Source organism: Castor canadensis, chromosome 2 (assembly GCF_047511655.1).
Source record: "Castor canadensis chromosome 2, mCasCan1.hap1v2, whole genome shotgun sequence".
In the NCBI taxonomy this organism is placed as follows: domain Eukaryota; kingdom Metazoa; phylum Chordata; class Mammalia; order Rodentia; family Castoridae; genus Castor; species Castor canadensis.
Window position 1 is genome coordinate 121,876,941 of NC_133387.1, and position 144,179 is coordinate 122,021,119.

The 144,179-nt window shown below is 39.1% G+C and overlaps 1 pseudogene; it reads right to left on the reverse strand.

Annotated features, from left to right (window-relative positions):
* Positions 1-59,325: 59,325 nt before the first annotated feature.
* On the reverse strand, positions 59,326-120,563 carry LOC141418156 (gamma-tubulin complex component 5-like; annotated as a pseudogene).
* Between the last annotated feature and the right edge of the window lie 23,616 nt (positions 120,564-144,179).

The window sequence follows — 144,179 nt, forward strand, 5'->3', positions numbered from 1 at the left end:
TGAGCTAGGGGCTCACCAGTTTCTGGGTCCCCCTGCACTCCCCAATATGCAGTCTTTCTCTTCTCTTTTCTCCAACTAAATTCTCTACAAATAAAATATTTCTGACCTCTGCAAAAAAAAAAATTAATTGTGAGCTGAAGGTGAGAACACTGCCACATAAATCAGATTAACTGAGTTTAGATAATCTGGGCACTTGTTTTCCTTTCCTTTTCTCAGACTGAAGTCAGGGAATTCCAGTTTGTAGTCCCAGCTGGGATTCTGTAGGAAACCAGAGACTACAGTGGAGGAATAGTACCCTCTTGTGGCCCACAAGAAAGTGGCAGTAGTTATATTTTATTTATTTAAAAAAGTATCTCTGCCTCATTGAATTGTACAGGACTGGAAGTTTGTAGAGTGGCTATGGCCTGTTGGAAGTGCTAGCCAGAGAATGTAGGCAGAGCTTAAGGGGCCCATCAAGGAATTAGACCTTGAGCACCCATGTACAGAAGTATGTATATAGGGATGAATGTAGTGAATAAATGGATGTGTTGCCAGAAAGCTGGTTCTGTGGCATCAATGCCAATTCAAAAATAAGGTGACCAGGGTTTCAACAAAAAGGAAATGCGGTTCATTATTCATCAGACAAAGAGGAAGACAGGGAGAGTCACCCTCTCAAAGTTCTGGCTCAAAGTTCTTACTTTCCCTTGAGCTGGGCAATGGTTGCTGTGTCTGTAATCCTAGCTACTTAGGAGGCAGAGATCAGGAGGATCACAATTTGAAGCCATCCCAGCCAAATAGTTCTCAAAACAACTCAACATAAAACAGGGCTGGTGTATATCTTTAAGTGCTAGCAAGTCTGTCTAGCAAGTCTGAGATTCCAGTGCCACCAAAAAAATTTTTTTTCCCTTTTGGAGTCCAGTTACATTTTCACCACTGTCAATTTATTCCTCCCATTTTTATGGAAGAGAGGCTTTCGTATCATCTAACTATTTCTGCCTTTAGGTAACTCATGGGCCCCATCCAGAATGGAGTCTGTGCTCCTCAGCAAAACCAGCATTTAAGCCCCTGTTACATATTTATGTTGAACATGTGATCACTGAAGATAAAGACAAAGGAGTCTACTGGTGCCTCATCCTTCTGTGTCACTCACTGTAGCCCTACTCCCTTTCTTCCCAGAACAAGTACTGCATTTAATCCTAGTACTACAAAACAAAAGAAACAAACAAAATCCAAAAGAAACAAATAAAAATTTCTGAAAAGTCTTCTTTCACCATTAAGAAATTATCTTCATAATCTGGGGCTAGCTAGATACAGTTTTTGTTTTTCTGTGTTGCACATCAAACCGAGGACATTGCACATGCTAAACAAACAAGTGGTCTAGGACTGAGCTAATTCCCAGCCCTAGAGTGCTTAAGACTTGATACCAAAACCAAAAATCCATATAGGGAAAAATAAATGCAATTGGATTTTGTCATAACTTAAAACCAAGACTGTATGTTAGGAGAGGGAGAACATATATGCAAGTCATATAATCAATAAAGAACTATTACATGAATATATAAAGTCCTCTGAGAACTCAAGAATGAAAAAGGCACTCTAATTAGAACACAAGCAAAAGTTATGAGGGGCTGTTTCCCTGAAGAAGATTCATAGATAAGGAGTATGCACCTGAAAACATGTTTAACACCATTAGCCATTGAGGAAATACAGCTTAAGACCTCAATCAAAGGTAAGATGTGTAGCTCAATGGTAGGTTCTTGCCTAGCATGTGCAAGGCCCTGGGCTCCAACCCCAGCCCTTCAAAATAAAAACAAAAACAGCTGAATGCTTGTAACTCAGGCCTGTAATCATAGCTACTGAGGAGGCAGTGATCAGGAGGATCACAGTTCAAAGCCAGACTGGGCAAATAGCTGGTGATATCCTATCTCAAAAAAATCCAATACAAAATAGGACTGATGAAGAGGCTCAGGTGTAGGCTTGAGTTCAAACCAGAGTACTGCAAAAAGAAGAAGAAGAAAAAGAACCATTCTTTATTCCTGTCTGCTCCCTGCAACCTTCCAAACACAGCTGCAATATGTCTTTTCCTTTCCATGTCCTTACTCAGCTCCTGTACTCTCAGGTAGACCCTGTAGGGATCCTCAACAGGATCCTGGCACCTACAATTCTATACTTTTGTAAATGCCACAATGTAACCCCCTACAGTAATTTTTTAAAAACTCAGTAATGTAAAAAAGATTTTTAATCATTGTGTTCATTTCACTGAGCTTCAGAGAGAGAAGTTATAAAGCCACACTGAATCAACCAGTTTTCCTACAAACTAACACCCATGTGACTTACTATGCATGTTAGTTCTGATGACCTCGTACCTCCTCACAAATATTATAGCACTGACATCACCAAACAGCATGCTATTCTCCAAACACCTCTGACAATAGCTGCACCAGCACAGGTAATCATTCAAACTCTCTGCATAGATTTCCCTATAAAATAAGAAAGTTGGTCTAAATGAAATATAAGGTCAGTTTGAGTTCTAACATTCTATTAACATTTTAGATCACATTTGCTCAACTGGGCAGTTCTCAAATTCCTGACCCACAGAAAATGAGTGAATTATTTTTTTTCTGGTTTACTATGCTAAATGTTGGAGAAATCTGTTACACAGATATAGGTAACTAATAGATGGAAGATGACAGGCCCATCTGCTAACTACTGGTGGCATCCAAGAGTGCCCCACAACCTTAGGGGCTTGCACTGGGAGACCAGGGTCACCTTGATACCTGCCCTGCAATAAAGCATCTATGGCCTCTGCAAAAATCCTACCAGTGCATTTGGTGGGCTGTTGACCAAAAATTCTTAAATTATACATACATGCTAAGGGAGCCAGGGCTCATGAACCCATCCTCAACTCAGTCATTGTTAGAGGCTGGGGTATGGGAATTGTTTATCTCATAGAAGAAAGATCTCTTATCACAACATGCTCCTTAACTCACCTGAATTTGTAGAATCTGAAATTTAAGTTGAAAAATAACCATGTGGTAATTGATAATCTGTGTCACTGTACAACTTTCTTTATATCTCTAAATTTGAAAAACAAGAATTTTCAATGGAATTTTATTCAGCCACAAAAAAGAATGAGATTTTATCCTTTGTAGGGAAATGGATGGAACTGGAGATTATCTTAAGTGAAATTAACCAGGTTCCTAAAACCAAACACTGCATGTTTTCTCTCAGATGTAGAATACAGGCCCAATAAAAATACAAAGAATATTATGAAAAACAACTCAATCTAAAGGGAAGTCACTAATGGGAGAGAGAACATTTAAAGAATGATGTTTAGAATGTGAATACGGTTGATGTATTTTCTATACAATAATGAATATAGAATGAGAATAAAGTACAAAGGTCAAAAGGAAGGGATGAAACAATTCGGTTTATAATACACATGTGCATGGAAATATCACAGTGATACTCCCTATAGAGCTATCTTAAACAAAAAATATCTTTTTTTTTCAAAAAAAGAGAACAGAACCAGTCCCACCAAAAGCAAAGAAATAAACTAACTAAAAAGACAAAACAAGAAAGTAAAACTGGTCTTGTCTCGGGGTTGGTTACAGTGTGAGCAGGGAGGATTATAAGTAAAGGGTTGTGAGGGTGAATAGGATGGAAATATTATGTACTCATGTATGAAAATGGAAAAATGAAACCTGTTAAACTATTCCAGGAATAGGGAGAGAGGAAATAAAAGAAAATGATGGAAGGGATAAATTTAACTATGATATATTGTAAAAAACTTTTGTAAATGTAACAACATATACCCAGTAAAACAGTACTCAATAAAAAATATTAAAAAAAAGAAAAACAAGTACCACACCACCAGACCCTTTGTGCATTGAGTATTTTCAATATACAGTTGTGTATTTTCCAGAGCTGGCTTTGAACTGCGATCCTCCTGTTCCACCTGCTGAGTAGAGAGAAATGCAGGTATTTGTCACAGGAAAACAGCCCAAATTTCAATATATTACTATTGGCTTTTTATCACATATTTATCTATTCCTAAACAATATAGTGATTAGCTCTAGATGGTTATGCTCTGTTTATTCTTTTAGGGGTTCATTGTAATTTTTTAACCTAAAGATTTATAGACTTGGACTGGAGGTGTTGATAAATGGGTAGAGCAACTGCTTCGCAAGTGAAAAGCCCTGAGTTTAAACCCCAGTATGACCAGTCCCAACAGTCCCACCAAAAACAAAAATCTATGAAAATCTGTAGACTTAAGGAAATTTAGAAAAAGAATTTAAGCATTGAATATATTTTGAACAAGATTAGTGAGCACCACTAATTTCCTTCAAAATAATTATTCAAGTAATCAAAATAATTATTCAAAATAAACAAATATGAAGCCCACACAATCATGCTTCACAACATAATTTTAGAGCTCATAAAATGGTGAAGAACAATCCTCGTTAGTACAGTACTGAGAAATCATGAAAAAAAAAGTTAAGAACAGAGGCTGGGCAGAGTGGTTCATGCTTATAGCAATACCAGCTACTTGCTAGGCAGAAATCAGGAGGATTACAGTTCTAATCCAATGAAGAAAAAAAGTTAGTGAGACCTGGGCTGGTGTTATGGCTCAAATGGTAGACTGCCTGCCTAGCAATTACAAGGCTGTGAGATCAAACTCCATTACCACAAAATAAAATCCCAAACATTAACAAGACCCCCTCTCAACCAGAAAGCTGAGCATGTTATTCTGTGCCTGTATTCTTTTCTGTGTCCCTAGTCCCACAACCCCAAAAATTATCCCATCTGTGTGACATGGCATAGGGAGGAGGACCAAGGTCTGAGGGCAAACCCTAGGTTAAAAACTCAAAAGACCATATCTGAAAAATAACTAAAAGAAAAAAGGGCTAGGGGTGCAGTTCAAGTGGTAGAGCACCTACCAAGCAAGTAAGAGACCCTGATTTCAAACACAACTATTATCAAAAATTTTTTTTTAAATGTAAGAACAGAATCTGAGAATGCATTCCTTGCCTAGCATAGTCAAGGAACTGGGTTCAATCCCCAGCACTGGAAAAAAAAAGAAAACTTAAATGAAAAACTATTATTACATTCTTCATACTTGCAGGCATACTTAATTTTGAACTTCAAACTCATTATTTTGCAAACCAACTCATAAAGAAACAAAACTGAGAATATTCAAAACAATGATCGTGTGCAGTAATGGAAATTCCAAAAGAATTCTAACAATGTTTGGAGAAATGAAAACATAACCACGTCAAAATATACATTATTCAAATACCACTATTTGATTGACTGGCTTCTAATGCATTCACTAATAATCCTGAGGAACTGTAACAGTACAATTATGTCAATTGAAAGAGATGACTTCAAGTTATTGTCTTTCCAACATCACCTGACCCAGTGACTCAGGCAGACACAATATGCACTTGTTGATTAAGTAAACATGTGATGACCTCAAATCCAGATCAAGCTTATTGGCTGTCAATTTGCTCAGTATATCAAAATTCTGTCAAAAAATAGAATTTAAAATACCATTTTGAACAATGCTGTATCACTTGGCCTCAGGAACAGTCACTTTTACCTGCCAATCTTTTTTTCTGTTTTGTAACAAAGCATAACCCATGTAAATATAATCTTCAATGGCAGGGCTCTCAGGCATTTTTATGCTGTGAAGCTCATCAGCTGTTCTGCTTTTTATGATATCATCTAAGTGTTTTTAAAGTGCAGGCTCTTTTTTGTGAAAAAAGAAAAGAAAATCTGAAAACCTTTGATACAAAGCACTGTATAATCACATTGCTTATTCGCATATAGATTCTACTTGTGTACTTGGATCAGACTGCATTCTTTTACCATTCAAAATTCTTCCCTTCCAGTACCATTCCTCTTGCCAAATTATATTACTAATCACTCTCACAACTATTTTGATTTATGGCTTTAAAATATTACTTCTTGGGTCAAAAATGTAACTCAGTTGTAGGACACTTGCCCAGTATGTGCAAAGGTCCTGGGTTTAAACCTCAGCACAGAGAGGAAAAAAGTACGTGACTGTGTATATATATTCTTTATTACAATTTTATTCTTTTCCAAGTTTTCTAAAATAAGTACATATTACTCATAGAGAAGAAAAGTATTTCATCTCTTGTAATATCTTTGTCTGAAATCTCCTTTCTAGCTACAGTAGTCTTTGTAAGACCCTGAAATTTTACATCTGACTTACTCTATTTCTTTTTGCAGTGGTAATGAAATTTGAACTCTGGGCCTCATGCCACTCATGCTTGAGCCACTCCACCAGCCTATACTCTCTGTACATTTAGCATCCATCTCTTCCTTTCAACTAAATAAGGTCTCTAAATTCCATCACTTCATCTCTATAAATAATTCAAAATACCCCAGCAGTGAGCTGCCTAAGACCCTCTGAGCTGTCTCTCCTTCTCCTAAGAGGTATTTCAGCAGAAAAATCAGGAACCACTTCCAAAAATGATTTCTGCTCAAAGACTGTAATTCTTGTCCAACCAAAGTTTTTTATATTCAGTTATCCAGTTGCAAGGTTAAATTAGCTTCCTCTTATCTATCAGAACACCATAGATCTTTGGCAATAAAACTTACTCTTTAAGACCAGATATCTTCCTTCTGGAAAAAAGCTTCAGTGGCTGAACATTTATTGACTATAGGCAATGATAGAAGTAGTGCATTACAGTGAGGCAGCTTTCATGTGAGTGAGCAACAAATTGTAAGATTCATTAATTAAAACTTGGGTTTAATGGTGCAAACCTATAATGTCAGCAATTGGGCAGCTGAGGTAGGAGGCCAGCCTGGGCTACATAGCAAGATCATGTCTCAAAAACCAGAAATAAGCTGGTGGCATGGCTGAAGTAGTAGAGCATTTGCCTAGCATGCCTGAAGCCCTAGACTCAATTCCCAATACTTCAAAGAATAAATAAAGGTGTGTTAAAAAACAAAAATCCCATATCACTTACTTGACTAGGAAGGTTCTTAAGGACACCGTGTTGTTAATATTTACCTTAGGCAACTTTTAAGAGTGTTAAAGCTGGAATGTGGCTTCAGAGTTAGAGAACCTCCCTAGCAGACACAAAGTCCAAATTCACACCTTAGTGTCACAAAAAATGTATTGAGCCAATGTGATGTGCAAAAGATGCCTCTATTTACAAGTACACTATGACAGTGAACTTGCAGAATCTTAAATCAACATTTGACAGCCAAGTTCCTGTGCATAATATGGTGACCTTCAAAACTTCTTCTAGACTGAAATAATGCTCACCCTTTTCTGTCCATTCAGAGCTTGGTAGTCCTTGTCTTCCTGCAGGAATTTCTCACATTGAAGGCAGTCAGCACACCTAGAAATGACATTCTGGTTTTAAATGTCCACGCTGACTTCTTAGGTCTTCAGAAGAATCCATCCCACAGAATGTAATCTGCAGGTTTTCTGAAATGATTCCCTAAAAAAGCAAGTATTAGAAACAATTATTCCAACTACTAACAATTATTTCAGATAATACACAATTTTCCTCAAAACATTCTCATTTTGCTGCTCATAATCTCTTCACATGCAACCTAAGAATTTTCTAAAAATCAATGTGGCTAACACCACAATTTCTACTTTCAACCAAAACCACCCAAATCATAGCACTGTATTTGTAGCCCTGGGCAACACAGTGACATACCTTGTCTCAAAACAACATCTAGAGGCGCCCACAGTGGCCCTGGTTGCAGAGCTGCTCTCCAAGACAGAGGTGCAGTAGAAGCCACGCCAGGACACACTGAGCCTCAGACCAACTCGGCAGGAAGAGACAGAGGCTTCAGGGCAGGAGGAGAACGTGTGACTCGCTGTCGCCATGTCAGCACCCAAGGGCACCAAGGTGCCTGGCTATGCCTTCCACCTGTACCTGCCCCTAAGCACACAGTTCATGAGCTTCAAGGTGGAGCTCTGTGACTTTCTCTGCACCAAGACCACCAGCTCTTCCTGCGTGTTGCTGCAAGGTAGTCCATGGTTGTGCTTCCCCTGGGGCTTGGGGCCTGACCCCAGAGACCCCAGCGACCCCGACCTTGTGACCTAACGCACCACCCGCCTGATCCCCACTGCCTGCAACCTGAGGCACCGCCCAGCCCCACTGCCCAGGCCAGGAGGACTTGACGCGGATAGGAGAAGGGACCTTCGGCCGCCAAACCCAGGAGGCCAAAGCCCTGCTTGTGCTTCAGGCCTCATGCTGCAGCAAATCTGGAGGGCCATCACCCGAAGCTGACCACCTTCCCAACCTTCTCAGTCCTGTGGCTTGTGGGGCGAGCAGAGTCTGGCGGCAGAGTCCACAAAGCGCGGGAAGTCCTGCGAGTGGGGTCAGAGTCCTTGCTGAGGCCCTGCCCTTCTTGACCTTCTAGCTTACACTGTTCCAGGGCGCCCCCTGCCGGCCCCCTGCCAGCAGCCATGCTACAGTTGCTTCCTAGTGAACAAAGTGTTTACTCATCCCATTCTGCCCTGCTCCCAGGTTGCTGAAGCAGCCTGGGACTCCAGGACTGGGGCCCTGCCCGCCCCCATCGCCCAGTACCGCGTATGCAGGTGGAGGAGAGCATGGACACACAGCTGGCCCTGGGCCTCAACCATGGCCACATCTCCAGGAGCACAGGGGCTCATCCCTTGCAGACTCCACCTCACTGGTCAGTCTGCAAGTCCTCCAAAGATGTCCTCCTTCTCAAAAGCAACGTGATTTCCTGCGTGTGCAATAAGCCACAGTATTTCTTGCTGTCCCCTTCTGAGTAGCTGTGATTACAGGAATGGATCACCAGAGCTGGCTCTAATACTTTTTAGGTGTCTCTTTGTGATAAACAATCCTATTTTCCCTGTTACTAAATATTTAGAAAATGTGTGTGCTACAAAAATATATTTTAATATTTTTATTTAATATTTTCAAATAAAATGGAAGTGTGGAATACTACAAATTCAACTAGCAAAAGAGAAGTTTTTGCACAGGTAAAGTTTGACCTGCATGGATTTAATTGCTATTTCTTTATATTGTTAACCATTTTATATATTCACTTCATTTATTTGAAATTATCAAGTAATGTGCTATTAGCAAGTTCACATATTGCAAGTACAGCTGACTCCCCTCTCAAGTCTGACTCTCTAACCCCAGACCTCATAGAAAAAGAATTCAGTACATTTCCATGTGTGTACTTTAAGCTAGTAAAATATGTTTATTTTCTTTTTGACACAGCCTTCTATGGTCATGTAGACTTTCCCCTCCTTTGTCATGACTGTTGGTATGATTTCCAAAAATGGCTGTACCACAGTGCAATTGGTCCTGTCCCTCTGATGACTGTTTCCAGCTTTTCATGATTTGCAGATGATCCTTAAGGATGTCTCTTGTAGATGCTCAAGTGTTTCCCCTGGGTTTGTGGCAAAAAGTAGAGTTGCTGAATATTAAAGTTGTATATATTTAAATTTCAGCAGATGCTTCTGAGTTGCTTATACCGATTTTAACTGTTAATGCTAGTGTCATTCAAGGACATAAAGGGAAGGTATCCATATGAGAGGCATAAGAATAATTATGTATGAGACTTTAGAACAAGACAGTTTAAGAACCATTACAGCTTTTGTCTTGTTACTTTGTTCTTATTTTGTGATTGGTACTCAGGGCCATGTGCTAACTAGGCAAGCATGCTACCTCTTCACTTGAGCCACACCACTGATCCTTTGGCTTTTAAATTGTTTTTTAGATGGGGTCTTGCACTTATTCTCTCTCTCTCTCTCTCCTTTCTTTTGGCCTGGACTGGCCTCAGATAGAGATGATCCCAAGTATTTGGGATTATAGGATTGATCCACCATGCCTGACTTGTTTTTAGATATAGAGTCTCACTAACTTTTGCTTTGGCTGACCTCAAAACACAAACCTTCCATATATTCATCCACAGTAGCTGGGATTATAAGCATGTGCCACTGCATAAGAGCTTTTAAAATTCTCAAGTTAATTTTTCAAGGAGAAATGATTACTTTGGAAACTTTAAAAATGGGAAACATTTAGGAGTGTATAGATGAAAGGGTTAGGGATGTAGCTCAGTGATAAGAGTGCTTGCCCAGCATGCATGAGGCCCTGAGTGTGATCCAGTACCACACAAAAATGAATATCCCAGTGGGGCTTATGGTCCATCTGCCATGAAAGAGCCCTGAGATTGCTGCTGTAGCAGAGTACTTGTGTGGGAGCAAAAATAAGGAGAAAGGCCTCCTGATTAACTCTGTGCTACTTGTTCACCTACAGTGCAGTGGGGGACTATAAATAAATTATAGATCTGTGGAATGTGTAGTACAGCAGTCAAGTGATGTTCCAAAAGAATGTAATGATGAGTGGGAAAAAGATATCCAATTATACCCATAGGGTTGTCTAAATTGTGGTTTTGTTTTATCTTTTTACAGGAATGGGGTTTGAACTTGCTAGGCAGGCACTCTGTGACTTGAGCCATCCCACCAAGATTGCATTTTAAAATGAATATGTTTATATAGAAAATGAAGCAGAAGTATACATAGTGTTAAAAATAGAATGTGGAATAAGGAACATGTTGGGGTTTTTCTGTTGTTTGCCTTTCTTTGTTTTCTAGTTATTTTCCAATGAAAATGTCTTGTGTGTTCAGAAAGTAGGTCATGCTGTTAACAAAGTGTTTTTTTTCTTTTTGATATGATAGTGCTGATTTAGGATCACCTGAAGAGAAATGCACAACTAACTACCCTGGGTGATTCTACTTCAAAGATTGGCAGGTGAAGTAAAATAACACCCATGTATTTAACAAATATGTATCTGAAAGGAACTATAGGAATGTAGTGTTTATTTTTTAAATTGTAAATAATACATCATGTATCATGTCCTCCCGTTAATTTGTTTCCTTGTATGTGTTGTCCTGTACAGCACTAAGGTAAGTCTTAGACTATTAAATAGAGTTGATTTGAATATGAAGTATAAATCTGACTTTGAGAGCCAAGTGTGAGAAATTGTCCTGAAATGAGTCCTAGCTACCAGCAACCTGAGAGATTTTTTAATCTTTTGGAGACTCATAAGGGATTGTGCAGATCTTATTGCAGTAACCTTCATCACTAGGCCTCTTACAGTATACCTTGGCCATCTCAATCCAGTGTTCCACCACCCAGGCTTGATCTAAGTCCTTCATGCTCTGGTATCCCAGGGAGGTGGTATTGACAGAGGAAACCACGGTTTCAAACTGAGTGATGGTGGTGTGGATGGTGGGTGCTAGGTATTTCTTGCACTTCATGTCCCACTGAGACCGATGGAGTTTAGGCAGTGGTAGGGCACTACCTTTTTGAGCAGCATTTCTGTTCGAATTACACTGTGGACAGAGACAGGGATTGACCAGTTACAATCATGTGACACATCTTTGTCACATGTATGTTTCTTACACAAACATGTACAATTAATCCAGTTTCCTATGGATGACCACAGTCACCGCAGGGTTCACTCACTGCTTCCTTTCCCTGAAGGTAATGGTTTCTCAGAAGATTGGTCTCCAGAAGCAGTTTTCAGTTAGTGCTGTTCCAGTCCCTAGAAGCACAGAAGAGAAACAAGGGCCTTGAACACATGAGCCCCACTGCAGCCTCATCACCAGCTCTTGCCTGTCCTTGATTCCTAGGACCAAGACATAGATGACCTCATTTGTCACCTATGCCAGGATCTCAGAATCAAGGGTGAGTCATGAAATGGTGGCCCACAGTCCTTTTATGAGTGGGACAAGGAGGATCCACACCAAGGTATTGTGTAGACAGGTTAGCGATGGGTGATGGAATTCCAGGAAAGGAGGCTAAGTGTATGACTAGCAACTGGGTAGCTCTTTGAGAGGGAAAGGAGAAGTTGTGGTCACCTTAGTGAGGCCCTGGGATTAGGATGAATGTGTGTGCATGTATTTTTGCCTCAGTGTGCATTTATGTGTGGGTATAATCACACATGTGCACATGAACTTCTGTGACAGCATTTGTACTTATCTGCACCTATTTGCATATGTGTAAGCATCTCTGTGTTCATATAAGCCATTGTGTGTCTGCAGGTATTTGTCTCTGTGTACACACTTTTGATTTTCTTTAGATAAAACCATGGAACTCAAGTCTATGTTAACTTGGGGTTCTCTGGTTTTCTTACAGTACATGCATGGCTATCTAGTTCAGCCTAGATATGAACTTTGATACTCCCAGCCTCATCCTCCCTAGTTTTGAAATTATAATTGTGCTACACCACATCCAATCTATATTCCATTATTATTGCTTCCTTCTTCTAAATTTCCCAACACTCATTTAGAGCAATACCTACAGGAATCAACTGCCTAAAATGTCACAGGAAATACAGGTACTAGACACCATAAAAAACTCATGACTTCCTGGGAATTGGATGCTAGGATGATCCCCCAGGGAGCAATCAGGAAGCCTGGGTCCTGAGATCCCTAATGCTCTGGTTAGGGTCACATACCTGGTTTAATTAATATAGGAGCTATCTCTGACCCCAGCTCTGTGACCTCAAATTGGAACAGTGACTGTACCCAGACCACTGGGGTGGGCTGTGTGAGTCAGACTATGTCTACCTATCCTATGACTTAGACTGGGGTGGTGGGGTGCAACATCCTACTAGACATTGGGGAAGGCTTGTCTGAGGATGAGTTTCAGGTGCGAGTACCACCAGAGATGCCCTCACTTTCTGGATGATGGACCATAGAATATTGAACCCTGATGACCAGATGCCCACATTCCAAACCAACTGTAGCCAGATAATTTCTCTGGAGACCCTGTAGATAAAAGAACACTCTCTTGCTATCTCCCACTGTGTGGAGGTTCAGGCTGCAAGAGAGTCCAGAGTGGAGGCATAGACCATATCAAGAGACACTGGGTCAACCCTCAACCAAGATGCTTCTGGAAATTTTACCAAAGGACCTCAAAGACGACACAGAGAAGGCCAGGGCACGCAAATATAGATCACATCAACCACTCTGATCCCCCATGGATAACACCAGAATGTATGTGTGTGTGTGTAGCTAAATTTTTTCAAGCTGTTTTCATGTAACTGTAGGCCAATGAGTACATTACCAGGTTGTTTCAGTTTTCATGTTTAAACTGACCCTTCTTGGTCCTAACCCAGGGTAAAAATGAGTCAGCTCCCATCCTGGAGGAGCACAGAATGGCAGTGAACCTCAAGGCAGGCATGCTGGAGAAGTTGGTAGGCCACCTGGTATCTTCCCTTATGTTTGTGGACCCTGCTTTTATCTCTATCTTCCTGTGCAACTATAGACATTATGCTACCACTCAGCAGGTTCTGGACCTGCTCTTCATAAGGTGAGCACCACCTCCAATTCCAGAGGATTCTGCCACCTCCTTGCTGTGGCTAGGGAATGCTCTGTGTAGTTGTGTGGAGGTTGGAGTGTTTAGAGGACCACATGTACAGGGTATTGGTAGGACTATGTGGATTGAGCCCTAGGAGTGCTTGCCCTGTACCTGCCTGTACCTAGTCTTGGAATCTGCTTTCCAAGACTATGATCTGTTCTGTGTGACTCCCAACTCAGCTTGAAGAATCTCAGATCCTTTGTCCTCACTTATCTGAGGTCTCTTACAAACCAATTTCCAATTTGAATTGGATCTCCTTCATTTTATGGAGATGCCCATTACCTAGCTATGTACAGATCAGATTTATCTGGGGTGGGATGGGGTCCCCATACCCACTGAAGTATGTAGGATGGAACTGGTAGTTCTGAAATACATGAGGCACAAAATGTGTCCCAGTAGATTGCCGGGCACTTACCATAATTTGGTAAAAGAGTGTGGAGAGCAGATTATGAGAAGCCTATGAAAACTGAACATAAGCAAGATAAGTTGCAGTTCAACTGCTTTCATCGGTAGCCTGAGATTGGCACAGCCCAGCAGCAGAATTGCTGCTTCTCCTAAACTATTTACATTCAGAGAGGTAGGAACACATGTTTCCCCTGTTACAATGTCATGCCCATCCCCAGAACCGCTGCTCCACCCTGTTTACCATTGGGTATAAAAGACTCCCTGATGGAGGAAAAGAGGCCTTTGCCTTTGGTTTGAGGCTTTTTGTTGTTGCTTTCTGATGGGGAAGTCTTTTTGATATGGGAGGTTTTTGGAAGAGAAAAGAATTGCTGAAGGGAAAAGATTTCTGAAGGGAAAAGAATTGCTGAAGGAGAATTGCTAAAGGGGAATTGCTAGCAAGTCTGATGACCAAGACTCTAAGAAAGTTATAGAGTCAGTGCAAGTCTGGGGGCAAAGACTTTGAGAGATTATGCTAAAGAATAGCTAAGAGAAAACATGGGACAGAGCAACTCTAAGGAAAGAGGTTTTAAGCAAGCTTTTAAAGAACTGTAAAGAAGTAAGGCCTTAAAGAATTAGAATAAAGAAAACAAGCAGTGAGAGTTGTGCCTCTCCACCCAAGCACCCAACACACCTGAACCCACTTTCTGTCTGTCTGTCTACCCTGTGTCTTTTCTGAATCTCCAATTGCCCCCAGTTAGCCCCAGTTAGGTTCATTAATAACTAGGAGTGAGAGAAAGCTCACTCTAATAAGGGAGCAAGAGAAACAGCTCACTCTGAGAGAACAGTTATATCCCTGCCATACTCTGCTCCATTTATAGCAGGAAGCCAATCATTAATAATAGACATCATAATCAGGTACAGCAGATGTGACATCCTTACAGTTCCCCTAGATATGGCTGGATCTTCCCTACTCCACTGAGGATTGTGGACCACAGGCACAGCTCAAAAACTGAGTTAGCTTCTGGTCATCTGGGAGGCATCTGTTGGCATAGAGGGGAAATTGGTGGGACATGGTCTGGGGGGGATGGTCAAATTCTGTGTCTGAAACATCTTCTGATTCCCACTAGAGTACTAATGTTGAGGGCTATGCCACTAGAGGAAGAACACAAGTGCTGTGCATTTGGCCTGAGCACTTGTAGACCACAGGGCAGCATAGAGGGTAAGAGCAGGCCCTTTGTAATTCATCATCTTCACCACAACCCATCATAGCCAAGCTTTCCCAACTTGTTGCCTATCAGGGACACACAGAATGTATGAGAGAACCTATCTTACTGATGCACACTCAACTGGTTCCCAGGTGTCTCAGTGAGTGCTCAGGAGGTACTCTTTGCTCCTCTGGAGAACAGTGTTTAGGAAGACTATCCACAATTTGAGGGTCACCAGTTTCAGGTGGTTGCCAGGCAAGAGGACATGCCCTAGTTGAATTGACATTGCAGGGGGAAAGGCTCCCAGAGAGACACAGGGCACTATGTGTAGAGTCCCTGAGCAAGGGAGATGTGCTCATAACATTTTGCTGGGGTCCCTCTCAGAGAGGCTCCCTGAAGCTCCTCCCTGTTTATGTTGCCTGACACTGTCTAGACAGACAAATGTCTCGGTCTGGGGTGTGCTGTCCTCTGGATAGACGGACATTCATAGGAACCCAGGACACACAGTTCCACTGTGGCAAGGCAGGGAAAGGCAAGGCCAGGTTTCTGATTCTGATACCCATCCGTCTGCCTCCAGGGCCATCTCCTCCATCATTGACACTTGGCTGGACCAGTATTCAAATGATTTCTGTCATCCTATTGAATTTCCCTGCCTCAAGTTGCTGATGGCTTACTTGCAGCTTAACATGCAGACTTGGAACTGGACAGGCATGCCCACATTCTTCTGGCCCAGTGGGATCACTTGGATCACCTAGTGATGCAGAGCAATATGGTGAGTAGCCTGGGGCTACAAACATAAAGCATGTGAGTAATGGTCGTTGCTGGACCTTGTCCAGAGGAGACCCTAAGAGTATGCCATGAGTTAGACAATCCTGGGACTCCAGAGAGTGTTGACCTGAGTCTCAAAAATTGTACTTTCCTAGAGACTGACACTGTGGCTTATCAGGAAGGTTGAGAACATCTCTGCTTTTGAAAGCCTCAGAGCAAGGCAGTCATATAGGGATCTTGTGTCCTGTAGCTCTATCAGCAGCTCCAGTGCTGCTTCTAAACCCAAGTCCAGATCCTGAGCCAACTTCCTCACAGGCTCAATATCTCCAGCCAGACATGGTGCCAAGCCCATCACAGGACTTTTCCTGGCCTTCTGTTGTGGCCACTAAAAGTGGACTGATCAAGGAGAAGCCTCACCTCTTGACATTACCTCCAGGCCTGGTAGCAAAAGATTCACACTGATGGATGCTGTGAGTGTCTGGGGAGGTCAGGGTTGTTGCAGGCATTCTTATGACCTCTTCTTCCCATATCTATCATTCCCTGGCCCAGATTTGATGTTACCTTTGAAATCCCAACTCTACTTTTCAATTTCCATGAGCAGGCCAATTTCTTAAGCCAAAATCTCAATTCTGCTTGGAAAAAAATGAAGATTTGAATGACTACAGTTACTGTGAAGATTCAGGGATTGGGACAGAGATGTAACAAGGCCAGTGTGTCACCTTGGTCTTTGCAAAAGGCCTCTAAGGTATAGCACTCAGTAGACACCTGGTGTGTCCATAATAGCATACATAGAATAAGTTCTAGTTATACCAAATGTGTATGTGGACCTGGATTTAGATTGTTGTAGTGCTGGTGGGAGTAGGGCTGGCAGAATGTACTATGCAGCCATGAGTCACTTACTGGCAACCCACTACTGAGTTTGGATAGGGAAAATTGTTCTCACCACCTCTTTTCTTTAGGCCACTCTTATGTTGTGTGCTCTTCATAGTCAGGAAACAAATCCAGAAATTTTTACAAGTCTTTATCCAAACCTTCAGTTTCTCAAGCTCAAGCATCAACCCACTGAGCTCCACTCATGTCTGGAGACTTTGATGTGTGGCAGCATCAGGTGATACAGTCCTCCTCCCCAGGAGCTGTTCAAGAAGGTGGTGCCCTACCACTGCCTGGACTCCATCTGGTCTCATGGACATGAAGTGCAAGAAATACCTAGCACCTACCATCTGCACCACCATTACTCAGTTTAAGACTGCGGTCTCCTCTGCCCTTACCACCTGCCTGGGAGACCAGAGCATGAAGGCATCAGACTGAGCCCAGGTAGTGCAGCACTGGATTGAGGTGGCCAGGGTATGCTACAAGAGAGACCTAGGGACACCCTCTTTGCAATCCTTCTCTCTCAGGATGTGGAGTAGTGGTCAGAGCCACTGCCAAGACCCAAGGTCTGTTATTCTCAAAGTTGTGGCCTAGACTATTATAGCAGGCTGGGAAAAGTTCACACCCCCCTGGCAATTTACCTGTATAGTTAACTGAAGTCCTGCTCTGGTGACACCTGGGTCCCTTATAGGTCCCTTGAGCTCCCCACCAACAGTATCATCAGGAGGACTCATTCCTGTAGTAAGTGAAGTCATAAGTATGCAGGAGTTCCATCCATGGATAACACAGTCCTCTTATTCAGGAGTGTGGAGTTCTGAAAAATTCCCCTCCCTCTATGCCATATTCTCTGCTCTGTAGCACAATGTGATCTACCTCATGAAGACAATTTGGGAAGGTCTCCAAGATGGTGCATCCACCTCCCAAGAAGGTTTACATGTACACGAGCTAGTATATCTAGCTCTTCATTTATTCCAGACACAAGCCCTGGGTACAGGGACCACTGGTGTGGCACAACTCAGTCCACATGGACACTGGTCAGTGTGTCTTTTTCCAAGATTAGGGTTCCATGTCTGCCAGACACTGAATACAGTCACAAGGTAGATTTTCATGTTCTTAAATTGGAACCATAGAAGTCCATGAAGTTGAAATTCAAATAGAACCTCTAAGTGGAAATGGGGTTTGGCCCTCATGTGGTGACATCCCAGAAGTTTTCCTAAAAACTCATGTATGCTTAGGGATCAGTGGAACCATTTCCAAAACTCATATCAGTAGTTTGGAGTCTTCATTTTGAAGAAAGATGAATCTCTTGTCCCTCTGAACCCTTCCCATTGACAATTCTCTACGCTTCCTGCAAGGAGAAATTCAAGAGTTTCCAGAAATTCAAAAGGCTTACAAAGACTCTCTGTCATTAGCATACACATGCCATAAAGACAACACTGCTCAGCAGGGTAGGTGAGAGTTTCCAAACTGAAAGGGCTTTTGAAAATGTCTAGTCCTCTCTTCATGGATGTGGTTAAGAGAGATGTATTGGCCACTGATCTGATCAAGGAAAGTTTGAGGAAAAAGAGTCCTGGATGTCACTGTGGTACACAGGCTGCCTAGATTTCAGGGGCTCACCATGAACACTTGATCTCACAGTGTGGTACTAGCAGACTGGCAAGGAAGGAATGAGGTTACATGGAGGCCCAGTCACCTGTTGGTCTGACATCACTTGTTCTCTTGCCAACAGTGTACATTAAACCATGGCAATGAATGTTTGAAGAAACTACCCTGAGTCACCTGTGTTTCCTGGTGTTCATTAAGTATTGGTGGTGCTGAAAGGTACTTTATTTAGATGAAAGCCCAGAAATTCACTTATACCAGAATACTTAACATTCATTCATTCATGGAGCTTAGCCACTGTGTGGGTGTGTTTGTGTGTGGGGGTGCTTGTGTGGTTGTAAAATATTTCCTGTATCTATGTCTCTTAGATACTCTGTTCCAAATAATGCAAGTCAGCAATGCTTCCTGAAAGTTGCTAATTTCAGTTTGGCTCAATGTTGCGATTCTGAACACCAGCTGTGACAAATTGTCTGGTGAGGAAATATTCAGCATTCATTGAATATGCTCATTGTATGTCCGGGTATCTTGATACATGTTCAATGTACATCACTGGCTTGTTAAAAATGATTTCAATTCCAGTGATGGTTTCAGGCATAGACTCTGGTGGATTAAGGTTTACTTCTTCACTGGCATAAAGGTGGTAATTTGTCTTCTTTCCAAGAACATTGGTGGAAATGATGTCACTTCACATGTTTTGCAAGGTTTGATGCTTTTTTAAATATTGAAAGTGTCCACAAAGTAGGGTGAACCCAGGATTTCAAGTATTGTCTTTAACTTTCCACATGCATCAAACATAAGCTGGCTTAGTATTTTGAGTGTGTGTGTGTGTATATGTGTAATACCCATAGTGTCATAGTGTATTAATTTCTTTGCTCTTTCTAATAAATTCTCATAATACACACCATTTCACACTCACTGAGTGTATCCACTGGTTAGGCATGCATAAGACTCCTTGAATCAAAATCTCTCTTTAACACTGTGGGAATTGATGTAATGCACCAGGGTGTCCCGCTGTTCAGTGACTTCTGTTCTTCTTCATCATGGCTATTTTGTAGATAGAAGTTAAATTCCTTTACTAGATAGCAATTAGGATATCCTCACTTTTTTGTGTTTGTGTGTTTGTTTGTGTATGTGTATGTGTGATTTTTCTTTTTCAATTTGCCATTCACTGATTTGTAGAAATTTGGATGAATCCCAGAAGTCACTTTGAGGAACAGTCTTGAGTCACTCTGACTGTATGTGTTCAATTCAGTGAAGGAAATGTGCACTGTTTTGTCCCTCAGAGAATCTTTGCATAAATGAATGTCCTTCCTGAGTACTTCATGGTTCTCCAAAGTTTCTGGTGTTCCTGAATGATGCCATTCACTGGAGAAATGGTAACAATTTCACTGAGTAGGGATTACTAAGCAATCATTGAGCATACCCTGAGTGTGCTGGTGTACTTCTCAAGTACAAAGTGATCAAGTACAAAGATCAAAGTGAATTAAATTCTTTGTTGACATGAAGTGGAATCATGTGGTCACATTTAGTCTCTTGCCAGACAGTGTGTGGGTTTGCGTGTTTTGATGAAGTTAGGAACACAAAATCCTGGAAATAACAACCCCCTGGTTCACTGTGTGTTATATTTTGCATCCACATAAGGGAATATCCTTCCATGTGCTGGGAGATGTAGTTCTGGGAGGAAAATTGCCTCATCTAATGTTAAGGGAGTTTTCCTGGCTAGTGGCACTGCAAAGGGCTTGAGGCGTTTTTGTGCTCACCACCAGAAATACTTCCTGGGCTCGAAAATGCGGGTGCCAGATTGGAAGTTGTATGCAACTGGACAGAAATGTCATCCCAGTTGAACCTTGAACAAGATGAAGATGGAAACTGGAGGACAAGAGCGATGCTGAGATCAAAAGAACTTGCCAGGAGTCTGGTACACAAGTGGCTGATGCCTGGAGGAGGTGGGGCCTTAGAGGGAGTGCTTACACTGTCCCACAAATCAGGATAGACTTGGTTGTGATGTCAGAGTGGGCTCACAGCCTGTGAAACTTGGAGAGTCCTGAGGTAGCCCCTGCTTGGACTATTGCTATGGCAGGCCAGACAGCCAAGCAGGAAGAAGCTGGAGGAAAGTGCCCCTGTGTTGTGTGGAAGATTCTCAGTTAAGTGGGGCCTAGAGAAATGTGGCAGGTACAGCAGTAGCACATGGGTGACCTGAGCACATCAGGATTTGGGGATTCCATTCTTCACTGGTAGCCTAATGTAGCATGCCCCAGAGTTTGGAGTGTCCACAGGCCTTTGTGCTCTTTGGCCTGGATCTCACTGAACAGAACAGGCCGCCATGGATCTCAGTGTGGTACACAGGCTGCCTAGATTTCAGGGGCTCACCATGAACACCTGATCTCACAGTGTGGTACTAGCAGACTGGCAAGGGAGGAATGAGGTTACATGGAGGCCCAGTCACCTGTTGGTCTGACATCACTTGTTTTCTGGGTACATAAACCATGGCAATAAATGTTTGAAGAAATTACCCTGAGTCACCCATGTTTCCTGGTGTTCATTAAGTATTGGTGCTGCTGAAAGGTACTTTACTTATATGAAAGCCCAGAAATTCACTTACACCAGAATACTTAATATTCATTTATGGAACTTAGCCACTGTGTGGGTGTGTTTGTGTGAGTGGGCACTGGTGCAGTTGTAAAATATTTCCTGTATCTGTGTCTCTTAGATACTCTGTTCCAAATAATGCAAGTCAGCGATGCATCCTGGAAGTCACTAATTTCGGGTTTGGTTTAACATTGCTCTTCCAAAGATCAGCTGTGACAAATTGTCTGGTGAGGAAATATTCAGCATTCATTGAATATGCCCAGTGTATGTCCAGGTACCTTGATACATGTGTCGATGTACCTCATTGCCTTTCTAGAAATGATTTCAGTTCAAGAGATGGCTTCAGGCATAGACTCTGGTGGATTAGGGTTTACTTCTTCACTGGCATAAAGGTGGTAATTTGTCTTCTTTCCAAGAACATTGGTGGAAATGATGTCACTTCATTTGTTTTGCTAAGTTTGATGCTTTTTTAAGTATTGAAAGTGTCCACACAGTAGGGTAAAGACGAGATTTCAGCTATTGTAGTTAACTTGCCACACACATCAAACATAGGCATGTTTTGTATTTGTGTGTGTGTGTTTGTTTGTGTGTGTGTGTGTAACAGCCATAGTGTCATAGTGTATTAATTTTCTTTACTTTTTCTATTATATTCTCATACTACACACTATTTCAGTCTCATTGAGTGTATCTACTGTTTAGGCATGCATAAAACTCCTTGAATCCAAATCTCTCTTTAACATTGTGGGAATGGATGGGATGCAGCAGGGTATAGTGGTGTTCAGTGACTTGTGGTCTTGTTCAACGTGGCTATTCAGTAGATAGAAGTTAAGAAATTCAATTACTAGATAACCATTAGGATTTTGGTCACTTTTTTTTTGTGTGTGTTTGTGTGTGTGTGTGTGTGTGTGCTATAATTCTTGTTCAATTTGCCATTCAGTGATTTGAGATATTTGGTTGAATCCATAAAGTCACTTGGAGGAATAGGCTTGAGTTGCTCCAACTGTATGTGTTCAGTTCCATGAAAGAAAGGTGTACTGTTTTGTCCCTAGAGAATCTTTGCAGAAATGAATGTCCTTCCCAAGTGCTTCATGGTATTGCAGAGTTTCTGATGTTCCTGAAAGTTGCTGTTCACTGGATCAATAGTAACAATTTCTCTGAGTAGGGAATACTAAGCATTCATTGAGAATACCCTGTGTGTGCTGGTGTTCTTCTCAATCAGGTGAATTAATTTCCTTTTTGATGTGAAATGAATTCATGAGGTCATTTTGAGGCTCTTGTCAGCCAATATGTGGGTTTGCATGGCCTCAACTATGCAACACTGATCACAAACTTTCTGTAAAGAGAGCCCATTCTCTACTTTCTTTTTGCCCCATTTCTCTTGATGTTGCTCTGTTAACTCAAATTGAAACTAAATAGTATGCATGCACCACCAAAGTCTTCCTTACCTTAAGCCTCTCTTTGGGTCCCTGATTGGGTGCTAGGCTTTGTCCAAAATGCCATTCTGGGCATCACTGGGCTAACCAGTGCCATTCAAGATTTACTGTTGATGACCAGCCCATTAACCCCACTCAGAAAAATCAGGCTGCCAATATTGCAGAGATTCTTGACCTGAAAGGGCTCAGGAAAGGAATGAACAGCCAAGACAAAAATTAAGAGAACCAAAGGCTGATGACCAACTGGCAATTTTTTTTATTTTTGCCTCAGGCTTATAAGCAGTACAAAGCAGGATTCCTATGCCTGGGAAAAAATGCCCTTGCTCCAGCCTCCATGGTTTCATAAACAATGCCCAGTCCTCCCTAGTTTCACCTAGTTTCATATAAAAAAGACCTGGACTTGGTGGTCAAGGACATGTTGCCTTGTTCCTAGCCTATCTGTCTTGCTCATACTAAACAAATATGTTCAGATTATTAATGTCTCTTTTCTCCAGACAAAGGAAGCCACTCAATGTTCCCTCAAAATCCCCAATGAGAGACATGTTGCACCTGCAGTTTCTGACCTTGTCTGGACCCTGCAAAGCCAAAACGACCTTGTCAGATTGTGACCCAGGGCTCCCACCATTCTACCACCTCTGGAGTTATGTTGTGAACCAATCAGACATTGTCCTCAGCCCATACTCCTGGAACCTTAAAGGAAAGCTCTGGCATCTCAGGATTCTATTTCTAAGAGGCAAGGAGTCACTATTCCTCCTCGTGCCCAACTGTGAGAGTTAGAATCTTGGCCTCAGGCTCTCTTGGTTTTAAGGCTGCAGTGCTGTCATTGTGAAATTTATCTGTGCCCTTAGTTTTCACAACATGTCTCTTCTGATCAAGGCCACAAGGGAATCAGCAAGGTAGAGGAACTCATGTCTTACTTCATGCTTTTCAAGATTGCATTTTCTGGATATGAGGGAAGGGCAGCATGTCTGATCTCCTAAGAGATGGCTCACTCAATGGATTACAACTGAATGTGTCATGCTAGTGTCCATTAGTAAGTCATCAGGATGGCCCCCTCTCTTCATTTGGACAATAGGCATCTAGGGGCTCAGTAGAATGGAGACTGATCTGTCCAAGTCCTCCTCATAATCCTCAAAAGTGACCTGACCAATGATGTCTTCCTCCCAGGGGCCACTTCTCCCCTGAGCAGGCCAATACTTTGCTTCAACAACTCGGCTACTGCCTGTGCTCTGGAGGTCTTCTGGTCATCCCTGGCCATTGGGAACTTTCATTTTTCCAGTGACTTTCCTGAAGACAGTAGGGACTTGGGTCCTGCCTTAGTTGCTCTCTAGGAAGATGTCATTCTGGTGTCACTGACCACCATCCATGGTGATTTTTTCTTTCTTTGCCATGGCCTGCACACAATGGCCAACCCAACTGTTCAGTTGGAGCTACAGCAAGGAGGTCCACCTTCCTTTTCACCTTTCTATTGGCCCCCTGTTTTGCTTGCTTATCTCAATTGACAGAGACTTTTGTGGTCACCTCCAGAAGCTGGCTGGCATTCGTACCAGCAAACCCCTCAAGCTTTTATAATTTTTTCCTTATGTTCCCCTGTGGCTGCCTGACAAATGCTGCCTTAATCATCTTCTGGTTTTCAGCCACCTCTGGATCAAAAGGGGTGCACAGGCAGAAGGTCTCACAGATTCATAAAACTGGCTGGGACTCTCATTTGGCCATTGGAGGACTTCTGTTTTCTTACTCATGTTCATGGCCTTTTCCCCTCCTTTCTTCAAGCCTCCTAATAATGCCTCCTGATACTGTGGAAGAAGCTGGTAATCTCATTCACCATTAGGGTCCCAATGGGGGTTCTCCTCAGGGAACTGGCCCAGAGCATAGGCTTAGCCATTTAAAGTGCCCCCAGGGGCATGATCTTCCAGACACTGTAGTGCTGCCAAGGTTATGCAACATCACTCCTCAGCATTAAATAGAGTCATAAGAAGCTGTAAGCAGTGTGTCCCAGAGGGCTAATAAGTTTAGATGATGGAGAAAATTAGATCACTCAGAGTCTGAGCCTTTCCCATGAAGGACAGGCTATGCTACTTCCAGTTTAGGAGGTCTGTTGTGGTAAAGGCTGGTAGAAAAATGTTCACCTTCCCTCTTATATCTATTGGGCCCTGGACTGCTTTCAGGGACATCTGTAGTACAGTGGGTCATGGGAGGGAGGCTACGTGCATATGGGGACTGTCCAAATATTCCTAGTTGAACCTAGGGGCCAATCTCACAGGGAGCTATGGAGTGGGGACTGGTGGGCTCAGAATGAACATGAAACTCATGGGGCCAGAGGAAGATGGAGTTGTTACATTTTTAAGGACCTGTAGGCACAGTCATGTTGCTACTGGGGCATCCCCATCTGATGTTGCTTTCATTTTCAAGGGTGGATGCAAAGGGTTTTGTAGGCAAAGGTAGGTATACTGGCAAATAAGGGGAAGATCTCCTGGGGTCCCCCACTAATATGGGTTTCTGTGGCTTTTGACATATTTCCCTGCACTTGGAAGTTGCTTCCATCATTGCTACCATGACTCTACATGCTTCCTCTAAGTGGGACTTTAGCCATGTGGCCCAAGTGAGCACTGCATCCTTTTAGCCATCAACATAAGGAAACTGATCTGGGTTCCAGGCTACACACAACCACCTCATAAACTCTGTTAACTATGACCTTATCTACTGGCCCCTCCAAGGGCCACCCTACACCAAAAGCAAACCAGTCTATTTCACAGAAGAGCCTAAGCTTGTAAGGAGTTAGCTTGACTCTGTAATGTCCATGAAATCCCTTTTTAAAATTCTTAAGCATGCACCTTGGGGGAGGGCAGTGTTCTTATTCTGACCTCCTTCCATTCTTCCCATTGCCAGAGCTCACCCTAGACCATGTGAGTTTGCCATGGACCCACAGATTGGGAATCTTCACTTGCTTTGTAGATGGGTCGTGTCTCAGGCTTACATGTTCACACATTCTCACACAGCCCAGTACTTCCACCCTGCTCCCTGAACCTGAGAGACAGTTCCACCACAAAGGGCAGTTACTAGAGTATCTCTGCAGGGAGTTGATCAGACTCCCTTTCTGCCTCCTAAGACAGGCTGAATTCGAACTGGGTTCCTACTGATCTGAGGAGTGGGGCTCCCAAGTTGGTTCCAAGTCTTTCCAGGATCCTTTGTTTGACTGAAACTTGCATCCTCAGTTTGCTGGGAGAGAGGTTCAATCCCTTGGGATAAACCTGTTTGGTGGTGCCTGGCAGGGGCAGCCCTCTGGTGGGCCGGGAACACTGAGCGAAGTGAAAACACCACTTTGAATCCCAGATTGAGCACCCAGAAATGTTTTAGGAAGGCTCAGGGAGAGAGATGGGCAACCACAGTTTTCAGGAAGCAAGTTTATTAAGCAGCCTGCAGCAACTCAGGAGATTCATATCCAAAGTCTGAGAACAAAAGGGGCTTTCCTCATATGCCATTTAGAGTAGGTTACAGAAATGGAGGGTGCAGTTTGTCCAATACATGGTCACATACTATTTCATTGGCCATTTTAAACACTGTGGCAAGCTGACCCTTCTCTGGTCTCACCCCAGGTGTTGATTGACATTCCTCAAATCCATTTTTTCACTGTTGTAATCATTATCTCTCATTATGTCCCTCACTGTCTCTCATTATCTCTTTTCCCCTCCCTGTCTTCCTGCCAGAAGTGCACTCTTGGAAGACTGTGGAATTCAGTCAAGGCCCTGGCCTTAACTTCAGGCTCTATGGAGCCCTGGTCTTATGAGTTTTGCACATGGTATGAGTTTGCATGGGGTCCTGTATCTGTTCACAGAGTGTTCCAATCTCCACTCCAGCTGCTGTACTGTAAAGATCACTTTGGGCACAATAGGTATCTCTTATTTTGCACTTGTGTCTCTCTGGCTCAACCTGCTCCATGTATTGCATTGCTCAAGTGTGATGAAGGTTTTTAAAGTGACTCTTAAAAACTTCCCTTTATTACCAGGTAAAAGTGAGCTAGGTTAGTAATCTAAGTAGAGGAATATTGAAAAAGAGAACTTTGCACTGCACATAAATATGGTTTTATAATTCCTTTTTTAAATTTTTTCTGAATAAAGTATGAGTATTAGTTAATTATGCACCAATATGGTTTCATTAATGTAAGGTGTTAATCATAAGGAAAACTATAGGGATGGAAGGTATGTACGCACTTTGCTCAATTGTTCTACAAATCGAGAACTGTTCTGAAAAGTGAAGTCTATGACTTTTTGAAAATACTTCTATCTTAACTAAGTAATAGAAGTAATGAAAATACTTCTATCTTAAGTTCACATCTTAAGACTTGTTCCAAAAATATAACCACCAGTACAGGCAAAGATTTACATACAAGGATATTTTGGTCTAATTTACAATAGTTCTAACCTAAATGTTCAGTTAGAGATTGAAGAGAAACTAGCTTTCAATAGAATATTGCAGACCTTTAAAATTCTATCACTCGGCATGGTGGGGCCTGAAATTCCAGCTACTTTGGGGTGTGAGGTAGGAGGTATACAAGTTTGAGACTAGCATGGGCTACATAGCAATAGAAAATGGGTTGTGGGGAGAAAAAGGCTATGGATGTTGCTCAGTGATAGAGTATATGTGAGGCCCAGGTTCAATCCTTAATGCAAAATTACAAAATATATGTGATGACATAAATATAAATTTATGGCATATAGAGACACAAGTTAAAAATAGGTGTACTGCAAAATTCTGTCTGTATTGCCAGAAATAGATTGGATAGATAGACAGGTAGACAGACACAGGTGATGGATTTTTAGTTTTTTAAGTTTATCTATGTTTTCTAAATTTTTACACGGAATATATTCCTTTTCTATAGAAAATTGTACATAACATAAAGCATAACATTTTAGTCATTTTAAAGTGTACAATTCAGAGGCATTTAGTTCATTTACAGTGTTGCACAAACACCACCTCTACCTAAGGTCTGGAACAGTTCAATCACCAAAACAGGAAATCCCCACCAGTCAGGCTGTCTGTCCCATTCTCCCATCACTTCAGCCCCTGCAAACCACTAATCTGCTTTTCTGTCTCTATGGATTTTCCTATGTTGCATATTTCATATTAACAAATTAGTGTGAAATATGACTTTTTTGTCTGGTTTCTTTCACTTACCATAATGTCTTCAATGTCCACTGTACAATATCCCATCATATATAGTACCACATTTTATCTCCAAACTTATCAGCTGATGAACACTTGGGCTGTCTCCATCTTTATATTTGAAAACTGTGATCATTCATGTACAAGTGCATGAATTTCATTTATTCACAGGTGCATACACTGTTTGGGCCATTTCTCCCTCCTACACCATCCCCCTTCCTTTCCTCTGCACAACCTTCACTTCTTGGCAGAACCTGTTCTGCCCTTATCTCTAATTTTGTTAAAAAGAACACAAGCAACAATAAAATAGACAAAGGGTTTTTGCTAGTTGAGAAAAGGATAGCTATACAGAGAGATTCCTAGCATTGCTCCCATGTACAAATGTGTTACATCCCAAGTGGCTTCATTTCTACCTAACATTTTTACTAGTTCCTGATCCCCTTCCCATTTTGACCTCAGTTACTTTAAAATTTCTGTATTAGCTCCTCTGCAGTGGGGACATCAAACACTTTCATATTTTGGATTTCCTACCTATCCCCATAACTCCCATATGTGCTCTCCCCTTGTCATGTGGTCCAAGTCCCACCACAATGGTGTATTTGCTCTAGATCTAAAGTCTGCACATGAGGGAGATCATACAGTTTTTTGTCTTCTGAGCCTGGCTAACTTCGCTAACAATGATGTTCTCCAGTATAATCCAATTACTTGTGAAAGATAAGATTTGATTCATCTTCATGGCTGAGTAAAACTCCATTGTGTATAAGTACCACATTTTCTTAATCCATTCATCTGTAGTGGGGTATCTTGGCCTTTTCCATAACTTAACTATTGTGAATAGCACTGCAATAAACATGGGTGTGCAAGTGCCTCTGAAGTAACCTGTGTTGCATTCCTTTAGGTTTATCCCCAGGAATGGGATTGCTGGATCATATGGCAGATCTAGGTTTAGGTACTTAAGAAGCCTCCATAATTTTTTTTCAGAGTGGTTTCACTAGCTTGCATTCTCACCAGCAGTGGGATGATGGTTTGTTTTTTCCCACAGCCACAGCACCTGTTGTCAGTGTTGATTTTTTTCATGGCGATTCTAACAGGGGTTACATGGAATATTAGTGTGCTATTGACTTACATTTCCTTCATGGCTAGAGATAGTGAACATTTTCTCAGGTGTGTTTTGTCCATTTAAATTTCTTCTGTTGTGAATGTTCTGATCAGTTCAATTGCCCATTTCTTTATTGGATCATTGATTTGGGAGTATCTAGTTTTTTAAGTTCCCTGTATTTTCTGGTTATCAATCCTTTGTGTGGTGTATAGATGGCAAATACTTTCTGTCATCCTGTGGGTGGTCTCTTCAGTTTAGAGACCATTTCTTTTGTCATGCAGAAGATTTTAATTTTATGTAGTCCCATTTGTCCATCCTTTCTCTTTGTTGATGAGATGCTGGGGTTCTATTGAGGAACTCCTTGACTATACCTATTTCTTCCAGAGTATTCCTTGCACTTTTTTCTTTTAAACGAACCAATGCCCCCCCCACAACAAGATAAATATGTAAAACACTTTTGATGGTAATGGGCATCCTAAAATAAAGGTATTGTGAAATAAAATTTTCTTTAAATCTGTTGATTTTTGTAGTCTATTAAATGAGCCTGTTCAAGGGAACTGATTGATATATTTTGTTAATGTTACCATAGATTTAAACATGTGAATATTTAAGAGGCCAGAAAAACTGCATCCCTAATATACCTATAAAAACCTGTAAAGAAATTTGGTTCTACCCTCTTACACTGCTGGTGGGAATGTAAACTAGTCCAATCACTCTGGAAAAGAATTTGGAGGCTAGTTAGAATTCTAAACATTGATCTACCATATGATCTAGCAATACTACTCTTGGAGATATACCCAGAAGAATGTGACACAGGTTACTCCAAATGCACCTGCACACCCATGTTTATTGCAGCAGTATTCACAATAACCAAGTTATGGAAACAGCCAAGATGCCCCACTACGGACGAATGGATTAAGAAAATGTGGTGTTTATACACAATGGAATTTTATGCAGCCATGAAGAATGAAATATTATCATTCTCAGGTAAATGGATGGAATTGGAGAACATCATTCTGAGTAAGGTTAGCCTGGCCCAAAAGACCAAAAATCATACGTATATTCTCCCTCATATGTGGATATTAGATCAAGGGCAAATACAACAAGGGGATTGGACTTCAATAACATGGAAAATTGAGAGCACACAAAGGAGGTATGAGGATAGGTAAGACACCTAAAAAACTTGATAGCATTTGTTACCCTCAACAGAGAGAAACTAAAGCAGATACTATAAAGGAACTGAGGTCAATAGAAGAAGGGGACCAGGAACTAGAGAAAAGGTTAGTTCAAGAATAATTAACTTAGAAGGTAACATACATGCACAGGAAATCAATGCGAGTTAACTCCCTGTACAGCTATCCTTATCTCAACTAGCAAAAACCCAGTGCTGTCAAGTAAATTTCTCTGCCAAGGTGAATATGATCTCTCAATGCCAGACAGTGCCACTCTGTACTGGAGCACTAAGTGCTTGAGAAGTGGTCAGTGTGACTGAGGAACTGTGTTCTTCCTCTGCTTTACTTTTAGTCAATTTAAATTTAAATACCTCTTTGTGTGTGTGTGTGTGTGTGTGTGTGTGTGTGTGTGTGTGCACAAAAGGGGGGGAAGACTGGGTTATGTGGACCCATAATGAGTGGAAAGCCTCCAGCCTATGTTTTAGTTACTCTGTTTTGGCCATTGCTGCTTTCCTGCTTATAGACTTCTTAGTTCATCTCTTATTTTGCCCAGGAGGAGTTTTCTCCTGTTCCAGAGGATTTGAGTCATTCTTCTGGCTGTATGGGAGTTCCCTCAGGACTTTTGCGGACCTCCCTCTAGCCCCAAGCTTTCTCACATAAGAAATCCTCATTGTGATTCTGGTTTGCCATTCACATGATCCTCACCCACTAATTTTGAACTTGGATACAGGCATTTTAGTATGTTTTTGTGTCATCTGTCTGTAGCACAGCTTGAACAGTTAGAACTCACTGAATGAGCTTTACTTCCCCTTGTTAGTGGAGGGAAGTTGGATAAGATATCTTGGGACTCAAATGAGACCTGAAGTCATATAAATCAAAGTGTTCCAGAATATTCTGGAGACTTATTTCAAAAAAATCAACTTTTTCTTAAATTACCCTGAATCTTGTTTCTGATGGAACATATGAGAAGAGAGATCAGCTGGCATGGAACTATTTCCAATATCTCTGCTTTGGCATGGTATACCATCAATGAGTCTTGTTCTTTTCATATTAGAGAGGTGTCAAAGGCCTTATTTTGAAGATCAAGTAGGGATGGTGGTTTCAAGAGAAGTTGTCAATCTCTCTTAGCTAAAAGTCCTCATGTAGTTCAGGCTGTTATTGAATTGTGAAATTATTAGGGAGTTGATTCTGTCTCTTTATTGCTCTAACTCTGTGAAACCTGCATGTGGCCTCCCACTGTGGTCCTGGAAGTTCATTACTGTCTTAGGATAGCATGTCCCAGACAGATTCTGGACTTTGTTAAACATGTGTCCTTAGTTTGTCCAGAGTATAACTAACTGGAAATGGTTCAGGCTGCATGGCATGGGCAACTGTTGACTGATACAGGCCTATTGGCACCTCAAATTTCTGACTGCAGTCTTCTTGCCAGTGTGAAGTATTGATAAAGCACAGAATATTTCCTTCCTACCCTGTATCCAGGGAAAGCATTTATTTACAGAGAAGGGATTCAATATCTACCCATATAATTAAGGAATTTACATTTAGTGTTTCACCCAAAGGCTGTTGATAAACAGAGTTTTCTGACTGCCAGATCAAGGTGCTCATGTGCTTTGCTTTTCCTGATATCTCATCCTCTTTGTCCATGCAGCACCTAATATTCACTCATGGTGGATGCCAGCCTGGACAGATTGGGGAAATGGATCCACTAGCCCATCTATGGGGAACATCAGAGCCTCTTTCCTTCTGTAATCTTCATAGAGTGTAATGGAAGTGGGATGCAGTACCAGCCTGAAATGATGAGCAGTGTGTGCAAAGTGTATCATCTTCAATGTACCTGTGGCCTTGAGAGTCAGAGAATTGGAAGAGGAGAGAGTCCCAATGCATTGACATTACAATTATATGTATGTAGCTTGATCATTTACATACTCAAGTAGCAAATTAAGCAAATGTGCACAGAGGTGAATGCGTACTTGCTACTCCTTCACAAACCAGCAGATTCACAAATCAATTCTACCACTGTTTTTACAAACTTAATGGTTTGGAACTTATGTTTGCAAATAGTCTTCCTTGGCAGCAGTAGTTCAGAGAAGTGTACAGTTTCATTTGAGTGGTAAGAAGTAAAATATTGTTCATCCTACTAAGTTCCTAAGCCACTTATTATATTGTAGTTGTTAGCAGTGCTCTAACAACATCATGTATGTGAAGAATGAATTGTGGACCTCTTTTGGCTTTTCCAAACTACTTGATTTGATTTAAGAAGCTTAATTAGGATACAGACGTCTAAGAGCATCATATGTTATATCATTCCCATACCTTGCTGTCCTTTACCATTTCTCAGATATTTGATTGATTTAATGAACTGAGGCATATCAAAGAAAATGTACTGAGTATACTAAAGTAACAGTAACTAGACTAATTTTATGTTGACAAGTGTTAAATTTAGAATATTTTCTTATTATTTGTCAATTTGTTTTAACTTACCATAACATTTTACATTTTTGGAATCATAACTCTTTGGTCATATTTTCTAAAAGCAGGAAACAAATTGGTATTCATGGAACTTGCATTACATGTTTTAGTCATTTGTGGTGTTCAGTTCTAGCTGACAGGGATAATCTTAGCATGATTCTCACAACAGGGCCCAGTAAAGTCAGTAGAATAATACCTGGTTTCTCCAATTTTTGGTTAGTTTGTCCCATGACTCTTCAGTCTGGGGTTCAGCGTCAAACTCCTCTACTTAGTGTAGTTGTTACACCCCTATGACAAGTAGAAATCAGGATTCAGTTTCCAAATTTTCCTTTGTTAGAGTCTCTGCTAGCTTCCCACAGGAGAGCTGATGATGCCTCTATCCTGTGTTTCTGAAATGCTGTAGATTTTCCACAGCATTTTGTTAAAGGGACAGTCAGTTTGTTATGTGTCCATTTGTCTCCTTCCTCATTTCAGAGAGTCCAGATATCAACTTATCAATTAGAAGAGTAGTAGTACATTTTCAGGATGAGTAACTCTGGAGGCACTTAGGGGAGATTAAAAAACATAAGTGTTATATATTAGAAGACCACAGTCAACAGTTGTTCAGCACAGTGAAAGCATTTTAAATTACAGGGGGAGTCCATTATTCTAGCCTTCATATCTAATTCCATCAGGTAATGTTAAACACTATTAGATGGAGAGTTTCAAACAATTAGCTGCATCAATTACTGTGATGTGTGATTATTTTTGCCATGTCCATTGAACAAAAAACAACATTTCCTAGATTGCCAAGTTAACTTGCTCAAGGTCATGTGATCAGTTAAGTACTCAAACCTGTATCATTCAACATGATACACTTCATAGAGTTTTGGGTCATTCAGCCCTTCCTGAAGGAGAGTACATCCAGTTACACCCTCAATCTGGAAAAGTCACGGCACAAGTTCCTTTTATTTTTGGAACTACACAATGGTCATCATGCATGTATCCATGATGGTAGACACGAGCAGTTTCTAGAATGAATAGGTATAGGTGAAATGTGAGATGCCTCTCTTTGCTGGGTTTCTGCTTACAAATTCTAGTAAAATGATAAAGAATGTTCTGTATTTCTTTGGTGGGATTGCGGTTGAACTTTCACAGTTGCAAAGCTGGCACTCTTCCACTTGTGCAACACCTCCACTCATTCTGCTCTGGTTATTTTGGAGATGGGGTTTCATCTGTTTGTCTGGGATGGCCTTAAACCTCCTAATCTTAGCCTCCCAAGTATCTAGGATTACAAGTTGTGAGCCACTAGCACCTGACTTTGATATGTGCCTTTTATTAACTCCAAATGTTTCTGCTTCTCAAATCTTAAAATTCCTCTAACTTAAATCCTTTGAAAATAAGCAAAAAGTGTGAGAGGGAAGGAAGAAAGTGGTATAAATACAAAATATTTGTTACAACATTAAAAATAAACTCAGGACTATTATCCAAAGTTTTGACCAAGTCCACCTCTAGTTTTTCCAACTACATTAAAAATAACTGAACATAAGAAAGAAATGTGATTTTGTGGTAACTGAGATTTACATGCATTTGTAAGGAATAATGGAAAGAGCCCATATATCCTTAACTGAGGTTGCCAATAGTCACATGTCAGAAAACTGTAGAATTATCACTATCAGGATTCTGACATTGCTATAACTCACTGATCTTGCTCACACTTTCCAGTTTCACGTGTGTGTGTGTTTGTGTGTGTGTGTGTGTGTGTGTGTGTGTGAATATTTAATTTTAAGGGATTGTATGCAACAGAAGAATTGAGGAGGAGCAGTTCTATTTACCACTGGGTTTTTTTATAACCCACCCACATCATGCCTATACTTCTCTACTCTCAGTCCATGGCTCCTGGAAAACACTAATCTGTTCTATATTTTGCAATTGTTAAATACAAGGATTAATATAAAATATCACTTTTAATTTTTAAAAGTTAACTTCTTTCATTTAGCATAATTCCCTAGAGATTTTTCCATGTGCAAATATCAGCAACTCACTCATTTTCTTTGCTGAAAAGCATTCCATGTTAATGTATGACTCACAGTTTGTTTAACCATTTATACATTGCACAGAATTTGGTTTGCACTTATCTTTGGGTAGTGCATTCTCTATTTCACTTTCTTTACCTTCTGGTCTTTCTTAGGTCTACCAGTTCTAAAAAGTGATTTTAGGTTAACTGCCTTATGAAATGATTTTTCTCTTAAAAGTGTTTTATTTATAGTATTTTTGAATGTATATATCTTTGTATAATACTGTAAGTGGTGCTCTGCATATTGCAACACACACATGAAATTCTGGTCTTCTGGCATTGACATTATACTATTCTGAGTCAATAATAAAAATCTTGCTTGTGTTTAGAACACCTTAAATTCCCTATATTTTAATATATAGCGGCGCCTCATCTTATCATGAAGATATGTTCCAATAAACTCAACTGTAAGTTGAGAATATCCTAAATGGAACATGAGGCTGATGCACCTAATCTAGTGCACATCCCAGCTTCACAACACCATGAACTGTGGAGCAGTGGCCTCATTGCTGAATGGGACCTGTGGTTGCTGTCACTTTCCAGGACGGTGAGAGAGGATCACACCATGTGTTGCTGGAAAAAAATTGTAATTCAAAGTTTGAAATTCTACTGAATGTATATTATTTTTGTATCATCATACAGTCAAAAAGCATATCAAGCCATTGTACATTGGCAACAATCTGTAGTTGTTTACATTGGTAGATGGTGTTATAATTTTTTAATCATTAAAATTTTTAATAAAATTTATGAAAAATATGATAATGTGTTATATCTGCTTTTCCTATTGTTTTCTCTTACTTTCCAATGTGCTAAGATTATTTCCAGTATTTAATTTTGTTTGAGAAAGTTCTATAATTTTTAGTTTTTCTTCATCTCAGCCTCTCTTCATTTCTTCTTTATTCCAGTAAGATACACTGGGCATAGGATTCATTGTTTATAATTATAGTACATAAGCCCTACAGTATTAAGTTGGGCTCATTCCTTCTGGCTGCCCTAGTTTCAGATGATATACCAGCTAACCTTCAAGTTTTTACCCTCAACAGGTAACATGTTTTCTGCCTGCTTTAAAGATTTTTATCTTTGTTTTTTAGCAGTTTTTTTTTTCCCACTGAGACTGGATATAGCCAAGGCTTATCTAGAAGTCATATGCAGCCAAGGTTTACCTCAAACTCAGGATCCTTCTTTCTCTGTCTCCCAATGGAAGTTTAATTATGGTATGATTTGGTGTAGATTTCCCACAGTTTCTCCTATCTGGAGCTTGATTAGCTTCTTGCATCTACATCTGTTTGTTTCACAATTTTAGGATGTTTTCCAACCATTATTTCCTTTACTACTTTTAGAACTTTGTTCTGCTTCTCCTGAGACTCTATTGTTATCACTGTTGAGTCAAATTATTATCATGCAGTTTTCTGAGACTCTGTTCAATTTTGTAACCATTTGCTTAATGCTTAAATTGAGTGAAGTCTATTTATCATCCCTTTAATTTGTTATGTTCATTGTCATCTCCTCCCTTCTACTGAGAACATTCTGAGCTTATTTTATTGCTCTTGTTATATTTCTGTAATATCCATGCAATTTATTTTTATAACTTCATGTTTATTAAAATTTCCTACCATTTCATTTGCTTCAAGATGATTTGTAATACTTTGTTAAACATTTTATAATGGCTACTTATACTACTAGCTAGATCATTCCAACATCTTATTTATCTCTCTCATGGGGTCAGGTGATTGCATTCTTGGTACAAGTTGTGTTTTCTTTGGTTCCTTGAGTGACTGATGACTTTGAATCATACACCAGGAATTTTGTCTATGGTGTTCAGACACTAGGTGTTAAAACATTTATTTTTGCAGGCAATCATTGTATTTAGATTTAATAAAGAGATCTTGGCCTATCTTGTGGGCTGTTGTTCCAATGATAGTTCAGTTTCTCTAAGTTTCTTGTGCTGTTTGGTTCTGCTTGGTTTATCTGTTGTTTCTGGTGCTCTCCTAAGTCTCTGAAGATGCTTGTTGAAAGAACAGATGGGGTTTCATTGCACTGAGTGTGTCTTTCCTCATTAAGACACCTGCAGTCTTGGGCAATCAGAGAAGGAGAAAACATGACAGAAGTCCTCTTGCTATGGGGAATTTGGCTTTTTCTAGGCCAGGACAATTTTGGCAGAATAACATCTGGGCTGACTCTATGCTGCTCAGTGTCTGAACAGGGACATGTTTTAGTAGGTGCCCTCATGACGGTCATTCCAGGATCCCTTCCATGTTCCCTAGGGGAAAGTACTATTTCCTGGTTGGCTGTTATCAGCGGGTAAACCCACTGATCACCCTTGCTGGTGATGTGGGAATATTCTGTTGTTGTCACTGAAACTCTTTTCTATTAGGGAGGAAGGAGCCCAGCTGGGCCTCACCCTGTTACTATGCTGTAGGTTGGGCAATACAGGGATTTGCCAATTTCTGTGAAGTGGTGGTCATAGCATTCCTTCCTTGTGTTACCCCTCTAGTCCTGGTGTCTCTGGCCACTTTGTCTTCATCTTTCCCCTTCTCTCCTCTTGCGGGAGATCTCTTGCACTTTTCCAAGGGAAAAGAGGTATATAGAGGATATGAGCAGGGAGAAACAAATTTCTCCCATTTTGTATGGAAAGACCTTTTCTAGGTCCATCTGATATTTCTCTAGTAATCTTTTATGACTGCCTCACTGTCTAGTGAGGAGCTCATGGAATGTGTTTCTTATTTCCAGCCAGGAATAAGCCACATCTCCAATACATTCTGCTTTCTTTTAAAAGCTTGAGAGCATCTAAAGACCACACTCTTGATTACAGGGAGACCCATTCAGACTTGTCACTATTGTTCATACAACAAACATTAGATGTTTGTATGAGGCTGTACTGGTAATTTGAAAGTTTATTCCTAAAATATATTTCACTGAGATTTAATACTTAACATTACATAGCTGTTGGTTAGAGCTGTTTTTCACATTGGATGGCTTTTTTTTCAGTGGTATTAAATTTTATATTAATTAATATTAAATGCTTTAAATGCTCTTGAAAATTTTAATTATCTAATAATTTTATTGTCTTTATTAATATATTTCATGTTAAATGATTGAAGTGAATCCTAATAGTTCAGTAAATATTGCATAATTAAAAATTAGACTTTCAGAGATTAACACACATATGATTTATTAGTTAGAGGAATAGTTCATGATTTATTGTTAGTCAATGCCCTGTATAGCTATCCTTATCCCAACCAGCAAAAACCCTTGTTCCTTCCTATTATTGCTTATACTCTCTCTACAACAAAATTAGAAATAAGGGCAAAATAGATTCTGCTGGTATTGAGGGGGTGGGGGGGAGTGGGAAGGGGCGGAATGGGTGGTAAGAGAGGGGGTGGGGGCAGGGGGCAGAAATGAACCAAGCCTTGTATGCACATATGAATAATAAAATTTAAAAAAAAAAGAAGGGAATAAAGGGGTCATATTTTTCCAAGCAGAAGACTATGCAGTCACCTTTGAGAAGGTAAGACCAAGGTAGATTGAAGGTTTTTGAGAAGCAGCCTGGGTTAGAGCAAAGGAAAGGCCAGGGACTTGTGAATTCTGTATGGGTATAGAAATTAAGAATGAAGTATTAAAAATAGGTCTTCCTCTCTCACATTGTGACTTTGGGGGACACATTCCAAAATTCACCAGGTTAAGTCTCAAAAGGTAGACAGTGCAGTGTTCTCGAAGGAGCCAACTTGGACTTAAGAAGTTTCCTAGCCCAGTCCAGCTACTTTTTGCCAATGTGAACTTGGGTGAATCATTTCTTCTCCATAGATACTTCGTCAAGTTACTCGAGACTTTCTGATTTCCTTCAAAACACCTTTTATACCATTGTCAGGGACTAAGTGTTGGGGCTTTTTTTTCAACTTTGAATTTTTAGTTTGTAACATGTAACCACTTTGTCCACAGAGAAGTTAAAAAAGGGGCCTCACCCTAAATGCGATCTGAATGATTTTATATACAGGGTAGAGCTTCATAGGAGAGAAACTTAAATCAAACACACATTAAATATTCATATGCACCAAAAAATGCACAAGAATGTTCACAGGGGTCCCATTTGTGAAAAGTAGACCATGAGAAGATTGTGTAAATAATTGGGGCATAATCCATATAATGGAATACTATACAAAAATGAAAATGAATGAGCTACTGACATAAGCATCTGCTATTGATGAGCTCATAAATAATGTGGAACCAAAGAAGCCCCCACAACAGGGTGCATTGTGGGTGACTCCATTTGTATGAAGTTCAAAGGCAGATGGGCCACGCATGCTGATGGATCAGGACAGATTACATTTAGTGAGGGAACAATGGTGCCAGGAAGATCCAAGAGGGTTCTGGGGTACTGGTGTTAGTCATCTGCTGATCTGAGGGGGGATGTTTCTTGAGAATGTTCACTTTGAGAAAAATTATTGAGCTATAAGCTTGTGACTTCTGCCCTGTTCTGTATATGCAATTCCTTATTTTGTTTGTTTGTTTTCATTTGTTTGTTTTTTCAAGACAAGGTCTCACTTAGGTAGCCCAGAATGGCCTCTAACTCCTAATCCTCCTTCTTTTGCCTCCCAACTGCTGGGATCACAGGGTGGAATGCCCCTGTTATAGTTGTCTTCCTCCTTCTTCTCTTCTTACTGTGGCTCTCTGGGGTAGAGAGCATGGCACAGGTCTCTGCCCAACTCTGGTTTGGGGACATCATCTTAGCAACCTGAACCCTGCTTGGTAGAAGTCCTCACACTGAAGAAACCTGCAAACCCTTCAAATGGGCAGTGAATGCTGCAGGGGAGTAAAAGCCCCCAAGAAGGTGGCCATGGCCAGAGGTTCCTGCAGGGACTGCTTCTAACTGAGCAAATCCAGAGACAGTGGTGAAGGTAGAAGCAAGTGGGAAAGTCTGTCCCTTATATCTCCCTCTAATTCACACAGGAGCATGGTAGATTGTCTTCTGTGTCTTAAACATGAATTGTGCATAGTAGGACTGTCCATGTTGGCTTGTCTGGAACCAAGGACATGACAAGGAAAATTTCAGTGCTAAAAACAGGAAAAGTTGAAGGCAAACTTGAATGAGCTGGACCCTGAGCCAAATGGAGCAATATTTAAAGTAGAAAAAAGATCCCTCAATCATTTCAATCACCACCGCCGCCTCAATCATCACTACATCCTTCATCGGCATTGTCTTACAGCAAAGACCTTTTTGAAAACTTGAAATGGGCTGTTTTCTTTTTCTTTTCTTTTTTTTTTGGCAGTTCTGGGGTTTGGACTCAGGACCTCATGCTTTCTAGGCAAGGACTCTACCACTTGAGATACACCCCTAGCTCTTTTTGCTTCAGGTTATTTTTTGGATAGGGTCTTATACTTTTTCCCAGTCAGCCTTGATCCTCCTACCTGAGCAGCTAGAATTACAGGAGTCCAACACCACATTGAGCTTATTTGTTGAGGTGGGGTCTTGCTAAATTTTATACTTGCTGGCCTCAGACCATCATCCTCCCTACTTCTGCTTCCCAAGGAGCTGGGTACATACGTGAGCCACTGTACTCTGCCTTGTATTGTTTCCTTAGGTAACAGGCATTAGAACTTGAGATGACACCTATGGTGACAGGATACATAATTGCTTTAAGGAAAATGCCTGGGAACAAGACAAGCAAAAATAAGCAAAGAGATAAGAACAGCAGTAAACCATGATCTTAGTCCAAAGGCCCAGAAGGAAGGGCACAAGCTTCTAATCTCTTACAATGCGTCATTTGAAACCTGTGATTGATAGTAATGGATTACTGTGATGTATGCTGTGTTCATTAACGTGAAGGAGACCGGATAAATCACACATGATAAATACTTTATTTATGAATGATTAAAATATTTTACAGCCATCTAAATAAATAAATAAATAAATAAAAATTAGACTTTCAGAGGTTAGCACACATATGATTTATTATTTAGAGGAATAGTTCATGATTTATTGTTACCTTTTTTTCTCTAAATCATTTACTTAAAATTTTTTCTTTAATAATTTCTTCTTCCTGATTTCCATAAATTTTCTATATTTTTTCCTATGTTAAGTGAATGTTTGGTTAATTCTCAATTTGAATTTAATTATAAACATATTTGATTCCCAGTTTTGGTTCTAGGTAATATATTGTCATAGCTAACATTATCTTCCTACATAATCACTTTTTTGAAAAAGTACCTGAAGTTCAAGAAATATATATCATAATGATTAAGGTTTCAATTTGTTAATTTTGCGATTTTTATATAAGCATTTCTTAAGAGTTTTAAATTTTATTATATATTGCTAAATAAACTTTCATTTGATTTTCACTGGAAACTTCTTTGTATGCTAGCCTAGTACATTTTTCTTGGGCATTTATGTCTTTGTATGTATTTTGTGGGGCTGGGGTTTGAACTAAAGGTTTCCAACTTGCAAAGGTGGTGCTCTTTGACTTTTGCCACTTTTACAGTCTTTTCTTGGATGTTTGGAAAGTAAATATGCATGTGTATGTAAGATAAATTCAGATATTGATACTTATTTAATTATAACAACTTGTTGTATATTTACATAAACCCATAAACATAAATGTTTTTGCATGTGTAAATTTCTATAAAATTTCTATAAAATTAAGGAAAATGGCAGAGATTCTGATCTTTTCCTACATTTTTGTCATGGTGCATAATGTGGTGTTTCTGTGGAATTTTGAGATCCTGAAATGCATCCCTTCTTTTTTGCCCACTCCTGAATTCTGAGACTAAAGATTCTGTTGGTTATTTTTTGTTCAACACCAGTCAGTCTTCCATGAACTGGGACATTGTGAAGACAGGCTTTGGGTGATGTGAGATTAATCAGACTAGAAGCATATCTCTATTTATTTGTTTTATGTGGTTCTGGGGCTCCAACTCATGGCTCTGTAAATGTTAGGCTAGTGCTTCACCAGTGAGCAACACCCCAGTCCTGCATATCTCCATGTGTAATGCTCTAGCTCAGAATTAGCTCTCTTTGTTGCACAAGTCTTTGAAAAATTTACCTATATCATAAGTAAATTTCTTCATCTTGTAACTGTTATCTAGATGTGTAGTAAAATGTGGATTTGAAGTTATATGGATGTGAAGCCTGGAAATTTTCATCTACTCATTATATCTTTTTTATTGATTTTATAATTTTTTTAAAAATAATTTTTTTCTAATTACAAAAACCAAGAGTTTCTTTAGAAAGAACGTTAGTAGATGCAAATAAATCTGAGAAAACCCATCTGTCATCTCATCACAAATACCTATTATAAAAGCTTTAGAGTTCTTTACCAGGTAGACTTATATGAATTTGTATGAGCATAGACACAGGTAGCTTCACACAGTGATCATCCTACCATATCATTTGATGGTCATATGTGAAAAATAACTCTATTACAAAGGTTCTTCATATCCATAAGAAGTAATCCTGTAACTTGGAAAGAATCTACTAGCCGAGCCCCTCTCCCATTTTCACTCGCAGGATGAATTGGTTTAAACTTTCTTAGTAAATTCTTGTGAATTGATCATCATATCCTTAAATGATATGTTTATACTAACATGTCTGATTCATTCATTGAAGAAATTATCCATTGATTTCTTATTAGGAAGATGGAGACTGCATTCAGCAACATGCCTGGTTTCACCCACTCAAGCTATATTACAATTTTTGTTTTCATAGATCATAATGACTAGATATATATTGTTCATTTCAGAGCCAGGCAGTTCAGAATAATGAGATTTCCTTCTTTAATATTTACCTTATCTTCACATGTCACATTTGCTACCCACTGCCCTTTCACCAGCATGCCAACACATCTTCTCTATATCCAGTCCCCTGTTCATGGAGATAGCCTCCATTCCTTCCATCCTTCCACTTCTTGAGATTGATACATCATCAATTTCCCTTTGAGCATGACCTTAACTTGCATTTCATTTCACCAGTTTTCATATGGTCCATGTTCATTATCTGTCAATTAGAAATATGTTTTCATATCCAGTATAATTTCTTTTATTTTGAGATTTTAGTTATTTGAAAGATTACATCTGCATATTTGGAATTTTCTATTTATGCCTTTTTTGGTGGCACTGGGATTTGAACTTAGAACTTTACACTTGCTAGGTAGGTGTTCTACTACTTGAGCCACATTCCTAGCCCTTTCTATATCTGTTGGTTTCTCAGATTTCTGGCTTTCACAGTGGTCAGAGAATGTACATATCCATATGTTTTCATATGTTTTAAATTTGTTGAGATTTTCTTTAATGATCTACACATGAGCAGATTTGGTTTTTGCACATGGTGGTTCAGGAACTGAACAGTACAATCTTGTATCTCCTTACTGTCTGCTTGTGCTATCAGTCATTAAGAGGTGTGTACTTTTATTTTCCATTATGATTGCGGGTTTGCATATTTTTCTTTTCAAAATTTTACTACTCTTAGCAGAAATTTTTACAGTACTTTTAAAATGAGGATTATAATGCTTTAATTAAGGGAATATTTGTCACTATTTCTGTGATATTTTTCTCTCCAATAATCATTGTTTTTTACGTTTAGGGTATCATTTTATCATTGCTACAAATTTTTGCAATTAGCTTATTTAGAGTTCTGACATGTTGAAAGCTTTCCTTACATTCTGGTTTACTACAATTGAGGCACTGAAACCTGACTGTTGTCATCTTGAAAAGGAACATAGTCAGGGAAAACAAACTAGAAAATACTAAATAATGCAGCTGTCAAATTTCTCATGCATTAGTCAGTCATGGCCAGCTTTGTATCATCAACAGCTTACTTGGCAGGCCATACTTTCCATTTGGGTTGGTGGGGGTATTGGTTTGGAAGCCTGAAATTCTGCCTTCCACATAGAACAATGCTTTGACTTGCCGTTTTATTTAAGCTGATGTATGAGTCATAAAGCAAGGTAAAGGCAATATTCTTTGTCTATGTCTCTACTGGAAATACATTTTATATGCTATGTCAATTATGACACTAGGAAACACTGCTTTATTTGTTCACTCTGCACTAGACACAGTTTTCCGTGTACCTTTTCTTTATTTTTAAACAATGATTGCGGAACAGATTGTTATTATTCTCATTTCATAAGTGAGATGTGGATTAAATAAGAACAGGTGCCAACTTGGGAGTGATCCTCCTCATCTGATCCTTAGGCCACAAGACCCAGTAGGCAGAAGAAATCTTGTGTTTTGGTGTGGGTGTGGATCAAGTGGTAGAAATCTTGAGTTTCCATCTCCAGGCCAAGGGGCTCAGTGCCACAAGATGCTCCTGAAATCAAACATCCCATGGCCTCTCATTGAGTTAGGAGAGTCTAGCTCCAGTGACCCTTGTGTGGAAGCCAAGACAGACCATTGGCCATCCCCTCAAGCCTTTTGGGTCAATGCCAAAGCCATGTAATGGCTATGAGGTTCACAACTTCCCTGTGAAACTTGGAGATGCTTTATAATATGTATGCCCAGATCTTTCACTGTTGGAAAGCTTCATAGGTTTTAGAATTTAGCATGAAGAGAAAGAAGATCCTGACTTTGGAGATCCTTCTATTTCTACCATCAAACAGTCACAGATATCTTCCTTTAAACCTTAGAATTTGTGAAGTATGGTAGCATGCTCTTACTAATTACTTAGGCTGAGATAGGTAGGATGTGCTTTGAGGTCAGCTTCTACAAAAATTTCTTGAGACCCTTCTCAACCAAAAACTTGGCACAATGACATGTGAATGTCATTCCAAGCTGGTCAGGAGGCTGAGATTGACACAGTTTCAGGACAGCCTAGAAACAAAAAACTTTACCAGACTCCATCTGAATGGAACAGGCTTGGTGTGATATTGTATGCCTGTCATTACTGTGATGACATGAATCATAAAAACAGTATCACATTCCATGCTGGCCTGATTACAAAGCAAGTCCATACCTTCAGAATAACCAGAGCAAAAAGAGCTGGAGGCATGGCATAATTGGTAGAGTCTCTGCCTAGAAAACCTAAAGCTCTGAGTTAAAACACCAGTATGCCCCCCCAAAAAAATTGTGGAGTGTGATACTGAATTGAATGATGCATATTTCAGTCACTTTTGCCCTTTGTGGATTCATGATTGAGCTATTCTCATGGGGGTAAATTGTAACCTAGATACTTTTTAGTGCTTTGGGAAAAGAGGGTATATCAGAAGCTTATATCCTACATTGGCTTGAGAGTGAGATTAATATAAATGGGCCCATTGTCAAGTGAGTGGACACTGACAACTACCAGTTGTTCCATGCAGCAATTTTATCTAGAATTTTTGATTTGCTGTGTGGTTTGTAAGTGTTGTGTTGTTTTCTAGACATGTTGGTATGGTTCCACATATGTTCAATTCTACTCAATTCCTTTTTTTATGAAATCCTAAGTGAGGAAGAAGAAAGACTGTCTCTCATTGTGTAAGATAGTTGGAAAACTTTGTGCTATGAATATTACAACTAGATGAGCAGTCTCCAGGACCTGGCTGAGAAGAGCCACTTTCTCTTCTATCACTGAGAAGATGGGAGGCACAATTGTTTACCCCACCAATAAAGACTCTGTAGTCTGCGTCAATGATTGTATTAGAACCTCCTGCATAGTGCACAGAAAACATGAGGTACTTGGATCCCACCCCAACCCTTATGGGATTTGTGATCTCTCAAGTCAATTTCTGGGCTGTGTTCTGTTTGTTCTTTTCTACCACTTTCTCTAGATCCATCCTGACTGATTTTGTTCTTCCTTCCTTCCTTCCTTCCTTCTTTTGGTGACAGTGGGATTGAACTCAGGGTCTCACACTTCCTGGACAGTTGTCCTTACTGCTTTAGCCACTCTGCCAGTCCTCTAGATCCTTCCTAAAACCACAGTGAAGATTCCAAACCATAATCAATGTTTGTCTCTGAAAATGTTTGAATTGCAGCTTCCTGAACCAAGATGTTGCCAGAATGAATTTACTGCTGTATTTTCTCTTCTCATGGACTAATCTGAGACAGAGACTCTAGGAGGAATGATTTTCTCTCTGGTAATATCTTCAGGATAATTGTATTGTATAATTCATTTCACAAAAAACTTCCACAGAATGCTTTTGGTTTCAGTGAATGTATTTTTTAGATTTGACCTAATCTAGGTTGAAATGTGCACTTTTTCACTTTTAATAGGTTCTCTGTGAAGGGATCTTCCTTACTAATTATAGATAATGAGTTCTCTGTGAAGGCTTCTTCCTTACTAATTATAGAATTATTCCTTTGTTGTTGATTTTGCCTTGTTGTCATTGTCATATATTGCCTTAGGATACAATCTCATACTTTGTGTGCTGTTTTACTTTCTCCTTATTTTACCACTTATATGTATGAGCCTCACAGAAAACATGCATAATGTATATTTCCCTAGGTTAACTAATAACAAAATTTTAATATGAAAATTTTACATTCTTGGTCATTATCACCCAGGACTAGGTACCAGACAAATCATGGTAGCTCTTATGAATCACAGTCTGGTGAAATCATATAAACTCATTGATTTGCAGTTTATGTGACATTTCTCACCTGTTTCTTCCCTTGGAAACCACCAGACAGGTCACGTTCACATTTCCCTTTGTTCCCTCTTATTTCCTGACCTGTGTGGCAGGATGTGCTTTATCCTGAGTATCTGTGAATAGAAAACTATCTTTCAATGGAAGCTATTTTTTGTCTGTTGGTTTCTCTATATAAAGAGAATAAAATGTATTATTTAATTTAATTCACCCTGCCTTGCCATTGTATCTGCTACTCATACACCATTATTTCACTTTATTCACTACCTCCATCCTTTTCCCTTTCCCCCTGTAGTCAGGTGGAAGTGTCCATATGCTGGCACATACCCAGCTCCTCCATTCCCCTAAACTCTTCCTTCCCCATTCCTTTGAGTTCCTTGGAGTTTTCCAGAGTCCCTGCTAGATCCCATTGAATCTCTAAGATTTCTCCTGAGAAGGAAGGGGAGTCATGTTTGGTGGATTCAGCAGGGAGCATCAGGGAACTGCTGAGTCAGTGTCTGTTTCTCTACTTTGGAAGGTCACTTGGTGAGATGTGAGGTGTAGGATTGATATCTTAATATTAGTCAGATTTCTGATCTGACTACAGATCAGCTTTCTTCTCTCCTACAACCATAAGTCCCCTGACATGTGCCTGCAGAAGGAGGAGTAGTGTGTAAAGCAGTTCAGCTCTCAATTCCTCATCTGCATCACTCCAGCAGCTACATTTGGACTCTGTCTCCTGCTTTGAAGGATGTCACAGACTCAGGTACCTGAAGACCCCCTTGAAGACCCCATTTTATCATCAACTGCCTGATTTGGGAGTCATACTTGATGTATCTGTCCCAGTGCCTCAACATCAGTCAGCAAAAGGACCTGGAACTAAATGGGTTCAATGTGAACAACATTGATTGTTGAGCACTTTGAAGCCTCCTAGAAAGAGCATCCACCATCATCCATGACCTTAAATGAATGTGGGATCATGGGGCTCAGGGTCACTACCACACTGCCTGCCCTGAGTCACTGCTTCTAGCTCACAATCTTAAACTTCTGTGGGAAGTGAATCCATTTGGTCATGCTGGGAAATCTCCTGCACCACACCATCCAGCTGATCAAGAAAAGTCACATGGTGTATCCTACACCACTGGAGAGTTATGAGGGCATCTGAGGCACCTCCACCTGGTAAAACTGATGTAGATGCTGCATCACTTTGGAGAAGCCATCATGGTCTGATTCAGTTTCATCTTCTGTCCTTACTATGGTATCAGGACCTTCTATGATCTAGTGCCCATCATGTGCCCCTGATACTTGCCTGTTTACTTAGGTGCACATATGTACAGCTTTATTCTGGGAATGTGAACACAGAAGCTCAAAATGTATGTGATTCTAAAAAGAACACAGAAGTGACAGTTTTAAACAACTGGTAAAGGTAGGTAGGAAAAGAAAATGTGATCAACGGTTGGGGGTAGACATTGACCTGAGGTTTTTGTGGGATCTATCAGGTGATGCATCCTATAGAATTAAAATTACAAATCAGAAATTCTACAGGGGCATTTGTACTTTGGAGATATATGTGAAAATTTAGCCAGCACAGTGATTGTAAAGAAATGGAAACTTAATGTAAAAGTTAAAAGGAAAACAAACAAAAAATATGAGTAATTTACTGTGTCAATAAAACATGACTTTTGCCACATGTGTAAAACATTCTGAGAGAGTGTTAGCACATTGGGAATCGCTGTGTGACAGCTGTCTTTGGATAGGAGGATCACTCCAGAAGGGGTTGTTATTCTCATTCTCTTTCTTTTTTTTTTTTTTGTCTTTTCTTTTTTGGTGCTGAGATTGAATCCAGGGCCTCGAGCATACTAGGCAAGCACTGTACCACTGAGCTACATCCCAATTCCTCATTCTCTTTCTTATTCCCTCTCATTTCACTCTCTCATCTCTCTCTCTCTCTCTCTCTTTCTCTCTCTTTTGTCACCTCTCTTATACACATTCAAGAAGGTCCTAGACAATTGCTTTTTCCCCAATTTCTTCTTTCTTTGTACAAAGCAATTCATAGCTCTGATCCTAACATTTCTCAAATATGTGTGGATGTAGAGTTCACTGTCAGTGGCAGGTCTTTCTATATTTAAGAACTCTTGAACAAACATCTAGTCCTTTCAATAAGTTTTTGTTTCATAAATTCTTGTTTATATGGTCCCATGTAAATTGGAGCCCACTCTGTCTAATGTCATTGACTTCTTCCTTTTCCCAAGAAGCTTTTTGGGAGACAATTTCTAATAAGTTAACTGGCCCCCATAATCCAAAATGCATTTCCCCTGGAAGAGTAAAGCTCAATATAAATTAAAAGTCTCTACATGCATATTAATGTGCCTGGTTACATTTGGTGTCATGGCAGAGTGTATGTGCTTCTATAGTGTCCACATTAAGCTAATTTTTGTCAGTGATTTCCTTTTCAACCACTTTGTCTGGACTGTGTGGCTTCACCTGGATCAGGTTTGTAGAGACTTTTTGTGGAGTTCCCACATGATCACTGTTGAGGCATTGCAGCAAAATGACTGATCAATGGTGCACAATTTGCTTTTTCTTTTTGAGTTTTATTTTCACTTGTTGAAATTTGTGATCATAGAAAACTGCATATGGATGAAGGAGAAGAATTGCTGAAGTCTAGGGGACTCATAGCCACTGTTGCTTGGAGGCCTGAGCAGTACCTTCTGTCCTAGCAGATTAGGAAAAAGGTGCAGGATGGACTGTGGCAGATGGAAGTCAAGGAAGGCAGGTGCCAGAGGTGTTTCTCTGAGACCCACTCACTTAAAGCTCTTAACCTTGGACTTTCTCAGGAGAGACCTCACATTAGAAAAAGAGAAGAATATAAGAGATGAAGTCTGTCTAAGGAAGTGCAACCTTCTGCAACCTGTTCCTAAGCTACCTCAATCAGTCCCCTATAGATTGATGAAGATAATCATTAGAATTAGGAGACTGGCTGGGAGACTGTCCAGACACATCCAGCTTACTTTACTGATATTCTCACCCTTATAGGTGGCTCTTCAGGGAAAATCCTACCTGCAAAGGACTCAACTATATCTGCAGAGAGCCAACAGTTTATTCTTTCAGTAGACAGCCCACCTGAGGAAGTGACTGCACTGCACTGTGGAAGTCTGGTAAAGCACTGTCTGTGACTTGTTGCTGCCTATCAGCTTTATGGCTTTGGTCATGGGCTTATTCATGTTGCAAACTTGAATCACCTATCATGCCCTCAAAACAACACAGTCTTCTCCACATAATGGCAAAGATGTATTGTTATCATGTACTGTTTTCAATATCTAAAGTAATTCAGAAACTTACATCATTTTCACCTGTAAAGGAAAAGTAAATGAAAAGGAAGAGCCACCTTGGTACCAAACAGGAACAATGAACAAACCTATTACAATCATCACCCTTTATCCTAGGAGGACACATTATAAAACTATTAACAGATTCCTAAATCTCTGTACATCAAACCCTGTACATACTGTGATTTTTCCTACACAAACATATCTATGATTAAGTTTATGTATTGGGAAGAATAGCAGATTCTGCTAGAATAGCAGATTATAAATAAGTAGTAATAAAATATATGATAATTTGCCACCAAAATATCTTCAGCATCACCACTCTTGCACTGAAGGACATTAATAAGTGACATAGGATACATTTGATCACAAGATCGAAGGAGATCTCATTCAGTTCTGAATGTCATAAAATCTGAAACATATAAAATTGTTTAATTCTTGAATGACTCATTTAAATATTTCAAATTTGGGGCAAGGCATTGATGATATGTGAATGAAAATGCAGAAAGGAAAATGGTACTTATGAGAGGTTTCCTGTGCTTGATGCTATGAAGAATGTGGTTAAAAGCCACAAGACCCTGGCCTAAAAGATTACAAATTTTTAAAAAGCCATTATAAAATATGCTGCAAGAGCTTTATAAAATTTAAATCAATTGACCCAATTATATTACTTCTAAAAATCTGTCTCAGAAAATCCAATCATGTAACAGAATAAAAATTAATATACATTCATGCTATTGCTTTGATTGTATATTAACTGAGAACCAGGTAAACATCTAGGATCAGGCACAGGGATAAATTAGAGTACATTCATAGTATAATATGCTGTGGAGACTTTAAAGTTCTTTATAGATGTTATGAAAAGTCATAGTATAAAGTTCCTCCAACTTACATAATCAAGTTATAAAACATATAAGTTACTTAAAACATATAAGCTACTTAAACAATCCAGATACTGCATGCAAAAGTGGCACTTTTCAAAATACAGGCCCCAAGCTTCCAAAGACTTGGAAAATCTGAGAAGCATGGCCTAGAAGCTGCTAGCATGAAAGCAAGTAAATTCCAACGTGAACCATCATCTGAAAATCTAGAAATGATATCACTAAGTTCTTTGATTATATAGCCATTAGTTGACTACCTGCCAGTGCCAGGAAACATTTATGATCTCATAAGACCCTTAAAGTAATGATGTGAGTGTGACAGAAATGCAGTCATATATTTTTTTCCAAAAATGTCAAACGCAAGGAGATTACATGAAGGTTGAAGATGAGACAGCTCTTGGGAGCCTAAGATTCCAAACATAAGTGTAGTTTTATTTTCATGGCATCATGAGGCAAAATTGATTTCTGAGAATAAAACTAACCCTCGTTGAATACTGAAGAGGTTCTAGGTCTTAGGATTAATACAACTGCCACACCCACCAGCAGCATTACTTAGGAAGTGCTAAAATTATCCCCTTTAGAGAAAGGTAGAAGCAGACATATTTGTTAAAGTGACACATGTAGTAAATTAAGCCAGAATTCACACCAATGTTATCTCATTCCCAAGCCAGAGTTACTAGTGTTACTGCTTTCAAAATGTTTTAGAATAATTCAGAGTTCCAGAAAATAATCTGAATGAAAGAGTAATATCTGTCTATATATATATATTACAAACTATAGTAACACAATCACAATCCAATGTGAAAATAAACAATAGCAATATATGGCATTATTAGGCCAGTAGCCCAATACCACTGTGGTGAACAGGCCTTTCCCTTCCAAAATTGCAATGTGCTAATTAAGGAAAGCCATTTCTCTTAGAAACAGTAAAAATGAAAATATTATGAAGACAATTTTTACTGGTCTACAGAGTGATGTTTTATTATTCCTTAGCTTATATTCAAATGACTAGTAAATACTTGTTTGTTTACATTCTTAACAGCAATTCTATTTCCACTTGTAAATTGATTGCAGTTTGGATGATGTACAAAAGTTTGAGCTTCTAAATGATTTTTTTAATTAAGGTCAATGAGCCATTTTATGTATCTCTGCCTTCACATCTGAGTTTCATTCTGAGCATAAGAAACAGTTGCTGCTTGAACTAAACAAATGTGAAATTTTTGGTAATCTTCAATGGCCTAGCTTCCAACCTGCAGAGCATTCAAAGACGCCATTTCTCTCTACTTGGGACTCTCTATGCAAAAAACCAAACAGCAGGTGAAATTTGGTGTGAGACAGAACATCACATTATTTTGTTCATGCAGAGGAACGTGTAGCTGTCCTGTAGGAATCTCTGTGTAACCAACATATAAAAAAGCTCAAGGGAGTGAGCCATCAAATTCAGAGGCCAATGGGAGGCTAGATGCCAGGGACCTGAACTTCATGACTTAATGGCCTCCAATCCACCTGCATGCCTGCTTCAGAAATATCTTTTAATAGTGCATATCTGATTCTACTTCTCTATTGGCAACCTAAGAGATGCCTAGGATCTGTTCCTACATCCGCTCTTGCCACAGCCTGTGGTACTCCAGGCACACTGAATGCCAAGCATTCTCAGCTTTAGGAAAGTCCCTACCCATCACACATAATACCTTTTTCCCAGTAATACTCCCTGATGTCTCTGATGAACTCTAACTGATCCTTCAGGTTTTCCTTAGAAAACTCTTCTCTGTGGTCTTTGTTTTTTCGTTATTGATGTGAATTTGTTTTTTACTGGACATGAATTCCTCAGAGTAAAAATGAATTTTATTCAGAGTTTCATTCCCACTGCCTGGAGGAATTGTTAGTATTGTGTTCATAGAAAGCATTCAATAAGTGGTTAGTAAATGCAAGAATGAATAAATAAATAGAAGGATGGAAGGGTATTTTGGAGGATTAGTGAATGTGTTGAAAAATGGGTGAATAGACTAATGCTGGTTAAGTGGATAAAAGAACAGATGGACAGACAAGTAAATGACTTTTGTTAGTTGAGTGAGCAGATGGACAGACAGATTGGCAATTGGATGGAATGGGTATAAATTTTAAATTTGCTGTTCTCTTACTGTATTTCCCTTAATGAAAGAAAACAGAGTAGATAAAAGAGAGACCTGAAGAAAACTTAAAGTAAAATTTTAAGGTCCAGTTGACAATTTAAGAAATAGCACACCAGATCAAGAAAACACATGGACCATTCCATTCCCTTTCCTATGGAGGTCTACTTATTCAGTTAGCGGAATTAAAGTTCACATCAAAATTCCTTCTCTGATTTTTCTTTCTGTTTTTCAAATATTTCCTCCCAATAGGAATAAGTAGGTATTTACGAAGATGAAAAATTAAAATGACAGAACCCGTGATTATTATGACATTAGAAGAAATCACATTAAAGTTTTTAAATCCTTTTAACTTAAAATGTAATTTTTGTTAACAATGACTGCAAAATGTCTATAGTTGTTCAAATATTTCTGTTTTGAGTTCATTTTACTTTTATGTTTTATTAACAGAAACAATTCTTTTTTGTTGGTGTTTTAACTGGATCCTTTTATTGAACACATTTTAGCTCTATATTGATTGTAAGACACTGAAATAATGAAATATTTTGTAATATAACCATAGGCCACAGGTGCAGTAACATCAGCATCAAGATAGTTACATTCAGTACAATTTTAGAAACCGGGGAGAAACTTTGATGGTATGGTAGCCAATCTTTATCACCCAGAGATGTTAAGGTACTATAATTGAGGAAAAGAAAACAACAACAACAACAATGCATTGTGAGTTGGTAGTCAGTGAAATAAACACTATCAATTCCAAATTTACTTAGGTACCATGGACTGGACCCAAACCTGTTGCAAGATGTGGCCAGACCATTTACATATCAGCATTCCTCATTGCCCTAATGCAATCATAAATCGTGATTAATGAACTAGAGATGAATTCCTATTTTGGAACCCTTGAGAAATTGGTTTTTGACACAACTCATGGGTTTGTGGTGGTGCAACCATGGTTGCTATTTTATTCTTATAGATGAATTTTCCTGTACCATTTGTGTACAATGAGGCCAGGTAGAACACAAAGGTTACACCACCCCTTGGCCACATGATCCACAAACAGAGGTCCAGCCTCTGGAAAGACTCCAAAGTATAGGGCACAGGAAGGGGACCCTCTCACCCTAGTCTAAGGCCACTGCAATTTGTATCCACTGATGATACATGAAATAGTTAACAGAAACAAATATGAACAGAATATACTCCTTTACTAATAAAATACCATGTTCAATAATTAACACAGGGAATTTAAATAATGTACTGATTAAAAAATTGAAAACCCACTAAAGAATATGGTTCTGATAAAGGTGCCCCCCAGGTAGTCAGGTCCATGATACAAGACTGTTTGCAAATTGCTGAATTCACATGGCATGAAGTGAGATCATCAGGAATGGATGAGCAACTGTTGCATAATGTATTAAGTAAATTATGCTTGTACTACTACATCCCACAATGAGAACATTATGCATCCAATGGAAGTGATCATTTGCAGACTGTAGGAATCCATGAATAATAGTGAGGTAATGTTATTTTTTTATTGTGGAAAATATGGTCGAAGCAACATCTTTGCACCAGTGCAAGATATGTATCCTGTCACATAATGCACAGATGCAGAGGTTCATGAGCCTCATGTAACAACATTGTGAGTGTTTTTTTGTAATAAATTACTCAGTGTCTATATTACTCTATTTTAAAAGTGAAAGGTTATAATACCTGTAATTGTTTATATTTCACTTAGTTCAATACTGCCTAGGGAGAGTTAACCATAAACGTATGCCATCTTCCACATGGACATGTCATCTTGACAATGAGAACAGAAAATCTCAGATATGAATTTGATGGTGGAGGCTTTGCATTTTTTATATCCTTGGTGTAACTGTGATAAATCTGACAGAAAAACAACAAAATTTTTCCTCTTGAGTTCTAGTAAATTTTTATTGTTGTGCTGGAGGTACATTGTGGAGTTTTAAAAACTTACAGTATTGCATATGTTTCATGGTTGCATTCACCCACTCCGACATTCTCCTTTATCCCCCACTTCCCCATAACTGGAATAGTTTCAAGAAGATTTTTTGTTGTTTAGTGGGGGTACATCGTGGCATTTACGAAATTTCTTATAATGTATCAAATATATCATACTTCAGTTCACCCCCTCCACTGCTCTCCTTTACCTCCCCCTCCCCTATTCCTGGAATGGTTTCATCGGGTATAATTTTTGCTTTTACATACAAGTGTACACACTTTTGCACCATACTAACCCTCCTAGCCCTTTTCCCTACCACCTCCCCGCTCTCCTACTGATACCAAATCACCTCCACCACCCCCCCCAGGCAGGATGTGTTCTGCCCTCTTGTTCTCCAATTTTGAGGAAGGAAAGAAAAAAATGATACAGGGAGTTTTCTTGTGATATTTCTAGGTATAGATGTACTATAGCCAAAATGGTTCCTCTCCTCTGTTTTTCCTCATTCTCCCTCAGTCCATTTCTTATTGTGGTTTCAGCAAGTTTAAGAATTTCATATTCCTTCTTGTATAGAGAGTAGATAGTCATTAAGCATGACAAACAATAAGTGAAGAGAGAAAGAAAAGGGGGGGAGAAAGAAAAGGAGGGAAGAAAGAATAGAAGAAACAAAGGAAGGCAGGAAGGAAGAAAGGAAGGAAAGGCAGGGTAATGAAAAAGGGAAGGAAGGAAGGCTTCCATTCCCAGCCACCATGAGTCTGATAGTCTCCAGTGTTGGGTCTACTTCTGGGTGCTAATTTTACATTAATATCCTCCCAGTGCAAACTTGCTTCAGAGGAGGGGCAGATGCAAATGAAAATATTTACAGCATGAACTTGTCATGGGACACTGATCAGAATTCTGTGCCCTTTGGGAACTGTCCATTCTAACTTGTAGTAAACAAAAGTGCCATTAGGAGGTGATGGTGGTAAAATGAGGACCTCTGAATCAGCCCACAACTTCCACTGGAGATCTTTCTGCTCTTTGCAGAACACACCTTGAGTTATGATTATACCATTCTCCCCAAACAAATCTAGTCACATATTCACTCTTCTCAGTCCCTTAAAGCTTTTCTTGTCAGCATCACCTATGACCCCATGCTGCCTTCTAGTGGTCAACCAAGCTCAGGATTTGGATACCAGTATGATTTCCCTGTATTAGGGTAGTTGTTCATTCTGCAAAAAAATCCCTACTGTGTCATGGACTCGGACTCCCTACCAACTAAATGGTGGAAGAGAAAACAGAAACCTGGAGAAGTTTGGGAAGAGTTTGAAAATCTGTAGGGCAGTGTCAGTGGAGGGATCTAGATATCTGCAGGGTATAGGTTGTACCCTGTTTTAGGACTGGGTTTCCTCAGGGTAGAGGCTTCAGCCTGTCTTTGGACCACAAGTGTCTGGAAAGCAGAGGGCATGGGATTTCCTTAGCTACAGTTGTTCTCAGACTAGAAGACTAAACTCTTAACCACCCCCAGTGTGTCTGCAGGGCAATGATTGGATTTCATCCCTCTTCATGGGGTACCTGCAGGTCAGAGGCCACTTGAATGTGCATGGTGTCTGCAGGTCAGAAAATATGTCATGTCTCTGACCGCAAGGTGTATTTAGGGCAGAGTCCAGTGCCAAAACACTATCTCTGGTTTTCTGCAGGGCAAATGTTGCATCCTATACTTAGCTCCCATATATCTGCTCAGGTGTAGCAGTGGCCTCTTCTTAGAACTGATGTATGTAAAGCAGAGGGTATGCTCCCACCAACCTGCATTGTTCAGAGTAGAACCTACAGTTATGTATAGGACAGTGATTGAGGCCTATCCTGTCATAGGGGTCTGCAAGACAGAAGCTGTGTCCTGTACACTGTACTTGGATTCCAGTCATCTCCAGGGCAGAGAATGCAACCTGCACTTTCCTTGGGTACCTTGAGAGCAGAGACCACTTGTTGGCTCTGGTGTTTGTATGGCAGAGGCTGTGGTCTATTCCTAGCCTAAGCATCTGCAGTGCAGAAGCCCCAACCTGTTCCCCCTTTCTGGGTATCTTCAGGGCAGAGGCATTGTCTTCTCCCTGGCCTCTGGGTTTCTTAATGGCAGAGGTGCTAGAGGATTCCCAGTGTCTGTAAGTCAGAGGCCATGATGGATCTCTGTATCTTCAGGGCAGTGGCAATGGATGTCTCTAGGCCAATTGTTTTCATGCCATGATCTGCCTCCTGTCTGGCCTTTATGTATCCACAAAGCAAAAATAACTCAAAGCATGACACAGCAGATAAGGGACTTTCCAGTTTTGAAAGGGTGAGAAAATCAAATTCTTCATGCCATCAGTGACAAAACAATGACATACAAAATTAATTACAACCAAACAGAAACTCTGTGACCTTATAACATGATGATGTCACAATAGGGAAAAGATCCTCTATAGAGCATGCTTTTTAAAAGGGTTACAAGAAACTTGTGGCTGTTTCTAAAATTAGACTAGATTTTCTTTATAGATTACATCATAGGAAAGAAAGCAAATTTCAGTTTACACTATGGTACATAGGAGCTAATAGGCTACAAAATATATTTGAGGGTAATTTCAAATGCATTTTAGTTGTAATTAAACTAACATATAAAGATTAGTAGGGACTACATCGTACCCTACTTTAAGATACACTTTTCAAAGTGTGGGAAGAAAAGAATCATTAGAATGTAAACCCTACTTTTCCCAGGTACTCTTTAATTCTGGAGTGAGTATGACTGGGGATACTCCCTTTGCATTCATAATTTCTGTTTTAATTTTTACAAGCATATGTACTGCATGAAATAAAGAACACACTAAGGATATAAAAAATAAAATTTGAAATTATCAAAAACAGACTTTTTAAATGGGAAATAGCCAACATACATAAAGAAGACTTCACAACATGCATCTGTGTGTCCACTACTCACTATTAGCAGGTATCTAATTGGAGCCAGCCCTATTTATACCTCATGAGTCCCACCAAAGTACTTAGAAGCAAATTGGTGAGAGCAAAGCATTTTCTTTAAATATTTGAGAGTATACTCTTTTTGGGGAGGAAGTATGGTAGTGGAGTTTGAAATTAAGGCCACCCACAAGGTAGGAAGGGGCTCTACTAGTTGAGCCACACCTCCAGTCCTTTTTTGCTTTAGCTTTTTTCAGGTGGAGTCTAGCACTTTTGCTTAGGGTAAGCTTCAAACAATGATGCTTATAATCCATATATATGCCTCTTGTGTAGCTGGAATTACAAGTGTGTGCCAACAAATCTTAGGTGTGGATTGAGATGATGGTCTCACTAAAATTTTTTCCTGTCTGAACTTGCACTGTGATCTCAATCTCTGTCACCTAAGTACCTGCAATTACTGGCATTGAGCCAGCACACCCAGAAGTAATTGCTTACTAATATTTAATAATTATTTTATATCAGCAAACAATCAATGGGTATTTAAGCAAATGTTACCTTACTTCTCCAATTTTTCACTTTCCTGCCCAAAGTTTGAATCATGATCATTCTATGAGTTATAATGGCTGACTTGCTTCCTAAGTCCACTTCCTGTTTTTTGTTGATGATTTATTGGGTGAAATTCAAATAGCTCAAGTTTTAGCAAAGCATATACAGTAGTGATTTTTTCCTCTATGCCACAGTGATATGAGAAGAAAAATACCTTTGCATACTTTGTGAGGGAAAGAATAAAGGATGGCAGCTTCTATTTTCTTCTGTGTAATTATGAATTTTTCCTACTATCCTAATTTCTTACCTCAGAGAACAACCACAGGTAAATATTTTGAATGACACCAGCACCATGGGGAATTCTCACATTTACTGACATACAAAACTACAAGCTTCTCTCATGAAAAAGACAGCCAATCAGATGTACTTTTGTGTGTCAGGGAAGAAAAAGCAGAATTATGCTTGCATTAATAAACAAGATAGTGACTACAAAAATATTGAGATGTATGTTCAAGTTAATTGTGGGGGATGGCTGGGCTGAAAGTGTAGTACTACAGTGTGTACACATGTGTAAGGCTCTAGCACCAACCCCCCAACACAAAAACCAATAAAACTGTAGGGGATGGGCCTACTGGATGGGGAGAAGAGGCCTGGTTCCTCAACTGTCCACTGACTTTAGGGCATTTGCCTTACAATGTGACACATGTGAACAGTGTAAAAGTAAAATACATGGTATCTTTTAGTGTTGATACAAAATACAACTTTGGAGTGTTTTCTAGCATCATGGCCAGAATTGAAATTTTTAGGATTGGGAGAGTGGCTCAACTGGAAGAAAACATGCGTAAGAAGTGTAAGGCCTTGAGTTCAAATCTCAAAACTAACAAAACAATTCAATTTAAAAATTTTTATTTATAGAGGTATGATGTACCTTGCTAAGATGAAGAAAGGATTCCTTGAAAGAAGCCCATTAGAAAGTATGCTGAAATGATCCAACATAGAAAATCTTAAAGCATGCCTATTGCCAAGACCATGGGCCTGCCTGATAGCCTTCCACAAACATGAGAGCCAAATTTTGAACCTTCATGATTGCTTCTTTCACAAAGCCCACCTGGAGACCAAAGTCAGAGGCAGAATATGGGATTTGTAACTATATTTGGACACAGACACACATAATCTCACCTAACACAGTCACAGAAATGCCTCATCATTACAATGATTGCCTTCTATGTATGAGGAAAGGCACTGGACTCAGAAACAAGCCCAGTAGGGACAGGGCAATACACTTACTGTGCATGATACCTGCATGAGCAACTAGCACTATAGAATACCCAAAAGGACTAGCTCCCATTCTTCAGTGGCCAGTTTCAGTCTCCTAAGGAGTTAGGAGCTAGTGCATAACAACATATCTCACTTTGGTTTTCTAATTTAAAAATAATTAGTGATAATCATATGGCTAATATGAAGAGCAAATAAGATAATAGATGAAAAATTGATAAGTCACTTCTTGGCATCTTGTTTACATTATGCATTTTTTTTCCTTTTTTGCAGTACTGGGGTTTGAAATTAGGGACTTACACAACCACCTGGCCCATGGCCCCATCCTTTGTGCTTTAGTTATATTTTAGATAGTGCCTTGTGCTTTTGCCTAGGCTAGACATGGACCATGATCCTTCTATGTCTGCCTCCTGTATAGCTGAGATTACAGATGTGTATCACCACACCTGACTTGTTATTTGAGAGAGTAATGTTTTTACTCACTTGAATGTCAATATTCCTATCTCTGACTCCCAATAGCTGGGATTACAGCTGTGAGCCATCACTACTGTCCCTACTTTATACTACTTAAAATCAAAGGGGCCTTCCATATATTAATGTGAACTCTTCAGAATAGTGCTGTCCCACAGTTTCTTAGAATTGGACATTTAGAAAAGACGTATTCTGGAAGATTTCCTTTCCTCTTATTTCTCAAAAATTGATGTGCAGAAGTCATACATTATATCTCCACCTTCCATTAAGAAAAAGGTTCTCATGGCTTGCAAGTACTCTATCAACTTGAATGGACAGAATATAAATAACAAAAAGTATTTTAATCTATGAGATGGAGTTCTTGACCAGTGACAGGTATGTACATTGTTATGTTTAACTTGGACACTTACTAACATTAGAAATATTAAAGACATTTTCAATAAAGACTTTTCTAATAATAAAATTTTTAAATAATAAAAGTAGTATATGTTTCCCTTTAATAACAAGAATGAAATAATATATCATTATATACATAACATTATAGAAAATTGAGCAAGGTGACAAAGATGAAACAAACAAAAAAATCCAATCCTACCATCCATATCGAATTTCCACTGGTATATTTGGAACATTTAATTCCAGTTGTTTTGGTCTATGCATTAAAAAAATGTACAGTGTTATAACTCCTGCTTTTTTTTTTGTAGTACTGGGGGACTCACGGTATACCACTTGACCCACATCCCCCTGCCCACATTTTGGCTTCCAAGTTATAAAGACATTTTATGTAATTATAAATCTGTGCCAACCTAATTCCTATGGAACTTAAAAAGGTAACTTATAGATAAGGATACGCCATAGTTTAAGGAGACAGTTATCTATTACCAAGTAATTTCATGTTTTTCTTCTGACAGCAATTTTTTGTTATACATTTGTTCACATGTGCATACATTGTTTGGGTCATTTCTCCCTCCTGCCCCTGCCCCCACATTCTCCCCACTCCCTCCTCCCTTCTAGGCAGAACCTGTTCTACACTTTTATCCAGTTCTGTTGAAGAGTAGAAATAAGCAATAAGAAAGACATAATACTTTTGCAAGTTGGGATAAGGACAGCTATACGAAGAGATTCTTAGCATCACTTTCATGTACAAATGTATTACAACCCAGGTGGTTTCATCTCTACCTGATCTTTAAACTGGTTCCTGATCCCCTTCTCATGTTGACGTCTGTTTCTTTAAAGTTTTGTATTAATTCCTCTGGAGTGGGGATATCGAATGCTATCATGTGGGTTTTCTGTCTAACCACACACGTCCTGTATATGTTATCCTCTTGTCAGGCAACCCAAGTCCTACAACATTGTTGTATTTAACCTAGATCTAAAGACCACATATGAGGGAGAACATACGATTTTTGGTCTTCTGTGTCTGGCTAAACTCGCTCAGAATTATGTTCTCCAGTTCGATCCATGTACATGCAAATGATAAGATTCCATTTTTCTTCAAGGCTGAGTAAAATTCCATTGTGTATAAATAACACATTTTCTTGATCCATTTGTCCGTAGTGGGGCATTTTGGTTTTTTCCATAACTTGGCTATTGTGAATAGCGCTGCAATAAACATGCGTGTACAGGTGCCTTTCGAGTAACATGTGTTGCATTGCTTTCGGTATATTCCCAGGAGTGTGATTGCTGGATCACATGGAAGATCTATGTTTAGATTTTTAAGAAGCCTGTAACTTTTTTCCAAAGTGGTTTCCTCAGCTTGCATTCCCACCAGCAGTGTACCAGGGTTCCTTTTTCCCCACATCCTCTTCAACACATGTTTTTGGTGATGTTTTTGATGGAGGGTACTCTAACAGTTGTGAGGTGGAATCTTAGTGTCATTTTGATTTACATTTCCATTGTGGCTAGAGATGGTGGGCATTTTTTCATGTGTTTTTTGGCCATATGAATTTTTTCTTTTGAAAAAGTTCTATTTAGTTCAGTTGTCCATTTCTTAATTGGTTCATTGATTTTGGGAGAGTTTAGTTTCCTAATTCCCCTGTATATTCTGGTCATCAGTCTATTACCTGATGAATAGATAGCAAATATTTTCTCCCACTCTGTGGGTGGTCTCTTTAGTTTAGAGACCATTTCTTTTGTGTGCAGAGGCTTTTTAATTTTATGAAGTTCCATTTGTCCATTCTTTCTCTTGTTTGGCATTTTTAGAAAAAATATTCTTTTGGGATACATTCTCAAAGGATTAAATTTCACAGTATGTTTAAAGAAAACATTGATGGTTAATCAATCTTCTAAAAACGCAGTTGTTTACTGTACATTTATTCACTATTCTAATTAAAATTTTCTTGAAATACAGAACATTAAAATGACTCTGCAGAAAGTTCTACGTTATATCCCCAGCATCCTGACATCCAAACTTCTCAAATTGACTACTGATGACTTCTAAAACTAAATTATTCCTTTGTATCAGTAAAATTTTTTTAAAGCTTGCATGTGATTTCCACAGCAATGTATGATTTCCACAGCTTATCAATATGAGGATAGAGGTAATATCTCAGGGTTAATTAAAATGTTTGGCAAGCCACAGATTCTGATAGTCTGTCTATGCATATGTCACAACCTGAAAACTCATGAATGTCACTCAGCTCCAAATGCAAACTTTAAGATAAAAGTGTGAGTCTTCTTTTCATTATATGAACTACTATAAACAGAATTCTCTTAAACCAAAATCCCAGAGTTCCACTTTACTTTTTTGGAAAATTCACAACAATGAAGTAAACTCTGTGGTTGGAACTCAGGGCCCCAAGATTGCTAGGAAGGTGCTCTAGCAGTGTTGCATTTTTACCTTTAGTCTGAAAATTATTCATTATTTCAGAAAGAGGAAACCTTTCTTCATAAAACATCATTTCAGAGTTGCTGCTGCCTTTAGGGACAGACACTTGAGTTGGTCCTATTACAGTTCACACATTTAATGCTGGCCATCAGACAATATGGCAATATGGGGCATTAACAGTTTATTCCACTGCAGCTAAAAGGCTAAAAGCAACCTAAATCCAGAGGCACACTTTGAGTCAGGGTGTGTCTTGTCCCTACACTCACATTTAGAAGCCCATTTTAACTGAACAACAGGCCTTCAAGGAGTCTGTGGGTACAGACCATGCCTGTAAACTTTTACAAACCAAAGGGAGGCAAAATTATACATCTGATATATGTGAACATAGCATTTCCTTGTATTTTACTTTTAGAATGTATAGTTTTCTGTTTTTAATGCTGGAAATCCCTACCTGGCAGAAAGAAACAGTTTAACTAAACATTGTACAGATGTTGAATTTTAACCACTGCAAATCTTGTAGGTGTGTATCACTTTGCTCAGTTAGTGGCTAGTAGTGGGTGATGTACATCATCCAGCTCAAGATACCTTTCAGCAATGGGCTGCATCTTCATTATGTTCTTTCTTACTGTCTTTGACTCAGTAAGCACCTGAGGAGTGCAGTCTTCTCCATGTTAAAGAAGAGTGTGTATAATCATTTTCTGCCTGCATATAAAACACAAATGTGAATTATATGAAATATGAGTTATGATCTTATAAGTCAACAAATAGTAAGCAATTTCATCTTAATAGCCTGGTATTTGATTTATGAAGGACTAGCTATGCTCTATATATGCTCTGTTAACTGCAAAGTTTATAAATACAAGTTAAAAGATACCTGTGTAATACTTTAACCAGAGCACTGGAAAGTTACGTTACTACCATACTAAATAATGCTAGATAAGACTTCTAGATTTGAAAGAATTTTAAACTTTGTCTCCCCTGGAAAAAACAGAATACATGTTTCTAGCTTAGTCTAGAGACATTAGAAAACATGATGATATCAATAATTAGTAAGGTAAAGCAAGTTTTAGGTACAACAGAGCAATTTTAATCTGACCCAATTTAACATGGAAAAGCATCATGAATAAATAATTTCACTTGGTTAGGAAAATACAAGTGGAAATTATTTCCTGAACTGGAATTAAATGACCTATGATTATGTTTTTCTTGAGACAATCCTTCTGTGAAGGTTCTCTAACTTTATTCCCCCATGTGGATTCTTTTTATTCCTTTTTTGGTGCTGGAGGTTGGACAAAGGGCCTCATGCATGCTAAAACACATTCTCCACCACTGGGCTACTCACATTTTAATAACTGGATGGATTTTAACAATAACATGATTGTCTCATATCTCATTAGAAGTATAGTGAGAATTCCATTATCATGAAAATTCTTACATGAGATTGATGAAACATGATCCTGCAACAGACATAACATCTAGTTGAAGGAAATCCAGTCCCATCCAGTAAGCATGTATTATTTTTTCAGGCTGTAAGGCCTTAAAACTTCCCTTTCCTGTGCATTTCAATACTGTTAGTAGAAAGCACACATCTCAACAACTGCATAACTGAAAATTGAGTCAAAAAAGAAAAACTAGAGGTTCACTGCAGTATTGTATGATTCTGTTCAGAATCAATTAACTAAAGAGAAATTATCGTAAATGAACAAATGTTTTCTTTAATTGTTTTATAAAATATTGTGCTAAGATGATTAAACATTAGCTTATTATAACAAAAATTGTACTAGACATATACCTTGTACTAGTTTCATATCTTATTGACAATTGAAAGTGGTAATAGTTGAAATCATTTGATGTCATCCAAATTATATATGGGTAGCAGTATATACTTTAATTCAAAATAAAATTTACTATGAATAACTATGAACTGACATAAAACTTTGACAAATATATTTTAATTTGCTAGTACCTGACATCATCTATAAAGATGTAGCAGAATATGCCTAAGCTATACTGGCAACACAGTTCTGTTGCTTGAACAGTGCTCCTCAGTACCACATAAAACATTTATTTTTGACAAGAGATCAAAGAAATTATGCCAGCACCCAGCATCTCCTGCACTCCCTGCATAACTTCACCTCTGCATGATGAATACCTTGGTGCTCTCCCACAGGTGCCCATGAATGATGCACTCATCAACAATCTGCAGATAGAGACAAACTCTTTCCACCCAGAAAGAGAACAGGAGAAAAATTACCACTCAGAGTTCTATGACAAGATTAAGAAGAGATTTAAACATTTCCAAAATATCCTTTAAAAAGTGATGCATCTTTTTTATATTTTTTCAAAAAATTGAAATTCTCAAAATATATTTGATATATTGATGAAAAGTTCATCTAAATATGAGATAACAATATTGTTTGCCATTCATATTAGCACCCTCCAGATTATGAAAATCAGTCAGAGACACAAGCATCACCTTGGACAGCTCAGGCAATTGGTATGGCCACACTGTCTACACAGTACCAGTAACAAAATGCCTATAAGGAAGGATTTCATTATACTATGATTCACAGTAGGAAAAACTGCAGAGTTGGAAGAAACCAACCTTCTTTGCACTGAATTACAATACTGAAATGGCAAGAAAATGGAAGCACACCTAGAGTACACACCCAAACAAACCTGCAGCTTGATAACATACTGTTGATAGAGTGTGAAGAAACAGGTATATATGTGAAATGCTGACTAGAATATAAAGAGTATCTGTACCTTCCTAAAGAGCAATGTGACCAAATCTAACAAAATTCTACATGTCATCACACACTCTTTGAACTAACAATTTCTTTATTAAGAATTTGCCCCATAGAAAACAAGTAACAGGTGTATAATTATTGAAATGTGTCAGTTGTTCTCACTGCAGCTCTGTTGTTAACAAAGAAAGGGTGGAAACAATCTAAATGCACATTAAGGAGAACTGGCTATGATATAGACATACAGTGAAACACACAGTTTGTAACTCAATTGTTAGTCTGTCTAGTCAGAGCTAGAGCACTGAGTTCAAACACCAATACCCCAATAGAACAACAAAGAGATATGAGAGAGTCCTCATATCATTTTATGGCATACTCTTCAAATTTTAAATTAGAAACAGATTTACAGATAGTAGTGCAGGGACTACCAGGTATGTGTTTATGTTTGTGTATTGCCTGTGTATGTCTATGCATTTCTGGAAGTATGTAGAATAACTAAGGATGTGGCTTGCCTCTTAGGAGAGTAACTGTCTGGCTCAGGAACTTGAGAAAGAGTAAGAATTTTACCTGAAAATGTTCTATATGTGTGGGTTATTTAGAAATGTGGGTGGCTTAAAAATATAAATTTCAAATAACTCCAAAAAAAGACATCCATAATAATTACTTCTTTGCCGTGTAGTTCCCTTCTTTCTTCCTTGCTCCTCCTCTCCTTTCCTTCCCTCCACTTGAGTCCATGTCCTCCCTTTTTGCTTGTTTCAGTTAACCTCCATTTAGGGTATTTTTCAGATAGGGTTTTGTGCTTCTGCCCAGGGCCAGTCTTGTACCTTAATTTTCCCACATGAATTTCAGGGAACATCACTATGGTCAGTCTATAATTTTTGCATCTTTTATCAATGGAAAATTTCAAAGGCATTCAAATACTGTTGGAATCTAAAAATCAGGCAGTGAGACCTAGCTGACACAGTCCTTGTCTCCACCCTGGAAAGTCAAGAGTTTGCACAGCTCTCTTGCAAAAGTTCCGGAGCTCTATACTGACCTTTGGCCCTAGAAAATAGCAAACCACATCCTCATACTTGTTCCCTGGTGCAAGAAGATAAACAACCCATGACCTCCTAATGAGACCTTCCTCACTCTAATGACATGAAGATAACCTTTACTGCTAACACACCTTGATGAATGAAGATTTACCTGCTTTCACTTCCTTGTACTTACACATTAAATAAATGTGCTGAAATAGTTTGGAGTTCACGTTTCCCATCAGAAGTGTCTTTTCTCATTCCCCATCATCTCCAATCAGGTCTCCCTACCCACTCTCATGGGACATGAGAAAATTGGAGGTATGAATCTTATGAAATAAAGAATATTTAAATACCATTATTCATGATCCTCTTCTCAATTTCTGTAAGTTCCTCTTTGCAGTCAATCAAATAAATGTATAAGGCCCATATGATAGCCTGATATGTTCTAAAGAGAGCTGCAGTTGATTTATTATGTACAGAACCATTTCTAGATAAGAGGCTTTCAGAGCTGTGTCTCATGACATCATCCATGGACTCCCAGATTCAAAACACGACTGGGCCATAAATTGCTATTTGTACCATCACAGATTATAAACAGATCTATACTTGAAAGGAAGAGCAATTACTTGAATTTGGCCTTTTCTAAATGTTTGAATGGTGAAAGGTCAGCGGTTCTCAGCCTTGGCAACCACTGGAACCACCTGGAGAGCTTTCAATATATGCAGGTGTGGACCCAGTTCAGGCTTTCAAAGTTTAAGTGAATCTAATGAGCAGTTGAGGTTAGGAGCCTTTATGACTGGACAGAAGTGAGGGAGGAAGAAACGGAAAAGAGTAGGGAGGACATTGTGTTTGGAGCTTCTTTATGCAGTGCTTCTCTTTGTGCCAGCTAAGAAGTACCAGTAAAGGCAAAGTGGAGCTTCCAACCATTCTTCAGACTCTTGAGAACATTCCTTCAAATTCCTAAGGTACTCGTAGCTACCTAGCCACTTCCTGTCAAATATCTGAGCAACCACTGTATAAATACTGACTTCTGAACTCCTAGCTTCTGAGACCTAAACCTTTGCTTTACTTCCACTGCTTTGGGGGTGGTAACTGATACCTTCAATTATTTTCTTAGTTATGGTAGCATCCCCATTTGCTTTTTCAGCACTGCAAAACTTGTGTAACCTATTTCCTGTGTTAAAATGCTTGTGGAATGTGGGATACAATACATATATACATGGAACTGTAAAAACAAAACTCTGTATAGGTATCTTAAACAAGTTTCTTTATTCAAAAGCAGAAGATAGAATGTGTTTAGCAATGAAAAATGAAATACATGTTCCCTTAAAAAGAATAATGAGAAATTGCTGAAGAAATGAATTATAAGTAAAAATATATGTTTGAAAATATGATACTGAAACACCATTGGTATAATTTATATATGCTGATAAACAATTATAAAAACAAGTAAATATTTAATTTTAAGACTATAATTCAGGGAATTAACTAGATATTATTTTAACTGTTCAAATTTAGATATTACATTTAAATGTTTATTTGTCAAACAGATCAAATTAAGGCCAATATATTCTGGTTTTTATTTGTGTGTATTATTTATACGAGGGGTTGCCCTGTAGGGTTTCACGAATGCATTTGTTGTGCATTGGTCAGATTAATTCCCTCTATTCTCTTTTCTCCATCTCCCCTCTCCTCCTCACTTTTCAACAACTTTCAGTGGGTTGCCTTGCACCACCTTCATTCATATACATGTATTTTCACATTTTTCCTTATCTCTTCATTTGGTTTCTTTCTCTCCTTTCCTCCTCATCCCACTCCCCAGACATTCCCTTTATTATAGTCATAGTTGTGTATGTATCTTTCTATATATTTCAGGTCTAGATTCAGCATATGAGAGAATATATGATCTTGGTCCTTCTGAACATGGTTTGCTTTGCTTAACATGCTTACATACAGTTCTATGCATTTTCCTGCAAATGCCATATTTCATTCTTTGTTATCACTGAATAATTTTACATTGTTTAAATATATCAAATTTACTTTTATCTTTTCATTGACTGAAGGGCATCTTGGCCGATTCCAATATTTTGCTATTATGAATAGTACTGCAGTAAACATGGGCATGAAATAGTTTCCATTACATTCTGACTTACATTTCTTCTCAAGATTGGTATCCATGGGTCATATGATACCTCTATTTTTCATTTAAGAAACCTCCATACAGCTTTCTATAGTGGTTGCATTAAGTTTATATTCCCACCTACGGTGTATAAGGGTTCCTTTTTTTCAAGAACCTACCTGGTATTTGTTGTTTTACTTGTTGATGCTAGCTATTCTGATTAGGGTAAGATGGAATCTCTATGTTGTTTGATTTGCATTTTTTTGGTGGTCAGGGATATTGAACATTTCTTCATGTATTTGCTGTTTATCTTTACTTTTTTCAGAGAATTGTCTGTTAATTTCCCATTTATTAATTGTGTTGCTGGTTGGTAGTTGGTTCTATTTGCATTCAGATTTTTTAGCTCTTTGTGTATCCTAGCTATTAATTCCTTGTCAGACATAAAGCAAACAAAGGTTTTAAAATTATTTTTTCCAGGAAAAAACTGATAATATTTAAAATGCTTGAATCTAAATATTATATTTAAATGTTGCATATTAACTGGCAAAACAGAACTACATATTTACCTTATGGGACATTTCAATGACTAGTCAGTTACTATTTCTTTTATATGCTTGGTTGTTTAGGATTCATATAGGGACTAAGTGATGAATTCAAATTTGATTAGTCTATATATTTTTCTTTTATGTCCAGTGAAAATCTATTGTCTCTGTAAAAAAGATTAGTGACTATGATCAACATAAAATTAGCACTTTTAAGAGGATGTATATAGTATTTTTTATACCTTGGTAGTATAATTAATATACATATGGGGTTCTTTTTTAAAAAAAAAATACATTTATTTTGTTGTCAAGAGTCTTCTGAGATGGCTATACCAGATATCTCTATCCTTGCTTTACAGCATAAGATTTTCTTTTACCTGCAGAATTAAAAAAGCTTATCTTTTGTGCCTCTGTTACAGATGGAACATCAGTGTTTAATTTTAAATGGACACTAAAATAAAAATACTCAGTATAGAACTATTTCAAAATAGCAATGCACTAAAATGAACATTAATACTAATTGTGTCAAAGAATAAATACTAAAACTAAGAGCTTAAAAAGACAAATTCCCCATTCAAGAGAATTTACAAGTAATTTGCAGCTATTTTATGAAATGTATATGTAGGCAAAAATTCTGTGCAACTGACTAAAAATGTACAGAGTTGTAAAGATTCCAAATTCCTCTGGAGAAACACAACACAATAAGCAAGTAAAACATACATTAGGTGGTGAGGAGTGTGTTCTATATGAGGAATGCCACCTCTTTCCTAATAAAATTCCTTGAGGCACTAGTATTTCTTGGGTGATCAACCATACAAGACCTTAAAACAATCCACTTTCTTTAGAAAGTTGAAAATGATTATATTTCAACTGTATTTTTCACTACATATTAAATAAACAGTAACGGCATCATAGTTGTCAGCAGAAGGCATTGGAATGCATCCTGGCACAAAGGAATGTAATGTGGAAAACAATCAACATAGCGAAACTGTTTTCAAAATCTCTTGCCTTTTAAATGGGGCAAATGCTAATAGACAAGTGATAAGCTTGCTCAATGTTCTTTACAGTTAATAATTAGTATAATGAGTTTGTGGAAGTGGCTTTTCCTGTGCTAATCCTGAAGATATCTACTTTCTCCTTTCAGAGTGTACAATTCAAGCAGCCTATTATACTTTAGTGACACTGTAGTTAACTCATTTGTGTGGATTAAGTATTTAGAGAACAAGAACAATTCTTTAATAAAATAACTCTTTGCCACTACATGTTTTTCAGGCCTTAGAAATAGATACTTCTATGTTTTCTGTACAACTTCATTAAAATATGTATGTTAGGGAAACATCTGTTTTTCAATTAGCTAGATGATAAAGATAAAACTCCGTTATATCATTGCACTTAATGAAGATAGCCAGACTTCATAGGACTTTAATAATTAGTTTTTATGAGTATTCAGTAAAGGAGCTAACCTTCTCATTTTTGTAATTGTAACAGAGGAATATAATATTGAGACAAATTTTTGTAAGTCTCCAGGTTCAAAGTAAGACAAAGCACATGATTATAAGACAGCTGAATAGGAATAATGAATAATTGTTGTGAATCTCTCCCCTTCATGAGCACATTTTAAGTGAAAGCAAACTGTAAAATTATTTTAATGTTATTTTTGTACCAGTCTATATGAGATGTAAGAATTAGTGGTCTTGGCCAATAATAAATGGTAGTAGTAATTTTAGCCTAGTTCCTGCCCATTCTCAGAATTTCACTAATGAAATGACACTTGATTTCTAATTTTTATCTTTGTTGCATTTCATTATGTATTGTCTGTTAGTGGAGAAATAACAACGTTGCCCTCACTGGGGATTGGTAAATGCAAAATAATGAGTCGCATAGTCAAGTTAAATTTCTTTTTATACTTGAAATTCAGGAAAATGTTCATATCAAGGAAATGATCTAAATAATGTACAATGTAAATAAGTCTACAAAATGCACAATGTATAGCAGAAAAAGGATGCATCAGCATGTCTTAAGTGTATTTTGTCTTTGCTTCATGAATGCAATATGAAAAAATAGGGCAAAGTATAGTAAGTCAGACAGCTAACATATTTCTTATTTTACTCCTTGGCAAAAAGTTACTCTCTGGAGAGCAAAGAGAAGAACTAGAGAAGAAGAGTAAAAATTTTAAAAAGTTATTATTTCTCAACCAAACACAAACAAATCACACAGTTTGCAACCATAATCTCATAAGAACAAATGATTTTCTGATAATGTGAGGTACCATGGAAGTAAAAGGTAAAACACAATCTGAGTTCACAATTCATTGCATGTTCTTGAATCAGACAAGATGATACCTTGGAAACGTGGCTCTTCTAACATCAGCTCATTGGAATTATAATTTTACTCCTTTATATAAGTCATATTTTCCTATGTCATTGGGTCTGAATAGCTGTTAGCAGTGTTACTCACCCTCATCTATTTTCTCAGATTTTTTATTATGTATACAATACTCAAATGCTTTTATAATGTTCTTGTGCAGTACAATGATACCTACTTTGATGGAAGGGGTAAATTTAAGTATGATTATATTTGAAATAATATAAGAATTTCAATAAATGCCACAATGTATCACCAGCATAATAAAAATGTATAAAAACTAAGTTGACAGTGACAAAAAGTTAGGTACCCAGTGACAAAAAGTTATGTCCTTTTCTTCCTAGTCTTAGTGGCAAAAAACCCTGTGTGCATAAATTGAAATGTAACAATATTCACTGCAGATCATCCTGGTTTTGTTCTCAATTTGTTTTTGTCCTAATTACATTTTACTTATTTTTTATTGTATGAGGGGTACATTGGGACATTTAGAAAAGTTCTTACAATATATCTTAGTTAAGTTCACCCTCTCCATCACTCCTTATATGCTCTCTCCCCGTTCTTGGAATAGCTTCTACATGTAGTCCAAGATTGACTCATGCTCAGGGTTATTCTTGTAGTAAGGCTATAACTAAGGAGTGTAGAAAAGATGTTTTTGATTATTTAAAAATGTTTCTTGTACATATACCCATATGTAAGCTCTGACTGGAAGCAAAGATTTTATTTGTTCCCAATTCTAGCTTTGCTTTCTTCTACAAGTCAATACACAGAAAGGTAAACATTTGCCTGGAGAACATCAACTCTGAGTTGTATTCAAACATAGAGCAACACAGAAAAAGATCAAACCAAAATGAGATGACAAAGGCAGTAAATAGTGTGTTTAAATTTCCTTTTAGAGGGAACAGGTACTACAGAAAAGGTTAGATCAAAAAGAATTAACCTAGAATGTAACACCCACGCACAGGAAATCAATGTGAGTCAATGCCCTGTATAGCTATACTTATCTCAACCAGCAAAAACCCTTGTCCCTTCCTATTATTGCTTATACTCTCTCTACAACAAAATTAGAAATAAGGGCAAAATAGTTTCTGCTGGGTATTCAGGGTGGAGGGAGAGGGAGGGGGCAGAGTGGGTGGTAAGGGAGGGGGTGGGGGCAGGGGGGAGAAATGAACCAAGCCTTGTATGCACGTATGAATAATAAAAGAAAAAGGAAAAAAAAAAGAAAAAAAATTTCCTTTTAGGTCTGATGATTTATTCTTATTTAGACCCCCTCTTGATTCTTTTTAAGATTACTGTAATTTTCTTTGAAGGTCTGCTCAATTATTCCTATATTCATTTTCAGAGCTAACATGTACCATTTCTTTACTGGGACTCTCGAAGTGGGTAAGTTCAGGTATGGGAGAAAATAAACTAGAAATCTAGAAATAGTTTATACTGATGACAGTTTTCTTATTATGTATCCTACTATTAAATCTTCATTTCAGTAGAAGCAAGGAATGGGGACTATAAAAGGGTATGATGCTGTTTAGTGATGAGAGCCTTCAGCAGTGATTTAACACATACATTTTATTCTTAGGGGAACTTTATTGTTCCAAGTATATAGATTTAAATGGATAATAAGGGACCATATCAATTGTTTCTCATGTTCTTTACCTATTATGCATCACTTTCAACTGAATTGGATTATTAGCATCAAATCAAATTATACAAGTATTCAGTACTAAAAAAGAATCATCTTTACCTTTTTCCAGTACACAGCACATTCTTCATCTTTCTATCTAATGAAGAATCTCTTCTATTTTCAGGTGCCTCCAGAGGAAAACTATTATTCTGTGACATGTTGTATATAATATTGCTGAGCATAATACAAGTGTAGGGAGAATGTAGCACTGGTTCTTTCTCTAAAACAATCTGTAATTGCCTTTTTCATGTAATTTGTAGCAAAGCAGCAGAGCTTCCCTAGTATCATTTGAAAAATTGTTTTAACGGCCATAAATACACTTTAAAAATCTTACTGCCTGTTCAAAACTCTGCAATATATATTTACTCCTGCTCTAGGCCACTTTCAATATAAATAATTAATATAATTAAATTAATATAATATAATTAAAGGAATAGATTGTAGCTGAAATATGCCATGTTGACAAGGAGAAATACCACATGATCTCACTGGTGCACAGAAGATAATATTGGATCTCACTGAAAGAGAGTGAAAGTGACAGTGGTCACTAGAGACTGGAAATGTTGGAGGAGGGAGTGGATTGAGGAGGAATGGTTACCAAATACAGTTAGGAGGAAACAGTTATAGTGATCTATAGCACAGTGGGAAAACATAGTTTAAAACATTATTTTGTATACTTCAAAATAACAGGAGAGGAGTGTAAGCATTCCTCCAATTGAAAAATAAATGAAAGATGCTTAATTGATGGATATTTTTCACATTTTATCTATTTTCTGTGTATCAAATATTATACTCTGTGTGTTTGATATTATGTGTTAATGTTTAAAATACCTAATGAAAATGTAGATACAAAGATTTGATGAGCATTCATGGGATTTGTGTTCAAAATCTACAACAAAAATAAAATAAATAGCATAGGGGAATTGTATTTGCCTAGTAAAGTGAGGGTTTGTGTTCCACATTTAGCGCTACAAAAAATTTCAAATTAAATTAATTTTAATTAATTAATTTGCAAACTTATGTGTCTGTTAGAGATATTCCCACATTCTAAGGAACGTTTGTAATCTAAGTCCAGTTATTTTTAAAATGTAACCTAAAACTACAGAATGCTATTTATTCAGGTAATGTAAAATATTATTCAAAATTCAAATTTTAAAGTCAAATTTATATAAGAATGTGATTGTATTATAATCACTAAAAGTACTTAAGCAAGCAAATAAATCTGTCTGCAAATGAGTAAAGACCCATATGATGGCAAACAATTCAAAGCATCCATTCATGATCAGGAATGAGATTAACAGGTCTGCCAGCACAAATTCTGAAGTGATTTTCAGTGATGGAGGGGAAATAAAAAATGATCTTGCAAGGAAACACTCATTCATCTATATTGTCACTGTTTACCAATAATAATTCATTTTAAGATCTAAAAATTTTAGTAAGATTTTTGAAACATGGATACATAAAGAAAAGGACAAAGTATTGTTATATAAACCAGGAAGACAGACAGAAATTAAAGTTAAAAGAAAGATGATACCATTTATTATTATAACATCACTTATTATTAGTGAGACCCAACCACAAACCTGGGAATGGTGTTCTGTGCCGGTGGTCTCAGCTCCATTGGAGTTGTAGGTAGGAGGATCACAATGCAAAATCCAAACCCCAGCAGAGAGGAGTGAGGGGAAATAGTTTCCAAACACCATGAGGAGGAAATAATTCTAGTATTCATGGTGGGCTCACTATGATTACAATAGGTTTCATATTTCACAATAGGGGAAGAACTGTATGTAGGTTTCCAGAAAAAACATCTGATAAATGTTTGAAGATATGGATGTGCTGCATTTCTAATTTTAGCATTACACATTGTGTGCATGTATAAAATAATATACACTATCCATTAAATATTTTGTGTCAATTTAAAAAATTAAATGATGAGGCTGCGGGGTTAGCTCACTGGCACAGCACATGAAAAAAATTAATAGCACTGTGACATAGTGCATGCCTAACATAAGTGAGACTTTCTGTAAAAAATCATAGTACTAATAAATTATTAAATAATGTAAGTTACTGAATTCGCTTAAATTGCAGACTTCTGCAACTACATAGATATCCCCACATTTTAAGTAATGTGTTAAGGTTATCACAATTATGTTTAAAATATAACTGAGTACTCTTAATTCTGGCAATGTAAAATATATTCAGTGTTCAAACTTGAAAAGTCTGATTTCATCAAGAAAAGAAGTTTATTATAATCACAAAAGCCTCCTCAAGTATTAAAATAATACTATTTTCAAATGAATTCTGTCACACTCATGACAAGTGACTCAGGAAACCATTGATCATCATGAATGAGAGGAACATCTGCTGGCACATATTCTGAAAAGATTTTCAATTAGGCAAAGGAAAAAATAGTCTAGAAAGAAACCCTTTAACATGTCATGGTGGCTCATGCTGGTAATCCTAGCTACTCAGGAGGATTGCAGTTGGATGCCAGCCTGGGCAAATAGTTTAGGAGACCATATCTTGAAAAATCCCTTCACAAAAAAAGCTGGTGGACTGGCTCAAGATGTATGCACTGAAATCAAGCCCCAGAAACACACACACAAAAAAGAATAACCTCAATGTTTGTTTTATCACTATTTACCAATAATGAAGTATTACAGGACCTACAGGTATTAATAATTAGTTGAAAACCAGGCAGATAAAACAAGGGGGGAAATGTCGGTATTTGTAGTAGGAGGACAAAGAGGAAATAAACATAAAAGTAAATTATTAGCACTTATAATGATGATATCACATTTCAACAAACAAGGCAGAAATGGTGGCATGTTCCAGTTTTGTAACCTACACTGGAGGGGTGAGGAGGAGGATCACAATGCAAGATTCACAGATTTCAATAAGATGAGGCTGTATCTAAAAAAAACATATCTAGAGAAAGAGGATCTGGATGTGTGGATGAAGGGGCAGAACAACTGCAACGGAAGCAAATGACTCTGAGTTCAAAAAACACTACCACCAGAAAATAAAGAGAGAAGAGACAGATTAATGTTTTCTGAGACAGGAGAGATCTCCATGGTATTGCCTGGTAGACGACAGGATAGGAGCCAGTGCTTCAAGAAGAAAAGTTCATCTGTGAGTCTGTACCTGCCATTGGAACTGATGCTTGACTAGCTGTGAGTTAAGTGCCCCATGCTGGTCCTGAGTGCCCCTACATGGAGGTTTGTGTCAGGAATTACACTGAAGTCCTGTCATTGTGTTCCTTGCACAGTAACAGAAAGCTGTGTCCTCTATAGTCACCGAGTTCAGCAGCAGGAAGTACTGGTTCTTGGATATGTCTCTGGAGATCAATCTGTGGATCTTGAGGGAAAGGCTGTAATAAGTGCTTCCATCATAACATATCTCCTCATTCACACCAGGCCTTTCCCTTGGGGTTGTCAGAGCCACCCCCAGCAGTAAACACTGGTGGTGATGGACAATCCAGAGAGCATAGGTAAGGGACAGGGTCTATGAGAGCTTCATCAGGCCAGGTTCTGTCTCCAGGGGCTGTATCTGACAGAGACACATGGTGATAAGAGGAATCATCTGTTATTCATCTGTAATCTCAACTTCCCCATAGCCCCACATTTAATATTGCAGACACTCATATTGGGGAGCTGTCACCAGGCACAGGAGAAGACCCAAAAATCGCATCTTCTAGATTAGCGCTGCTCTCCCCAGAGACCTCAGCCCTTTTTGAGAACAGTACGGTGAGCTCCCACAACCTGAGAGGGTGGTTTAATCTACAGACTGAATAATAATCTGCATGTGGGGAGTAATCTTCTTAACATGTAGCAAGACTGAAGTCAACTGACTTCTGGTTCTTCTGTGCCCAGTAAGGGGTCTCTGCCCCAAAGTCAAGTGGTGCTTAAATTTGTGATAGGAGTGTATCTTGTTTTAGATTGGTGATGGAAGCTGGAAATATGATGATACCACCTTTCTAGCACAGAGCTGCTGTCCTCAAAGCCCATTCACCCTTCTTGTCTCCAACCCAACTCCCCTGTCTACTCATGTTCTGCCTCTCTTCCCCCATGTGTTTCCACCAAAACTCTTTTTTTTTGTCTCTATGTTCCCGCTACAGTTATTGGGTCACAGATGCATTGAGAGGTTGTTGGATAATCACAATCAATCCTCTTACATGAGGTAAAGGACTTAGTAGTGCTCTGAGAAATCCTGTGACCAAAGGCACACACATAACAGGACCATACAGACTGGTTAAAATTCCATGTTTGACTCAGGCATGGTGATACACTCCTCTAATTCCAGGTGCTCAGGAGCCAGTCAGGAAAATCACAATTTTATGCCTGAATGGGCTAAAGTATTGATAATGGATTTCAAAAATTAAATAATGATGTTTGGACATACCTCCCATGCTGGAGAAACCTAGTAGTGTGGTGTCCACACATTGTCGCTTGCTGTGACTGCAGGAGCCATTGGTGGATATTAGGATGCAATGAAACCTGGACATGAAGTAGAGGTCATTTTTCTGTAAAGTGAATGCATCTCCCACTTGAAAACACAGAAAGAAAGTACTCTTTGGAGAGGATCCAAAATAGCAACTGGGACACAGACACAGACTGCATGAGCTCTGGAAATCCAGGACCTTACTGAGAAGCATGAGACACACTTGGCTGAGGTAAAGTGCCAGGGAGAGCTGAAACTTTGGCACCCTGAACCCCTAGCTTGTGGAAAGCTTCTTCACATCATGATACACTGAAAGAATAGGTGGGCTGCCACCCGCCTGCCGGCCCTCCATGCTGCCCCAGTCCTGCCAAATCACTACCTGACAGCCTACCAGTGCCCCACCCACAGGCCAGCCAGGCCACTGCCTGTCAGCCTGCCAGCCCACCAGGCTGAGGCCCCACAGGCCCACTGGGCCACCACCTGCTGGAGGGCTCTAGCACCACCACACTCCAGTTCCAAACCTGCCTAGGAGACACAGGCAAACAGGACAGGATACTAATTGAGTAACACCAGAATTACTAAGACTGAAATACTACTTTTCCTTAACTGGTGATATTTTTTTCTTCGTTTTCTTTTCTTTAAGGGTTATCTTGCTCACTGTTTGGTTACCCATCATCTATTCCTGTTGATTTTGTTAATTTTACTGTTGTAAGTTAGCTAATACTGCATTACACACAGAACAGAGACAGAAACAGTACCAAGTGGGATGATGGGAAGATGAAAAAATGATGGAAACCATTCTCCCCAAAACTAAATAAGCACAGGATTCAGAGGGAAATGAAGAAAACAGATAGCCAGATCCAGAGTACAACAAAACAAAGATAAACTATACAAGGAACTCAATGAGGCCAACAAGAACAAACTGAAAGAAGAAATTCTGCAAGTAATCAATGAGAATTTCATAGAGATGTTACTAGACATGGTCAACCAAAATATAGAGGAGGCACTCAAGATATTCCAAGACAAGAAAAATAAAAAATATGAGAAAACACAAAAACAAATAAATGCAATCGTAGGATCCCTAAATAAACATCAAAGTGAAACAGAGAACACCATAAATAGACAGATAAATGAATTAAGGATGAAAATTAACCATAAACGGGAAGTGACACATTGTATGAAAAACCTCAGAAAAAAGAATGAAACAGAAATACAAAATAAAATGGAAGTCCACTCCAGCGGACTATAATAAGCAAAGGACTGAATCTCAGAACTTGAAGATGAAATGATAAAGAAAGGCAAAACTGAAAAATTATTAGTCAGACAACTCAAGTCCTATGAAAGGAATATACAAGAAATCACACACCCCATAAAAAGACCAAATCTGAGAATCATGAGCATTGAAGAAGGAGAAGAGGTACAAGCAAAGGAATTAGTAATATATTCAACAAAATAATAACAGAAAATTTCCAAAATCTAGAGAAACTTGTGCCCATTCAGATACAGGAAGCCTCCAGGACACCAAGCAGACTTGACCAAAATAGAACTACCCCACAACATATTATCATTAAAACAAGAAGCACAGAGAATACAGAAAGAATATTGATGGCTGTCCTCCAGGACACCAAGCAGACTTGACCAAAATAGAACTACCCCACAACATATTATCATTAAAACAAGAAGCACAGAGAATACAGAAAGAATATTGATGGCTGTCCTCCAGGACACCAAGCAGACTTGACCAAAATATAACTACCCCACAACATATTATTATTAAAACAAGAAGCACAGAGAATACAGAAGAATACTGATGGCTGTAAGACAGAAAAAACAAATAATGAACAAAGGTAAAACCGTCAAAATCACAGAAGATTTCTCAATGGAAACCTTACAAGCAAGAAGAGCATGGAGTGAGGTCTTCTAGGCACTGAATGAAAATAACTTTAACACTAGGATACTCTACCCAGCAAAACTATCATTCAAAATAGATGGAATAATAAAAGTCTTCCATGATAACCAGAAACTAACAAAATATATGACCAAAAAGCAACCACTACAAAAGATTCTTCAAGGAATTCTGCAAACAGAAAATGAAAGCAAGCAAAACCATGAAAGGGCACACAGTATCAAACCAAAGGAGAAGAAAAGTCAAAAAAGTACAGTAACATTGATTCAGCTGCACACAATCAAATCATTAAAAAATAAAGACAACTAAATTACAGGAATCACCAAATACATATCAATACTAACACTGAATATTAATGGAATTAATTCCCCCATCAAAAGACACCGCTTGGCAAACTGGATCAAAAAGGAAGATCTAACAATCTGCTGCCTACAGGAGACCCATCACATCGAGAGAAAGAAGGACTGGCTGAGGGTTAAAGGCTAGAAGAAAATTTATCAAGACAGTGGCCCCTAAAAACAGGCAGGGACAGCAATACTTATCTCGGACAAAGTAGACCTCAAACTTACATTGATCAAATGAGATAAAGAAGGACACTCCATACAAACAAAAGGGCATATACACCAAAAGGTAACAACAATTGGCAACCTATATGAACCCAAAATAAACGCACCCAATTTCACCAAACATACTCTGAGGGAACTAAAAACACATATACACTCCAACACAGTGGTAGTGGGAGACTTTAATACTGCTATCACCACTAGATATGTCATCCAAATAAGAAATAAATAAAGAAATTCTACACCTATTTCACATACATCAAATGGACCTAGCTAATGTCTACAGAATATTTCAACAAACTTCTGCACAATATTCATTCTTCTTAGCAGCCCATGGAGTCTTCTCCAAAATTGATCATATCTTTGTCCAAAAAGCAAGCTTCAGCAGACATAACTAAATGGAAATGATCCCACGCATTCTATCTGATCACATTGCATTAAAACTAGAAATCAACAACAACAGTAAAAGCAGGTAACAAAGTATGAGAATTTATTAGAAAGAGCAAAGAAATTAATACACTATGACACTATGGGTATTACACACACAGACAAACACAAAACCTGCCTATACTCAATGCACGTGGGAAGTTAACTGTAATAGCTGAATTACCAGCGATACCCTACTTTGGGGACACTTTCATGACTTCAAAAATCATCAAACAGAAAAACACTTGAAGTGACATCATTTCCACCAATGTTCTTGGAAAGAAGACATACTACCACCTTTATGCCAAACAGGAAGGAAATCCTAATCCACCAGTCTATGCCTGAAGCGATCACTGGAATTGAAATCATTTCTAGCAAGCCAGTGATGCACATGGACATATGTATCATGATACCCAGACAGACACTGGGCATATTCAAAGAATGCTGGATATTTCCTACTGCAACAATAGATTACAGATGATCTTTGGAACAGCAACGTTGAGCCAAACCTGAAATTAGTGACTTCCAGGAAGCATTGCTAAATTGCATTATTAGGAACAGAATACTTAACAGACACTGAAACAGGAAATAATTTACAACCACCCACGGAGTGGCTATGTCCCATGCATATTAATTACTGTGCTGTAAGTGTATTTAAGGGCTTTCATCTAACTAAAGTACATTTCAACAGCAATAAAATACCAGGAATACACTGGTGAATCAGGGAAATTTCTTCAAACATACATCACCACAGTTTAATGTACTCTGCAGGCCAGAGAAGAAGTGATGTCAGATCAGCAGGTGCCTGGGCCTCCATGTAACCTCCTTCCTCTCTTGTCAGTCCACTAGCAGCACACTGTGAGATTGGGTGTTCAGGGTGAACCCCTGATATCAAGGCCACATGTGTGCCACACACAGTGAGATCCAGGGTGGACTGTTCTGCTCGTTGAGATCCAGGGCCAAAGGGCAAAAAAGCCTGTGGACACTCCAAGCTTAGCCTAGACTAGCAGGTAAAGAATGGAATCATCCAAGCCTGATGTGCTGAGGTTGCCCATCTGCTCCTGCTATACTTGCCCCATTTCCCTAGGCCCCACTTAACAAATAAGTCTTCCACAAAAGACAGGGGCACCTTCCTCCAGCTTCTTCCTTCGTGCCTGGCTGGGCTGCCATAGCAACAGGACAGGCAGGGGCTGTCTCAGGACTCTCCAAGTTCCAGGGGCATTGAGCCCACGGTGACATCACAACCAAGTCTTTCCTGATTGGTCAGACCGCATAAGCACTCCCTCTAAGGCCCCACCCCCTCCAGCCTCCACCCACTTGAGTGGCAGTTTCCTGGCAAGATCTGATCTGAGGATCACTTTTCTTCTCCAGATTCCCTTGTCAGCTTGTTCAAGGTCAAGTGGGATGACATTTCTGTCCTTTTCCAAAGAACTCCCAATCTGGAACCTGCATTTTGGAGGACAGGAAGTGTTTCTGGCAGTGAAATAAAAAATACCTCAAGGTCTTTGCTGTTCTGTCACCCAGGAAAACTCCCTGTGCGTTGGAAGAGGTAATTTCCTTCCAGGAACTACATCTCCCACCATGTGGGAGGACATTCTGTTAGGTGGCAAAAAATATAGCACACTGGGAACCAGGGGATTGTGTTTCCAGGCTTCTGTGTTCCTAATTTCACCAAAACACAAAAATGCACACACTGGCTGTCAAGAGCGTCTAAGAGACCACAAAAATTCACTTCATGTCCACAAAGAAATTAATTCACGTTGATCTGAGAATTACACCAGCACACAAAGGGTGTAGTCAAGGAATGCCAACTATTCCCTAGTCAGTGAAATTGTTACCATCTCTCCAGTGAATGGCAGCTTTCAGGAACACCAGAAACTACGGAATGGCATGAAGCACTCGGGAAGGACATTCATTTCTTTAAAGATTCTCTCAGGGACAAATCACTACACCTTTTGTTTGTGGAACTGAACACATAAAGTCAGAGTGACTCAAGGCTGTTCCTCAAAGTTACTTTGGGAATTAACTTAATTTCTACAAATCAGTGACAGCAAGTTGAACAACAAATGTCTCACACACACACTCACACACACACACACACACACACACACACACACACACACAAAGTGATGATATCCTAATTATTATCTAGTAAATGAATTTCTTATCTTCTGTCTACTGAACCAGAAGTCACTGAGCACAAGGAAACCCTAGAGCACTCCATCTATTCTCAAAGTGTTAAAGAGAGATTTTGATTTAAGGACTCTTATGCATTCCTAAACAGTGGTTATACTCAGTGAGTGTGAAATAGTGGGTAGTATTAGAATTTATTAGAAAAAGCAAAGAAATTCATAAACTATGACACAACAAGTATTACACATACACAGAAACATGAAACCGGCTTATATTCAATGCATGTGGAAAGTTACCCCACAAGAGCTGAAATCCTGGTGTTACCCTACTGTGCACTTTTGTGACTTCAAAAAGCATAAAACTTAGAAGAACACGTAAAGTGACATCATTTTCACCAATGTTCTTGGAAATAAGACATACTACCCCTTGTATGCCAATGAGGAAGGAAACCCTAATTCACAAGAGTCTATGCCTGAAGTGATCACTGGAATTAAAATCATTTCTAGCAAGCCAGTGATGCACATGGACACATGTATCATAATACCTAGACATACACTGGACATATTCAGTGAATGCTGAATATTTTCTCCTCAGACAAAAGGTTACGGATGATCTTCGAAATAGTAACGGTGAGCCAAACCCGAAATTAGTGACTTCCAGGAAGTATTGCTGACTTGCATTAATTGGAACAGAGCATGTAACAGACACTGATACAGGAAATAGTTTACAACCACCCACACGCCTGCACACAAACACACACAAGCTTAGCTATGTCCCATGAATATTAAGTATTCTGGTGTAAGGGAATGTCTGGTCTTTCATCTAAGTAAAGTACCTCTCAGCAGCACCCAAACTTCATGAATACCAGGAAACACTGATGAATCAGGGTAATTTCTTCAAACATTTGTCACCACAGTGTAATGTACCCTGCAGGCCAGAGAAGAAGGAATGTCAGATTAACTGGTGCCTGGGCCTCCATGTAACCTCCTTCCTCCTTTGCCAGTATGCTTGCAGCACACCATGGATCAGGTGTTAAGGGTGAGCCTCTGGAATCAAGGCTGCCTGTGTACCTCAGTGAGATCCAGGATAGCCTGTTCTGCTCGATGTGGTCAAGGCTCAAGGGCACAAAGGACTGTAGACACTCCAAACCTTGGGCATGGTAACAGGCTAGCAGGTGAAGAATGGAATCCCCCAAGACTGATGTGCTCAGGTCACCCATGTGCTCCTGCTCTACCTGCCCCATTTCCCTAGGACCCACTTAATTGAGAAATCTTCCACACAAACAGGGACACCGTCTTCCAGGTTCTTCCTGCTTCACTGACTGGGCTGCCATAGCAACAGGCCAGGCACGTGCTGCCTCAGAACTATCCAAGTTCCAGTGGCAGTGAGCCAACTGTGACATCACAACCAAGTCATTCCTGATTGGTCAGACTGTGTAAGCATGCCCTCCAAGGAACTCCCAATCCAGTCTCCAACCACTTCTGTGGCAGTTTCCTGACAAGATCTTCAGATCTTAGGATTGCTGTTCTCCTCCATGTTCCCTTGTCAGCTTGTTCAAGGTTGAACTGGCATGACATTTCTGTCCTGTTCCAAAGAACTCCCAATCTGGAACCCACAGTGTAGAAGACAGGAAGAGTTTCTCATGGTGAGTACAATAAAACCTCAAGCCCATTGCAGTTCCATCAGTCAGGAAAACTCCATGAACATTGGATAAGGCAACTTCCCTCTCAGAACTACATCTCCCATCATGTGGGAGGGTATTCCTTTATGTGGATGCAAAATATACCACACTGGGAAAAATGGGTTGTTCTTCCAAGCTTCTGTGTTCCTAACTTGAACAAACCATGCAAATGCACACACTGGTTGGCAAGAGCCCAAATGGGACCACATTAATTCACTTAATGTTCACAAAGACATTAATTCACTTTGATTGAGAAATACACCAGGACATACAGGGTATAGTCAAAGAATTCTTAGTATTCCATAGTCAGTGAAATTGTTACCAGCTCTCCGGTGAATGTCAGCTTTCAGGAACACCAGAAACTATTGAATACCAATTAACACTCAGGAGGGACATTCATTTCTGCAAAGGTTCTATGAGGGCCAAAACAGTACACCTTTCAATCATGGAACTGAACACATAAATTCAGAACAAGGCTGTTCCTCAAGTGACTTCAGGAATTAACCAATTTCTACAAATCAGTGAAGGCAAATTGAACAGCAAATACACACACACACACAAACACACACATGTACACACAAGGTCATGATATCCTAATTGTTATCTAGTAAATGAGTAAATACATTCTATCTACTGAATAGCAATGTTGAGCAAGACCAGAAGTCATTGAACACCAGGACACCCTGATGCATTCCATCTATTTCCACAGTGTTAATGACAGATTTTGATTCAAGAAGTCTTCTGCATGCCTAAGCAATGGATGTTCTCAATGAGTGTGAAATATATTGTAGTATGAGAGTTTATTAGAAAGAGCAAAGAAATTAATACACGATGACACTATTAATATTATGCATGCATGCACACATATACGGACACACACACAAACACACTCACATTAACACACACACACACACACACACAGAGGAACCTTGTCTATATTTATGCATGTGGAAGGTTACCAGCAGTAGCTGAAATCTGGGGACATTACTGAGGGGACACTTTCAGCACTTAAACAAAGATCAAACTTAGAAAAACACATGAAGTGACAGCCTTTCCACCAAACTTCTTAGAATGAAAACATACTAACTTCTTTATGCCAATGAACAAGTAAAGTCTAATCCACCAGAGTCTGTGCTGCAGCAATCACTTGAATTGAAATCATTTCTAGCCAGTAAAAGATGCACATTGACACACGTATCAGGACACCAGGACATACAGTGGGCATATTCAATGAACACTGAATATTTCCTCCTCAGACAATTTATTACACATGACATATGGAATAGCAACGTTGACCAAAACCCAAAATTACTGACTTCCAGGAAGCATTCCTGACTTGTGTGATATGGAACTAAAAGCCATGGGGCATGGTAGCTTAGGCTAGCTGTGAAGAATGGAATCTCCCAATCCAGATGTGCTCAGGTCACCCATGTGGTTCTGTTCAACCTGCCCCATTTCCCTAGCCCCATTTAAGTGAGAAGTCTTCCACACAAGACAGGGGCACCTTCCTCCAGCTTCTTCCTGCTTGGTAGGCTGGGCTGCCATAGCAACAGGCCAGGCAGGAGCTGCCTCAGGACTCTCCAAGTTCCAGGGGCAGTGAGCCCACTCTGACATCACAGACAAGTCTTTTCTGATTGGTCAGACCACGTAAGCACTCCCTCTAAGGCCCCTCCCCCTCCAGTCTCCAGACACTTGTGTGGCAGTTTCTTGGCAAGATCTTCTGATCTGGGGATTGCTTTTCTCCTACATGTTCCCTCCTCAGCTCATTTCAGGTTGAACTGGCATGACATTTCTGTCCTGTTCCAAAGAACTCCCAATCTGGAACCCACAGTTTGGAGGACAGAACAACTTTCTCATGGTGAGTACAAAAACACGTCAAGCCCTTGGCAATTTAAATCAGCCAGGAAAACTCCCTTAACCTTGAATGAGGCAACTTCCCTCTCAGAACTACATCTCCCATGATGTGGGAGGGTATTCCCTTATGTGGACGCAAAATGTACCACAGTGGGAAACAGGGGTTGTTATTCCCGGCTTCTGTGTTCCTATCTTCAACAGAACACACAAATGCACACACTGGCTGGGAAGAGCCTCAAAGTAACCCCATGAATTCACTTCATTTCAACCAAGATAATACTTCACTTTGATCTGAGAAATACACAGGCACACACAGCTTATAGCCCAGGAATGCTTAGGATTCCCTAGTCAGTGAAATTTTTACAAGTTCTTAAGTGAAAGGCAGGTTTCAGGAACACCTGAAACTATGAAATAGTATGAAACACTCGTGAAGGACTTTTATTTCTGCAATGGTTCTGAGGGACAACACAGTACATCTTTCATTCACGGAACTGAAGACACAAAGTCAGAGCAACACAAGGCTCTTCGTCAAGTGACTTCAGCAATGGACCCAAATTCCACAAATCAGTGATGGAAAATTGATCAGCAATGATCACACACAAACACACACACAAATTGGTGATATTCTAATTTTTATCTTGTAAATGAATTTCTTACCTTCTATCTGCTGAGTAGCAACTTTGAGCAAGACCAGAAGTCATTGAACATCAGACACCTTGGTACATCCCATCTCTTTCCACAGTGTTGATGACAGATTTTGATTAAAGGAGTCTTCTGCATACCTAAGCAGTGGATTTACTCAATGAGTGTGAAATAGTTTGGAATACGAGAATGTATTAGAAAGAGCAAAGAAATTAACACAGGATGACACTATGAATATTACACATGCACGCACTCACACACAAAGGAGACACACACAAACACACAGAGAGGAACCCTGCCTATATTCAATGCATGTGGAATTTTATCCAGAATGGAGGCATGGGTCAAGGGGTATAGTGTCTGCCTAGCAAGCACAAGATCCTCATTCAATCACTACTACTGCCAATTTTTTAAAGATTTGTTGTAATACATTTGTAATAATACTTATTTAATCATCACCATTTAGGAAATATACTCATGTAATTAAAAATGCAATATTCTTTAAATAATATTTGCAAAGGTAAATCTGCATGAATTATATTAAAAGCATTCAACCACAATGTGGTTAATTTTGAATTTGGACAATGAATGTTGTACTATGTGATTCAGACTACTTTTGAGTACCATTGAATTTCTGCATTTGAAGAAGTACATGACGGGGGATACAGGTCCTGTAGATAAATGTAGCTGAATCTCTCAACATATATTTCAAAGGCCTACACTTTAATACAGATTAAAAATACCACTCTTAACTCTTTTCCCAAACATCTAAGGACCAGACAATACCATAGACCTCAAATGGTTTCGCTTAACAAGACCTGTGAGCCACATAATAGAAAAGGAGAAACAGTCTATGCAAATACACAGAGAGGAGCAGGAAAAGACTCTTCATATCAGATCACAGGAAGACATCCCCAGAGGCAGAGTATGGACACTCAGAACACTGCAGGGACCATTTTGCTAGAACTCTAGCCACAAGAAAATTGAAATGAAGGTGCCCTCTGGGGCAGACAGCTTATACTTGGGAATTTAGAATTGCTGAGGAAAGGCAAGAGAACTGAATGCAGGATACATCCAGTGGAGACGTGTGGAGAAAAGAAAGAATGGAAGAGCTGGTAGAAATTTCAGGTCCTAGTAGAAAAAAACTGAAAACCAGAATCCAAATATATGACATGCTTATCTCAAAAAGCAAAGCAATATATCTGAATACTCAAGCACCTTCTGTCTTCTAAGATACCTGTCAAGGTGGTAGGAGTATCAAATATGCAAAACTCAGAGATTCCTAACTCCACCCTGAAAATCAATCAAGCATGAAACCTACCTAAGTGTTGAATAAGGATGCTAAGTTTTCATGAGCATTAATAGATTCAATTTTGATCCAAATCAAAATCCAAGGTGTGGACAAGGTAAGAGAAATAGTTTGGATTGAAATAACACTATAAATTACATGCATAGTGGGTACAAATGAAGAAAGCAAATAATGTCATTGATAGCCCCAAGTAAAGTTGAATGGTTTCATGTAAAACATGTAGACCAAATATTAGATGTTTAATTAAAGGATGCTAAAGATTTCAAAAACATCTTAGGGTAATTCTAAACACAAAGCCATAACATGCTTTCTAAATGTCAAACAACATACAAACACAACATGGAGAAAGAACTATAATACACTCCTTCTACTACCTATGGTAAATACAGACTAAGTTATGTGGGGGAATTTAGAACATAAATAAAAAATGAGAATACCTGTGCTAACTTATATACTTACCCCCAAAATTCATCACAGTAACAAAAGATTATAGCATTGAACTTTAATAAAAGCATGAGTCCCCAGAGCTTAACATAAACATTATTTATTAATCTCATTCCTATTAACTTTGGATTAAAATTAAAATCCATAAATGTCCTTTTTAAAACAGAATGTGAACAAAAACAAGTATAGGTGAAGAACTGAATGAAGAATACAAGTCAGTTGTCTTGTTTACTGGTCTATATTCTTCATATGTCTGAGAATTTCCAGTGCTTAAATTAAGGCTAAACTTCTTTAGCAAAAACATTGAGCACTAATACTGCCTGTTTCTAGCATTTGCCATCCTGAAAGAGTGTTCAATTTGATCTACTGTCTTTTTACAGCTGTCTTGCCCCTGCTATTGGTTTTGTCCAGGGTAGGAATCATGAGAGCTAGGATTAAGGTCTCTCAATAGTGTCTATGGTCCTTGACCCCTGTCTTGGGTGTTCATCACAATTAGAGGCTAAGGAACTGTGATTTCTCTAAAAAAACTGGATTTTTCAAGTGAAAATTGTCAAGAGCCCCTCATGGTTGTGAAAGCCAATCATGAAGCATCATGCAGAAAGTCTTCAGTGTTCTATATTTGGCCATTCACTTTGTTTGCTGTTTTATATTTCTTCAAGGGGGAAAGGTACATTCTGAGATACAGTTTGTTGCAATCAGCAACATCTCTTGTTAGTTCCAGCAACACTTGGTATCTGAGAGTAATCAAAGGAGAGTCTTGGTCAGGTCATGGGAATGGATGCCACAGGAGGTATTGCCAAGTGATGACAGAGGGCAGAGACCACCTGAGCTTCTATTGGAGAATGAGCTTAATTACTAAACTCAGGCTGGCTAAAGTGGAAGGTGGCATCCACAACAATGAAGAGAACACCCTCTTGAACTTTCAGTCCAGCTTGTGGTGCAGGATTCAGGACCCCTTTCTTATCCCCTCCCCACCAGCAGCTGGTGGTATCAGTCATTTTCCTCCTTATTCTCTTTATCCTGATGAAATCCAGGACTTTTCCACTTCTTGGTACTGGGTGTTCTAACTACTTATGATGCATACTCACAAAGACTGCTGTGAGAAGGAGGAACACACCTCTTATGACTCCAAAAAGGGAAGAGTGGGTGGGCAACTGGCATAGATATAAGAAAGAGAGCTAGTAGGCTTCAGATGACATCCAAGTCCAGTGCCCCCTTTTACATAAGAGGAGACAGTGATGCTTTGGGGCCAATGTTTAACTAAAGCCACATGACATTTTGAAACCCTAGAGCAGACGCTCATTATAAATATTGAAGAAGAGCTAGAATGGTACCTAATGTAGGCAACAGCAGGCACTCTGGATGTTGGGTCACTTTGGTTAGACAGGGATCAGAATTTAAAAGAAAACTTCAGGGTGTTTTTCTATAGTAGATCAAGAAAGACCAGAGAAAGGACTCACTAAAAATGGAATGATGAAGGAAGAGCAGTGAATTCACCCAAAGAAAAACCCTTTTCTCTAATTTCTTGAAGGCAATTCCACACTGTGTCACCCATAAAGCATTTCTAGGAACAGTCTCAATATCGAGACCCACAAATATCTAAAGGATTGCACTGTGTTTTACTATATTCTTTCCTATTTGTATTTTTCTTTCTAATTACTACTCCTTCAGAAATGATTCCTTTTAGTACTTCATGGCAATCTAGAATGGCGTAGAGGTTGAGAGCCCATGTCTCCTACCTGTATGCCCTGCTGCTCAGGAGGTAGAGAACAGCAGGATCATGATTCAAATTTGGAATGGGCAAATACTTCTCAGGATCCTATTTCAAAAATTCTTAGCACAAAAAGATCTGGCAGACTGGCTCAAGTGGTAAAGTGCTTTCATTGCAATTGTGAGGCCCTGAATTCAAACCACAGTACCACCACCAAAAAAAGAATGATAAAGTGTAAACATACAATCATTTATTGACATTCAGTTTTGATGTATTATTACATGTCCTTCAAGGAAGGGAGACTGAAAACTTTTTATGTTGGGATTTTATCTCATGAAAATCCCTCAGCAGTAAAATTTTCAGATTGTGGTCTTGTCTCATTAGAGAACTGGGAACTTAACATGGTACAATATAAACAGCCAGATTTATAGTAAATGAAAGAGAAAATACTAAATACCATTATGTGCAATTGGAAGAAGTATTTTTGTACACTGAATTTCATTTTACTTAGTACCTCTTATTTCATCTTGTTACAGTTGGTGCACATATGCTTCACATATGGAGGCAACAGGTCAAATTCATTCATCACCATGGTTTTCTGTGATATACAAAGAGGTTTGTTGAGAAGGAAATACAATTTCTATCAACAGTCAATGAATACTCAGCTTTTCTTATGGAGAAATTGTCCCACACATGTGGGACAATTCCATGTGGACAACTTGAGATCATCACGAACCACTCTCCTAACTTTATAAATAGGTTAGAATCACCTCAGAACTTCTTAAAACCCATGATGCCCTTATCTCATCCCAGACTATTTACATGAGACTGTCATGTGTGTGTTCAATGTGTTCATTACTCCCAGGTGCTTGTATCAGGGCATCCTGATCTGTAGATATTAAATGTACTACTGATCCTCTCACTTTCATTTCATCTCCCCATCTCTCTCATGATTGGCTCCTGAACTACTGGCACTATGGATTTTACTCTTCTTTCTGACAGTTGAAAGGAAATCACACTCTTGCAATTGATATGGATTGGTGCAGAGCTTATCTTGTATTCTCAATTAATCATATAAGGTTGTCATGTACCTTGGGTTAGACTTCATTTTCCATTAAGTTAGTTTAAAAAAATGGCTTCATATTCTCAATATTCAGATTCATTGGCATTGTGAAGGACAGAACACAGACTGCCTAAGAATTTCATGATCTTTGCAGTTGTTAAGTACTGCTATTGGCATCTCATTTAGGATGATTGTCCCTTTAAAGTGCTATTTAATATCCTCTAGTAAATGTAAGTCTATGGAATACAGACACTGTGTCCTAAAAAAAACCATGAAATGGGCACAGGACTATACACATTGAGCTGAAAAAAAAAATGATTCCTGGTCAGTATGTGCCTCCCACCTAAATCCCCATTTACAAATAAGAGCACCTACTCATGTGCATGTCCAATTTAAGAATTAGGGATTGAGGTGGTCTTCTTCCCTGAACCAGGCACAAGAAGAAAAACTGAACAAGTAATTTAAAAGGGTATGGATCCAGAAGAAAAAGCAGTAGACCTTGGGAACTTGAAAAGGGAAAAAGCCAAAAATACATGTGGGGTTCTGGGAACCTGCATGCACTAAGAAACTTAAATGATGCTCTTCTTAAAATGAGGATAACAACTGGCTGGGCTTACCTGTGGCACTTAAAGGATCAAGACAGCAGCACTGGGGAGAAGCAGAGTTCACAATACAAACAGGAAATGAAGATGGAGGATCTGACAGAGTAGCAATTCATAGAAATTCAAGGTAAGGACACACCTAGGTTACATCAGCTGTGGCACAGAATATACCTGAAAGAGAAAACACAGTAGGAAAACGAGGTCAAACCTGCATAGATAATCATAAGGAGTAAGTGCATCCAAGAGCCACAGGTGTGACTACCTCTGTATGCTGGTCCAGGGAATCTGCCTTCTATTCTGTACTTGCTGAACAATAGCAGTCTTTTGATAATCTTTCATTTCAGGACATTTCTGGCATCAATGAGGCCATCTTGAATCCCATGTGTGGATCGTGAGCCTTCAGAATCATCATTCTGTATCTGGGCAGGTGTTTTCATTTCAAACCAAGTATCCAAATTTAGCTCTGGACATAAAACTGTAACCATTGCTATCTCACCATTATTGGGATATGAGAGCACCATCAGCCAAAAAAAAGTAAGCTGGGACACAAAAGTCCAATGGGGACATGAAGCATATAGACAAATCTGAAATTTTCATTATGGAGATATTTCTAACATATTCTGTAAAAATAAAATTGCCAGTAGGCAAAGGCACTTCCATTTCACTAAATGTTCAAGGAAAACAGGATTAGTAAAACCCAGTATCTTCTAAGAGTATAAGACAAGACAAGGAAATGACACCACATAAGGCTGTGCTTTCAAAAAGGAAGAGTTGATAAAAATCAAGCAAAACCAAGTATAGAAAAAACCATATCAAAGAAAAGAACTGGGGGAGATTAATCCTAAGAAATTGACAAAGCTTGCACAAATACTTGATGTATTTCCAATATGTACAATACATATGAAACACTTGCCACATATAATGAGGTTTTCTACATACAAGTTTCATTATTTACATCTGATGAGTATGTAGGGTATGTACACTTAACTGTCTGACAGCTCAAAATTTTACATTGGAAACTGGAAGGATTAAATATGATATCATAATTACTATTATAGAGAGTTGAAACTAGAAAAAATAAGAAATATGAAAAAAAAGTGGAAAGAAAGATGCTGTGAAAAGATGACCTGTTAAACACCAGGAAAAACCATAACATGAAGCGATAAACTGAGGATTCACACTCTGCCTGCTCCCCAAAAATTTCCTGAGATGGCTTATTGTTCTGCCATCAGTGAAAGGCTAGCAACAGACAGGGTGACTGAATCCAGGTGCAGAGTATTAACTGGGCTTGTGGAAAGCAAAGAGAGGCAAGAGAGATGAGAAAACAGTTCAATGCTACAAGTAACTCACATGGGTCAGGGCTTGCAAGTCTCCAGATTCTCAGGAGAACTTCACACAGGAACTCTGTAAGTGGGAGAATGTGGCCCATTATCCCATTTGACCTTCAAACCTGACATTATCACCAACAGCACCACAGGTTCCAGGTGTTCAAACTAAGAGGGACACAGAGGAAATATGAGCACAAGCCAGATAAAGTGGACATGAAAGGTTGAAACTTCAGTCTTAATGACATCTGGAGCAAGCCAGGGGAGGTGGGCAAAGCCTACAATCCCAGACACTTTGGAGGCACAGAGTGGTGGTCTGTGATGAGCTGGAGGCAAATGGTAGTGAAAGTGAGACCCCCATCTTAACCAATTAAGCTGGGCTTTGTTGACTGTGCCTTTCATCCCAGCCAAGATGGTCTGTTGGAGTTGCTGAAGTGCTAGAGGCCCTAAAATATGTGACACTCTGAGAAAAATGTCAGCTATGTCAAAAAAAGAAAACAAGGCTATTGTTAAAGGAATCTTCAAGCATAGTGTGGGAAGCATTGAAAGGGGCCACTGGTGCAAGATCCAAGTCCAGTCCCACCTTTTACAAAAGATGAGACAGTGATGTCTTGGGCCTGAGCTTTGAAGGAAGCCACATGACCTCTTGACAAACCTGGAACAAACTCTTTCCATATACATTGACATATTGCAATGAAGGCACCAATGGAGGCCACAGAAGGCACTCTGAATGTTGTGTTACCTTACCTTGGCTAGACAGGGATAAGTATTTACAAGAAAATTCCATGTGTTTTTCCAAAGCAGATCAGGAAAACCCAAAAAGGGGAGTGAAGAGAGAGCAGTGAGTTCAAAAAGAGATCAACTCTTTTCTCTAATTTCTTGAAGGAAATTCCACAACAGGTCACCCATAAAGCATTTCTAGGAACAGTCCCAATATCTAGACCCACAAATATATAAATTGAAAGGGATTGTTTTTATATACTCTCCCCTCACTGTATTTTTCTATCTCCAAGTGCTCCTTCAGAAAAGATACCACTTTAGTACTTTAATACCTCTTTAGAATGGCATAGAAATATAACTACACAACAATTTCCTAAGTTTCCTAAGTTTGTTCTGTGTTCACAATCAATTTTATTGGTCTTGATATAACTGGACACATTTTCATTAAATTAGTTAAATATTTTCAGAACTCCAGATTCAATAGGGTTGTATTTCAGACTCAAAATTGGAAAAGGAAATAAGGAGAGAACAAGGAGTGCCTAAATTGCTCATGATCTATGCAGCTTTAAAGTACTGCCCTTGGCATCTCCTTTGAACTGTCATCCCTTTACAGTAACATTTAATATCCTCCAGATAATGTCAGAGTCCGTGACGTGCATATACTGAATCCTAATCAAACCATGAATGCTGGCAAAGGGCTGGAGACATGGGGCTGAAGACAACACTGATGCCAGGAGCTATCTTTCTCCAAACAATAACATAGTGTGGAAATTACTTTTTTGTAATCAGCGTTTCCTCACCTTAATTTTAACAGTTTTCACGAGCATGTCTAATATAAGGATTAGGGATTGATGTGGTCTGGTTCCCAAAAGTAAGCATAAGTAGAGATCTGCAGTAGTGACTTAAGAAGGGAGTGCTCCCAGAGGAAAGAGGCAGTAGAGCCTGGGTAACTGGGAAGACAGGCAATCAGCAAGAAAAAGATGGGGTTCTGGAGAATTACACATACTTAGCAGGCTAAAAGATGCTCTTCATACAATAAGGGTAACAACTGGCTGGACTTACCTGTGGCACTAAAGTATCATGATAGCAGCACTGGGTAAGAGCACAGTTCACAATACAATCAGTACAAGAAGTTGGAGGTCCAGACAAGGTAACAACCCATGGAAATTCGAGGTACAACCAGACAGAGATTCTATCAGCTATTCGACAGGACAAAACTTGAAGAGTAAACACAGTAGGAGAATGAGCTCAACCCTATGCAGAAGGTCACAGGGAGTAAGTACATCCAAGGACCACAGATGTGATTACCTCTATGGCCTGGTTCAGGGAATCTGCATGCTATTCTGCCCTTGCTGAAAAATAGTTCTCTCTTGACAATATTCCACTTGAGGACATTTGTGGCCTCAATGAGGCCATGTTGAAACCCAAATATATGGTTAATTGAGCCTTTGGGGGCATCACCCTCCAGATTGCCATGGTTTCCCATTTTAAAGCAAACATCCAAATTTAGCTCTGAAAATAAAACAACAGCCATTGTTAAATACACCTTTATTGGGAAATAAGGGCATAATAAAGTAAAGAAAGTCCAAGAGGGGAGGTGAAGTCTATGATTACCATTATATTTTCATGATTGCTAATGTTTCTTACATATCCACTAATGATAAGATGACCAAGAGGCAAAGGTATTTCCAATTCATTAAAATATTCAAGAAAAACAGGACTAGTAAAACCCAGTATCTCCAGGAAAATAAGGCAAGACAAAGAAATGACACTGTGTATGGGCTGTGCTTTTGGAAAGGAAGACCTTTTAAAACCAAGCAAAACCAAAGTTCAAGGAAAACTCTATGAGATAAATTAACTGGGAGTGATTAATCCTGGGAATCTTATAAAATTTGCATAAACATCTGATATATTTCTCATATGCACATTATACATAATGCAGCTGTAACCAACACAAAATACATATGATTATATATATGCTTAATTATTCACATTAGGTGAGCATATATTGTATATGCATTTATTTATCTGATTGCACATCTTATATTGGATAATGAAGGAATAATATACAATATTACTACTATGCCAGTTAGTTGAAATTGGAAATAATTTGGAAATATGAGAAGAAAGTGGAGAGAAAGCAGCTATGAAAAGCAGATGGCATCAGGAAATCATATCATGGAGAAATAAACAGAGGATTCACACTCTCCCTGTGCCCCAATTATCTCCTAAGCTGGCTTATTGCTCCAGCATCTGTGGAAGGTGAGTAGGAGACAGAGTGACTGAGTTCAATGCCTGAGTACTGACTGGGCTTGGAAAGCAAATGGAAAGGAAAAGAGGGCAGATATACAAAAGACAATTGTATGCTACAAGTTATTCACATGGGTTAGGCAATGTATGTCCCTGGAGGCTCAGGAACACTTTACATGGGAAGACTCCATGTGGATGACTGAGACCCCTTATCCCACATGACTTTTCCTGACATTACCACCAGGAAGCATCAAGGACACAAGGAGTTGACAATGACAGTGACACAGAGTAAACATGAGCATGACCCATATAAAGGTGACATGAAGGGTTGAATCCTCAGTCTTAAGAATATCTGGAGAAAGCCAGGGGTGGTGACCCATGTATATAATCCAAGGTACTTGTAAGGTGGAGACTGGAGGATGGTTGTCTGAGGTGAGCTGGGGCAAAATGGCAATGAAATCCCATCTCAACCAATTAAATTGGGCTTTGTCGAATGTGCCTGTCATCCCAGTTAAAAGTGACTTTTGGAGGTGCTGAAGTGGGAGTGGTCCTAGAAGGTGTGAGACCTTGAATTCAAATGCCAATAACACTAAAGAAACAACAATAAAAAAACCCTATTTGTTAAAGAAATCTTAAAGCACAGTATGGGAAGAATTGAAAGGGCTCACTGACACAAGATCCAAGTCCACTCCTACCATTTATTGAAGGAGAAACAGTTGTACCTTGGGCCTGAGCTTTAAAGGAAGCCTCATGACCTGTTAATGAACCTGGAGCACACCATTTCCATAAACCCTAAGGAAGAGCAAGGAAGGTACTAATGGGAGTCAGAGTAAGTAGGCTGGACATTGGGTCACCTTGGTTAGATAGGGATCAGAATTTATAAGAATGTTTTGGAATACTTTTTTTACAAGCAGATTAGAAAAACCAAAAACATTTGCTCAAAATGTTGGGTAAAAGGAAAGTAATGACTTCAACCAGAGTACAACAATTTTCTCTAATTTCTTCAAGGCAATTCTATACTAGGTGACCCCTAAAGCAATTCTAGGAATAGTTCCAATGGATATACCCCAAAATATCTTAAGGAAAAGGGATTCCACTGTGTTTTACTATACTTTCCCCTCTTCTGTATTTTTCTTTCTAAAAAGTGTTCCTTAAAAATGATTCCTTTTCAGTATTTCGTAACACTCTAGAATAGCAAAGAAGTACAAATGCATAACAATATCCTAATTTTCATGTTTGATGTATTATTGTTCCTTCAAGGGAGGGAGACAGAAAAGTTTTGTATGAGGATTTTATTCAGGAAAATCACTGTCCAAATGTAAAACTTTCAGTGGTCCTGATCTCATTAGAGGACTAGGAAGTAAACTTGGCAGAAATCCATAGAGTTGTGTTTTGGACTCTTAATATTAATGTGGAAAAGGAAATAAGGACAAAACACAGAATACTTCAGTAGCTCATGTTCTATGCTGTTTTCAAGTACTCCCCTTGGTGCCTACTTTTCATCTGATATCCGTTACAGTGCCGTTTATATGCTACAGTTTATGTCAGAGTCCATGAGGTACAGATACTGAGTCTTGGAAAACCCATGCACATTGATACAGGGCTGCACACATGGAGCCAAAGCTAACTCCAGGCCAGTAGATGTTATGTGTCTCACACCCATCGCCCAGTTTGCCACTTAATTCTTACAATGGGACATCTTCTCATTAATTTAAAATGTTTATTTGCATGTCCAATTTAAGAATTAGGGAGTGAGATGGTCAGATTCCCCAAAGCAGGAAGACGAATAGAATCTTCATCAGTGATTTATAAAGTGTGTACTCCAAGGGGAAAGGGGCAGCTGAGCTGGGGAAGATGGGAAGAGAAGGTTAAAAGCCAAGAATATGTGGTGTTTCCAGGAAATCACATGTAATTAGCAACCTAAAAGATACTTTTCATACAATGAAGATAACAACTGACTGAGCTTCTCTGTGACAAGTACAATATTAGGACAGCAGTAGTGGGTTAAGCAGAGTTCAGCATGAAAACAGGAAATGAGGAAAGAAGGGCCTGGCAGGGTGGCTCCCCATGGAAATTTGAGGTAAAAACAGACACAGGGTACATCAGGTGCTGGGCAGAAGAAATGCTGAAGAGGAAACAGTGTGAGAATGAGCTCAATTCCACGTTGAGAGCCATAACTACCAAGTACATTCAAGAGCCACAGGTGTCCTGTGCCAGCGAATCTGCCTGCTATACTCCACTTACTGAACAGTAATTTTCTTTCAGTAATCTTCTGTTTCAGGATATTTGTACCCATGTATGTTGTCAACTGAGCCTTTTGATGCATCACAGTTCATCTTGGCAGGATTATTCCTTTCAAGAGAAGCAGCTACCTTCAACACTGAAAGTAAACTACAGCCATTATTATTTATTACCTTATTGTGATAAAAGAGGGTCATCATGTTAAGACAGTAGTCTAGGATGAGAACATTGTCCTAGGATAAGATGGTCCCTGAAGACAGAAGTCTGACACACACCCTTGCTGTTTACAGGCTAATGGTGACTCTACATAGCTCATTATCCACTCTTCAATGTGCTTCCTACTGATCTGTGTCCTCCACAGAGGCCCTGGCTAATAAAGATCTGGCCTGACACTAGGAATTCAACAAAGCTCTACAGCCACCTGACCTCTCATCTTTGCTGACACAAAATAGACCTCATAGGTGGCCTACAAACTTCCACCCAGACAGGATGGGAGTACTGAATTGGTAGTTCCCTAAGGAATTCAGTTGGGTTTCCTGCATGGTGTTGAGAGTACTCACTGTTTTGATTCAGAGCATAGATGACTTTATGCCCATTGAAGGGAAGGGCAGTGCCTCTGTGAAGTTCCTGTGAGTAAATGGATCAGAATGAGTAAAAGGGTGGAAATGCTATTCACCTGATGAATCTATGGAGAGTTCTTCACTTTCTCCTCCTTCAGTGAGATCAGGAAAAACAAAAGAAGAAATCAAGATAGATTGCACATCATTGCAACCCAGCTGGTCCTGATCAGAATCTTATAGGTGGGGTCCTATAGCATGGAGCTCTCCTTTCACAAAGGACAAAGAAAACCATTATCCTCTGACTTGGACACACCCTGATTTCCATAAAGGTGAGAGAGAAGAAGAGAGACAGAAATTGAGTGTGCTCCACATTAGTGCACTGGCCAACTACAAGCTGATGTGGAAGGAGACTCTGCTCCACCTGAAAGTAGAGTCAGGCAAGGACAACTATAATGATAGGTGGACCTTCTTCATAAATGACAATGAATATTTTTCACAGCTGTGCAGTGAATATTGGCTCCATCACTGTAGACTCCCAGTGAACTTGTGACTTCTAGGCCCTTTTCTATCAGTAGTGGGATGTGATAGGATATTTATGGGGGGGACTATTTACATTTCACCACAAATCTGTCCATGACCATGGGCAAACCATGCAGAAAGGAGATGTTCATCACATCCTGATTTTAGCCTTACAAAGTGAACAAGTGATTTCTTTAAGTGCAAGAAATCCCGAGACTACTTCCTTCACAAGCAGGTAACCTTGCTAAATGGGTTATGTCATTGGTTGAATGAGTAACATCACTTTCTTTAGTCTCAATGGGAAAATGTGTAGCTATTTTAAAGTCTTGGTCTGTACTTGTAGAGCACTTTCCACATGTGTTAACCTTACTTTCTGGTCCCTAGTGTTTGAACATTACCTGGAATTCAGTAACTCTTCTTTATCATCCTCATCATCATTATGGCTTTCTGCAAACAAATTGTGGAATGTTCAGAAAGTCATTAAATAATTCCACCTGATGAATTTAAACACAGTGGCTTACCTAAACATGCAGATATAAATCATATATGTATGAGTACAGGATGCTCTTGGAGAATTGTACTCAATGATCTCATATGTTGACTTTGGTAATTGGGAGGGGGTGGATAAATACAATCAGTGTTCCCCATAGATATATAGGAAAAGGTTATAACAAAACACACTCTTTGGTAAAATTAATACACACTAACAAAAATACATTTAGCATCAAAAGAAAAAGAAACAAAAATTTTCTGTGACAACAGGCAGACCCTTCCTGCAGAATGCCCTGATTTGTTGAATCATTATTACCACATACTGGTGTTTAACTAGGAACACTTAAGTTGTGTTTGGTCTCCTGGTCACTTGATAGTTGTCTAATTTCTTCCAGATTTCTCTAGCTGTCTTTCTTCCTTTGAAAATGCTGATTGCAAGGCTTTAGGAGCACTGAGAGGTTTTATTCTCACTGAAGTACAATCATGGTCATTCCCTCATTCGATCTTTACAAGTAAGAAGTAAAACATGATTAGTTCCATTGTACAGATGAGGAAGCTGAAATCAAGAAGGATAAATCAGTCACTTGCCTACAGTCATGAAGTAAGTGCTCAGGAAAATATAGGAAACTTTCATTCTTACTGTAGACTCTCAGTACTTTAAGAATCAGCTTCCTATCCTTCTGACCTGGATGGATGCACCTTGGGCCCCAAAGACTACCTGCCATCCTTCAAGGATGACAGAGAAAATTGGAATACTCTGACCTCCAACTCCAACCAAGTGCATTTCTCCACTCTGTTCCCACCCATGTTGTTTGAACCCTGCCATGATCTCTCTTGTGATTGGAAACCAGGACATCTGGTAAAAGTTACTACTGGAGATTTAGAGTGTCCTGTGAGCTGGGGACCTTGGTATAATCAGCATTGTGGACTATTTACCTGCATTTATCTTGAAGACAAAGGCTCCACCAACCTGCCCACTTCCAGCTGCTCTCTATGGTCCTGACCCTGGTGGTTTTCATGTTTTTTCTGGGCCAGGAGATCCTTGAGATGCTGATTGAGGGAGAAGGAGGCCTCTCTTTTTTCCTGTAACACCTGTTCCTGTATCCACCTGTTCAAATGGATGAGTCACCTCTCCCATCTGAATTTGAACCAGGACATCATTTTTCCTAAGGTGGGAGAGAAGAAACTGCTAGTTTTGAAATGGCATAATCATAGGGGTTGAGATTTTGAGAGAGATTTATGTGAGAATAATCCCAAAATATTCTCCAGGTATAAATCAGGCTCATTCCTTGGTGAATGATGGCTTTTTCTTTTATTATATCCTATATTCAGTAGTCCAATGGAAACATGCTCTTGAGCTATTTATACACTCCCCCTGAAGTTTTGTAACTTCTAGGCATCTTTCTCTTAATGTTAGGGCAGGATAAAAATTTTAATTTTGTGGGGGCTTTTTGTTTGTTTGATTGCTGTGAAATGCCTGACAAGAAGGAATGTGCACCATGAAGAAAATAGATACACCTCTGGAGTCCAAGCAGGCAAAAGAGAACTGGTCATCTCTGAGAGTGCAGAATATTTCTCCCTATGGTCACTCATTCTTGATGGGAAAGATTGCAAAATTCCACTCAGAACAGACAATGCTTAATGTCTGAGTAAATTAAACCAGAGAAATAACAGCTTTCCTTTACACCTGCATCATGAATGTGGTTACCTTTATCTTCTTTGTGTGATCTTTTTGGGCCACACTCCATATTTTTCATAATCACTACCTTCCCATAATTACTGGTTTTTACATGGGGGCCAATTCTGATGATACTTGTTCTTCCTTATCCTCATCTTCATCTTCAAGATGTGCTAAAATCAAAGTCAAACAAGCCCACTTAGAAGTTAGGTAGTTCTACTCAGCCATTAGGAGTGTAGGAGCTTAACTTGGCACAGAGACATAAATTGTCTGTGTGTGAAATCAGTAAGGACTCATGTTTGTCTGTAAAGAAATACCTGCCATTACATTCTAAACTGTGAAGCTAGTGACCCCAGTTAGATTAAGTTGTAATGCACAAATTGCCACAAGGGAAAGACTACTAGTCACCATCCAGGGCACAAGATTGTTGCTATTTATTCAGGTTTGGGGATTCAGGATGCAGTTTTGCTTCAGGGAAAATTACCTACACAAGCAATGATAGTGCAGGGATGTTCAGGTACTCAGAGGAATGCTTAAGGAAGACAAATCAGGAGATGGACTGGAGCCTACAGCTCAGCAATATTAGGAACATCTCCAAAAGCATAGGTAAGAGTACCATCCTCCTTGGACAACTTCAGTTGCTGAAGGAACACGGTTCAGAAATGATAATTAACAAGACAGTTGAGGAGGAAATGAGATGGTCCCTTATTAAACAGACTTTGGGATTCACTCACTCTCCTCACCCTGGCTTACATTGTCTCCACACTCTGCATCTGTGAGTGTGTACCAAGTTGAGAGAGGGGTGGCCTGAAACTAGAAGAGTGCAAGCTACCCAATGCACCTTTTGTCTGTGCTGAAAGCACAGTCATAGAGTTTCACTGAAAGCCAGCTGCAGGGCCCATGGCAGAGAGAGCTCTCTAACACACAGGAGGCTGAGCTAAAGAATAGGGAAGCTACATGGGAGACCATTGAGAGTCTTATTCTCTTTGCAATGGGAGTACTCACCAGACACATTGACCAGAGCACTCCATGTGCTCCTCAGATAGGGAGGCTGTATTGTTGGGAGACTGGTGGAGCTCAGACAGGTCATGGCAAATACTGCTCATCCTTTGAGTCCTGCAGCACTGCAGTAATGGTCCCATCCTCTTGCAGATACCTGCTGAGCCCATGTATGTGAGGAGAAAAAAGTGTTAAACAGTTAATGTTTGGACTTGACAATTTGTCACTTGTTCTTGAAAGGAAGGCTAAATGAGAGGCCAGAGAAGGCAGAGAGGAGGAACCAAAACCTCCCCTCTGACTGAGGCAGAGTGAGACAGTTAAGGGAGTTTGATAACAGTGTTATGGGGGAGTATTACAGCTGCAGCTGATCAATGCACTGGTCAGATATCATGCTGAGGGGGAAGGATACTCAACCTCCTGTATGATGTACGCATGGCATGCAAAACATTAGAAACACAGCAGTCACATTTTGCTCCACATTACTTGCAGGGTTCCAGGATAGAAAGCTTCCTGATATGGGCATTTTGCCTTGTTCTTTCACTATTGTGTTTAAGGTGATTTTTTTTCTGGTTGTCCTTTCTTACTATGGAATCCCATACAAAGAACTGTTCAGAAAGAGCATGTGTCTTTTCTCTCAAATATTAACATATTGAATAGAGGTGGAGAAAGTGGAAAACCCTCTTTCATTCCTGACTTTAAGGGGAACTGATTCCATTGCTCTTCATTTAGTATGATATTGACTCTATGTTTGTCATATATAGCCTTTATTATGTTGAGGAACTCTCCTTCTATTCCTAGTTACTTCAGAGCTTTAATCATGGAAGGGTGTTGGATTTTGTCAAAGGCTTCTCCTGCATCTATTCAGAGGAAAATATGGTTTTTGTCCTTATATCTCTTTATGTGCTGCATTACATTTATGGATTTATGTATGTTGAACATCCTTGCATCCCTGGAATGAAACCAAGTTGGTCATGGTGTATGAACTTTTTGATGTGTTGTTGAATTATGTTTGCCAGTATTTTGTTGAGAATCTTTGCATCTATATTCATTAAAGATATTGGTTTATACTTCTCCTTTCTGGTTAAGTCTTTATGGGGTTTTGTAATGAGTATAATGCTGGCTTCTTATAATGACGTTGATAGTGTTTTTCCCTTTCTTTGTATTGGAAAAGTTTAAGGAGTATTGGTGTTAGTTCCTTTCTAAAGATTTGGTAAAATTTGGCCATGAATCCCTCAGGTCCTGGGCTCTTCTTTGTAGGGAGACTCTATTATTGTTTCAATTTCATTGCATATAATGGGACTATTTAGGTAGTTAATATCTTCATGTTTCAATTTTGGTTGGTTGCATGCATCTAGGAATTTATCCATTTCATCTAGATTTTCCAGTTTACTTGAATATAAGTTTTCAAAGTACTCTCTAAATATTTTCTGGATTTTCTTGGTATTCATGTTTATGTCCCCTTTTTCATCTCTGATTTTATTAATGTTCTTTTTCTCCCTCCTCTGTTTTGTCATGTTGGCTAAGGGTCTCTTTATCTTGTTAATTGTTCCAAAGAACCAAATTTTTGCTTCATTGATTCTTAGTATAGTTTGTTGGTTTCAATTTCATTACTGTTGTTCCTGATTTTATTGTTTCTCTCCATCTGTTGATTTGGGGTTTTCTTTGTCCTTGTTTTTCTATGAACCTAAGGTGCATCAATAGATTGTCTATTTGAGAGATCTCTGTTTTTTATTTTAATGTAGGCATTTGTGGCTACAAACTTTCCTCTTGGAATGGTCTTTGATGTGTCCCACAGATTCTGGTAATTTTTGGATTTCATTTGATTCTAGGAATTATTATGAATTCTTTGCTTAGGACTTCAGTCACCCATTGGTTTCTTAGCAGTGTGTTATTCAGTTTCCATGTGTTTGAATATTTTCTTGGGATTCTTTTCTTGTTGAGTTCTAGTTTTATTCCATTGTGATCTGATATGATTCTGGGGGTTATTTCTGTTTTCTTGAATTTGTTTAGACTAGCTTTGTGTCCTAAAATATGATCTATTTTGTAGAAAATTCCATGAGCTACAAAAAAGACTGTGTATTACCCAGATGTTCAGTGAAATACTTTATCAGTCATATCTATTTGAGCTAATGTATGTAGTAGCAACAAAATTTCTCTGTCTATCTTTTCTCTGTATGATCTATCTATTCCTGGCAGTGGTATATTCAGGTCTCCCACTGTCAATGTGTTAGTGTCTATGTATCCCCTTAGGGCCATTACAGCTTTTTTTTTTAATGTAGGTGGGTGCCCCTGTGTTTGGTGCATATAGGTTAAGGACTGATATTTCCTCTTGATAAATTGTTCCTTTCATTAATCTGAAGTGATCTTTGTTGTCTCTTCTGAGTTTACTTTGAAGTCCACTTTGACAGGTATAAGTATATTTACTCCTGCTTGTTTATGGGGTCCATTTGCTTGGAAAACATTTTTGCTAAGCTTTCACTGTAAGTCAGTGTTTATTTATATCAGTTAGATTAGTGCCTTGAAAGCAATATATGGTTGGGTCTTGGTTTTTAATACAACTTGCTCCTCTGTGTCTCTTGATTGGGCCATTGAGGTCATTTACATTCAGTGTTAGTACTGAAAAGTGCCTATTGTTTCCTGTCAGTTTTGTTTCCTTGTTGTTTAATTTTACTTATTCCTTGTTTATGGGTCTCCTTGTTCATAAAGGTTTATACTTTCATGAGTCTATCTGTCTCACTCTAGTTTCTTCCTTTATATGTTAAAGTCCTCTAAGTATCTTCTGTACTTCTGGCTTGCTTTTCACAAGTTCCTTTAGTTTTACTTGTTGTGGAAGGTTTTAGTTTCTCCTTCAATTAGGAAGGATAGTTTTGCTAGGTAGACTAGTCTGGGTTGACAGTTGTTTTCTTTCAGGACCTGTATTATGTCTTTCCATGACCTTGCCTTTAGAGTTCCACTTGAGAAATCTGCTGTTATTCTAATGGATTTGCCTTTATATGTGACCTGTCTTTTCTCCTTTGCAGCTTTCAGAATTCTTTCTTTGTTCTGTGTGTTGAGTGTTTTGATTATGATGTGCCTGGTGGTGTTTCTCTTTTGGTCCTGATGGTTTGGTGTTCTGTAAGCTTCCTGTACCTGGGTGACTCTCTCTTTCTTCAGGTTATGGAAGTTTTCTATTATTATTCTTTTGTATATGTTGTCAATGCCTTCAGATTGTAACTATTCTCCTTCTTCTACACCCATGATTCATGGGTTTGGTCTTTTCATGGAGTTCCAGATATCATGCATGTTCCATTCATAATTTCTTAGCATTTTTTCATGATCTTTTACTAGTTGGTCTAATTTCATACTCTGTCTTCTGTCCCTGATTCTATATTTTCAGATTGCTCCAATATGTTCAATAAGCTTATGACTGTGATATTTATTTGGGATACTGTGTGCTTATTTTGGGGGTTTTCAGGGCTTCCATATCTTTATTGATTTCTTCTTTCATATCCTGGATTGTCTGCTTAATTTTATTCATGTGTTTGTATTTCCTTTTATTTCATTTAACTGTTTATTCACGATCTCTTAATACTAACTTTTGTGTTTCTTCTTTGAGGTCATTTATTGTTTTCTGGAATTCATTACTTGATAGCTCTTCCTCAACACAGGTGTAGTTTTTTATATTGCTTATATAGTTTTCTTATATAATTTTAGAATACCTAGCTAGAGTAATAAGACAAGAGCAAGAAATAAAAGGGATTCAAAAAGGGAAGAAAGATATCAAACTATCCTTATTTGCAGATGACATGATCTATACCTAAGGGATCCCCCAAAAAATATAACACAAAAACTACTTGGAAACATAAAGTCTTTGAGCAATGTAGCTGGATAAAAAATTAACATATGGAAATCTGAGGCATTTCTATAGACCAACAATGCACAGACTGAGAAAGAAATCAGGGAGACAATTCCATTCACAATACCTACAAAAAAATAAAGTACCTTGGAATAAATTTAACAAAACAAACTAAAGAGCTTTTTAATGAAAGCTATTAACCACTGAAGAGAGAAATCAACGAAGACTTCAGAAGATGGAAAGACCTTCCATGCTCATGGATAGGTAGAATCAACATTGTGAAAATGGCCATACTACCAAAAGCAATGTACATGTTCAATGCAATCAATATCAAATTTTCAATGACTTTCTTCACAGACATAGAAAAAGCAATTGTGAAGTACATATGGAAACACAAAAGACCTCAAATAGGCAAAATAATTCTAATCAAAAAGTCCAATGCTGGAGGCATCACAATACCTGACCTCAAACTATACTACTGAGTCATAACAATAAAAACAGCATGGTATTGAGACAAAAACACACAGAAGACCAATGGATCAGAATAGAAGATTGAGGCAGCTGGCATCTATAGCCAGCTGATCTTTGAGAAAGGAGCCCAAAACACATATTAGAGAAAAGACAGCATCTTCAACAAATGCTGGTTGGAAAACTGGATATCCAAATGCAGAAGTCTGAAATGAGATCCATGTCTTTCACTGTGTACCAAAATGAATTCAATGTGGATCAAAACCTTAAAATAAGGCCTAAAACATTGAGCCAATTACAGGAAGCAGTAGGAAATACACTAGAACAGACAAGTACAGGGAATGTCTTCCTAAATACAATTCAAAAGGCTCAGCATCAAAGAGAAAAAAATGCACAAATGGGACAGCATTAAACTAAAGAGCTTCTGTACAGTAAAAGAAACAATGACTAGACTAAAGATACTGCCCACTATATGGGAGAAAATCATACTAGCTACTCATCCAACAAGGGTCTAATATCCAAAATCTACAGGAAACTCAATAACCCAAAGAATCAACACCCCAGTGAAGAAATGTGCACATGAATTCTCAAAGGAAGAGGTACAAATGGCCAGTACGTATATGAAGAAGTATTCAACTTCCCTGGTTATAAAAGAGAAGCAAATCAAAACAACACTTAGATTTCATCTCATCCCAGTTGGAATGGCCAGGATCAAGGGTAATAACAACAAATGCTGGTGAGGATGTAAATAAACAGGAATCCTTACACACTGCTGGTAGGAATGCAAATTAGTACACACATTAAGGAGATTCCTCAAAAAACTAGACAGAACAGCCATATGATCCAGTGATACTTGTCTGGGCATCTACCCAAAAGAACATAAAACAGGATGTGGTAGACACCTGTGCATTGATGTTCATAGCAGCACTACTCAAAATAGCTAAGCTCTGGAAACAATCCAGATGCCCTGAAACAGATGAATGGATCATGAAAATATGATATATATGCACAACAGAGTATTACTCAGCCACAAGAAATAATGACATGGGGTTTGAAGGTAAATTGATTCAATTGGAGGACATCATGACAAGTGAAGTTAGCCAGGATCAGAAACAAAAAAGACATATGGCTTTTCTCATACTTGGACGATAGATTCAAAGATAAATATACACACAAAAACCAACATGATCATATACGAACTCAGTTTTACAACATATTTGTAACAGTGTAACATTGTTCAGGATCAACAATTTGCAAGAACATTGCAGGAGAGATTTAACTGTCCCCACTTAAAGAATAAGCTCAGTCATCAGTGGTGGCTGTGTCTGTTTATAATCTCTTTGATCTTCCCTCTCTGCTCACCACTCTGAAATTTCCACTGGAACCCCAGGAATATGGTTGTTATACATGTATTCTCTTTCCAAAGGAATGCTTACCAACTGCATCCAAGGAAGATTCTTCATGGTCATCCACCAGAACAGCAGTGATACTGGGAGATGCTGGGTGTCAGACAGGTCATGGTAACTGGAGAAAGTCTAAATACCTTCATACAATGAGTTCTCAAGAGCTTCTTTACCTGTCTTCTCCTGTCCCTCTCTGTTCAGTCTGGTAGGATAGAATGTGATTAAACCAAGAGGATGAGGTACAAGACTCCCAGGTGCTCCTGATACAGGGAAAAGGGAGTGGTAACATAAGGTAGGGAAACTCCCTTCAAACAGAAAGAAAACATTCCCCTGGGATAAAAATGAGGTAATGCTGTCTTCATGGAAAGAGACAGGAGGAAGAGCTCAGTGCACTGACTGGACAGTGATGTTCTGAGGTAGGATTTTCAATTCCCCTCACAGAAAGCTGTAACGGTGGCTTAACCTTTTCAATAAGTTATGCTGACTTTTACATCAATCAGAACAGTCAATGCTCCTGACACATTGTAGAGTCCAAGTGCTTTGGGCATTTTAAGAATCTTTGTGCATAGAGTGACATTATACAATTTTGTTTTTAGTTTGATAATGTTCCTTGCTATGAAATCTCTGCCAAGAAATTAAGATCTAGCACAAAAATCAGGTATGGATCTCATTATCAGGTTATCCACAAAAAAGAAGAGGTAGACTCTGTGAGCTCAAAGACTGCACAGGCTAATCAGTTCTACCTAGGTACTGATGAATACCACCAGGACAATGGACACCTTGTGAAAACTGTGACTGTTCTTGAGTTGGTTCATTTGCAGACCATTTTCATATTTTGCCCATTCTGTCCCACACTCTGAATATTTATTATTACTTGAGGGGAGCCATTTCCATTCATTATAATTTCCCTCATCATCATGATTTTCTGCTGCCAAAGTAAAAAATGTCCACTTAAATCTGAGTCCACATTACCGAACATAAAAACACAATAGCCTCTCTGGGCATGGAGACATAAATAACCAGAGAAGATTTCAATATGAAAAGAGAATATTGCAGTGTACATCTCATATATTCTCATGAATACTCTGCCTCAGTTTTATTACTTGTCAGTTCACACCTACCAAACCGATGTACCACCCACATTGCACATTGTGCTGAAAATGGAAACACTGTTAAAAGTATCTTGAATTACGCAGTTCATCACATTGTCTAGCTGTCCCTGGATTCTACTGCTGCGACATTCATGGGAAAAGATATAGTGCATACCAATAGGAAAGCCTAAGGAAGAACAGAACAAATAACTCAGTTACTATAGATATACCTGAAGTGATATTCCATGTGTATGGAGATGTCGCTGCTATCAAGAAATCAGTTCTGCATAACTCAACCTATTGACTCAATGTGCTGTCAATTAAGAAAAACATTCTATTCCAAAGATACCAAACACAGATTCTCAAGTGCATAAGAAAAGTCAAAAACCCCACAAAAGACAGTGCTGAAAGAGAGCAAAGTCAAACAGCTGTCACTGCCCAAATCTGACACTTCAAAGTTACTACCATAACTGAGATATGGAGGTACACCTGAGAAAATCCTTTAATCATGAAGCTCAGGAAGAGGGCCACAGAAATATACTTAACAAGGAAAAGAACACTCAATAGCAAAACGAATCTTTTCAACAAGTGATGCTGGAACAAATGGACATTCAGAGGGCACAAAAATGAATTTAAATATAGACCTTATAACTGCCAAAAATATTAAATCAGAATGGCTTATAGACCACAAGTATAAACCATAAACTGTCTTTTGCCCCAGTGCTGGGAATGCAACCCACAGCCTTGTACATGACTGGCAAACCCTCTATTGCTGAACGACACCCCAAGCCTACAAACATTTTACAGATCTTCCGAAGATGATGAACAAAATCCAGGTGAGCATGGGTTTGCATTTAGACACAATGCATTTCCAAAAGCACAATTCAGAAAAAAAGGATTTTGTTAGACTTTGTTAAAATTGACCTCTGCTCTGTGAAAAACATGGTTAACATAACTAAAAGAGAAAATACAGACTGGGAGGAAAGTCTGGTGATATATGAAGATATGATTCTTTAGAGTTCTGGGTATGGGAGGGAGGAAGGAATAGGTGGTGTAAGGTGGACTTTTAGAGCCATAGAACTATTCTATGTCACTGCAGTGGAGGATGTATATTATTGTATGTCTTTCAAAACTACTTAAGAATCCCCTAAGAATGAGGGCCTTTATTTTTATAAACTCATTCAGGAATATTACATTCCTACCTATGATGGCTACAGCTGCTATGTGATTCAGTTTTATAGATCAGAAGACTTAATTTCAGGAAAGATAAAATGATCAATTGTCCAGAGTTAGGAAGAAAGCAAATAGGTGGGAGTTTGGGAAGCTTTTGTTCTTAATCTGGAACAATTTTATATCTAAAAAAGCTGTCTCCCATGATATCTCCCTTCTGCTTTATCACTGGAGGGATGTTCCCCTCCTCATCCAAAGCCCTTGATTCATCAGGAAGAGGATGATAGAAGAGGTAGATATTATGACTTCCACACTGTAAATTTAACTTATGTGTTCCCATGCAGATAGTGCTGCTCTTGCCATGGCCCTAAAAGTATTATGGAAACCAAAACAGCTGGTTAAAGTCACTTTGCAAGGGGACTGTCTGTGAGCTGGGGACCTCAATCAGCTAAGCATAATCAGGACCTAGGGTCAACTCACCTGGGCTGAGCTTGAGTACAAGGCACTTGACCAGCCAGCAACCCTCAGCCAGTTATTTCTGGAGGCACTGGGCCTGGTTATCACCACTCTCATCCAGGGTGAAGAGGTCCTTAAGATGTTTACTGAGGAGAAATAATACATCTCTCCACTGCCATAACTCTTGCCTTAACTAAGACAGCTTCCAAGCCTGGTCTTGAATGAGGACTTTGGATTACTTGAAGTAGAACAGAGATAAAATTGAACCTTGCAAAGAGTTACACCATAGATTATATGGGCTTTGACAGAGGTGCCTGTGAGCAACCCTCAGCAAATTGGGTCACCAATGATGCCACAGATTCGGTCAGCAGCAGGATCATCTGTACCTCTTTTGAAGCAGGTACTATGCTCTGTCACCGTGTCTCTAGCATGATAAGTACAGGGATTGGCCAATTAGAACTCAATAGGAAGTTAAACTCAGTGGAAGCTCATTAGAGCCAGCCCTTTGTCTTGGTCTCAACACTGACATTATGCCTGCAGGATCTGTCATGGTAGAGCAAGGATCCTAATAAAAATATTTTGACCAGTTCTTGAGAAAAGCAGGCAATTGTCTTCCTGAATCAGAAACCAATAACTAAGATTTTTAAGCCTTGTCCCACACTACACCATTTATGCCCCTTTGTGTCACCATATTCCTATCCTCAGCAAATTCAGGGAGAAATGTCAGTCTACATGTTTTTAGGAATATGGCAAGGATGAAGTTTATTTGCAAAAGGGAAGTGAAGAATCAAGTTTGGGAGACATTTCACATCTCATAGATAAAACAGGTACTCATTCATCACTTGGGTGACTGAACCTACAATACTAACTGTATTTCCACAGCTGGTTGGCCAAAGGTATATGCAATAGCTTCAGACACAAAAAATTTCTCTTTCAGGTCTTGGAACTGCCCTTTGCTGGCTTCCAGCTGACAGCACAATTTCTCATTCATTTCAGAGATGTTCATTTCTGCCCTTGGAGCAGACAAAGGGCTGAAATATCCTGCCATAGTGGTGTTTCTAGCAGAAGAAACTAAGCCAGGGACTGTCGAGAAGAAACCAAAACACTTGAAGTCAAATAGGTGTCATCAGGTCTGAGGGATGACTATAACTTTAATTATTAACTTACTGTTGAGAGAAAGTTCATTAATACCCCTGCTTGAGCATCCTTAATTCTTGTCCTGGAAATAAGGGACAAGAAGCCAGAATTCACAGCCAAAGGCATTACCTGTGACTCAGACTCCAACAGGAGTGAGGGAGAAGGGCCCTGCATGCCAGGTAATGCCCTGGAATAGCACTAACAGAACTAGAATGTAGAGGCTGTCATGGAATGGCTGCTGTCTTCCCACTGTCAGTCCACTTTGAAACTCAAGCCATCTGGTCTCAGTAGATGTTATTATTGATTGGGGCTGCCCAGTCACCAGTCAGTTTAAATAGCTGTGTGCTCTTGAACCAATATCAGCACCTCTCTTTCCTAAAAGATTAAACCTATTTCTCATTGCTCATTCTTACATATGGCCAAAGTCAACAAAGAGGAAATAGCTTCCCAACAAGTTATGCTTTCTTCAGAGCTACCCAGAAGTCCATTTCTTTAACATTAGAGCATATCTTGTAAGGCTTTTCATCAAGTGAAAACTGTAAGACATTGCTGATATAAAAGTGTCCTGTTTTCTTTGAATATTCACCTATTATATCTAACTGGTTTGAAATGTGTGAACACAGAGCTATGTATCACACTAAGAGAATAAATTTCTAGTGCTTAATGTTTTACTTTCCTTCAGGCTGGTGGAATGGTTCAAGAACTACAACACGTGCCTACTAAACATGAAGCTGAGTACAAACCCCAGTACCAACAAAAAATAATTTTTTTTCTTTCCTTTATCAATATTCAACTTTTCTCCTGTTTTTTGGTATGATTCTGCTTTTGGATTTTTTTAAATTGGGATTTGAACTCCAGGCTTCCACATAAGAAGCAGGCACGCTACTGCTTGAGGCACATCTCTAAATATTCCATTTCTATGTTGACTTCATTCCTCTCATTGGGGAAGATGTTGGTTTTTTATTAAACCCAAGCCAACTCTGCCACTTCTACCCCTTAACCTCTTCCATTTTTTTGGTTTTGGTTTTGGTTTCATTTATATTTTGTTTGCTTAGGTTTATTTATTAAAGTATTTATTTATTTATTCATTCTCTTTTTACATATTTATGTACTTATTTATTTATTGGAAGGACTGGGAATTGAGAACAGAGCTTAACACTTGCAAAGCTAGAGTTCTACTGCTTGAGTCATACCCCCAGTTCATTTTGGTTAATTTGAAGGTGGGGTTTCTTGAACTATTTGCTTGGACTATGATCAAACCATGATCCTCCTGATTTCATCCTCCCAGGCAGTAAGGATAACAGGTGTGAGTCATCAGTGCTTGTCTATCTTTTTGATTTTTGAAACAAGCCCTCCAGGTTGGCCTGGAACTCATGATCCTACTGTCTTCACCTCCCATGTGTACCCACAAACTCAGCTATTTTTGTTTATTTTTAATGTCACCAAACACCAGTAAATATGTGTTACTTATGAATACATTTTAGCCCCAGAAGAGCTCTATCTAAGCTGGCAACAGGATTAAAATGATTATGTATATAACCTTGAGTACATGTTGTGACCATCTATTTTTGGAACTTATAAATATGCTAATTCATTGATCTCACATACTGAACAAAACAGGGCCCTTCACTACTCAATAGATTATGTGAGTGAGTTAATTTAATGCTGTTGACTTTGGTAGATTCAGCTTTTACAACTAGACCTTGTCTACTTTGGGTCATGCCAGAAATGAAGCAACCCAACCAATACTACTCAAGTCCTGAAGATCTAGCAACAGGGTTTGGATCACTTTTCTTGGCCTTCCAACCCAGACCCTCAAAGGGTCCTGTGACAGGACACCTATTCTTGGCAGTCCTCTCAGATGGGTAGCATTCCTCTGTTGGACTAGATTATGCATGTATTGTAGTGGGCAGAGTGGAAGGGAGGGGAAGGAAAAGGAGCAGCAACAAAGGAGGAGGGGAGATAGAGGTTGTCAGGAAGTATGAATGGGTGGAAGGAATTGGGGGAAATGGGAACAGGGGATGATGGAGAAGAAGATGGGTAGAAAGAGATATCAGGTTATCCAGAGCAGAATAGGAGGAGGGGAAAGGAAAGAGAGGGTGAGTAGGAAGGAAGGAGGGGAGAGAAAAGGAACAGGAGGGGAAGGAAGATTTCCAGTAAACCCAAAATCCTGTTCCACATGACATCAAATGCTCAGAAAAAAGTGAATAGTGTGGAGAGTATAATTGAAAAGTAAAGGAAAGGTTTACACTTGGGTCATCAGGAAACAGACATCAGAATGGGAAACTAGTAGCCCAACTACATCAATGAGGTTTCCAGGAGGCCTAAAACACATTTTCAGGTCCTTAATCCCAAAATGGATTTAATCTCTTCTTCAACATACAAACACAAAGACAGGCAGAGAGAAGGTAGTGGGGACTGCAGATAGTGTCCCCAGGTACTAGTCTGACTGGAAATGGTGCCTCATGTGGACATTTTGAGAAGGGACTTTCACCTGCAGCAGGTTTGCACTTGTGGTTGCAAGGTGTAACAGTGAGCACTCTGGACTCTGAATCCAGCAATATGAGTTCAAATCTCAGTGGAATATTACTGTTTACTGGAAACTATATTTTGCTTTTAATTGGCCTGGAACTGGTTCTTCAGAGCAAACTCAATTCTACCCTTCTGAGTACCCTTCAGGTTCTGATTTGGGAAACCAGAAGGTTTTGGTCCCTGGAAGGAAGCTGTGAGGGGAAGTAGCTGATTCAGGACCTGGGTCCTGCCATAAGCCGCTACCCTTTGCACTGCACAGTTGTGTCCCTGACCCAGGCTCTCCCATTCACTCTCAGGAAAACAGTCATTTATTAGGCCCAGTCCACAGCGAAACTGTTAACATAGAAAACTAGGGTGATTGAGACCTAGGCACTCAGTTGATGGCTGCCCCGCCTGGCCTGTGCTCCCTGGTCTTTAGGTCTGGACCCTGACCATCAGGGCCCATTGACCTGTCAGGACCCACCTGTGCTTATATGGCCTCGGGGAGGGAGTGGAATTTGCCTCTAGTCCTCTACCCTGAGCTTTTTCTCAGCTGGACACCATGTGATTGGGTGTGACCCTGTGACTCTAGACAGAAAATGATCCATGTGCCAAAATGTACTTCTTGGCTCCTAAATGCCTTCATCTGATAGGATTGCACAGTTTTTAATCTCCATATCATGAGTCCTATACTGATTAGGCACATTTCATTTCATTTTCATTGGAAAGAACACAGGGCAATACTCAGCACTCTGAATTTAAGTCCAACAAACTAGAAGTGAGGTCTAGGTAGGAGAAACAGGTATGCTCCTTTCCTGACTAAAAGTGGTAGAGAAAGCATCTAAGGATTCAGAATGTGGGTGCTGTAGTATCAAATATTGATGCACAGATGATTGGAAGGCAGAAGAAAGATTGAGTTATAGATCCTCAACCTTCTGCAGCTAATCCTTTGGTCTGGAAAATCGGAGGCACCAGAAAGCCTCCCAAGCACACATGTACACAACCCAGCATCCAAATATTCAGATACTCCTAACTCCTGAGTAGAGACTAGACATGGTTTTACCTTTAGACATTAAGACTGTTACACTAGACAGGTTCAGTTGGTGTTGTGCTTGGATGTGAAGTACCCACCTCCCAAAGGCTTGTGAGCTGAAGGCTTGATCTCCAGCTGGTGGCAATATTGCATCATGAGGAACAATAATTTCATCATTGTTCCAAGGGGAGTTGGAGATTGATTGAAGGAAGAAGTCCCTCTTTCTCTCTCTCTTCCCTTCCAGTCACTGCCAATAAGTGAGCAGTCCTGCTCTGTTCCCCACCATGATAATCCTGTCTCACCTCAGACCCAAAGCATTGGAGCCAGCTAACCATGGCCTAAATCCTTTGAAACTGTGAACCAAAATAAATCAGTCTTCTGTTAAGTTGTTTCACTCAGGTATTTATCACAGCTATCAAAAACTAACACAATGGGAAATTACAAAATGAGCCAGAGCTGGTTTTACATATTGTTCACAATGGATAGCCTGGGGGAAGTTAGTGCAGAGGAGTGGGATTTATGTTTTCTCTATGTATTCGTTCATCATGTGAATAATTTACAAAGAGAATATTCCATGTGTTCCTTATTTTTAAAAACAGAAAGAAAAGAGCCATATATGGTGGTGCATGCCTGTAGTGCAAATTATGTGGGAGGCCAAAGTACTCAACTGGGCTGAGCATAAAGTGAGACCCTAACTGAAAGCTAATTAAAGCAAATAATGACTGGAGCATGGCTCAAGTGGTAGAGTACCCGCCTAGAAAGTACAAGGCCCTACATTCAAATGCTGTGGCCTGGAAATTTTGTCTCATCACCACATGGCCAAACTAAGAAAAGCTAATTCATATTTAATTCACTTCTACATGTACAGAAGTAAGAAATCAGGGCCACTGTGGGGTGTGAGGCAGACAAAGCAGGATCCTGGGACCTGGTGGCCACAGTCATTCCACTCAAAGCCACCTGAGCATATGTGGAGCCTGCTGGGTTACTATGCCCTGGACCTGGCTTTGGACTTCCAATGCTAGGTACTGTGGTCCAGGCTTGGTGGCCCGAGTCAGATGCTGCAGTCCTGTTGGCTCTCATGGGATGTATGGGAAACTTCCCTGTGGACTCATCCTCTCTAAGAAATCATTTTCTGGAACTGGGTTCCTGAGGAGCCTCACAAGGGCTGCAGTGGACATGGAGACCCAGTGCTACCCTGAGGTTCCCAGGGCCAAAACCTACATGTCTCTAAGCAGGAAACAGGAAGTACAACATTAGGCCACTTAAGCAGTAGTGGAAACTGGCCTTTCAAAAGCTAAATAGTAAGGTTGATCCATGGATGTAGAGTGCAGAGTGCTTACCATTACACCATGGAACCACAAGGACAAATATGCTGTAAGGGCTAAGTCCACTCTCAGAATTAACTCCATAGATACAAAGTTCTGTCAGGACCCTACAGGACCACATCTTCAGCACTCATGATCTCTCTGCTCAGATCTTTGCACTGTCCCTACAAGAATGAGGTAAATCCAGTTGTAGTACATGGACAGAGTGGCTGAGCCAAGGGGTTGAGTATTGGCTGTGGGTTGTGGAAAGACAATTGGAAAGGAAAGAGAGGCCAGATGGATGAGAAGACAGTTAAATGCTACAAGTTATCACATGGGTCAGGTACTGCATGTCCCCTGATGCTCAGGAGCACTTCCCATTGGAGCTCTGCAAGTGGCTCCTTAGCCTTAAGGCCACCACCTCCTGATATTTCCAACAGGCAATATCAGAGGCTACAGAAGTTGAAATTAAGAGTGACAGAGAGTCAAGGTGAACATGACTTAGATACAATGGACAGGATGGGTTGAAAGCAGATGTCTTAAAAACACTTGGTGCAACCTGAGGTGGTGGCTGATAACTGTAATCCCAGCTACTTTAGAGGCAGAGATAGGAGGAAGGTGGTCTGATATGAACTGGAGCAAAATGATAGCTGAGACCCCATCTCAACAAAAAAGCTGGGCTTGGTGAAGTGCACCTGGTATCTCAGCTAAGGGGAGGTGATGGAACAGCTCAAGTGATACAGTGCCTATCTAGCAAATGGGAGGCCCTGTGTTCAAATGACACTACCATCAAAAATATTTGTTAAATAAATTGTCAAGCACAGCATGAAAAAGATTGAAAGGGGCCCCTAGCATAAGATACAAGTCCAGTCCTACCTTTTACTAAAGAGCAGACAGTGATGCCTTGGTGTTGAGCTTTACATGAATCCATATGACCTCTTGACAAACCTGGAGCAAACCCTTTCCATAAACATTGACAGAGAGCAAAGAAGGCACCAATGGAGACCAGAGTAGGCACTGTGGATGTTGTGTCACCTTGGCTAGACAGGGATCAGGATTTACAAGAAAGCTTCTGAGTGTATTCCAAAGCAGATCGGGAAAGAATTCACTCAAAATGTTAAGAGTGAAGGGACAGCAGTGAGTACAACCACAACCCAACTCTTTTACTGTAATTTCATGAAGACAATTCCACACCAGGATATACTATAACCATTTCTAGGAATATTCCCAATATCTAGAGCCACAAATCTCTAAAGTAAAAGATACTGCACTTTCTTTTACTACACTCTCCCCTCTCTGTATTTTTTTCTTCCAAAACACTTCTTCAAGTAAGGTTGCTTTTTAGTATTTCGTGGCAGTAAAAAATGGCACAGATGTGTAAATATATAACTAATTTTTAATTTCAGATTTAATGTTTTATATTTCCTTCAAGGGAGGGAGAATGAAAAGTTTTAGTTGACGATTTTATTTCATGAAATTCACTGACCAAAAGTAAAAGTTTCAAATTGTGGCCCTGACCATATTAAAAGACTGGGAAGTTAACATGGCAGAATGTAAACTGCAAGTTTTAATTGAAAATGGAAAAGAGAAAACTGCATTCCACTCTCTGTATTTGGAGGAAGTATTTTTTGTACACTGAGTTACAATGCAGCCATTACTACTTATTTAATCTTATGTTCAAAACAGGTTTTGCACATGTACTTCAATTATGGAAGGCATAGGTCTCACTCATACACCTGCATGTTTTGGCATGATGTACTGTTTTGTTGACAGGAGACCATAAATTCCATTATGTTTAGTGGATGCTCAGCTTTTTCTATGGAGTAAGTCACACACTTGGGACAACTCTATCTTGACAATCTTAGATTACAATGAACCACTGCCCCTCATTTTATGCTTCATATTTATTTATATGCTAGCACCACCTGGGAGCTTCTTAAAAGTTCTGATATCCAAACAACATTCCAGATTCTCAGGTGCTTGTTTCACAGCAGTGAATTCTGGAGATATGGAATGGATCACCAATTCCTATCTCCTACTCTCACAACTAGCTCCTGATCCACTAGCTATATGGATTTTACTCTTTCTTCTGATAGTTTCAGACAAATCACTCCCTGGTCAATTACACTGGCCTAATGCAAATCTCGTCTTGCATTCTCAACCAATCATATTGGGTCTTGAATATAACTGGCCCTGGACTTACATTCCATTCAATAAACATATATTTTAGACTGTTCATTAGACACATTAATATGTTAAAATAAATGAGAAGAAAACAGAATGCCTAAGTAGCTCATGATTTATACAGTATTGAAGTACTGCACTTGGCATATACTTTTGGATTGATGTCCCTTTACAGAGCCATTTAATATCCTCTAGTTAAAGTCAGAGTCCATGAATTATAGGCATTGAGTCTGGGAAAATCCATGCACATTGACACAGATCTGCACACATGGAGCTGAAAACAACTCTCACTCTAGACCAGTATATGTCTCCCACCTACAGCCCAGTATACACTTTAGTTTTTGTAATCAGGGTTCCTTCTCTTAATTTCAACACTTTTCATTTTCATGTCCCATTCAAGAATTAAGGATTTACTTGGTCTGGCTTTCCAAAGCAGTCACAAGAGGAGAATCTGCACAAATCATATATGAAAGTTGTGCTCCGAGAGGATAGAGGCAGTTGAGCTGGGGAAGCTGGGAAGAGAAGACAAAAAGCCATGAGGATGTGGGGTTTTGGGAAATTGCAAGCAATTAGTAGCCTAAAAGATGCTCTTCATACAGTAGGATGACTACCTACCATACCTCCCTGTGTAAGTTAAAGAATCAGGACAGCAGCAGTGAATAGGAACAGGGTTTAGAATGCAAGCAGGTGATAAAAATAGAAGGGCCTGACAGAGTAACAACCCATGGAAATTTGGGGAAAGAATAGTCAGAGGTTACATCAAGTATTGGACATTTCAAAGGGTGAAGAGAATGAGTTCCAATCCTACATGGAGAGTCATAAGGACTAGCAGCATCTAAGAGTCACAGGTGTGACTACCTCTGCAAGCTGGGCCAGGAAATCTGCATGCTAGTCTCCACTGGCTGAACAGTAATTTTCTTTTGATAATCATCTGTTTCAGGACACTTGCAGACTCAAAGAGGACATGTGGAATCACATGTGTTCTGTCAACTGATTCTTCAGTAGCATCACTATCCAACTTGGCAGGGTTCTTCACTTCAAATGAAGCATGAGAATTCACCTCTGAAACTGAGACCACAGCCATTGTTATCTATGACTTTATTGGGATCTATCTATCTATCTATCTATCTATCTATCTATCTATCACTATATCTAAGATATCAATATATCTAAGAGGTAAAGAAAGGAAATAAAAATAGTAGGCTGTTAAGAAAGTAAGAAAGAAGTATGCTGGGACAAGAAAGTTAAATGGGGGTGAAGTCAACATACACACTGATGTTAGAATATTTGTTGATATTTCTTACATATCAAGTAATGAGATTGCATAATACAAAAGTAGTTCTAATTTACTGAAATACTCCAGAACAAAAGGATTAGTAAAACTCAATATCTCCCAAGAATATAAGGGAAAGTTAAGGAAATTACAATGAATATGGTCTGTGCTCTTGGGAAGTAAAAGATTATGAAAGTGAAGTCAAATCATAGTAGAAGGAAAACCCTGTGAAAGATAAGAACTGGGTGAACTAATCTGGGAAATTTATGAAATTTGCACAAATATATGACATATATCCTATATGCACATTATATAAAATAACACCTGCCAGATACATATAATGTGTATGTTCCAGAAACATGTTTCATCATATTATATTGAGCTCCTGCACCAGGGACACCCGCTCACCTCCACCAATGGACTCAAAGCTCCCGAGTCCGCTGGCCCTATAGCTTCACACACCCACCCACAAGGCCCGCTGCGCTCCAGAGGTCGCCCTCCAGTCAACTCCTGGAAGAGCCCCTCTAGGCACTGGATGCACATCCCCATGGTGTCTTCTATAGTTGCCTCAGCATCACCTCTGTGGTGCACACCTACACCATGCAAGGGCTGCCACCACATTTTGTGCCCTGAAGAGAGCTGTTACACTGGTGTCCTGGATTCCTGCACAGCCTCTTGGCCCCAGAAGTGTTTTCTGGGCCATGTCTGTGTGAGCAGAGACCAGGAGAGGTGAATTCCTGGAGAATAGAAGGACTGCCCTCTGCAGACCAAAGGAAGGATACTCTCATGGCTAGAGGTTAAAACCATGCTTTGGGGACACAGGGAAGAAGCAGCCAGAATAGGTTCTCAGAGAAGAATTCAAAATGGAGTGACTACATGCACCTTGACAAATTAGCGAAATGTTAGTCACAGCAGAAGGAGAATGATCTTCTAGGCTGAGAAATAGCACGGGAATGTTGGTAAATTCCAAGGAGGCAGTGTAGCTGATGCTTATATACTTTGATATTATTAGCCAAGGGGACAAGGTACAGACTCAGTAGCAAGTAGAATTACCTTACTTTCATATGTCCCTGTCCATAACATCCATGTATTTTGTTTTTGAGGACTACTGTGTTTAGGTGCACAGCTCAAGTAACATCTTTCCTAAATAAGTATAAGATATTGTTTTTTGTCCTTTTTTAAAATGTATATCATCAGTTTTCCCTCTCAGCATTATAGCCTATGCTTACTCAGCTAAGGAAACGAATTGTTGGAATAAGTTATACTATGCTTTATTAGATCAAATTATCCTGGCTTGGCTAATATTTTCAACATATAAAAAGAAGGTGATTGCTTTATTATACATGTAATAAAGTCATGCTTGTGAGGAAAAAAAATATGTTAGTATTTTTCCTGTCTTTGGAAATGGGAAACTTGAGTAGAGATGAGAGTTTTCACCTGGTTTGACTGAATGTATTCCCTCTTCCAAGGTCATATGTTGAAGTTCTCAACTCCAATGTGATGCAGTTAGGAGGTGGGGTCTCTGGGAAGTAATTAGGTTTCCATGAGGTCATAAGGCTGTAACTTATATCATGGGATCAATGCCCTCATGAGACGAAGAGCCCTCTCAGAGCTTCCTCTCTCTGCCCTGTGAGGAAACAGAGGGAAGACCCTGTTTGAAAGCCAAGAAGCTAGTAGATTAATAATCAAATCTGATATCACCTTGATTTTGGACTTGTTAGCTTTCAGAGCTGTAAGAAATAGATGACTATTGTTTAAGCCACCCAGTCTACGTTTTTTTGTTACAGGAGTCCAGAATGATTAAGACACCATCCAAATCCCAGAAAGAAAATAAGACTACTTAACTCTGGCCACATCTATTTGAGCATTCATCCTTTATCTTCTTATTATTTCCTTCTTTTTTTCTTTAAAATGACAAATCACTTGGTCATGGTGGCCCATATCTGTAACTCCAGCAATGGGAAGCTGAGACAGAAGGATCACAGGTTCAAGGCCAACATGGGATACATAGTGAGTTCAATGCCAGCCAAAGGGACATAATGAAATCCTGTATTAAACACAAGAATTTTTTAAAATATATAATAAAAATGATAAAGCAGACATAATTCAAGGAGAGCCATAATGATAGATACAGGGACTGTTTTGAAAGGGTTTTCCAAGCAGGGAGAGAGACTGGACTCAACTCCATCTGTTCCTGCTTTCTGCGTGAAGTTTTCTTTATCTGCTTGCCCACTTCAGCACACAAGATAAGGTTTCATAGCAAGAACCACGTATCAGCATAGGCCCAAACAATGCCACAAGAGCAGTGGGTTAGCCAGTGTTATTAAGTTCCCCAAATAAGGTCTGGAGAATGCAATGTCTCTTCTGTTGCCACAAGAAAGTAAAGAAAAGAGTCACTGCCTAAAATGTCAAAGTCTCTTCCCAATTTTTATTTGGCTCAGGACACACAATGAAGTTCACATTCTGCAGGGAGTGTTTTGATTCTTCAGCAGCTGAAGCCTGTGCTCCCCACACAGGAGCAATAGGAGCAGGTACATCTGTCCTGCCTCAAAAGTACAAATGCTCAAATAACTTCATTGGGCAATTATATGGCAGATTGAAGATCTTGTGTGAAAAACTATTTAAAACAATAATGTTGCAATTCCATTTCCACCAGTTGTGGTATATTTAAAGGTACAATGGTTTATCCATACCCTGAAAAGATATGCTGTGTTTAAAAAGGCTGAGGTAAAAAATGAAAATGACGATGCCACTAGAAATAACTGAGTGACTGATACCGAAGTTTGAACTCAGAGCTTTGCACTTGCTGGGGATGTATTCTTCCACTTCAGCCACATCTCCAGCACTAAGTATCTAGTGTTCATTTTGTGTTTTTTGTGGGATTGCAACTCAGGGCCTACACCTTGAGGCACTCCACTAGCCCATTTTTGGGATGGGCTTTTTCAAGACAGGGCCTCACGACTTATTTGACTGGAATTGGTTTTGAACTGTGATCTTCCTGATCTCTGCCTCCTGAGTAGCTAGGATTATAGGCATGAGCCACAGGTAACTAGCTGTGACTAGTGTTTAATGAGAATTTATTTAAGAGTTCAAATGTTTTATGTACATTCCTCATTAAATGATACATGAGCTCATTAAGCATCACAACTTCCCTTCTTTTTATAGCTAGGGAATTGAGTCACTCCTTGAAAGTCACCTTGTGCCAGAACCAAAACTTTATCCCAGAACTTTTTTCATGATGGTAATGCCTGGGGTGTTCTGGTCCTCACTTCATGGGACTGTTTTAGGTTTCTGGGGATGTGTGGTTGAGAAAACACAGCTTTCAGAATCTATGACCAGTGGCTCCAGGGGATAACAACAAAAACAGCATGGTACCTGCACAAAAAGAGCCATGAAGACAAGGGAACAGAATAGAACATACAGAAATAAACTAACAGAACTACAGTCATCTGAATATTTGACAGATGAACCAATAATATACAATAGATAAAAGACTGGTGTTAACAATCATACAGGTAAAAGTGGTTATTTACATGCAGAAGACTGAAATTATGTTGTGATCTCTCACCCTATACAAAGCAACTTATAAAGAAACAATGATTTTACTTTAATTATATTTGACTCTACAGGGGCCTGAACTCAGGGCCTCACACTTGCTAGACTGGCAGTCTTAACATTTCAGCCACTTCACCACCTCTGGATCAATGATCTTAAAATAATATCTGAAATCTTGAAACTACTACAGAAAAACACTGGGAGATATAAGCATAGGCAATAATTTTCTGAAAGGACTCCAACTGTCCAGGAAATAAGAGCAACTATAGATAAATGGGGTTGTATTAAATTAAAATCTCATGTTTATCAAAGGAAACAATGACTAGAATCAAGAGACATCCAATAGAGTAGGAGAAAATCCTTGGATGCTATTCAACAGATAAACAATTACTATCCAGAATATACCAAGATATCAAAAATTTAAATAGTACAAGAATAAATAATCCAATTAATAAGTGGGTAAATTAATTGGATAGTTTTCAAAAGAACTACTAATGCCTAATACATACACAAACACTTTAGACATAAAGGAACTGTAAATCAAAACTACATTGAGGGATGGTAGAGTGATTCAAGTGGTAGAGTGCCTGCCTAACAAGTTCCAGGCCCTGAGTTCAAACCCCAATACCACCAAAACCAAAACAAATGAACAAAAAAACTACATTGAGATTTCATCTCACCCATTCAGAAAAGTATTTGTTATGGAAAGAAACAACAAAACAGGTGAAGTGGCTGAAGTAGTACAGTGTTTGCTTAACAAGCATGAAGCTTTGAGTTCAAACCCCACTAGCAAAAAAGAAAGGAAATAAGAAAACAAACAAGGACAAGTACTATCAAGAGTGTTGGGGAAAACTAACCCTTATACACTATTGGTGGAAATGAAAACTAGTGCAATCATTATGTAATTCAGCATAGACATTCCTCAAAAAATCAAAATTTGACTTGCCTTATGAACCTGCCATATCACTCCTGACCATATATTTAAGGGAGTGTAAATAAACAGAGGAGAAAAACCCACACACACAACCATGTTCATGGCAACATTGTTCACAATAGCCAAGCTGTGTAATCAGTCTAGGTGCCCCCAAAACAAATGAATACATAAAGAAAATTATATATATATAAATATATGTATACAGATATATAATATATAATGTACATATATGCATATGTATATATATGCATCTATATGTATGTGTATATATACATGCATATATATGTACAGGTATATATATATATATATATATATATATATATATATATATATATATGGATATATATATATTTGAGTATTATTCAGCCATAAAGAATAATGAATTCATGTCATTTGCAGGAGATGAATCGACCTGGAAATTATCATGTTGAGTGAGATAAGCCAAACTCAAAAAGACAGATATCATCTGTTTTCACTCATAAATGAAATCTAGACCTACATGATGATAATAATGATTTTGGTGGTGATAATGGATTTGAGGGTGAAAGGGGGACTGAGGGAAGAAAGGCAAACAGAGAGTACTAAGGGGTAAAAGGATGGAAGTATGTAACACACACACATGAACACAGCATATTGAATCCCACCAGACAGTGTTGGAGAAAGGCATAAAGAGGGATAGGGGTTAAGGGAATATAAATAACAGGAGAACTTGTTCAAATTACATGCATCTGTGGAATTACCACAATGAAACTCACTTTATTACTAATGTATGCTAACAAAAAATAGTTAAAAGAAAATATCTGATGTAAGTGTGATTAATGTCTATTAATTTTATTAATGTGTATTAATTTTTCTAAGGAAAAAATTAATTCTTTTGAGATAATCAAGGGGATTCTGGAAACGCTCAAAATTTCTTTGAATCCAGGAGACTTAATTTAGAATTTGATTTTGAGAAATTTATGAGAAATAGTTTTAAAACGTACAGTCAATCCTAGGGTGTCCCTTGATGGTTGAAGGTGCAAGGTCTTGGATTCATTCCCCACCACTAGTCATGATTCAATATTATGAACAATAGAAAAACCACTGAAAATGTTTGAAAAGAAATAGAGTTCATATACTGGAAGAAGACAAAAACACACTGGAAAAGGGGTTCCACCGACATTCTGGGCTGATGAAATTGTCCTATCACAAGATCTAGGAGTGATTTCTGTTGTTCAAATTCACCAGCCATGTCCTGGATGTTTGTGCAAATATGTATGTAATTGATTAGGACATACCATTGTCTTCTATTTTACTGCATTTACTAGATTTTATTTAAAATTCTGCCATTGGACTTCCAAGTCTCATTTCATTTCTCATTTATTCTGAGAAGCCCAAGAGATTGTGGAAATAGTTGAAACAGAAACAGGGGATATGGCTACAGCATTGCATGAATGCAAAACAGCAATAAGCCAGTGAAGAGGTAGGCCCTCACTTCGGTGTTGACCATGAGTGCTCAGAGCTCCTTTCGTGTACTTGACCTTGGAGAACTCCAGAGCACTGTATGCACTGAGATCTTAGGTTAAGGGTGCAGATGCAAAGATCAGAACCTGAAAGAAAAGGAGTGATGCAATTGCTGTGAGTCGGATTCCAACTGAGATTGCTGTGGCTGCAATGCAGACTATTAACCACTATACTATCAGAGCCTGCCACTGCAAGGATGAGCCACCTGTAGCATTCTTTATACTTATAACCCACATGTACTTGTGATGTTTGCTCTTTTGTTAAAGGGCCATGACCAAGAGTCAGCAAGAAACTAGTTTCTTAGTCTTTTTGTCACCTCTGTGTCCCACATTTGCCTGGATAAAAAGCAATTCCCACCTCCCCAAGATCCAGAGCTTCTAGGAATCGTGTCAAAGGGAGCAACCTCATAGAAAACCCCAGTACCCAGAAGCCCCAACAATGGCTTAGGAATGGCATAGATGGCAGCTGAAGCTTCCCTGGCCCTGGTTGGGGGAGACCCTAGGCAGATTCCCCAGGAGCCTGCGAGCAGAGAACAGGAAGACCATCGCAGGTGCTTCAGGTATGCCTGACACAGGTATCTGAGGTAATTGAGGGCTAGCACAGGTCAAGGCCATAGGGTACCTTCCTGCCCCATTGTAAGGGTTTCCAATGGGCCAAGTGCACTATGCACTGCCCTTGTCTACACGTAATCCAAGACTTTGCAGCTCAACAGGCACCCTGGGCAGCCTGCAGGCCATGGGAGAGTAGCTGCAGTGACCTGGCCTTCCATGTACATCCTCATCCTGAACAGGGACAACTCTGGAGTCTCTGTGGTGCAGTCAGTTAGTGCATTCAGCTGTTAAGCAAAAGCTTGGTTGTTCAAGCCCACCCAGGGACTCTTGGTGTCATTGTGAACCTGTTCCTTGCCACCTCACCTCAGATTTTCTACTCACACAGCAGCTACTAACATATGCCCTTCACACTTGGGGGACTCAAGCATTCATTTTCCTGTCAAGCAAGACAGGAAAACAATAGATCTGCTTCAGTCTTTTGGAGGCTTGGAGGCCAAAGGGAAACTGGGCCTCACTTTCTATGTACAACTCCTATGTCAACAGGAGTATCCCATCTGAGGGTGACATGGGTTTATACATTGCTGTGTCCACCACAGGGGCCATTGGCATGAGCATCCTCTTCATTATCTCAAACCAATTTCCTCCTTACTTCCTGCACTATGTAGCTAACTTATTTGAAAATGTTTTTTGCAAAACTGTTGCTTTCATGATATTATGATTACAAATCATGCTGCAGTCATCAGCCCTGGACACATAGCTTAACTCAAAACACATGAACAAATAAACTTAACTAAGGATGTGAAAGTGTTCTACAATGAAAACAATAAAATTTTACCAAATGAAATTGAAGAAGACACTAGAAGATGGAAAGACCTTGCATGTTTATTGGCTGGCAGATTTAATGTTGTGAAAATGGCTATACTAATGAAAGCAATCTACTGAGTTAATGCAGTTGCCATCAAAATTGCAACATCAACTTTTGCAGAAGTGGAAAAATTAATCCTAAAAGATAAAAGACCCTGAATAGCAAAAGCAGAAAGAGTAATTATGGAGGTATCATTACTGGACTTCAAATTATCCTGCATGGACAGCAACAAAAATAGCAACAATATAACAGTACAAAAGGCCAATGGAAAAGAATAGAGGACACAGAAATAAACATACTAGCCAAGAGCCATCTGATTTCTGACAAAGGAAACAAAAACATACAATGCAGAGAAGACAGCATTTTTAACACATGGCCCTGAAAATATTGGGTATCAACATTCAGAAGACTGAAACTGTCCAGCGATCACTCCCCCTATACAAAATTCATTTCAAAATGTATCAAAGATCTTAATGTAATATTTGAAACTATTACAGGAAAACACAGGGAAAATTCTGGAAGGTATGGACATAAGCTATTATTTTAAAATAGAACTTCAATTACCCAGAAATAAGAGCAAGGTAAGACAAATGGGATTGAAGTAACTTAAAGAGCTCATGTGCATCAAGAGAAACAGTTACCAGAATCAAGAGACATCCCATAGAATGGTAGAAAATCCTTCTAGGTATTCAACACATAAAAGATTTCTATCTGGACATACAAAGATCTCAAAAAAAACCCAGCAAAAGTGCAAAGAAAGTAATTAAAAATGGGCAAATGAACTGAATGGACAGTTCTCAGAAGTACAAATGAGTAATTAATACAGGCAGAAATGTTCAACATCTTTGCTCTAAAGGAAATGTAAATGAAAACTACAATGAGATTTCATCTCACCCCAGTCAGAATGGCAAGAAAACAAGCAACAGCTAATGAGTGGGGGAAAAGCAACTCATATACACTGTTGGTGGGATTGCAAACAAGGGGAGGCACTATGGAAATCAGTAATGAGGGTCATCAAAAGAAAAAGTAGACATATTTCCTTCAAGTCCTTCTCTCTGGATCAGGAAATACAGGGATATAGGTCTAATGCATCCTGTTCTGACTCTCCTTCATGAGGAATTAAATCTTCCTTCGTATTTCTTTCCTCTGAAAATCTCCCAGGCTGACTTTGCTGTTCCACCCTCTGCCTTTTACTCCCCACATTTTCTTTCCTTTTTGCACTGTTGTTTAAGTCCAGGTAGATTTAGGAGTCTTCCATTTGTTTTCCCTCTCTTCCCAGCCTATCAGGAATTAGAGCAAGCCTCTCTAGTTTGGAGTGCACCTTAACCTTTGGTTCCACCACCTTTGGCCTCTGTGGGTCCAAAACATGAGAAAAGTTCCCCATTTGTTATCTGTTCTGTGTTTGCATGTTGTGTGTAACATACCTTTATGTTCCATCTGAAAGCACTTTGGAAAAACCTGGAGGTCACAGAGAAGTCCAGATGGGGTGGGGAAATGCTGCCATGTGGCGGGAGTCACCATGCCTCCCCCAGCAGCCGAACTCCACATGGGCCATCTCTGTTGCCATGATGACAATTTTTCTCCCTACCTTTGATGAGAGAACAACCGAATTACACCTGCAAGCCAAAAAACTTACTGAAACTGTATTGCATTTGAACTTGGGACACTTGGTGGGGCTTTTGTGTGTGTGTGTGTGTGTGTGTGTGTGTGTGTGTGTAGTTTTGTTCTACTTTATGCGTCCCCTTGGATGAGATAACTACAGAACAACATCTGAGGCACTATCTCCAGGACTGGAGACTGAGACAGACAACCAAATTATTAAGACTGAAACTGCATTGCATATAAAATTGAAAGTTTTTTGTTTTTTTTTTTTTAATTTTCTATTTTTCATTTTATTTTAATTCATTTTTATATATAGATATTTCTTTCATTTACTTATTTTTTATTTTTTTTATCTTTGATTTTCAATCCTCTGTCTCTCTAATGTCTGTCCAGCTTACTGTCAATTAGTACACTAATGCTCCCTGTTTATACCTTTGAAACTTTCTTATCTGAAACCTTGTTCTGCTTTCTCCCTCTTGTCTGTGTATTTGTTTTCCCCTTTTCTTTAACTTCTTGCTTTCCATCTCTGCTCACCCTTCCATTCTAAATATTACCATTGATATTATTACAAGCTAGAAAATACTTAATTGCACACAGTACAGGGACAGTAACAACACCAAAGACAATGACGGGAAGACAGAAAAAACAGGGATACCAGTCTCCCCACAGCAAAAAATTACTACAGGAACCAGAGGGGAATGAAGAGAACAGAAACTTAGACCCAGACTCCAACAAAATGAAGATAAACTATGCCAAATGACCAAATGAAGCCCACAAGAATAATTTAAAAGACATACTACAGGTACTCAATGAGAATTTTATAGAGATGATAATGGATAGGGTAAACCAAAATGTACAGGAGACGCTCAAGAAATTCCAAGACAACAAAAATAGAGAATTTGAAAAAGCAAAAGAAGAAATAAAGGAAACCATAGAAGCACTGTATAAATACCAAAGTGAAAGAGAGAACACAATGAATAAACGGATAAATGAACTCATGTCAAAAATAGACAACATTAAAGAAGAAAACTGCCAGGATATGGAAAACCTCAGAAAAAAGAATGAAACAGAACTGCAAAACAAAACGGAAGGTCAATCCAGCAGAATAGAACAAACACAAGACAGAATCTCAGAACCTGAAGATGAAATGGTAATTAAAGGAAAAACCGAAGAACTATTAATTAAACAACACAGACCTGTGAAAAGAAAATGCAAGAACTCACCGACTCCATCAAAAGACCAAACTTGAGAATCATGGGCATCGAAGAAGGAGAAGAGGTGCAAGCGAAGGGAACGCATAATATATTCAACAAAATAATAACAGAAAATTTCCCAAATCTAGAGAAAGATATTCCCATACAGATGCGAGAGGCCTCCCGGACACCAAACAGGCCAGAACAAAATAGAACTACTCCACAACATATCATCATTAAAACAACAAGTTCAGAAACTAAGGAAAGAATATTGAAGGCTGTAAGAGAGAAAAAACAAGTAACATACAAAGGTAAACCCATCAAAATCACAGCAGACTTCTCAACAGAAACATTACAAGCAAGAAGAGCGTGATCTTCCAGGCATTGAATGAAAATAACTTCAACCCCAGGATACTCTACCAAGCAAAACTATCATTCAAAATAGATGGAGCAATAAAAGTCTTCCATGATAAGCAGAAACTAAAATAATATGTGACCACAAATCCACCACTACAAAAGATTCTCCAAGGAATTCTGCATACAGAAAGTGACACCCAACTTAACCACGAAAAGGCACGCAGCACCAAACCACAGGATAAGAAAAAGCGAGACAGTAGAGAGTAACATCAACTTAGGTACACACAACCAAACCTTCAAACAACTAAGACAACTAAATGCCAGGAATCACCACATACCTATCAGTACTAATGCTTAATGTTAACAGACTTAATTCACCCATCAAAAGACACTGTTTTACAAAATGGATTAAAAAAGAATATCCAACAATTGTTGCTTACAGGAGACTCATCTCACTGACAGAAATAAGCATATAGGCTTAGGATGAAAAGCTGGAAGAAGATTTACCAAGCCAATGGCCCCCAAAAACAGGCAGGAGTAGCAATACTTTTCTCTGACAAAGTAGACTTCAAACCTACATTGATCAAACGAGATAAAGAAGGACATTCCATACTAATAAAAGGGGAAATAGACCAAAAGGAAAGAATAATCATCAATCTGTATGCACCCAATGTCAATGCACCCAATTTCATCAAACATATCCTGAAAGACCTAAAAGCATACATAAACGCCAACACAGTGGTTGTGGAACACTTTAACATCTCATTATCATCAATAGATAGGTCATCCAAACAAAAAATCAATAAAGAAATCCAAGATCTAAAACATGCAATAGATCAAATGGACCTAGTAGATGTCTACAGAACATTTCATCCAACTTCTACACAATATACATTCTTCTCAGCAGCCCATGGAACCTTCTCCAAAATAGATCATATCCTAGGGCACAAAGCAAGCCTCAGCAAATATAAGAAAATAGAAATAATACCGTGCATACTTTCTGATCACAATGCAGTAAAAGTAGAACTCAACAACAAAAGTAAAGACAAAAACCATGCAAACAGCTGGGAACTAAATAACTCATTACTTAATGAAGAATGGATCATCGATGAAATAAAAGAGGAAATTAAAAAGTTCCTGGGAGTCAATGAAAATGAAAACACAACCTACCGGAACCTATGGGACACAGCTAAGGTAGTCCTGAGAGGAAAGTTTATAGTCATGAGTGCATATATTAAAAAGACTGAAAGATCCCAAATCAATGACCTAATGATATATCTCAAATTCCTAGAAAAACAAGAACAAGCAAATCCCAAAACAAATAGAAGGAGAGAAATAATAAAAATAAGAGCTGAAATCAACGAAATAGAAACTAAAAAAACCATACAAAAAATTAATGAAACATAAAGTTGGTTCTTTGAAAAAATAAACAACATCGATAGACCCCTAGCAAACCTGACTAAAATGAGGAGAGAAAAACCCAAATTAGTAAAATTAGGAATGCAAAAGGGGAGATAACAGCAAACACCATGGAAGTCCAGGAAATCACCAGAGACTACTTTGAGAACCTATATTCAAATAACTTTGAAAATCTAGAAGAAATGGACAGACTTCTAGATAAATATGGTCATCCAAAACTAAACCAAGAGGAAATTAATCACCTGAATAGACCTATAACACAAAATGAAATTGAAGCAGCAATCAAGAGTCTCCCCAAAAAGAAAAGTCCAGGACCTGATGGATTCTCTGCTGAATTCTATCAGACCTTTAAAGAAGAACTGATACCAACCCTCCTTAAACTGTTCCACGAAATAGAAAGGGAAGGAAAACTGCCAAACACATTTTATGAAGCCAGTATTACACTTATCCCAAAACCAGGCAAAGACACCTCCAAAAAGGAGAAATATAGGCCAATCTCCTTAATGAACATTGATACAAAAATCCTTAACAAAATAATGGCAAACCAAATTCAGCAACACATCAAAAAGATTATTCACCACGACCAAGTTGGCTTCATCCCAGGGATGCAGGATGGTTCAACATACGAAAATCAATAAACATAATAAACCACATTAACAGAAGCAAAGACAAAAACGACTTGATCATCTCAATAGATGCAGAAAAAGCCTTTGATAAGATCCAACATCATTTCATGATAAAAGCTCTAAGAAAACTAGGAATAGAAGGAAAGTTCCTCAACATTATAAAAGCTATGTATGACAAACCTACAGCCAGCATTATACTTAACGGAGAAAAATTAAAACCATTCCCTCTAAAATCAGGAACCAGACAAGGATGCCCACTATCTCCACTCCTATTCAACATAGTACTGGAATTCCTAGCCAGAGAAATTAGGCAAGAAGAAGGAATAAAAGGAATACAAATAGGTAAAGGAACTGTCAAAATATCCCTATTTGCAGATGTCATGATCCTATACCTTAAAGACCCAAAAAACTCTACTCAGAAGCTTCTGGACATCATCAATAGCTATAGCAGTGGGAGCAGGATATAAAATCAACATAGAAAAATCATTAGCATTTTTATACACTAACAATGAGCAAACTGAAAAAGAATGTATGAAAACAATTCCATTTACAATACCCCCAAAAAAAATCAAATACCTAGGTGTAAACCTAACAAAAGATGTGAAAGACCTTTACAAGGAAAACTATAAACTTCTGAAGAAAGAGATTGAGGAAGACTATAGAAAGTGGAGAGATCTCCCATGCTCATGGATTGGTAGAATCAACATAGTAAAAATGTCGATACTCCCAAAAGTAATCTACATGTTTAATGCAATTCCCATCAAAATTCCAATGACATTCATTAAAGAGATTGAAAAATCTACTGTTAAATTTACATGGAAACACAAGAGGCCACGAATAGCCAAGGCAATACTCAGTCAAAAGAACAATGCTGGAGGTATCACAATACCTGACTTCAAACTATATTACAAAGCAATAACAATAAAAACAGCATGGTACTGGCACAAAAACAGACATGAAGACAAGTGGAACAGAATAGAGGTCCCAGATATGAAGCCACACAACTATAACCAACTTGTCTTTGACAAAGGAGCTAAAAATATACAATGGAGAAATAGCAGCCTCTTCAACAAGAACTGCTGGGAAAACTGGTTAGCAGTCTGCAAAAAACTGAAACTAGATCCATGTATATCACCCTATACCAAGATTAACTCAAAATGGATCAAGGATCTTAATATCAGACCTCAAACTCTAAAGTTGATACAAGAAAGAGTTGGAAATGCTCTGGAGTTAGTAGGTATAGGTAAGAACTTTTTCAATGAAACCCCAGCAGCACAGCAACTAAGAGATAGCATAGATAAATGGGATCTCATAAAGCTAAAAAGCTTCTGTTCATCAAGAGAAATGGTCTCTAAACTGAAGAGAACACCCACAGAATGGGAGAAAATATTTGCCAACTATACATCAGACAAAGAACTGATAACCAGAATATATAGGGAACTTAAAAAACTAACTTCTCCCAAAACTAATGAACCAAAAAAGAAATGGGCAAATGAACTAAATAGAACTTTCTCAAAAGAAGAAATTCAAATGGCCAAAAACACATGAAAAAATGCTCACCATCTCTAGCAATAAAGGAAATGCCAATTAAAAGCACCGCTAAGATTCCACCTCACCCCTGTTAGAATAGCCATCATCAGCAACACCACCAACAGCAGGTGTTGGTGAAGATGTGGGGAAAAGGAACCCTCTTACACTGTTGGTGGGAATGTAACCCACCAACAACCACTTGGGAAAACAACCACTCTGGAAAAAAATTTGGAGGTTACTTAAAAAGCTAAACATCGATCTACCATTTGATCCAGCAATACCACTGTTGGGGATATATCCAAAAGACTGTGACACAGGTTACTCCAGAGGCACCTGCACACCCATGTTTATTGCAGCACTATTGACAATAGCCAAGTTATGGAAACAGCCAAGATGCCCCACCACTGATGAATGGATTAAGAAAATGTGGTATCCATACACAATGTAATTTTATGCATCCATGAAGAGGAACAAAATGTTAACATTCGCTGGTAAATAGATGGAATTGGAGAACATCATTCTGAGTGAGCTTAGCCTGGCCCAAAGGACCAAAACTCGTATGTTCTCCCTCATATGTGGACATTAGATCAAGGGCAAACACAACAATGGGATTGGAATATGAGCACATGATAAAAGCGAGAGCACACGATAAAAGCGAGAGCACACAAGGACGGGGTGAGGATAGGTAAGACACCTAAAAAATTAGCTAACATTTGTTGCCCTTAATGCAGAGAAACTAAAGCAGATACCTTAAAAGCAACTGAGGCCAATAGGAAAAGGGGAACAGGAACTAGAGAAAAGGTTAGATCAAAAAGAATTAACCTAGAAGGTAACACACACGCACAGGAAATCAATGTGAGTCAATGCCCTGTATAGCTATCCTTATCTCAACCAGCAAAAACCCTTGTTCCTTCCTATTATTGCTTATACTCTCTCTACAACAAAATTAGAAATAAGGGCAAAATAGTTTCTGCTGGATATTGAGGGGGTGGGGGGAGAGGGAGGGGGTGAAGTGGGTGGTAAGGGAGGGGGTGGGGGCAGGGGGGAGAAATGAGCCAAGCCTTGTATGCACATATGAATAATAAAAGAAAAAATAAATAATAAATAAATTCTAGGCTAATTTAAAAAAATATTCTTCCAGTGGTAATAGAAATAAATCTGGAAGTCGTTCCAGTAAGAATGAGATAATACCCAATCTCCATAAGTACATGAAAAGGCATATCTCATCACCTCCAGAGACTCATAAACTATGAAATCTTGAGACCTTGTCAATCTGCCTGGAAAACTCCCTTGCTGACAGTACAGAAGCCAGACACCAATGATTGCTGCCCAGTGCAAGATCTCCAAGAAGTCAACCCAGGAGCAGTAACTCTACACCTGGTGTTTCCAAACCCATACACTTTGCTGGCCCTGATACCACCTTTGCTTTTCAATGTGAGGACCCCCAGTTGGGGGACAACAGCAATTAACCTGGACCTGTCTCCCACAAGATTTCCAAAATGCCCCAACTATCGTTGGAACTGCATTGGCATCAAATTTGTAGGCATACCCTGGAGAGGAAGCTGGCTGCACTCTCTTACAATATGTGGATGTCCTCCTCCTCACAGCAGCTAACTACCAAGACTTTCTTAAATGGGCAGGGCTGTTCTTCTGTCTCTTATGAAAAGTTGGATACAAAGTACCCCAAAAGAAGGCTCAGATCTGCCAAGACCAAGTCAAGTATTTGGGATTTCACATCTCCCTACCCAGCAGAATCTTAGTGCAGAAAGAAAGCAAGCTGTCTGCTCGAGCCCAACTCCAACTACAAGAAGACAGATCCATGAGTTCTTGGGAGTGGCTGCGTTCTGCCAGATTTGGAAACCTAATTTCTCATTGCTAGCAAAGCCTTTTTATGAAGCCATAAACTGGGGCAAAAGGGAGCCTCTAATCTGGGAGTCTGAATAACAGGCTTTTTGTGCCACCAAAGAAGCAACAGTCAGTCCCCCTGCTCTGGGACTCCCACATGTGAGAAAGCCTTTCTTCCTCTATGTGCATGACAGAAGGTGCATGGCAATTGCAGTCCTGACCCAATATCTGTCTGTGTTCAGGACATGGGCCAGTGGAATATCTCTCCAAACAATTGGATGCAGTGGCAAAGGAATGGCCTATTTCCTGTGAGCTCTCACAGCCACAGCCTTGCTAGTATCATAGGCAGAAAAGCTAACACTGGAAGAGGAAATAACTGTCAAAGGACAAACCTAATTTAGAAACAGATGTTGTCATTAGCTTTACTTAGGGTAAAGTGCAGCCCCACCAAACTAGATTCTCGCACTATGAGATTCTCTTTAGAAGGCCACCCAAACCAATAGAAGGGATTAAGAGAGATTTTTTAAAAATAGAAAATCAAACCTTGCTGCAACAGAACATTGAGGAGTGCTCAATGTTCTACACCTGGCATGTCTGAGAAAAACTGCCTGCTTTTTGCGAAAATGGTCTCAGTGTCTTTGTTTCCCTCACTGTTTCCCGCAACGAGAGGGGCATATCTAGGGAGCTGCTAGAGATGGTAAGCTTCTCATCGCAATAGTAGCCCTCCCACCACAGCCGACCTTGTGGCTTTGGCCAAACAGCTATGGTGCTGGTGTCCACTGGAGCTGTGAACAAGTCTGCAGAGATTTGTGGAGATCCCCCAAGCAAACTTCCAGAGCAGTGGCATGCTTGGCACTAGTGGATGACCCTGCAGGCCAGGAGAGAGGGAATTCTGGAGGATGGAAGGGGACCCCAGATGGGGCTGTATGCTGCCTGATTTTCCTATCTGATGCAACTAGGTAGTCTCCACCTAGTGTCATTCCCATGCAAGTGTCCCTGGAGGCAAATTGGGGTTCTGGGAAACACCACCAGCCAGCATGTGTTCCTGGATCTCCAAGGTGCCAGAGCTGCCAGTGTCTATAGTGATGGAAGTCATGCCCTGGGCAGGGAGCACAAAATCATAGTGGGGGAGCAGAGATAATGCCAGCTTGTTCAGCCTGTGAGACACACTGTAATTCTAGTGCAGTGAGTTAGTCAGAGTGCATTGTTGTCAGAATAGGGAAACCAAGGTTTCATTAAGTCTGTATAATGTGAAAACCCATAATTTCCTTTTTCCATGTACTCATAGTACATGGTTTCTCATAGTGTATTTTTGAGGAATTTGGAGAGACAATATGGAAAGCTGACTTTTATTTTGGGTCAAAATCAACCCAAAAGTTGAATGAGCCAGTCCTGTTTTTCTAACTTTACATTGTTTTGGTTTATTTATTTATTTGAGTCAGGGTCTTGTTTTTTAGCCCAGGTTGGCCTTGAACCCCAGATCCTCCTGCCTCAGTCTCTTTAGTGCTGGGATTCACAAACATGAGCTGCCAGGATAGGCTTATATGGTAATTTTTTTTGGTGCTATTGGGTTTGAACTCAGGGCCTTGTACTTCCTAGATAGCTGCTCTACAACTTGAGCCACACTCCTGCCCATTTTTGCTTTAGTTGTTTTTCTTTTTTGATTATGGTCCTCTTATTTATGCCTTCTGCATACCTGGTTGGATAGACCTGCACCATCATGCCAAGTTTATTAGCAAGGTCTTAACATTCTCCACTCTATTTACCAACCCACCTGCTGCCTTGAGTCTTGATCCTCCAGATCTATACTTTTCAATAGCTGGGACTACCAGCATGAGTGAAAGAACCCAGACTGTGCAGCATACTTGGACTTAGTAAACTGCAATCTTATTTTCCTATGTGCCAGTCAGTTATGTTATTCTAAAATATGGGTTAGTATACTTTTTCTGTAAAGCAATAGATAGTAGATGTTTTAGACTGATCATCCAGACTCTGTCTCAGCTAATCTATTCTGCCACTCTAGAGGGAAATCAGCAGAAAATAAAAGTAAACAAAAGGGTGTAGTTGTTTTCCAATGAAAACTATGAAAGCATCTGGCTCACTTACTGTAGAGAAGAAACAAAAGAGTTCAGTCTTTTCAGAATCCTGTGAACCTCATTTGATTATGAGCTGCTTTTGTTAAGGAAGCTGAGATGCTCCCTAAGACTCAAATGATGGGTTTTTCAGTATTTAATTAATTAATTGATTAATGGTGCTGGGACTCAAACCCAGGGTTTCTCATGTTCTAGGCAAGTGCTCTACCAATGACCTACATCTCCAGCTCTTAGGTTTATTGGGGGAGGACAGGAAGACTTTCTCAGAGTGAGCACAAAAACACCTCAAGCCCTTTGCAGTAAAATCAGCAAGGAATACTCCCTTAACCTTGGATGAGGCAACTACCCTCAGAATTATGTCTCCCATCATGTGGGAGGGTATTGCCTTATGTGGACGCAAAATGTCACACAGTGAGAACCAGGGGCTGTTCTCCAGACTTCTGTGTTCCTAAATTCAACAAAACACACAAATGCACACACTGGCTGGCAAGAGCCTCAAGGTGACCACATGAATTCACTTCCTGTTGACAAAGAAATTACATCACTTTGATCTGAGAAATACATAGGTACACACACTACAGCCAAGGAATGCTTAGGATTCTCTAGTCAGTGAAATTGTTACCAACTTTCGGGAGAATGGCAGGTCTCAGGAACACCGCAACCTATGGAATAGCATGAAAATCTCTGGAAGCACATTAAATTCTGCAAAGGTTCTCTGAGGGACATCACAGTACACCTTTCATTCATGGAACTGAAGACATAAAGTCAGAGCCACACAAGGCTGTTCCTCAAGGGACTTCAGGAATGAACCTAATTTCTACAAATCAGTGATGGCAAATTGAAAAACAAATATCCCACACACACTCACACACACTACGAGATATACTAATTGTTATCTTGTATGTGAATTTCCTACATTCTATCAAGTTAATTACAATGGTGAGATGGTGGACAAGACCAGAAGTCATTGAACATCACACAGCCTTGTTCATTCCATCTATTTCCACAGTGTTAATGATAGATTTTGATTCAAGGAGACTTCTGCATTGCTATGCAGCAGATATACTCAATGAGCGTGAAATAGTTGTAGTATGAGAATGTATGAGAAAGAGCAAAGAAATTTATACATGAAGATATAACAAATATTAAACACAGACACAAAGACAGACACATACACACAAAGAAGGACAGACAGACAGGCAGGAAGACACACACACACATACACACACACCCAGGAAACCTGCATGTATTCAAGGCATGTCGAATGTTATCTGTAGTAGCTGAAATCCCAGTGTTAACCTACTGAGGGGACACTTTCAGCACTTAAGGATCAAATTTAGAAAAACACGTGAATCGACATCAGTTCCACCAATGGTCTTGGAAGGAAGACATACTACCACCTTTATGCCAATGAACAACTAAAGCCTAATCCAGTGTCAGTGCCTGAAGTCATCACTTGAATTGAAATCAATTCTAGCAGGCCAATGATGCACGTACATACATGAATCATGATACCTGGACATACACTGGCCATATTCAATGAATGCTGAATATTTCCTCCTCAGACAATTGATTACAGTTCATCTGTGGAATAGCAATACAGAGAAAAACCCGAAATTACTGGCTTCCAGGAAACATTCCTGATTGGCATTATTTGGAACAGAATATCTAATGGACACTGATCCAGGAAATATTTTAAAACATACATGTGCCCCCACACTAAACACACCCACAGAGTGGCTGTGATCTATGAATATTAACTATTTTGGAGTAAGCGAATTTCTGGGCTTTCATCTAAGAAAAGTACCTTTCAGCAGAACCTCTACTTATGAATACCTGGAAACACTGATGAATGAGATTAATATCTTCACACCTTCACTGACCGTGGTTTAATTGACCCTGCAGACCAGAGAAGAAATTGTGTCAGATCAACAGGTGCCTGTGCATTGCCTCCATGTAGCCTTTTCCCTTGCCAGTCCACTAGAACCATACCCTGAGATCACGTGGTCAGGATTAGAAGCAGAAACCAAGGCTGCCTGTGCATCACAGCGAGATCCAGGTGGCCTGTTCTGCTTGGTGAGATCCATGCCCAAATGACACAGAGGCCTGTGGAAACTAAAAGCTCTGTGGCATGGTAGCTAACCCTAACTGTGAAGAATGGAATCACCCAATCCTGATGTGCTCAGGTCACCCGTGTGCTCCTGTCAATTAAAAGAGAAGTCTTCCACACAAGACTTCCAGCATCTACCTCCAGCTGCTTCCCGCTTGGCTGGCTGGGCTGCTATAGCAACAGGCCAGGCAGGAGCTGCCTCAGGACTCTCCATGTTCCAGGGGCTGTGATCCCACTGTGACATCACAGCCAAGTCTTTCCTGATTGGTTAGACCACATAAGCCCTGCCTCTAGGGACCTTCCCCCTCCAATCTCCAGCCAATTGTGTGACAATTTCCTTGCAAGATCTTCTGATCTGGGGATTGCTTTTCTCCTCCATGTTCCCTCCTCAGCTCATTCAAGGTTGAACTGGCATGACATTTCTGTCATATTCCAAAGTACTCCCAATCTGGAACACACACTTTGGAGGATAGGAAGGATTTCACGTGGTGAGTACAAAAACACCTCTGGCCCTTTACAGGTAAATCAGCCAGGAAAATTCCCTTAAACTTGGGTGAGGCAACTTCCTTCTCACAACTACATCTCTCATCATGTGGGAGGGTATTCCCTTATGTGGATGCAAAATGTCACACAGTGAGAACCAGGGGCTGTTTTCTAGGCTTCTGTGTTCCTAACTTCAACAAAACAAGCAAACGCACACGCTGGCTGGCAAGAGCTTGAAAGTGACTATATGAATTCACTTCCTGTCTGCAAAGAACTTCACTTTGATCTGAGAAATACACAGGCACATACATGCTATAGCAAAAGAATGCTTAGGATTCCCTAGTCTGTGAAATTGTTACCACCTCTTGGGAGAATGGCAGGTTTCAGGAACACCAGAAACTATGGATTAGCATGAAACTCTCTGGAAGGACATTCATTTCTACAAAGGTTCTCTGAGGGACAACACAGTACACCTTTCATTCATGGAACTGAAGACTTAAAGTCAGAGCCACACAAGGCTGTTCCTCATGTGATTTGGGAATGAACCCAATTTCTACAAATCAGTGATGGCAAATTGAACAACAAATATTGCACACTCACACAAATAATTGATATTCTAAGTGTTGTCTTGTATATGAATTTCTTACCATCTATTTACTTAAAGCAACGTTGAGGAAGACCAGAGTCATTGAACACCAGGACCCTGGTGCATTCCATCTATTGCCACAGTGTTAATGACAGATTTTGATTCAATGAGTCTTCTGCTTGCCTAAGCAGTGGATATACTCAATGAGTGTGAAAGAGTTTGTAGTATAAGAATGTATTAGAAAGAGCAAAGTAATTAATACAGGATGAAAGTAGAATATTACACACACAGAAAGACAGCCACACACACAAAAAGACAGACAGACACAGACACACACACACATATTAGTGATATTCTAATTGTTATCCTGTATATGAATTTCTTAACTTCCATCTACTGAATAGCAATGTTGAACTAGACCAAAAGTCTCTGAACACCAAGATATCATGGAGCACTCCATCCATTCTCACAGTGTTAAAAAGAGATTTTGATCCAAGGAGTCTTATGCATGCCTAAACAATGGGTATACTCAATTAGTGGGAAATAGTGTGTTGTATAAGGATTTATTAGAAAGAGCAAAGAAATTAATACACTTTGACATTACGAGTATTACACACACACGCACACAAACATGAAACCTGCCTCTATTCAATGCATGTGGAAAGTTACTCCACAAGAGGTGAAACCCCAGCGTTATCCTAATGTGTGGACACTTTCATGACTTCAAAAAGCATCAAACTTAGAAAAACACATGAAGTGACATCATTTCCACAAATGTTCTTGTAAAGAAGACATGCTACCACCTTTATGCCATTGAGGAATGAAACCCTAATCCACCAGAGTCTATGCCTGAAGTGATCACTGGAATTGAAATCATTTCTACCAAGCACATGGACACCTGTGTCATGATACCTGGACATATATTGGGCATATTCAATGAATGCTGAATATTTACTCAGACAACAGATTACCACTGATCTTGAAATAGCAACGTTGAGCCAAACCCGAAATTAGTGACTTCCAGGAAGCATTGGTGACTTGCATTATTTGGAACAGAGTACCTAACAGACACTGATACAGGAAATATTTTACAACCACCCACACACCCACACACACAAAAACACACCCACCGCATGGCTATGTTCCATGAATATTAAGTATTATGCTGTAATTGAATTTCTGGGCTTTCATCTAAGTGAACTACTTTTTAGCAGCACCCAACCTCATGAATACCAGGCAAAACTGGTGAATCAAGGTAATTTCTTCAAACATTAGTCGCCACAGTGGAATGTACCCTGCAGGCAAGAAAAGAAGTGATGTCAGGTCAACAGGTACCTGGACCTCCATGTAACCTCCTTCCTCCCTTACCAGTCAGCTAGCTGCACACCATGAGATTGGGTATTCAGGGTGAGCCCCTGAAACAAAGGCCACCTATATACCACAGTGAGATCCAGAGCAGCCTGTTCTGCTCAGTGAGATCCAGGCCCAAATGGCACAAATTCCTGTGGACACTCCAAGCCATGGGCAATGGGAGCATAGGCTAGCACATGAAGAATGGAATCCCCCAAGCCTTTCTTAATGAACCAATAAAGAAATGGGCAAGTGAACTAAACAGAACTTTCTCAAAAGAAGAAATTCAAATGGCCAAAAAACACATGAAAAAATGCTCACCATCTCTAGCAATAAAGGAAATGCAAATTAAAACCTCACTAAGATTCCACCTCACCCCTGTTAGAATAGCCATCATCAGCAACACCACCAACAACAGGTGTTGGCAAGGATGTGGGGAAAAAGGAACCCTCTTACACTTTTGGTGGGAATGTAGACTAGTACAACCACTCTGGAAAAAAATTTGGAGGCTACTTAAAAAGCTAAACATCAATCTACCATTTGATCCAGCAATACCACTCTTGGGGATATACCCAAAAGACTGTGACACAGGTTACTCCAGAGGCACCTGCACACCCATGTTTATTGCAGCACTATTCACAATAGCCAAGTTATGGAAACAGCCAAGATGCCCCTCCACTGATGAATGGATCAAGAAAATGTGGTATCCATACACAATGGAATTTTATGCAACCATGAAGAAGAACGAAATGTTATCATTTGCTGGTAAATGGATGGAATTGGAGAACATCATTCTGAGTGAGGTTAGCCTGGCCCAAAAGACCAAAATTCGTATGTTCTCCCTCATATGTGGACATTAGATCAAGGGCAAACACAACAATGGGATTGGACTATGAGCACATGATAAAAGCGAGAGCACACAAGGACGGGGTGAGGATAGGTAAGACACCTAAAAAATTAGCTAACATTTGTTGCCCTTAACGCAGCGAAACTAAAGCAGATACCTTAAAAGCAACTGAGGCCAATAGGAAAAGGGGAACAGGAACTAGAGAAAAGTTTAGATCAAAAAGAATTAACCTAGAAGGTAACACACATGCACAGAAAATCAATGTGAGTCAATGCCCTGTATAGCTATCCTCATCTCAACCAGCAAAAACCCTTGTTCCTTCCTATTATTGCTTATACTCTCTCTACAACAAAATTAGAAATAAGGGCAAAATAGTTTCTGTTGGGTATTGAGGGTGGGGGGGAGAGGGAGGGGGCAGAGTGGGTGGTAAGGGAGGGGGTGGGGGCAGGGGGGAGAAATGAACCAAGCCTTGTATGCACATATGAATAATAAAAGAAAAAAAAACTAAAAAAAAAAAGGAGGGCAGTCATGAGGTTTGTGGCATTTTTTTACCCCCTAAGGAGGATTGCAATTAATCTACAGCTAAAAGTAGACTTAAAGGTCAAAGGTCACATGTTTTCTCTTATATGTGGAAGATAGAACTGTAAGTTAAATGTATATATAGAAACATATATGATCATACATATACTCATGTATGTATGTATGTAGTGACAGAGAAAACAAAATTGTATTAATGAGTCTGTCTGAGGGAGCTACAGGAGATGGGAGAGATAAAGAAAGTGTTAAAG